Source organism: Ischnura elegans, chromosome 8 (genome assembly GCF_921293095.1).
Source record: "Ischnura elegans chromosome 8, ioIscEleg1.1, whole genome shotgun sequence".
In the NCBI taxonomy this organism is placed as follows: domain Eukaryota; kingdom Metazoa; phylum Arthropoda; class Insecta; order Odonata; family Coenagrionidae; genus Ischnura; species Ischnura elegans.
The window spans coordinates 111,470,606-111,614,784 of record NC_060253.1 but is presented as its reverse complement, the minus strand read 5'-3'; the positions used below and the strand labels follow the sequence as shown (position 1 = coordinate 111,614,784).

Sequence of the window (144,179 nt, the reverse complement as noted above, 5' to 3'; positions counted from 1 at the left end):
ACTCGATACTTCGTAGAGATAAGTGCATGTCTAAAATATCAACTCAATATGCCATCCCTCTTAGGATTGCGGATGTCAACAGATCTTATCTACCTGTGATATCTTTAAAAAACTTGTTTTATTTTAAGTATTTCCTCCATGATTGCACAGTCCACATCCTTAACTATTGCCTATAACTTTTTTGCCTCTTTTAGGTATGGCTCATTCAGGGCCCTGCGTTACTAGTTCTTTTGTCCATGAGACTCGCAATTAGGGCTCTTTGACGTCTAGTAAATCTCTTAAATGCCTTAAAAATTCGCCGATTGATTACTTATGAAAAAAAGGCTAGTGATGCAAATATTCTAAATAACTTCTCCGGTGTCTGAGACGAATTAATAAATAATTCCTTATGCTCTGCGTTTTTATAAATCCAGAAATAAATTGAATTTTTGTGACAAAATTTTAAATGACAATAGGGTAGTTTCCAATTATTTTTTTACTGCCTAAATCGAAAGATGTATATAGTACGTATTTCACGCTTTTAGATTTTTAAATGACGATATCTATTTTTCGCGATTAAATGAAAAGTGAAAATTTTCAAGCGCGCGATAACGCGACGGGTATGTATAGATGCCGGGAAAACGTCGTGTGACGTCGCTCTGGTTCCCGCTGCCGCAAGTGAGGTGACTTTGGGGCGAGGCTCTGAGCGCTGATACGACGCAGGATGCTAGCAGGTAGCAGAGTACCCTGCTAGCTGGTAGCGCTTGGTTTAAATAAGGATTATTAATACCTTATCGAACGAGGAAAACTTCCCGACCTTAGCCAGTTTTAATAGGTGATTATTAAGACATGTTTCCCTGAGCTCTGTGCCTCATGCATGCATTGGTAACCTCAGACGATGTATAACTCCTATCTTCTCGTATAGAAAGTAGGTCCCTGTGACGTCACGTGGAGTGGCATCGCATGGGCGTCAATCTGGCCCTTTTCAAATGAGGATAAAAATTGACCATTGCCATTCGTCTAAACCGGTATTTCTAAAACGAAATAATTTGTATATTATGAATACACTAATGGTGGGTAACGAATCGCAATCAAGGCCTTTCGTTTTCTTTGATGAAGGAAACTACACTATTGCCTTAAGTTCTTCGACGGGTTTTTATATATGGTCAATTTTTAATGCCAGTTTTTTACATCAAAATATGTTTCATTTTGTGAATTTAAAGAAATTAGTGTTCATTCTAATTTTGTAAAATAAAATTGAGAGCCGGATCTTATTTTTCAGAATCGAGATATGTTATGTTTTAAAGCTTGTCTCAAAATGATCCAAATGAGGTTAATATTCACGTGTTAAAATTTGGTTACTATAAAATAACGGCAGCCCGTGCCCCAAGGGCCCTAAGTACTGGGGACCTTCAATTGAGTTTTTTGGGCCGAACAAGTACTACCCCAATGTAAAACGTGAAAGTAAAGCTCTTTTGGGTCTAATTTTTGTCTGTTTTGACCTATCTCTAAGCGCTTACGAGATATTGTTCGTCGCAATGCGATCCACTCCCCAGCTAAATATGTGATCACTCTGGCTTTGAAATTCTATCATCGGATTTAAACAACGTTCCTTTGTGGATCCAAGAGCGGGTTTAACCACCACCTCACTCAACCTCCGGATTAACAACCATCGAGCTTCTTGTAAACCTACTTCCCAATCTGCTTCGCTTCCTGTCCCTACCCACGCCTTTTCCCACAATTTAGAATTTGATGATTGCTTTCACATAGGAATACTTGCCTCTCTCCCACCCTCCGCCACACCGCTAGAATTGAAAACGGACAGATATGAGAATTTTCCCTCGAACCATAAAGGATTTCAATAAATGCCAGTCGTAATTTCGTTAGAGCATTTCCTTTTTATGTGCAAATGGCTGGTGTCCTAACACCCCCTGCCACACCCCTTTTAGGCGGCTTGTGGAGTAGTATGTAGGAGTAGATCTTTTTTAATGGCTACATTTTAAGGGCAAGGGATTCGGAAAAGTGGGTGAGCTGGTGGTATAGGGCGTATAAAAACCCGACGTATAACAAACAGTTCAGTGACTAGCGCAAGGAGTTCACCTTTCGTTATATTTTAAGAAACTTATTATTGGATTGAGATTGGTTATGATTATTTGCTATAATTAATTCACTACGCACTCTCCTTGGTTTTCTCTATTGTGGTGTAAAGGCTCGAAAACTTAATTGCCCCTTCGTGAAGTTAGCGCATTTTTGATCATCAATATTGGCTAATTTACCTTTATTCCTGTCAATATGTGACGTCATAGTTACTTCATGAAGCGTAAATTGCCTTCATAGTTATCAAATACTGCTTCACTTGGATTTTGCGTTGATGTGTTCTCTTGTTCTCAATTAATGACCCAGTTCAGACCCAATTAATCTCTCAGGACGCAATCGTCCAATAACTCAGTGGGCTGAGAAAGAAAACTTGTTCATGCTCTACCCTATTGTGAGTGTAAACCTAGAAAGCCATTAGATCTCAATACTGTAGTGACACACTTTATGTCGTCATTGTGTCAGATAAAACACTTCTTTTTTTAATATTTCAAGCTTTTATTAATTTTATAACCACTTTATATAATATTTAAGTTTTTTGTATTAAAGAGCACTTTTCTAGCATTATTTTAAAATCTGTAACGTTTGATTTCCCATTCTTGATCAATTTGATCAATTAAAAGACTCTCCATGATCCAATAGGAGTCCTAAATTGTTTTTTCTCATCGTTGCGAGCATATATTTTGCAAAACAATTTCAATATTCCTTTTCAACGAGCAAATTAATAAGCACAATTCAAATTATTCCCTTTGTTACTCTAAACCTTTCCTCTATCAAAAAAATGAGTGCACCCTGGGATTAGAACCCGGGTCCATGTAGTAAATCAAAGCAAGCACAGTGCCTCCACGTTATCAGTTGAACGCTATTGCATGCTTACGCAATAATTTGCAAGTGATAACCATGGGAACGTGAATCGTGGTTCAGGAAACCGTGGTAAAGCGAGCACAAGAAAAGTATAAGAAAGAGACCGTTATAGTCTTCCTTTTCAGTCTTTCTTAAACTTTTATTAATATATTGGTAATAAAACACATTAAAGCTCTTAATAAAAGATGAGCAAGTACTAAATAATAATTATGACAGTTAATACACTGAAATCATTGAGTTTCTAGAGCAAAAGTTTAGCTTCATTGGGGGTACGAACCCAAGAATTCATCACAGCAATTTAACGCACTAACCACTTCTCCATGTCACGAATTACTATTATGTTAAATGAAAGATTGCCATAGTTATGAAGCCGTAATCATGGGAATAGAACCCAGGAACTATGAATCATGAAACAGCGAACAATAGAAACGCATGTAGTTCACAAACAATTTCATTGATAATTCAGAACCTGTCTTGAACTTCTGAGCCAGGGAAGAGAAGAGGGGTGCTCGCTCGGTTGAGTCCAGCCTTACACCGGCTGATAACAGGCAAGCTGGAGGGAGGTAAATAGTTTTCCAAGTAGCTGGGCTACTGAATATGTCCCGGAATACCGTTTATTATTGGGTAAGGCGTTTCAGGGAAGGGGACGACCCTCTGATAGATCAGCGAAGAAGCGGCAGACCACGAGCCACCAACGATTTCGAGAACATCAGGGTTCGCCATTCGAACGAGGCCCAGTGTTGGTGGAGTCGCTGCCATATCAAGAAATACGCAATTGAAATGCAGCCACGCAACAGTTAGAAGGCGGATGATGGAGAATGGTATTCAACAGCACAAGCTTGTTCTCAATCCATTCTTTACAGATCAAGTATTCGAAGCTGATATTCAGCCGGAACCGAATGTCCCGTCAGAGGAAACTGAATGATATCTGATTTTATACGTTATCACATTTGAGTTTTAAAATTTCGGTTCAATTATAACTCGCTGTAATACTGTACCTAGGCACAACTAAAGAAATAAACTTTAGTGTACGATTTATTTTTAAGTTACTCCGAACAAGGTGCGGTTAATAATGTAAGGAAAAGAGTAACTTCTTTCCGTCCGTATTACAAGAGCACGTTGACACCGAGACCAGGTTTTTATCCAACTTTTACCGGCTACCCCTCACTTCCCAAGCTCGAGGTTTGTGGTGTTGAAGACTGTCCTCCATTACCCAACTCATGAGGCGGGCAAACAGCATGGTGCTCGTCACAAGAAACCTGTAAAACCAACAGCAATCGAAAACAATTAACAAATTTACAATAATAAACTTAGTCCAGGAAATGAAGCATTTTGGATTGCAATTTTTTCAAACTGAATCGATTTTCTTGAAATCTCCACAATAAGTAGGGAATGTACCAAGAATCAAAATCTATATCATGCCAACGGGCGCTTTTACCCTGGGGGTGGTTTCCACCCCATCTCGGGGGTGGAAATTTTTAATGATATTTTGAGCACAGGAATCGATAGAAAAATAAATTCTAAGAATAAAATGCAATATCCATTTTTTGCGCTAAATTAATATTTTTCGAGTTATTCGCGATTTAAAGTAACAGTTTTTTGACAAAAAAATCAACGATTTTATTCGGTTATCGGCAAATAACTTGAAAATTATTAATTTTATTAGGAAATTGTCAGTTACAAAACTGTAGTTTGTAAAAAATTAAATAAAAATCTTATTTTATATTTTATTTATAACCAATTCGGACCGAGCTACAACTTGATGGTTATCTTTTGTTTGCCATACGCTAAATTTGAAAGATTCAATACCAAATAGCAGGAAAAATGTATTTTTCGAGGAAAACTTATGCAATCTGTTTAAAGCTATTTAAAAAAAACTTTCTTAAAATGATAAAAAAAAATTTATCATGAAATTTGAGCGAGTTATGATTAAAAATAAGATCAGTCCCTACTTTTTTCTACGAAAGAATCAGTGAAAACAAATACTTATTACCACACTAGTCAAAATTGATCAATGCCCTTCAGAATTTCTCTTTATTTAAGTATTGTTAATTGATCCTAGAAGTTTTTTTTAATTTACAATTCTGAATTTTCAAAAAATGGAGGTAAAAGTGAAAAGCCATTTTCTACAATTCGTTAAAAATACTCTTTTTATCTAAATAACTCTAAAAAAAACTGGAGATATGAAAAAAAAATGCAAGATTAATAAATTGTAGCTTCTTTATTTTCAAATATTTTTGAGTGTTTAAATTTTCTATACAGTAAATATTTCGTGATAAGTTGATAGTTAAAACCTCTATTTACAAGGGAGCTCCACCTTATTTAAACCCTTAAATCCCTCCCCTTTCAAAATTAAGGACTGGAAAAAAATTTAATTCACATGACATCGTAGTCAGTAAAAACCCTACAAAATACTATTTAATTGAACTTTCTATCATCAAAAATAAAGGAGCTATGTTTGAAATACCAATCAAATTTATTTTCGAAAACTTCGAAATCCACAATTCAGAGCATAACATTCCTCATAACCAGTATATACTTTGTATGCTTTACGTTCGAAGCTAACGATACACTCAAATTTGCTACAAAAGAAACACACATACGCATAAGATGTATACACATACACATATGTATACATTATATATTATACATTACACATGTGTATACATTATACATACACATATGTATGTGTGCTTTCGCTCACAGTGACCTGTGTGCATGCATGTGGTGGGAAGACTGGAAGTCATACAGTCTCCGTTTGATAGTGTTTTATGTAATGTCTACATAAATGTACATTTATTTGTTTATGTTGCCTTGACGAAGTTTGTTCTGTTTATCCTATTGTTATAACTTTTCTGTGCTGTGATTAAAATCATCACGGAAAAAAGTGAATGCACAATAAAAGGAGTAAGAAAGTGAATGAGAAGATACAATGTGATAAATAATTTATATTTTTAGGGTAAATATTTTTTTTACATTAACCCCCAATAAGGGCTGAAATATTCTAAAATTATTTTCAAAACATAAAAAAATAATTATAAAAATAATTTAAACTATATATGACCCATATTTAGCTTTAAAATATAATTTTATAAGTTCTATCTTTTAGGGGTAGTTTTCACCCCTAAAAAATAAAACGTGCCCTTCGGTTTAGTATAGATTTTGAAGAATGATTAGTCTAACCCCAAATTTTTATGCAAATAGATTCGGTTTAAACGAAAGCAATTCTGTTTCTATATTTCGGGGGGGTGGAGGTGTCCGGACCCCCCTCGCTACGCCACTGGCCCTTTCCCTATCCCATTCATCCGGTGTTGATGGAATTTCAAATTTCTTCATTGGTATATTCCCCGAAAATTGTTATCATAACTGCTTGAAATATTCTGTATCCATCTGTCTGTTTTTCTTAGAATATGGAAAACGTAATCGCGATACCCGTCTACGGGGTTCGAATGCCCTCCTCCCCTGCTGATTTCCACCCAATGTCGATTCTATGTGCCTTACCTTAAGTCTTTGAGAAAATTGTTCATGGTACAAACAAAACACTGTGTTGGTATGCTGGAATGGGAAGATTCTCAGCAGTGACCAACCCCAGCCTCTCTACCGGAAACCCTTCACAAACACTCGTTCAATTATGAAGGACCCTTCGCGAGGGTTTTGGGGTGACCTTGCTAAGGCTGCTCCCGTAAAATAATCACTCGCACACACAACACTTATGCCGTGGGCTATAATCCGGGGGAATTGCTCGAACTCGATCGATGGAACTGCCACCTGGACGGGAGAAGCGGAATCCACACTCAAAAAAAGGATTGGATGTGGCATCCAATTTTTATTGGGTAAGTGAAAGTTGGATGCAGTATCCACTGCAAAAGACACAGCAGCCAACGCGATTGGGTGTACTATCCAACTAAATTGGACGCTCGCAACTTGGTTGTAGGATCCACGTGTTGGTCCCCACACCAATCTTGAAGAGATCGCTCATCCAACAGTTGGATCCCACAGCCAACTCGGTGGTGAATATTGCTTCTACGCCAGAGCCATCTAGCGATAAAATCCCATACAGTTCTTAAGTGCACATGTTTAGCGTGCTTGGAGGTAAGTAAATGGTTTTTCTGTTTGCTCTAGCATTTGTGAAAATATAGCCATCCATTGGCATAATACTTTTTTATATTCTTAGAACACTTGAAGACGAGAAGATATAAGATTCCCTTCTCAACGCAACTGAGGATTTGAGCTTCACTTCAACAAAAGTTGAGTGATGAAGAAACAATAGACACCGCTGAAATATATAGCTAGAGAGGGGGGGCCGGTTGTGGGGTCAAGGGTGGAAGAGGAGTGGGGGGGAAATTGTGGTTGGACGTAAGGCGTGTAGGGGGCGGAAAGGGGGAGTTAACGGATGGAGGTTAACGGGGTTAGGGGGAAAAGGTTAACTTTTGACGGAGGGGGCGGGGGGGGGGGGGACGTGACGTAAGGATGACCGTTAAGGAGTGGAAAATTGCTGCGAGCGTAATGTTCTTATTGTAATAGAGAAGAATTAGGGATGGGTCCTTCGTCACATATTTAGGAGTTTCTATTTGTTTTTATGAATGTAAATGCTCTCGTAGGCGTCAAGTAGGTGATGCGATGTTTGCTTCAATAGAGTTAAGTCTTCTTTCGGTAATTTCGTGGCCTGTGTCTGCTAGGTGTTGTGCACTACTGGATTTTTCAGGTTCATTGTTTTTGTAGTATTAGAGGTGTTCTTTGAATCTGTTGAAAATGTTACGTCGTGTTTGACCAATGTAGGAAGGTTGGCAGGAATTACAAAAAATCTACAATTACATAATACCCTGCGAGCCACCTCCAGGGTGCTTGGCATGGGGTGATCAATCACCAGCATGCAGCATTCAATTGGACTCCAACATGCACACCACACAGTACAAAAAACGTCACGCATACTAACCAATTATACTACTATATGCTGTTAGAAATAATAATGAAATTAGGAAACATGCATTAATTATTACATAGGTTAGTAGGCTACACTACAAGTCATGCAATCTATTTACGAGTTCTATTTATGCCGTTATAATCTCTTATTGATCGTGGAAAAAATGACATTCGGAATCTGTCTGTTCTACAATCTATCTCTCTTATTTTATTTATATGATCTGATCTTCCGTAGTATGTTGGCGTCCGTAAGATATGGTTAACTTCGTTAGAAAAGACACTGCTATTGAATTTATCTAAAATGTTTAGTCTATTTTTCAATCTACGGTCTGGCAGAGATTCCCATCCGAGTTTATCTAAGAGGTCAGTTACACTAACAAGACTATCGCAACGACCTTACACATACAAACCTGGCAGCTCTTTTTTGCACGCGTTCTAACTCTGTTATTAAGCCTTTTTCATTAGGGTCCCAAACTAAGGGTGACACTGGCAGCGTATTCCAAATGGGGTCTAACGAGGGAGAAGTAGCTGATTCCTCTCACTTTGTCGTCGCACTTTCCTAATATTATTTTAACAAAACCCATTTTACGATTAACTTGACCGGTTATTTCTCGAATACGTTTATTCCACGATAGAAAATTATTGAGTCTAACTCCTAGATATTTCACGGATTCAACAGTCTTTAATTGGGTACCCCGAATTATATAGCTACGTTGTTGGGAGTTATTCTTCTTTCAGAAATTCATTATGACGCATTTTTTAAAATTTAATGCTAACTGCAATGCATCGCACCACGCTTGGATAGCAGCAAGGTCATTCGTTAGTTCATTTTTATCTTTGCTGGAAAGGAATTCTCTGTAAACTACAGCGTCGTCTGCAAAGAATCGTAACTTACTGTGTACTACTTCGCCAATTTCTTTTATATAAAGAAGAAATAGGAGTGGGCCGATGACACTACCCTGAGGGACGCCTGAAGTGACTCTAACCTCATTGGAGACTGCATGTAATACAACTCTTTGCACGCGGTCGCTCAAAAGTTCTCCTATCCAGGAAATGACATCTTCATCTAAGCATTAAGATTTCAGTTTAATTATTAACTTTCCGTGGGGTACTTCATTAGGTGCTCCCAAGCGCCAGCATAAAAAAAGAGTCAAATTGTACAGATATTTGATTTTTTGTGCGTTTATTTTCTATACATTGCGCCAAATTCAAACAAAGAAAAGAAGCGATCTCCAATTGCAAAACCTGCAGTGATACGCCTTATACCAGAGGCGGATCTAAGTTTCGACCAAGGGACCGGATGACCGGACCGTCGCGGATACAAGAGCAGTAAGCCGATCCCGTCCCCTCCCCGCTCGCTTCTCCCCCTCCCACGCCTCGAATACAGCAAAATTCAACCCGCGTGTGCTGCTAGGAGGGCGTTCATCTTTCATAATATAGATCGGAAGATGGTAGACGGTAAAAAGGATGCGTATTGAGTGGACTTATCCCTTATTTGGCACCTCGTCGGCGTTAAACAAATCGATGTTTCCAATTTGGAGAGAAGTGATGAAATATTTTTAGATCCGAGAACGCAGGAAAGGAGCTTACGGTCTATGGAAAGGCTTCTCGAATGGTTATAAAGACGTGCGAACTATGACGACGCGCTTCTCTTCCGTTATGTGTGTCACTAAATGGATTTAGCGGTAACACAGGAAGTACCAAAACTTACGGAATATGCGAAAAGGCCAAAATTAGGGTTTTATTGAAGTAAAAAACTCAAATACTTTGGGCAATACAAGGAGCATTTGAAATTATGCTATATTTTTTGCGTGTAAGTGCAAGAAGGAACATAAGGTTCTTCCTAATGAGAACGCTTTACCAACAATTTTCCGTCTGAACTTGAAGAAGAAGCAGAGAACCACTGGATGAGTTTGAAATTCTGCCCGATTGATCGGCCTACCTTAACTTCCACAAGTGAAATTATGAGCATCATTGATAACCTGAAAGTCAAGTCTGCTCCTGGTCCGGATTCAATTTCCAATAAACTCCTCAAACACCTTCCTTCTCCAGCAATAGCCTTCCTCGCCGTACTATTCAATTTTCTTATCCAAATCTCCTACTTTCCTACTGCCTGGAAATGCGCCAAAATTATAATGATCCTTAAACCTTTAAAACCTGCTACCAATCCTTCAAGTTACCGTCCAATCTCCCTATTAAATACCCTTTCCAAAGTCTTCGAATCTCTAATTCATTCCCGACTCCAGCATTACCTCTCCTTGCACTGTATCAGGCCAGAGCAGACTGGCTTCCGGCGACACACGTCCACGACGCATCAAATTCTTCGCCTCTCGGAAACCATCATCGATGGATTCAACCACCGCTGGATCACCCAAGCCGTTTTCCTCGACTTGGAAGCTGCCTTTGATAGGGTTTGGACTCTGGGCCTCATCTACAAACTTTCCTCTCTTCCTATTCCTTTATTCCTCCAAAAATTAATCCAATCCTTCACCTCAGATCGCTCCTTCTTCATCCAATGTAACTCCTCCTTTTCCGAAACTGCTCCTATATCCTCTGGTGTCCCTCAAGGCGCCATTCTCTCCCCTGTCCTCTTTAACCTTTTCACAAATGACCTTCCCACCATTCCCGGCGCAACCACTTTCCTCTACGCGGATGATACCACTTTCATTGCCCAGGGTTCAAACCCTAGAACAACGGCTACAACTGCAAGTCGATGAATATGAAGATTGGGCAGAAACTTGGAAATTGACAGCGAACCCAAAAAAATGTGTACACGTCACATTTTCCCGTCGCCCAAGAGCCGGCATTGGAGAGCCGATCTTCTACGGAAATACAGAAATCCCGCGCGCTGAAAAAGCCACCTTCCTAGGAGTCATCCTGGATAAGCAAATGCGTTGGAAACAGCACATCAATTATGCAACGGGAAAAACCATTGCGGCTGCTTCTGCCCTCGGCCCATTACTGCACAGAAATTCCAAACTATCGCTGAAGACTAAACTCCTCCTTTACTCTTCAATGCTGAAACCGTTACTATCCTACGCCTCTCCAGTCTGGCTAATGGCTGCAAAGACCCATCTCAACCGCATCCAAACAACCGAAAATAAGATCATCAGGAGGCTAGTAGGAGCTCCCTGGTTTGTTCGAAATAAAGATATAAGGAAAGATCTCAAAATCATACCCATCTTAACGGAACTAAAAGCGTTTCTTCCTAAGTTCGAACGTTCATTAGCTAACACAGGCAATTCTCTAATCGAAAATTTATGGAACTACTCTCTCGAAATTCCTTGTAAACATAGAACACCAAAACATGCTCTAGTTCCCCATCATATCCCCTCCCCTTAATTCCCCAAAATTGCCACACTGTGACTACTGACAAATACTAAGCTGAAATGAATTATTTTGCAATGTACTGTAGACAGCCGAATGGCTGGGAACAGTAAAAATGAAAAACTTGGAAATTTCGGCGTGGCGTGGCGAGGAAGTATTTTTAAAGAGACAAACGGACGAAACGAAAGATGAAAGCAGATGGATTGGATTCTAAAGAAACTCGACAACTGAGGAAATAAAGGGAATCGTCGTAGAGCGTTGAGTGACCATCGCCACTTCCTGTGTGGGAAAATAGTATCAAATTTTCTTCAATTCATCCGAAGAAAATTAAACTGACGAGAAATCAGCCGTTTTTGATTTCTACGTTCCTAATGAAATAAACATTTAGGACTAAACTCAAACTGGAACTTCTGCGGGGAAAATGCGTCTGCCAACTGTGATAGAGTATATGCAAGAACCAAGCAACAACAATGATGGCCTCCGCAACTTTTGTTGACGCAAAAATCATAACTTCGTAAGATACCTACATCCAAGGTTGTGAACCAGAATTACTTACGTAGACAGAAAAAGATGCTAATTACTATGAATACGAAAAGAGAAATATCAAAGGGTGTCATCAAAGGGCTCTATTCTGATGGAATGAAAGACTTTACTTTTGTCTGATGAAAAAAGGCAAGAGGAGTTACCAATCCAAGTTCAGAGGGGAATGTGTGGTGTCAGTTGAAGAAACAGGGTCCCGTCGGAGGATTAGCAAAGGTTATAAAATAAGTGATTCTCGATTCCTTTCCGAGTAAAAGTATATACACAAAATTAAAAACGATTTGAATATGATGGTACCAAAAGAATACCGCCCAAAAAGGAGGCGTCATCCCTCTGCTACAAGTATAATTCCAACATCCCTTGCAGTGTGTCAATGCAGTTCATTTTTCCATAATGACCAACGTTCCAAGCTCCGACTCGGGGCTCATCCTCAGGGATAAATTTTCTTGAATCCCAAAAAGAGTTTACCCACATCTTTTGCCGGGAAAGCATCAAATCAAATTCCATCTCTTGTAGTGGTCTATCTGCTAATTGCACTAAGTTGACTTAGATTTGCGACATAAACATTTGGAGGGCAATCTATGGACCGAATTTGCGTTGTTGCAAGGATGCGTTTGGCGACTAAATCGAGATTTTTTTAATAGCTGGATTTTAATATAATAATAATAATTTATTACTCCTTCATTTGTTTTTTACATCTTAATACAATGAAAAAAGAGGATCTTTAGGTGTTCTCGAAGGTCGAGGGACCAGAAATGAGCCACCATCAATTAACAAAATGTATGCCATCATCATCATCATCATCAGTGGTCAACAATCCTAGGATTGGTTTGACGAAGCTCTCCACTCAGTTCTCCTATCAGCTAATCTTTTCACACCTACGTATTTCTTCTCTTTCACATCTCTCTTTACTTGTTCCATATATTTTGTTCGGGGTCTTCCTTTTCCATTCTTGCCTTCCACTTGTCCTTCGACGATTGTCTTCATCAGGCCATCATGTCTCAAGATGTGGCCTATAAGGTTGTTCCGTCTTCTTATTAAGGTTTTCATGAGGCTTCTCTTCTCTCCTACCCTTCTTAGGACTTCCTCGTTACTAACTCGGTCGATCCATTTGATTTTCATCATTCTTCAGTAGCACCACATTTCAAAGGCCTCTATCCTTGCTTTCTCCGCTGCGGTCATTGTCCATGCCTCACTTCCGTATAGGAGCATACTCCAGATGTAGGTTCTTATAAATTGTTTCTTTACATCCATATTTAAGTTTCCCGCTGTAAGCAGGTCTCTCTTTTGGTGGAATGCTCTCTTCACCTGGGCTATTCTACTGATAATTTCTTTCTTGCTTCTCCCGTCACTAGTTATCTTGCTTCCCAAATAACAGAATTCATCCACCTCCATCAGTTTTTGCTTCCCTATTTTAATGTTGGTCTTGACTTCTTCTCTTCTGCTGCATACTAAGATCTTGGTATTCTTCGTGCTTATTTTCAGTTGATATCTACTCATTACCCTACCCATATTAACCAGAATATTTTTCAAATCCTTCTCTATTTCTGCTATAACGGCTATGTCATCGGCAAATCTTAGCATGCTAATTTTTTCTCCATGGATATTCACTCCCAATTCCTTTTCTTTGATTTCATTAATGGCTTTTTCAATGTAAACGTTGAAAATTACGGGTGACAATGTACAGCCTTGTCGCACTCCTTTCTTAATTCTTGCTTCTTCACAGCTGGGCCCTGATTTTATCACGGCTACTTGGTTTTTGTATAAACTGTGGATGATTCTTCTGTCATTATAAAGAACCCCAATTTCCTTTAGGATTCCAAGCATTGTGCTCCAATCCACGTTGTCAAATGCTTTCTCTAAGTCCACAAACGCAACGAATGTTGGCTTGTTCTTTTCCATTCTCTTCTCTATGAGCAGTCTTAGGGCCAATATTGCTTCCCTTGTGCCTTTGTTTTTTCTGAATCCAAATTGGTCCTCATCCAAGTACTCTTCTGCTTTTCGTTCTATTCTTCTATAGATGATCCTTGTCAGTATCTTTGACGCATGTGTAGTAAGGCTTATGGTCCTAAAATATTCGCACTTCTCCGCTCTTTTCTTCTTAGGAATAGGGATTATAATGCTGCTCTCGAAATCCTTTGGTATCTCACCTGTCGTATACATTTCACTAATGATTTTGTATAGCTGGTTCAACGTCTTCTCTCCTGAATTTTTAATTAGTTCTGCAGGAATGTCATCAATGTCAGACGCTTTATTTATCCTGAGGTCTCTTACAGCCGCATCAAATTCCGATCTTAAAATTGGGGCTCCCATGTCAACGGCATCCACTTCCCTCTCGTTTTCGCTAGCATTCGTTCTGAGGCGACTTCCTTTGTACAAATCTTCCAGATATTCCTTCCATCTCTTCCCTTTTTCTTCGTTTTCAATCAATAGTTCTCCGTTTTTGTCCCTAAGGGTATTACATCTTACGCCCCTTTCCTTAAAGTGGTTCCTCACTATCCTATAGGCGGCCTCTACTTTTCCATGTTTAAGATTGTTTTGCACGTCTTCGCAAATGCTTTTCATCCACGTTTCTCTAGCCTTCCGCGCTTTACGGCATATTTCGTTCCTTATCCTCTTGTAACGATTCTGTCCTTCCTCTGTTTTCGCAGCCTTGTATTTTCTTCTTTCTTCAATGAGATCTAATACTTCCTGCGAGATCCATGGTTTTTTCATAACGACTATTCTTTTACCAAGAACTTCCTCAGCTGCCGCCTGCAGACCACTTCTAATGGTTTTACAACTCTCTTCCATTGGTTTGTTGGTCGGATCCTCCCCTATTTTATTTTCTACAGCCTCTTTAAAAGCCAGTTGATGCTGAACCTCCCTCAATTTTTCAACCTGCCTAATGTTTTTCACGGCTTTCTTCAACTTTTTAAATTTAAGGTGGCATTTCATCATAACTAGGTTATGGTCACTATCGATATCTGCCCCTGGATAGCTTTTGCAGTCCTTCACCTGGTTCCTGAATCTTTGTTTCACTAGAATGTAGTCGATTTGGAATCTTCTACGGTCTCCTGGCATCTTCCACGTGTATCTTCTTCGCAGGGGATTTTTGAATAAAGTGTTGGCAACCACTAGCCTGTGCTCCGTGCAGAATTCAAGTAGCCTTTCTCCTCTTTCATTTCGGTTACCCAACCCATATTTCCCAGTTATTATTCCGTCTTGACCTTCGCCGACGACAGCGTTCCAGTCCCCTAAAATAATAAGATTTTCTTCCCCTCTTACCTGCTTGATAACTTCCGCTATATCTTGGTAGACATCTTCTACTTCTTCGTCTTCATAATCTGACGTAGGCATGTAAACCTGTACCACTACAGTAGCTACGGGTTTAGTATCTATCTTCACCATTACTATCCTTTCATTAAACTGCAGGTAGCTTTTAACACGCATCCCGGCGCTCTTTCTAAGCATTATGCCTACTCCAGCATTACCATTTAGCGATACCGTATGTATCATTCTGTAGCTTCCACTCCAAAAGTCTCCTTCCTGGGGCCACTTCATTTCGCTGATGCCTAATACATCGAGGTTCATTCTTCGCATCTCCACCTTCAAGTTCTCTAGCTTACCGCAGGTACGAAGTGATCTGACGTTCCGTGTTCCTATGCGTAACATTCTATCTCGTTTGACCGATGTACCCTCTCGAGTAGTCCCCGCCCGGAGATCCGAATGGGGGACTAGTTTACCTCCGGAATATTTTACCCGAGAGAATTCCATCATGTCATTATATAAATTGAGTGGAGTAGCTGTGACTCCTCGGGATGATAATGTGGTGGTTTCCCCTTGCCTTCCACATCGCAGTACTACAGCCGTTAAAGTAAATGTTACCACGCCCGTAGTGGAATGTGTGTCGCTGTACCGACCAGTATGGTCTCCACCTTCGCACATGTGAAGAAGAGCTGCTGCCCTCTCCCCCGGGTGATGAGAGGCATAATTATTGGCGGCCCCCAGTCGCCAAGTCACGGTATCTTCACAGGTTTTGGTATCTTTTAAATGGCCTACCTTACCCAAAGGTAGCCCAAGATAAATGGGATACCCTGCATAATCGGAATCAAGATCAAACAGTCGGCTTGCTTAGAAGAAAACAATATTAGGGAGCCAACGCATCTCAAAGTCTTTGATGACTCTGAGATGCGTTGAAACATGAAGTAAGATGAATCTAAGCCATTTCCTATACTGGGCTGGGTATAAATGATATTACCACAGATAAACTGATATTCACTTTATCATTATGGCCCAATGGTTTTATCCCTGAGTAATGTGCCCAAATAGACTTGCCTCCAACAAATCAAATCCCACTACTTATCCCCTCTTTAACAAAATCGCAGTAACATCTTAAACTACAAAAAATTCTCAAAAATGAGACAAAATTAATTTTTTTTTCTTTTAATAACATTGCCTGATTGGAAATTTGATCCAAAACTTTTTACATCATCATGAAGAGGTTTTTGACATGAAGCTACACTTAAACCCACTAAACCACAGATCATGTACCCATGCATAATGTGCATCACTTTACATATTACTGTAGATTTATTAAAGACTATAATTCAGTAACATATGTACCAAACCTGTACTTACAAATTTATTTCTGATATTAGAGTTCTCCAATTCATTCAAAATCTGTGACTATATAGGGTCAAATGCTGAAAAGGTAATTGCTCAAATAAATTCTCTTCAACCTTCTCATTGCTTTTCCCAGCAATTTCGTTAAGCCTAATCAGTACTTCTTGCTAATTTTGCAGCACCTGATTCATTTTTCGTTCCATTTTTAGTTGCCATTCTATTAGAGGAAAAAGGAAGCAGAAATAAATAACTGTGAATATTTTCCATTTGTAATTTATGTCTAAAATTAAGCAATACTTCATTTTCCACCTTACCTAAACTGCAACTTGCCATGGGCGATTGTGATAATTGCGCTTGCACAATAAACATACAATTTGATAAACAGTACGCTTTGGATTTCAGTGCAACGATAACATTTGATTAGTTATTAACGTTTTACTCGAGTCAACCAGATATCTACGTCGGAAACACATTCAATAAATCCACTTGGAAAAAAATGGTTCACAATAAAATGAATAAACTCTGCCTAATAAGAATAGTAATACTCAAACATCTACTCACACGTTTAGCGGTTGATACCCATCCGAGGAATCTGGAAGAATTTCACAAAAGGCAAACAAAACACCGCACATTCGGATGATCATTTATTCCCAACTCAATGCAGATAACAGCAACTATATTCCCGTGACAGTAATACACAGTGAACACATATCACCGGTCACATGTAGCCGGCAGACATATTTGATGTTTTGTATTGTTGGTAATCGACTTCCGACTATATCGATTGCAGTCGATAGATCGATATTTGTAAATCACGGGCGGTAGTTCCAAAATCGGAAAACTCGACACTGATGATTTGAGAGATATCTACTACTGGGAGAAATAATCAGCTCCTGCACCATCAAGAAATTGTATATTCATATAATTTATGTTATTTACGATATATTTTACATCATGTCCATTCTAAGGAATGTCATTCTAAGGCCTCCATATGGATGTCCTAGTTGTGACCTTAATTGGATGTCATTCGAATGACATCCAATGGATGCCCCAATAAGGACCTTCACAGGATGTCATTTAAATGGCATCCATTGGACATCCAAAGGATGTCCATAAGAGACTTATGTATGTCGGGATGACAAATGGACGTCCATTGGACACCTTGCAGTGGCTGGGTGTTACTCAACGCTTAGAAAAATATGCAGAAAATAATTAAAAATCTATAGTAATGCGCTGTTATTAATTTAATGAACTAAATATGTTAAAAATATACTCATAAATACAGGATTTACACATAAAATCGTTTTTCACAGAATGTGAACAGCGGAATATTAGTCACCTTCATCATTATTACTCTCCCAATTCCCTTCATCTTCGAAATTTACCGACTCCACATCCTCCATCTCTTTAACATTACTCATTTCATTAGGTACAGGTAATATTGGTTCCCTGAGAAGCTGTCTGACATACATCAGGAGGGAATGACAATGCCTTGGGTGCAACGAACTAATACTGGAAACATAAGGATCAGATGTGACTAATAGTAGGTTAAAAACATCTCTCTCATTGTGTCCTTCCTTGAGTATTTTAGCACGAGATTTTCTTTGAATTTCCGAATACGATTGCTTCTTGGGCCTATTCGGAAAGCATTCCAATGTGAACTCATGCAATGCAATGCAATGAGGGCAATCAATCACTTTTTTCTCATGAATTAGATTTCATGTACCGTGAAAGGCATGTAATACCATGAGTATGACGCATTTATACTTTATCTGTTTTTTGAGCATATTTCTCAAATTCACTTGTACTTATGGAGAAACCACAGGAAAGTGCGCTAAGCATTGCTCCAAACCATTGAAATAATTCCACCTCTACTCCAGTAATGCCTGATGAATACTCCAGTAATGCCTGATGAAATGTCAGGATTCTTTTAATGTCAAAATTCTGATACTACGTAAAATTTCCTCCCGTTTATTTCGATGACCAAGGGCATCAGTCGAGAGATCTGCGCCTCTATCTTTTGCACTTCTTTCACAGGTATCTCCTAACTTTCATCACTCAGAAATAATTTAATGGGTCTGATCGAAGATGGCCTGGTATTCTGCCATAAGATGTTGTTTTTATCATTTGATTTTAGCTGAAGAGGCAACATAGAAATGGAAAACATAGGAATCGTCCACTGGAACTGATTCCTTCCGAAATACAAATCTTTGCTTATATTGCTTCTGCCCACCACTCCCATCTTAACCCCACCTAAACATCATCGTTAGTTTGAATTCATTACCAGACCGAAGGAAAGCGGCGATAACATCTTTCTGAGCCAAAATAGTGTTATTCACTAGAGCTAGTAATTTGACCTCGGCCGAAGTATCAGTAATGGTCAGTTCTTGTGATGGGGATAGCAAGACAACTTTGAGTCCAAATTTATCTTGTATGAGGGATAAATATTGCACTGTCTCTGGTTGGCCTCTCTTCCGATGTTTACGCACTTTTGCTTAGTAGGTTTTTTTCATGGAAAAGGACAAAGCTTCTAGCGATGAATATGGTATTGGAATCAAAGGTGAAGACAATTAAGTCTTCTTATAGTTGGTAGCTCTCTTTGGTATGTTTTCAATTATGTCTTTTATAATTGCAGCCGCATCTTTTTTCCCAGAGCTTGGCAATGAAATCTGGCTTGCAAAACAAGGATCTACTTTCGATATATCCTTCAAAAGAGACTGTACACATCTAACAAATTCTGTCGTATTTTCTGGAGCACTGTTTCCACTTTTTATCTAAATTACTTTTAAATAGCATCACAATTTTCCTGACGTCCTTTCAGGTATCTTCATTGCAACTTCCAAATCCTAATTTATGTCTATGCATTTAATTAATCATCTATAGTCTTTTTCTTCCGCAGGAATTATTACAAAATCATGCGATTTACCGCCGGTACCTTGAGTCTCTCTGAATGCGACATGATTTCCCTATCGATATAAAAATATAAAAAAAATTGTAAGCCATGTAATAAGTATACCATAAATATTAATAAAAAATGTATACCATACAAAACTACAGTAGTTAAAATTAAAAATATTTCTTCTCTAGCGTAACTTATCCCGATATTCCAGGCGTCATCTGAGGAAATGCCCCCAGGCCCGCGTCTCAACGGCTCTCGTTTGTTAACTTCATGGAATAAAAAGGGCATTATTGTCAAAAAGCGCAAGTAGGCGCAAAATGTGATTAAAATATCTATAACTACAAGGACGTTTCCACATGTCTTTGAGGGTTTCGCAATCCTACCTCGACATATATTTTTATAAGTCAATTTAAACAATTGAAGTCGATAAAAAACGAGGTTTGAAAGACTGAGAGATTGCCATTTAAAATCTAGTATTTGAAAGCAATTATATTTGAAGAAAGATCACTCTAAATAATGCTATATACCGATGGCTATGAGATCCCGTTAAAAATTGTCGTTCCTTGCAGAATTGATATCTAGCAGGTACGTGTTAATGCTAGCGAGTCAGCCAGTCTGGGTGTAGGCGGGGGGTAGGCAATCTCAACGCGTGACTTTGCAGCTGCATAACATTGTTATAATTTATATAAACGTTGTAAAAGTTGCCAATCATGATGAAGCATTTAATTGCGGATATCGCTACACCTACAGTGACTTTATTTTTAAAAGTTGCAAAACTGACTTTTGTCCCGCTAGATTAGCGATTGGGACCACTGTGCACTGGTTCTATGTAAAAGGAATTCAACTCACTTTTATTAGCACAGGGGTTTTGACTACATGCCCTGTTCTAATCATTGTATTTTACTTTTGCACATTCAAAAATTTTGTTGAAGTATTTATTAAATTCAGAGGCTAAATTTTTTGAATCACTAATAACAATTCCATCTAATTCTAACTGCATCATAGAACGATCTCTTCGCTCTTCACCAATTAATTCTTTAAGCAAATTCCATTGTAATTTAGTGTTTCTATTTGCCTTTTGAAATTTTGACATGTACATAGTAATTACTGGCTGCGTTACGCAGATTTTCGCGCAATTTGTATCTGTACTTATGATATTCGTTTTTCAGGCTAACATTGCTTGGATGCTTTCTGTGTTTTTTGAAGAGGTAATTTTTTTTCTCAATATGTCTTAGGAGATTTCCAGTAATCCACGGTTTTAATTTAACATCTTTTTTCGTGTGATTTACTGAATACTTTGCAGTTTCAGGACTGGTTTGGAGAGATTACAACATGAGTGAAAATGCATTAGATGCGTCGTTTTCACTAAAAACAGCATTCCAATTAACATTTGCTACGGAATTTTTAAATATGTCATAATTTACTCTCGTGGCACAGGCGTAGTTCGTAGGATTGTTTACACAAGTAACTTTGTATTCATTGGCAGAGATAGTGAGCGATACCAGCGAATGATCAGTTATTTCTAAATGTAATACATCTGATAAAAGCGTATATACTTATAATAAATTGAAAATCTAACAAATACATGATCTACACATGTGGCGGAAATGTTCGTTATCCTAGTTGGCTGAGTAATAAGACTAATTAGCCCAAATGAGCTTAACAAGTTCAAATAATGACCAGTATCATTATTGGTTACCAGGGTGTTTATATTCATGTCGCCAATAAGCACAAGATTACCAGTACAATTTCTCAAAATACTTTCTATATCATTAAAAAAATGTTCCATAGGAATATTTACATTCCTATAAACACTCAAAAGCTCAATATTACTAAAACTCAATTCTAAGGAAAGCAGAATACAATCGGCACAATTTAAAAATACAGGGTTTAGAAAAGCACTTTACGTTCTCTTTTACATACACCACAATACCTTTTGCTCGGATTTCATTGCTGCAATTAACAAAATACTTGTAGCCATTAATCTGAAAGTGACTTATTTCATGATCTTTTATCCAAATTTCAGAGAGTACAATAATGCATGGCTGATTTTTTTAAGTACATGTATGAGATATAAAACTGTCAAAGTTACTTCTCAGACTGCTTATATTTTGATGCACAATAAGCACCTCTTTTTCAGAATTAATTGAGTTAATAGGCAATGAAGTCATTGAAAAGATAAGGAAGAATAACTACAGCTTGCGTAAGTCCCCCATGGAAGTCAATACAATGGCTCGTTCCTTTTCCGCCTTCCTCATTAATATTTTTCCACCGCGAATCCAGAGGTAGGTATATCTTTTTGTTTTCTTAGCTTCTCTTGCAGCACTGAGGACTCTACGGCGGCCAGGACACAGGGATTCGTTAATGTAAATGGGTACGTCTGATGGTGGAATGTTGTCCAGGGTTAAATGACGCGTGGAGAAATTTCTCTTAAGCCTGCGTTTTGCCAATAAAGCCTCCTTGACGTTCTGACTGTTGAACCTCACATGTATGCTCCCAGGCTCACCATTTTCCTTGGGCTTCAAGCGATAGCAATAGTCAATATTACTCTCGCTTAACTCAAGGCCAAGCTCAGCTCCAATTTTACCTACAACACCAGTAAGGTTTTCACCATTAGTGAAGGGGACACCGTGAATTTCAACATGTTTTGATAGCTTTCTTTGCTCTAGATCATCGTAGTGCACTTGAACCTCAGATAATTTTGTTTTAAGAAGAACATTTTCACTTTCCAAAGCTTCAATTTTCACATAGCACTGGTCTATTTTCTTTGCCTGCGCTTCGATAATTTTAGTCCAATGATGATTCAATGCCATCTGAAATTCAAGAAATTGAAGAAATCAGCAAAGAACGCATGGCAATTAGAGAAACTAAAGGAGATAAAAAAGCATGCCTTTAAAGTAGTAGCGGACAGCAAGATAGTATTAGATCAGACTGAAAAATAGCTGCATAATAGCTGGATAAATATCAAAAGTGTGCTTTGGGAGGCCGCTTGAGAAGTTCTAGGGAGAAGAAAATGTGTTGAGAAAAAGCGATGGATCACGGATGAGGTCCTACACCTCGTTGAAGAACGGAGAAGGTATAAGAATACGAATACTGAGGAAGGACAGTCTTGCTACAAGAGAATAAAGAACGAGATTTGCCGGAAAGCGAGGAAAGCCCGAGAAGCGTGGATGAGGAACATATGCGTGGACATAGGCGGATCCAGGGGGGGGGCACGGGGGCACGTGCCCCCCCCCAGACCCTCAAAAATATGCAAGACTTTTAATACGGTTCCATTATCATTGCATTCGTTTTGTATTGCGAGGTATCCTTGTGCCCCACCCAGAACAAAATCCTGGATACGGCCTTGCTTGTGCCCCTCCCAGAAAAAAATCCTGGATCCGCCCCTGTGCGAGGACGTGCAAAATAACCTCGTACAAGGGAAAGTGGAAGCGGCCAATGGAATAGTGAGGAACCGTTTCAAGGAACGAAGCACAAGATCTAATACCTTACCTAAGGGACAAATATGGAAAAATTCTTATTGAAAACGAAGACAAAGCCAAGAGATGGATATAATACCTGAAAGAACTATACAACGGAAACAAACTCAGCTCAAAATTATCAAAGAGGAAAGTGAAGTAGAAAAGGATGACATAAGGGATCTTAAGCATCTTAAGATTAGAATTTTACGCAAATACAAGAGACCGACGAAAGAATAAAGCCGTAAGAATATATGATATGGCCCGAGAAGTACATCAAAAATGCAAGAGAAAAGGTTTTAACGCAACCGTGAACAACAATTTGCGATCGGAACTCAACAGGATATTTACCTTATGGCTTCGAGAATAACATCATCATTCCTGACGACAAAAAAGAAGAGAGCAGAGAAGCGCGATTATTTTAGGACCATGAGCCTGACGACTCACACGTTGATACCTTTGCAAGAATCTTCTTCAGGAAAATTGAAGCTAAAGCAGAATTCCTTGATGAGGACCAAATCGGATTCAGGAAAAGCAAGGGCCAAGAGAAGCAATTAGGCTGCACATAGAGAAGAGGATGGAGAAAAAAAACCGACATTCATGGCATTTGACGACTTGGAAAGGGCATTCGATCAGTGGAACAGAATTCAATGACTGAAATTCTGAAAGAAATCGGAGTGCTCTATAATGATCGTAGAATTGTGCACAGTAGTTGTACAAACCAAATAGCTGTGATAAAATGTAGACCCAACTGTGTTTTAAAATGGAAGGGAGTAAGACAAGGGTGTGCACTGTCCCACGTAGGTTTTAATGATTACTTCGAAAAAACAATCAACGAAATCAAGAAAAGGCACGAAAAAAGAAAGAAAGGTGTCAATATCCACGGAGAAAGAATTATTATGCTGCGATTTGCTGACTACATTGAATTCATATCCGAGACAGAGAATGATATGAAGAAGACTTGGGCAAATATGAGAAGGACAATGGCCAAATATCAGCACGAAATAGCCAAAAATAAGGATAAGGTATTAGTATGCAGGGGCGGTCTGGAGTGACCGGGGGCCCTCGTCGGGGGCTCATGCTAAGGCCCCCCTTACCGTGCGTTTGGAGAATTTTAAGAAACTGAATGACCGGAAATGGATTTTGACTTAATCTGGCTCTTAAAAACAATACAAATGTAAATAAAAAATATCAATTTCGCTGGAGGAAATACTACGATAAGTAAGAATTTCACAGTTCATGCAATTTGATAATGTATTATGGTTCCATTCTTTAGTGAATTTTTTTCCTTAAAATTGCACTGAAAATTAAAAAAAAAACTCTAAAATAACCTTTTCGAATTACCCTTCCAAAAAACCATCAGTTTCTCTTTTATCTTCTGACACCTCCGCTGTGTTAATTTTTTATGTAATCTTTTTACGCTGAATATATCGTAAGTAAATCAACTAATGAAAACGTAGAATTTTATTATTGCAAAAACCTTGTTTCAAATAATCTGACTTTTTTCTACTACACCTTCCACATACGCTTTGGGACAGACGCTAGCGCTGTGGAGGCCCCTTAAGCTCGGGGCCCTTGGCGATCGCCGACCAGCCCACCTGCCGCCAGACCGCCCCTGTTAGTACCTATGCAACGAAGGAGAGGAGGATGGGGTAAATGTAAACGTAGGAAAGCAAAAGCTTGAAGAGGTGAAAGCAAGAGCGAATCGAGGGGGAATTGTTTGTGGGGCGGGGGGGCGGGGGGGGGAGGAGCAAGGGTCGAACAGTCAAACGGTCCTCTCACATTTGAGAAAAAATAATAATAATTTGAGATAAAAACAGTGTGCAGCAATTAATGTACGAAATATTCTCTTCATTTCACATTTAATAAGTTCAATATATAATAAGGACAGTTTTCGAGCCCCTTTCCCACTTGGGCGATGCTTTTTTTTCGATTGCTGACTAGCGAATGGCCGGCAAATCTGTCTTCTTGACTCGTGTCTCAAGGATCAAATGATTGAGGCTCCGTAAAACGAAAAACGAAACGAACGTAATGATAACCGTATTAAAAACCTCGTCTATTTCTTAAGTGTCTTGGGGGGGTAAGTGCCCCCGTGCTCCCCCCCTAAATCCGCATATGTGTGGAAGCATTCGAAATGTGGTGATACCGGAGAATGATGAGGATAAAACGGATTGACAGTGTAAGTAACGAGGAAGTGCTAAGAAGAGTGGAGAAAAGATAAGTCTTCTAAAAACCTTAGGAAGATGATACATGAAGGTGGCCTGATGAAAACGATCGCAAGGGACAGTGGCGTAGCCAGGGGGGGGGGGTCCGGACACAATTATTTTACTTAATAAAAGAAAACAAATTATTGAAAAATCATGAATTTACGAAGTACTTTCTAAATGAATGAAGTTTTTTCCATTGTGAAAAGTGTTAAAATTAGTTTAAAACCCATTACTTGGTACCCTATTTTTTCAAAAATGTTCCCCCTGGTTTTGGACAAAATTCCTGGCTACGCTACTGGCAAGGGATGGGAGGAGAGATGAGAGAGGCGAAGACAAAGTCAAACCGATCTTAGGATCGATGATGAGCACTGTTGAGTGCTGTATGTATGTCTCAACAGTATTAGCATCCATAGTTGTTGTAAAACGTACAAACTACGTCTGCACCGCTCGTCAAACATTTTCCTGAGTAGGTATACATCACAATGTTGAGAGAAATGGTTTAACTGAACGCTCTGAGATATTTCCGAATAATCGGCGCCTCCATAGCGACCAACTTACATATCTTCGATACTTAGCCACCAGGTGTCAGACACTTCGCTTGCATTCGCAAGACGCTCGTAAGATATCAATTTCGGGCCATTCCCGCGTCTTCTCAGATTCACGCATCTCCGACAACCCCACGAGTTGATATGTGTTAACTCGCCATCATACAGTGCTGGGGCGTGAAAATTCGTGGCGTCACCGTGGGCAAAGATGTTGGGTTTGCCTTGTTATCGCGCCATCAGAGAAAGCCGTTGGAGGGATAAGCTAAATGAAAATCGCGCGCTGAGGCAAATTAGTGGGCGTTTGACGGAACGAAGCTAAGGAGTCGCGGACAGAAAGAAAAAAGAACTCAGTGCTTCGAGCGAGGAATCTTGGCTGCGTTTGCAAAGATCATACCATGGGAAACTTTACAAAAGACATTTCCCTAGAGATATTAAAATGTTAAAGTCAACCTAAAGTTAATTAATGACCTCATTCATTTTTCTTAACTCTTCAGCAATCCTAATTTCTCCGAAAGGTTTTTTCTGAAATAAAAGGAGCACACAAATAAAAGGCCAATCTGTAGACAAAAATAGCCATTACTTGCGAGTGGTGAAGGAATTTCAGTATCCACTCGTCAAAAGCGGCGTGCATTAGCTCGAAGGGAGGGTCGGTAAATGAACGAGAAACTTCTCTTGCATAGGCGGATCTAGGTGAGGGGAAAATGACCCCCCCCCCCCAGACCCTTAAATATATGCAAGATTTTAAATACGGTCCCATTATCATTGCGCTCGTTTTGTATTGCGAGATAGATTGTGCCCCCCCACCAGAAAAAAATCCTGAATCCGCCTCTGTTCTCTTGGGGTTGGTAGATTTTGAATTTAGGGTGGAAAGTTGGGGAGAAAGCAAGGACATGCTTCTTTAAGACTTTGGGAATATCATCTTAAGGCTGGCATACCTGCAGATAACAAGCACCTGCTTTCACTACCCGAAGCATAAAATGTTCAGCGTTATTTCTCATGCTTTGGTAATCACGTTCTGTAAACCACATTGCATAAAAATAGCGAACTTTCCACAAAATAGCCATTTTTGCTCGGGTATTATTCGGCTTCTCATTGAGATCCGAGAATGTATCACAGTGTGGTCCAGGGGTCTTCGACCTTTTTTTAATGCAAGGGCCAAACACCGATTTTTCATCGTCCGAGTGGCCGCGATCCTCCACCGCACTTCACCACAACAACGATAAAATGAAAAAAATGTATCTATAATGTCTACGTGCAATGGTGTTTATTTGCTAAAAAGTTCTATCAATCAATGCAGTTTTTGATATTGTTTATTTTTGACGAGTGTATCGATATTTGGTTTCATTTTTGTAGTGGCAACCCGCCACCAGTGACTGCTTTCCAGATGTGCATCTTTACAAATTTTCTCTAGGGGTCGCAAGATATTAACGGGTTGTAGACCCTCGGCCTAGACTTTCGAGGCCTCAGCTTATATCTTTTCGTCAAAATATCATCGCAGCGGACACGTGCTTCCCAATCGCCGTGAAATTGTCGCTGCCCTCTGCTCCAATGCAACCCACACAGGACCCCACACCGCTCGCGACCATCGTGATGCGCACGTGAAAAGTGTAGTAAAAAGAGGACAAACTGTTTTAACCAGTTTTTTTGCAATTACAAAATTCTACGTTTTCATTAATTTACTATGATTTTTGTATAGTCAGAGTAAAAAGTTTACACAAAAGAATATAATAAAGGTTTTCCGTAGAATAAAAAGAACCTGATGCTTTTTGAAAGTGTTATTTTAAAGAATTTTTGATATTGCTGAACAGTTTCAAAGAAAAAAGTCACTTAATAGATAATAGAACCATAATAAATTAATAAATCTTATAACACATGAAATTATCACTTTTCACAGTATTTTCCTTACGAAATGGCTATTTTTCATTAACTTTTATTTTGTTTTTAAGCGCCAGAATAGTGTCCAAGTCCATTTCCGGGCATGTAATGTCCTATAATTGCCGCGGTGGTGCTTATCAACATTTATACTAGATAGATTCTTTTCCTTCGGAGGAAATTACGTCGAAGGGAAAGGTGTGTATTTATGCTTACCATGGGACGTTTATCAAACTCAGTGCGTTATTACGTGAGAGCCTTTTAATGTGGAGCACACTTCACAGTACGCCTTTCATTATAATTTTTATTGTAGCACAGCGAGCCCCGGATGATGGCTTAAAATCTTTCAGCGTCCTCCAAAACGGCGAGATAATTGCGAAGAAAGCATCGTCTGCATTGCCCAAAGAGAAAAAAGACAGTGAGTTGAGAGATCATATTATTGGATCTCTCCTTACGTCCACGGTGACATTGGAAAGCGAGAACATAATGAGAGTTGGTGATGGTTTTCGGGTATTGCTGTGTAGAAAACATTTTCACTCAGTTTTAGCAAATATATCATACACGTCTTTCATCGCAGGCAACGAGGAAGACCCTCCAGACTTCATGTCCAAAATTTAAAAAGTGTTTAAGGAATACGATATGAAAAAAACAAGAAGAAAAGCCGATACTTGCATGGATAAGAGAGAAAACTGAAATTAGCCTTACAGGAGACACATTGGAGCAAAAGGAGTCATTCGCTTATCTTGGGAGCAACATCACTTGAGATGCCATAAGCACGACTGACATTATGCCTTGAATGATCAGAAAAGAATCAATACCTTGAGCGGTAGGAGGGTGCAGGTGAAGGTGAAATGGACAAACGATAGGTTGAGACAAGAGGAAGTATTTAGGAGAACAGGAGAAGAAAGGACACTATGGATAATTGTGCACAAAATAAGAAGATCACGCGGGATTAGCCACACAAGACACAGCAGTTAGGTGGTAAACATAATAGAAGGAAAAATTGATGGAAATATTGCCAGAGGAACATGCGCCTAGAACGGATCAAGAAGCATGTCCTGCATGTAAGGGGAAGAAAGGGGAGTGGAAGTGCGGAATGAGAGAGATAGGGAGAAATGGTGGGCTGTAGAGACCCATTATTACGATTGCAATACATAAATAATATGCATATACATATTCTTCTTTCATTTCGAGTTTATGAAAAGGGAGGTGGCACTTTTTATGCAAATTTGTTGAGTAATGTATAGAGGTCCGTGAATTTCGCGAGACGCGATATCGCGAAATAACACGAAATAACGCGAAATCGGTAAATAAAAACGAAATTTCGCGTTTTTTTTGCGATTTTAGGTGGATTAGCGAAAAAATCACATCTAATGAGTCATAATCCATTGTTTAACGCTGCCGACGTTCATTTGTTCTATCTCATTACGATTCCGAGGTCAATTGGCTCGTTTAGTCTCGCGCATAACGCATCCACGTAATATCACGCACTGTATTGATTTCTCCGCCAGAATTTGCCGCACAGCCTCTCTCTTTGATTACCATGTATCAATCCTGATATATTTAGAATGAGGCGCTTTCTCACCTGAAGAATTAGATATTATGAATTAAAAATGTGCGGAAAGAAATTTAACGCGGCCGCGGAAGAGCGGAAATATAATCTCACGCGCCCGGTACGCGTCCATGCCGAGCAGTAATTCCGGCGACTCACCTCGACGCATTAGACAGCGTTATTGGATAACAAGTTGCAGGAAAACCTTGAGTGTGGGTCTGATGTAACAATTTCGTTGACTTAAACACGGCCGCTGGATGGGACCGGGCCGCCGTTCACGGCACGGCCCACAGCATGGCAGAGAGTCGTCTCGTCTGAAAGCGGCCTGAATTTCACGGCGTCGTGACGTGAACGGCGGCCGGCGAAAAGTCGTTTCGTCAGAAAGCGGCAGCAATGTAGCACTGACTGTATTTCACGTCTTAGACGCGCACCGCCGCACAGTGGTCTGAAATCGAAAAAAGCTGGACAAAAGTCCAAAATGACGTTTTTTGAGATAGAGACTTCAAACTTGGCTTAAATACGTATAAATGATTACCAACTATAGATGTATGTGCCATTTTACATCAATACGATCCGTTACTGAGATACAGTGGCCCAAACATGACCAACTTTTTAAAAACACGCGCGGTCTCGTTTTTCTTCAGAAACCTTTAAATTTAAGCAGGTGGTGTTGCATTGGCATGATTTTTATGGAATAAAAAACGCAATATTCCAATGAATTGATGTTTTTCCTATACTTTCCATGAACTTTGAAGATTTTGGTTCTCATGTGACTGGTTTTACAACGCAAAATGGCGGACCCGTTTTTCACGTGAAATTTGACATTAAGTAGACATTATCTTTCGTTTACGAAATATATAACTCAGGAAATTCACATCACGGTGTAAAGTAGAGATTTCTTAAGAATACTAAGCAGAAATCTTGGAAAAAAATCTGCGACGAAGGTAATGAGAGCGATTTTTCGATCGCGAGTCAAGGCTGAGCTACACGCCGCGGGACCCTGAGGCTCGGTAACCGAGGTCGATGTTTCAAGTTTTTTGAAACTTTATTCTTGAAAATCGTCATTTTAAGCACAGAACCTAGTCATTAATGACCTAAAACACTATATTGATGACATTAGCAAGGATTTTGGATCGACCGAATTGACCATTTAACGCGTTACTCGAGTGGAAATGCTTGGGATTGGATATTTGTCGGAACCATTCCACGTATAAGAAACATGCTTCGGGTATTGAATTTGGGTTAAAAGATTGAGTTGGCATGCTAAAGAGAGAGAAAAACAAAATGTTTTCCCGAAATGCAACTACCGTTACCCTTTTCCATTTCCAACCTCGCCGTGGTGGGTCGCGCGTTTTATGACGACGCAGGTATTTAACAGATTCTTCCTCAAGGGTTTTTCCCTTTTCACTCCAGAGAGGCCACGAATGAAGACCTTTTCAAACGACTGTTATTAACGTCTGATTCACTTCTTTACACCATCCGTTGAAACGTATTTTTGTAGAGAAAAGGGAAAAACCCTTGAGGAAGAATCTGTTAAATACCTGCGTCGTCATAAAACGCGCGACCCACCACGGCGAGGTTGGAAATGGAAAAGGGTAACGGTAGTTGCATTTCGGGAAAACATTTTGTTTTTCTCTCTCTTTAGCATGCCAACTCAATCTTTTAACCCAAATTCAATACCCGAAGCATGTTTCTTATACGTGGAATGGTTCCGACAAATATCCAATCCCAAGCATTTCCACTCGAGTAACGCGTTAAATGGTCAATTCGGTCGATCCAAAATCCTTGCTAATGTCATCAATATAGTGTTTTAGGTCATTAATGACTAGGTTCTGTGCTTAAAATGACGATTTTCAAGAATAAAGTTTCAAAAAACTTGAAACATCGACCTCGGTTACCGAGCCCCAGGGTCCCGCGGCGTGTAGCTCAGCCTTGACTCGCGATCGAAAAATCGCTCTCATTACCTTCGTCGCAGATTTTTTTCCAAGATTTCTGCTTAGTATTCTTAAGAAATCTCTACTTTACACCGTGATGTGAATTTCCTGAGTTATATATTTCGTAAACGAAAGATAATGTCTACTTAATGTCAAATTTCACGTGAAAAACGGGTCCGCCATTTTGCGTTGTAAAACCAGTCACATGAGAACCAAAATCTTCAAAGTTCATGGAAAGTATAGGAAAAACATCAATTCATTGGAATATTGCGTTTTTTATTCCATAAAAATCATGCCAATGCAACACCACCTGCTTAAATTTAAAGGTTTCTGAAGAAAAACGAGACCGCGCGTGTTTTTAAAAAGTTGGTCATGTTTGGGCCACTGTATCTCAGTAACGGATCGTATTGATGTAAAATGGCACATACATCTATAGTTGGTAATCATTTATACGTATTTAAGCCAAGTTTGAAGTCTCTATCTCAAAAAACGTCATTTTGGACTTTTGTCCAGCTTTTTTCGATTTCAGACCACTGTGCGCCGGGCCGGATTGAAATGGGCGCCGTGGTGACCACGGCGGCCGTCAACTGCCCGATTCGATTCGTTTAAATACATCCATAGACACGTATGGTTATTTGAAAGCATGAAGCGCTAGCAGTTGGTGGAAGGGAAGGAAGGAACAGAAAGGATAGGAGGAGATGGGGTTCTCCTTATTAGCAGACGGATCGTCGAATATTCAGCTCTCCACTGAGTCACAATGCAAAAAAAATCATTTCGACATTCGCCAAATCTAATACCTAATTCTTTAGGTTAGAAAGCGTCTCATTCTAGATGTTTCAGGATCGATAAATGGGAAATAATTTTTCAAGTTTCTTTGAATGCGATTATGTTTTGTTATATGTGCTTCTTTCACTGCCTTTCCTGACCGATTGGCAACAACTGTAATCAAAACTAAGCGATTTTGTTGTATCTGGCTGCTGTCCTACCTTCCCTCAACACCTGGGTGAGGGGTATCGAAAGGGAACCCACGACATGAAACATTTCGGCTAATCTGTAAGTTATACAGTATGTACTATGGTTATACCATAGCTACCGAGCACTCAGTTTGAAAACACCATCATGATAGGTAGTGTTTTGCTGTTGCACTGTTTTTTTAATTGTAGTTCCCGCTTTAAATATCGAACGAAGGATAGGGATTTTAAAATGCCAAAAGCTAGTGATACTTTTCATAACAGGGCAAGTGAATTCAGCTGAGAAGGATTTTATGTGAAAGACAAGAGTATTACTGTGCAAAGTTTATGATAAAAGATTTGAATTTGAAAGATGTGACACTTCGTTAAAGCGCATCAGTAGCGATAGACATATACGTGCGAAAGAAAGGGGACCTGCAAAATGACAGCTATCATTTGAACATACAGCACTCAGTCAAAAGAAGCAAAGGAGGAGCTTGTTGTTGCTACTACTGAAGCATTTTCAAAGGCTTTATTTAGTGTAGAGAAACTTAATAACAATCCAAAAATTCTGGAATGGCTCTCGAAGTATACACATATACAGTACAGTGGGGATTTGCCGTTTGCCGATCGTATTCGCCAAGACTACATACTTGAACCAATATAAGTTGTACCATTTCTTTCATTTAGTTTTTTCAGAAATTTTGTACAGTCGAAATTGTGTTAAATGTTACGTAAAATGCTCAATAAAAGTATAAGTAATCATGAAACGTGTAGCATAAAATAATAAAACGCCTATAAACGTGGGAAAATTATTGCATTAAAATAACACCGCCAAGATTTTCTATAACACCGAAATCACATGTTTTTAAAACGAATTTTAGCAAAAAATAAAACCACTTTCACGGACCTCTAGTAATGTACAACGACTGTCAGATCATTCTCGAGTGCACAGCGTATTTGATGGTCAAAACACATTGCATGTTACTCAACAAATTTGTGGAAAAAGTGCCATATATCTTTCCATGACCTGAAGCTGCCATTCCACTTTATCTCACCTACCTAAGTTTCTTTTTTCCTTTCAATTCAACTGAAAGAAAAATACCAATTCATATGTTCAGTAGAATGTTATTTAATGATCTCAGACTTACTTCCATGAGACAAACATTTATTAGGTAATATGCTAAGTCAAGAATGAACATTATCTTGGAAACAGTCACTTCTCAAAAATAATAACAGCAAACTATTACAAAATGAATTGATGTACACAGATAGCAACAAGCCTCTCATGAGCTGGCCTACACGAGTTGTTAGATACAATTATTGATCACACATAATTACATATAAAATCCACGATATCTACATTGAGTTAAGATCTAAATTTACTCCATAGGCACGGTAATTTTTGTTAATAGCTTTTACTCATCCATTTCATCCTCTAACTGATAAAAGGTGAGTATGTATGTACATCGTTTGATTTAGTATAGAACATCGTAACATACATTGCCAAGAAATTAATGAGAATTGGAACTCCTCCAAGAACTTATGCTCAAAATATGATGTGATCGAAATTCACTCTAGCAATCATTTCATAAATTATAATTCATATTAATTGGAAGAAATCTCAAAATATACTTCCATTAGTATTAAGAAAGGAACTACAGTCATATCGAACACAAATATGCCCTCAAAATAAACATGCATTCCACATTAGTTATTTAATGATAGTACTATCACCCATACTCCTGATATATGGCACTGATATATTGTTATAGGTATACACATTTCATCATCATTAACATGAGTTCTAATCACTACTTACAACACCATATAGGCCATTTCTGTGAATTATCAATGACCTGAAAGACTTTACACCACACCATAGTATACTGCTCTTCAAAGGCCCAAGCGAAGAATTTACACATCCAAACATGACTTTGGATTAAATCAGAGCAGTAAGGACTTGTAGAAAACTAAGTTACAGGTTTTTCAGTCTAAATACAGAATGAATTTTAAATAAAAGGCTAAATATTCCAAACACTTATACCTAGGGATCAAATATGCTAAATACATCCATTTTATATCTTCTTCTTGAAAAATAGGTCAGTGATGAGTAAAATTAAAATTATTGAAAATTAAAAGGTGCATTAAATCCATTTCATAAATCAATTATTTCTAGATATGTATCAGTTAAAATTACGCTCATCCATAAAAACTTCCTTGGCAGGATTTGGAGATGTTATAATTAACCCATAATTAATCTTAAATGTACTCCCTTGACGAATATTACTTCACTCTTCCCCCCTTAGAAAAAATACTATATAACTAAGTTATGTTATAAGTACAGTTGCATAATCACAATTGGATTTTTATATAATCACTGTATGACTTTCCAATAATCACTACGGCATACATAGTTGCGTTGGCCATTAATCACTTTAAGAATTTCTTACAGTTACCATGGTACAGGTTCCACAACCCCTATGTGAAGGTACTATAATCACTTTGGGTATACAGTTACATACACCCATTTATACCCAAAGACCCAAGCGAATAATGTACATACACATTCAAACATGACATTGGATCATTATAGAGCAGCAAGAACTAGTGTAAAAAAAACTTCCAGATTTTTCAGCCTAAAATCCAAAAATAATTTCAAACTAAAGACAAAATATGCCAAAAATATGTATGAACACGAAAGGAATAAATATGCCAAGAAAAAATAATGGATTACAAAATGTTCCTTATCTTCTTTAGTCATTAGAATGCACCATGTCCCTACAGGTATTCCAAAGGATACGCGAATTCTTTGTTACGTCTTGATGTACTATGCTCAGTTGAGACCGATTGCATACATGATTATTGAGTGTGGATTTTAACCCCAGTTTCCTTGTAAAGACTTCTTCATTTATGAAATGGCCTATTGCTCCATGGCCATTTCCCATCTATGCATCAGTTTAATACGGCTGCTGTTGGTGGGGGACTGGTTGAACCACGATGTTGGACTGTATGACCTTTGAACTCAAGTCTATGAAGTTTATTTATAAACAAATCACCGAGGTATCTGTATGATTTGTTCCTTAGCTGTCGCTCTGTCTCTATAATGTACACTATGACTGACTACATCCATTCCATTTGCATTCCTTCAGTACTCTATTTCAAGAGCTGCTCATGGTGCAGTGAAGTTTTCTCGGGTTTCACACCGGGTCAGGTCCTCCATTTCTCCTTCCAACGTTTCGATGAACAACTCGCCCATCATCTTCAGGGATTCAGGAATCCAATACCAATTCCTCTAGTCTCGATTCCTGAATGGAATTCAATTCGATGGATTCCTGAATCCCTGAAGACGATGGGCGAGTTGTTCATCGAAACGTTGGAAGGAGAAATGGAGGACCTGACCCGTTGTGAAACCCGAGAAAACTTCACTGCAATTGTTCGCCGGGAAAAAACCAAAAATTAAAGCTACTCATGGTATTGCCTGAATCTTGGTTTAACCCTTTGCCAGCCAACGGGATATATATATCTCACTCTAAAGAATATAAACACCAATGTGTTTACATGGGTCCCAATTTAAAAAATTGGTAGTCAAAGACCTCATCTCGTTTCCTATTTCTATCATTCCCTTCATTAAGCAATCACAAAACATTTTGTGCACCAGAGAACCCTCGCACCCCCCTAAAATGCGATGGTCTCATTTAACTAAGGCAATGATCAACCACCACTGATTTTGCTCGCTCTCAAAGTTGAATATGCGTTTGGTGTTCCTTCAGTTGAGTGTCCGACTTGCCGATCCCATGAAGGCCTCGTCATACACACAAGGTATTTCATCAACCCCCGGAGTCATGAGGATGACTGGGTTCATTGCCTCACAAGTGAAATGTAACAGTAACGAGGAAGTGGTACAGACAGATGACAGCAAGGCGACTGGTGGCTACTGGAATTGATACTTGAACAAAATGCTCACACATGCTCATATCCAGTCACAGCTAGTTTTGAAAAAGCTGTGAGTGGAGCCAGAATCAGCTTGTACTTTGTCATGAAGTAACTACTCACAGCTACGTATTCATGAAGAGGCCTAAATAAATGCCCCATTTGACATGGCATACTGTGAGTAATCAGAAGGTTACCTCAGGCAGGCACCCGAATATTATCAAGAAGGCGTGAAGTTCCTTTAGAAGTAGGTGTCAGTGAATTAATGAACAGGTTTGTACGTGTGAACATGAATATTAACAACTCTCTTTAACAATTGAGCACTTTCTTATGCTAAAAGTATTATTTTAACCTGAGATCTTGCAAGACAGTATGATTTTCCTGTGTAATGATGCATTATAAGTAGTTCATACAGCCACAAGCATCTTTCAAATTTTTACTATGTGTAAACTTTGCTGAGCATCTGATTAGAACATATTTTGATCCACCTATGCACACGTTTAATGACTAAATATATAAATTCATCCCAACAATGAAAATCAGAATGTATAGTTAAGGATACTGCCACCAATGATAAGAAATCTATGACTATATCCCCTGAATTTCTTTTAGTAACATGTAACAATTAATCCGTGGTAAATCTGCCAATCCAAAGAATTAATCCAAAAAAGGTTTTCTGCATATTTTACCTCGTGTATAGGTTCAAGGATAATGGCTGCATTCCAGCACCTGATTCATTCCTGAGTGCTCACTCAACCTTGGTGGTTCACATCTCCTAATCAAGTTGAGTTTGAGTTCGTATTTTAGAATAAACTCCATCTTTACTCACTTCAGCAAGAGTAATTGTGGTTAAGTTCAGTCATAAAATTTACTAAATAATGCATTTACCTTAACTTCAATCATTCACGGCCTCCTGCTAATTACAAACCAGAATTAATTGAGGAGAATATCACATGTGGTCATATTATTTTGAGAGAGATTCCACTTCACAAATATGAGGCAATGGTGGACATCTTGGAAATTTGAAACTCAATATAAATTGGGTCTCAACTTAAACTATGGAGTATAGTCTGATCAAGCTTTACGACTCAAATGAGGTCTCCTCTTCAAAAAACGTGGCAACCAAGTCAAGTTTGAGACAGGATCACGTCTAGAGCAACATTCTGGAGTATGACTCCAAGTTTTTCCTATTTGATAAATGTAAGAAAAGTGTAATAAAAACCTAGAATCAGAGAAATATCAGAGTAAGAGCACAAAGATATTTTGCTGAATTTTTAAAGATTTCCTGTTGATTATCATACCTTCCTTGAGTTGTAGAGGTGGGATGTCACACAAATATGGGGAAATATATCAACTCACCCAAACCAAACCTTTGCTTTTGTGTTGGGGTAAAGGTCCAGCAAAGAGGTTTATGAGATATGCACCGCATGCATCCATCTCCGTAGATAACAGTTTTGCCGGCATTGTAAATGACTTCATCAGTCACTGAAGTGCAGCATCAACAACAGAATCAACTGTCTTTAATACACATTTGTTGAAGGCAGGAGTCTTCTCATTGGTCTGTTTTGCCCACGGATTTTCCTTTTTTCTCTCCCAGGTTTTGTTTGAAAACTATTTTTCCATGAGTTGGATAGCACCCCATCAAGGAAGGAATACACCAGGGATGATGGACTAATGAGAGGAATCCCGCCTCTGACCAATGCTTTCACAAGATGGTCCAACCATCACTCTGCACTTGAGTAGTGCCCTCAAGAAGCCAGCTGCCACGCTAACTAAACTCACATCCACAACTACTGTGTAACTAATTTGCTAAAAATGACGGAATAATAATGAACAAAAGTAGAAAATAAACTCTGTGCCTGTTTCACGGCCTGGAGGGATACACACGACATAAGTACCATGGTCACCAACGTGTCATCTATTAGAAAATCCCACAATAGGATACAAGAACAGCCAGGGCTGGGCAGTATTTCAAATACAACTATTTTAAAATATGTACTAGTTTGAAATACATTTGTAATTTGTATTTCAAATACACCAACTGTATGTATCTCATGCTTCAAATACAGATTTTTGGTAACTTCCCATTCTAAAATTTAAAAAAAATCATTAAAAAAACACTTTTGAAGCCACTCTGATAACACTTCTGCAGCATTATGCTTTAGAGATTACTTTGTTTTCGTTAGAATCGTTTTCTTCATGCTTGCAACTCTCCATAACATGCCAAGGCAGGTATTACATTTTTTTAATCTCTTAGTTTCCATACAAATGTACATATTTTGCATTTTAAAAGGTATTTAAAACATTTTTTTGCAGTTTGTTTCCCAAATAACCAAGTCAAATATAGGTATTTTGCATATCAAATGCCTATATTTGGAGCAGTATTTCACACTTCAAAAAATCCTCGGCCTGTATTTTGCACACACAGCCCTGAGGACAGCCACCCTATAGCAATATGACCATTATCCCAGGAGGAAGGATCTGGTGAGGATTATGCAGGCAGGGACAGCTGCAAGATGAATGTCCGGTGAAACAAAGATCGTGAAGACTAATCGCAGTAAATAAGGACAGGGGCGCCGACTTATAAAAAATATTGGGGGGGCCAATATCGGAGGTCTTGCTCCGGGAAGAGGTTAAATTCAAAGTGTGTCACAGCACCGAAACACTATCATGATTCACACCACTTGTTTTCAGTTAACCTGCGCACTACCTTATGTATATGTTTTAACACATTGTTGAATTTATTTTAAAAGGTAACTATCGTCAAGCGTGGGAAATAAAAAATGCCAATATATTTTGTGATTTCACAAAGCATAATATAACTAAATTATTTTCTTGAATTATTGAGGGGGCTCCGCCCCCCCAAAAGAATCTTTGAGGGGGCTCGGGCCCCCTCAGGCCCCATGGAGTCGGCGCCACTGAATAAGGATCCAACACCCACTGAGTGCTTCAATGCTCATTGGCCTATCCTCATTTTAATGACTTATTGCAGCGCACCCAGCAAACTTAAGCAGAACTACGTGAAGCTGATATTCAACATGGCAAACTGATATGATGGCCTCTCTTCCAGCTATTAGAACAATGTTATTTGCAATATGTTGGCATGGAAACTAATTCACTTTTATACCCCATATGTTAACTCAGATATTACAAACAATATGAGCACTAAAAAGTCTTCATCCTTGAATTATTATTATTTTTTTAAGCCAGCTCAATCTGAAAATAGCTAAACATGGAAAATCCCAGCCAAATTTAAATTTTGCACCTTAACCAGAAAATAATCCTAGATTATAGCATAATCACATTTTTTCTGTAGGACTGTAGTGCAGACATTTATAAACCATTTTATGATAGAAAACTTGAAAATTACTTCAGCTATGATCACAAACTTTCAGCAAAACACAAATATTATCAATACCCTTCCTATACTTCGTAGATCCCTGTAGTAGGTACTCAAAACTCCATATCCCTAATAACAACATACTCATGATCTACCATGCATGACAATTAACATTACATAGTATTAATTTTATTTTAAACATAACTAACGATGAATATAGACTACACATGCAACAACTTACTAAGATTGCATCTAAGTTTCAAAGCATCTTCAACAGATTAGCACAGCCTTTTTATTAACAATTGTTTGTACATCACAATTAATAGTAACTAAATATGTAGTTCACAATGTAAATATATCTACTAAATCATTTTATAGACATATAACTCAAAATCACATTCTTAACATACTGGAACAGAGTATAAAGATGTCTAGGGAAGATGCCGTAAAAGACAATCAATAAATTTCATTTTAAAAATTCCTCACCAGCCAGCCTTGCCAAAACACAAATCAACCAAATGAAATATTTTACTGGATAGAAGAAGAGGTTAGGCAGATCATCCTCAAATAGGGCAAGCATCTAAGGAAATATGGAGCGGCACGTTTCATTTTACAAAATATCAAACATTCTCTTCAATATCTACCTTCAAACATAAACCCACTGAGGCTAGAAGCCTTCAAGAATCTGCAACCTCCTACTTGAGGCCAATACATGTATATACTGCGGCTATTCATATTCAACTTATACTCCACCACCAACATCCAACACAGCACACATGCTAACTTATACATCAAATATGCATACAAATACCAGCCATAAACACATGGCCAATGCATTTCATACATAATATTTTTATGCATAGTTCATGTGTACTGCTGCATGTGTGCTGCACGGGACAAATTCACCCAAAGACAAAGAAATACTTTCAGAGGTTGAGAGAGAAATGAAGTAAATTTAAAGAAGAACTATTGCCCAACAACATTTATTCCAAACGTCAAAAAGTAATAATGACAATGAAAAAATAAATACATATCTATTTTAAAACATCCCTTTCAGGCATATAAACTCTTGAATTTAATTTTGTAAATTTGATAAAAATATCAGATCAAGCAGACAGCAACATTCAAAACAGCTCATTAAGGCTGATACTTGAGTACAAGAAACTTCGGGTCTAATTATAAGGAGTGTATCACAATTTAGCATAGACTGACATGCATTTTTTTTTTGACAAAAGACAGAAGAGGTGAGTTTAAAGTCCTCTACTTATCTTCTTTCAAGAAAGGAACAACACAGTTTTTTTTGCGATCCCACCACAGATGAGCACAGCCAACATGACATAAGAATAGACATTTTTACATGGATATATGCAGATATAAATATATTTACAGTAGCCCATGCATGCTGCCAAATGTAACGAAAACAAAGAAAAACAACGTAGGACACAACACAAGATTAGTTCCGTCCGAGTAAGAGGATTAAAACAAAGCACTTGGGTTCCACGACCCAATATAAAAACTTAAAATTTTGCCACGTTTGTACTTCAACAGAAGGTTAAACACTTGTTACAGGTTACAGAGACATATACACAATCACTTCCCATGCAAACCAACTAACTCAGTTCAAAGTCGGACTTGCAAAAACTACAGAATACTAAAATTGAGTCCTCAACTAATAAGTATTTTTATCATAATCAAAGATGAAAAACTCTATGGAATGACTCTGAAGTTTTAACTAATGACTTATATGGAATGATCAAAAATATTTAAAAAATTCTACGATCACAAATAGAAAGATGAGCATTGACACTTCTGGTACTTCACATGTTTCCAGAACACAGGTGTTCTTAAAAAAAATATTCCCTCTCATCCAGTAGGGCAAGTTTTAATATTTAATGGTTAATGATTATTTCAGCTCATGGAATGATTGATTCATGCATTCAGTGTGTGGGTCAGTGACTCATGGTCCAAACAATACCAATTCAAAAATAGAATTCCAATCTAGCAGCAGAGAGAAAAAAATCCATGATTCAAAAAAACCCAAATCATATCCACGGAGTCTTATTCAACATGTTAAAACAGCAAAAAAATTGAACAATAATTTGAATCCGATTGATTACTACATATTTCTCCAGAGTATACAGAAATGAAAATATTAAATTAAATAGCATTCCTTTAGATATGATGCCTACTACGTACATACATTGTTTTCAATGTCATTAACCTCTCACTATGATTTCATCTAGCATTAACACGTAGAGTAACTTCACTGTGCAGACCTTCCACACATTGAGTAAACGGCAGCACTAATGGACACGAATAACAAAGTAAAATATGTAAAAAATATCATTTCATCTATAGAAAACTACTCCGATCATTCAATTCATAACCACAAAACAATAGCGCATTCACATCATCCAGAAATTTCTTTTCGAGTAGGTCAAAGTCCCTGCTCTTGAATATATATATATATATGCATATATATATTAACCTCTATTCTATTTGCCAACAAAATGACATGAGATCCTATGACCTGCATACTTAAAAGTAATCATGGGTATTACCAAGGGGAATGGCAAAGAAAAATTGAAGCTCAAGACGCTTTTTGGCAATTGTTGCCAGGTAAACAAGAAGAGTAAACAAGACTCACTACTTTGGTAGATAGCTGACAATAACAGTTAGTGAAGGCTCAATGTAACACCTATGATTACTTCAGAAGCAGTAATTTTTTCTCCGCATGCTGACTTCCTGAAGAGATCAGGTGGGTGATACAAATGTGAAGAACTTGCAGGACCAATTCCCGTAAGATGACCTTATTCTGAAGACTCTCTGCGATGAATTTTGCAGCTTCCAACAACTCATGATTACCAATCAACTGCCTCAGCGATACTTCAAGAAGAAAGGAAAAAAGAGAAAATTATGTAGAGCACAGCATTCATGGACAGATTGTTCATATGACTTCATTAACATCTACAAATTACCCTGCAAACTCCCTTGATTGGCATGTGCTAGTAGTGGCATTGACAAAAAAGGAAACGCACGCATTAAGTCCCACCTAGCATTTATCAATTTCCTATAGTGCTCACAGGAAAAACTTTTCCCAGTTATAGCCTAGCTAACGACTAGCATCAACTTAAACCATTAATGGTGTGATGAGTCCAAGTTTTTCCAGCAAGCATATGATTGCCGTCATAGGGAATACCTGCGTCTGGAAAGTCACCGCTCATCTCCTGCCTACCTCCACCATTAGGACAGAATGGATGAGATAACAAACAGAACTAATTTTATTTCCTAGAGCACTACAGTTACCACTGACACCCTTCTTACTCTCCACTGCAGCCTGTTCTATTCTACAGTTAACTTCTCAGGGGATCTTCTTCTTTTGCTCTGTAAAATTATTTAAAATTCAAACGAGAATTTCAAGACTCATTGTTCAACCTGGGGCCGTATTCTGTATTTCGTCGGTACCGCACCGATCGGTTTCCCTTTCAAGCCCACCGACTGAACATCATTCCGTACCGACAACGGCACTTTCAGCGATTCTGTAAGGTCGTCGGTTTCAAACCAGTCGGTATGGTTCCCCCTCCTTCCCAAACAGGGAAAATCCGAATATATCCGAAGTTAGAAGTCATCAAACGTATCACCACGAATGAAAGAAGGGTAAAAACAAGTGAAGACTCATTGGCACAGTTTGTTGTCGTTGTTTTAAATATTTTTATTTACGGAAATGACGAGTTATTGTTAGAATAAGATGATCGATATTGGATAAATTGTTAACAATGCTTATGTAATATGTGGTAGTAATGCTGTACCTACAGAATCGAAGGAAACAATATTACAACATCACAATATAGTTTCTATTTGATGGAGATTGTTGTAGCTGGAATAAATTATTGAAACTATACTTGAGATCGTAGTTTCTTCTTGTATATATTGGTTCCGTATATTGCTATTTATTCATGATTTGGTAATATAGTTGTCATCAAGTAAAGTCCGTCTCAATGTTATCAACGGAAGGTCACTATAATTCAGATGATGAAAATCACATACCATGGAATGTGAACGTAGGATTCAAAAGCAAATGTAAATGTTATATTAGAGGAACAAGTGAGGAAATTGTTATAACAATATGGAGCTGGGTGTAATTAAAAGAAGTGTAATGACGAGGAAGTAAAGAAATTGTGATTGGGTGAAATACATACATATAAGTCGTGCATTCCAAGAGAGAGAAAGTGATAATATTGCGGCAAACCACATTCTTATTAACAAATATCTTCTTTTATCGTCAAGGGAATCAATGGATGACGATAAAATGAAATATAGTTGCCCATTACAAATGAAAGAATCTGATACCGTTTGGCAAACTTCATATTTAAATAAGAAGATCTTATTTCTATGTCGAGAGAAACGCCAAATGATGATTGAGTGAAATAATAGTTGCCTATTCAGAGTGGGATAAAGTGATAACATTGCGCCAAAACTCATATTTAATCAAAAATATCTTTTTTGTGTCAAAGGAGCAAATAAATGATGATATAGTGAAATAAATCCTATTACAAGTGAGTGAAAGTGGTAACATAAATGAGAGAAAGTCATTATGTATATGTTAGCAAACTTCATGATTATTAACCAATATCTTATATTTCTGTCAAGGTAATCAATATTGATGATGACACAGTGAATTATAGTGGCCTATTCGAAGGGGGAGAAAAAGATAACATTGCAGCAAACCTTATTATTTACTCGGTGATGAGGTGAAAACAAAATAAAACGTACAACTAGTCGGTGGCCGTACCGACACCTTTTTCCTGTCGGTACGGTTACCGACCATCTCCCGTCCTCACGTCAGTGCCGCACCGATCGGGTTCGTACAGAATCGCACCACTGCTTGCCGGGAGTCGGTGTGACGTCCCACCCGACGAATTGGTGCCGCACTGATCGGTTTAGAGATACAGAATATGGCCCCTGGTCCGAGAACCAATCAGCCAATGTTTAGTGACCTTAAAATCCTACCCTTGCCCTTTGTTTATATTACGCATGCTACTTCATTTACCAAGGTTCACATAAAAGAATTTACTATTAACTCTGATGTCCACTGTTACTCTGGAAACTCATTAAAACATGAATATCATGACGTCTGCATACAGACAAAAAATTCAGCAATCCATAGGGTCATCCAATAGTAATGGCTCTCCACCTCTAGCAAACTTCCTGATGTGCTTAAACAAACAGAATCTATTGTACAATTTAAAAGCAGTTCACAAATTTTTGTTTTAATCCTTGTCATGAGGGAAATCGTGATATAAGCTACCAACCTGAGCGGGAGAGAAGCAAGAAATATTTTTCCCCTCTATAGCGTGTGTCGCAGATAGTGAACGCTTGTAAAACGGGGTGAACCTTCCTTCTTCCCTACCATGGGATGGGAAAACATTTAGCCACTTGTCGTAAATATGCAAATTGAAGCTGCATTAGCGATCCCTTGGTTGAGGGAAAGTTTTCAAAGGCAAGACAATCCCTGGGGGCAATTATGTAAAATTTTGTAAAACCACAGCAGGTACATAGTTGAACAATGGTCAAGCGTTTAAAAACGTATTTCCCGCAGTCGGCGTTCCAAATGTGTAAAAACGTTCCCTCAGCCTAAGGATTAATAATTAGTACTACTCCGTGAATGAGTTCTTGGGAGACTCTTTTCCTTATAATATTTTTCATCTTCCCAATCCATGGCTATTTTTGTTGAATCTATTATCATTGTATGAATATTTGTTTTTTTTCTGAATTGAAGTGCCATACATAACTGCACATACCATTTCTCATCATGTATTTCTAATCTCAAGGCAAATAAAAATATTATCATTATTAAGTATGGGCTTGTCTGCCATTTTACATGCAACAACAAAATATCCTATCTGGGCCGAACTATTTTCGATTTTTCTTAACTAAGGATGCAACTACATATTGGTAAACAATTATCAAAAGCTTAAGATGTTGAGCACTGGTTGAGTTGACGTGGAATATCTCATACAATAGTTTTAGCAGAAGTGATAACACTTGGTGCATATAATTTTCTCCGAGTAGATTAGGAAAGAGGGTTTGCGAATAAGCCAATTTACAGCAATTGGGAATCTTTTGGCAAACTCATAAATGCCTTTTCAGAAATGTAAGGAGGGCTTTATTTTCACAAAGATATTTTCTAGTTATGGCAATATTGCATTCCGTGTGACAACGCAACAATGAAATCCGATACCTGCAATGTATACTGCACATGTGCTAGTAGGAAATCATCAACCGTTATCATTTGAATTCAGCTTGCTTGAACTTTGAAGTGGACAGTAGAATTTGGTGAACATCCGTTTGACGCAATCGCAAAACCCATTCATAACAACCCATGCACTCAACTTGAGTTTGAAATTGAAGTTCAAGTTGGCACCAATTGTAAACTAGGCTTTAGGCCATCTCGATTTCCTTTTCATTACATTGTATTTCATTCCAAGTATAAAAACATAATGTTATGACTCCACGGGAGAAGGTGAGATATGTGGTGTATACTAAACAGTGGTTTAGTGGGACATGATTTTCTATTTTCTTAATGAACTGAAAAGGAAAACAGTGGTAACTTACTGGGAAATGCAGTGAAAATGGCAGTGGCTAATTGCTGCTCTGAAACGTGCCTGTTTTCCTTCGCTGCTCCAGGCTGGTTGAGGCTGCCGGCAGGAGGAGGATGGAAGAGGACCACTCGCAGCGTGTGCACATAGTGGCGCCACATCTCCTTTGCGGTGACGCTCTTCAGAAAGCTCTGCACACACAATCAAAGAGAAGATCAACTCTCGGCCCTCCAGTGAAGTGGTCTTACGATATTTGCATTGAGAAAATACAGAATCACTAAAAGGACCCTTAAAAACGGAAAACTTCAGACACAGGGCACAACTATAAGTATTCATCTAGGGGTGGGCTTCTCAGTTTTCATTTAAATGAAATTAACTTGAGATTATTACCTAAGATTTAATGCAACAATGAATATCCCATGAAATTTTATCTGTTAACGCATTCAAGCCGACGGACGGGAATGCGTGTCCGGAGTGTTTTACCAGGATGCCTATGGACGCGCATTCGCGTCCCTTGACGATTCCGTTTCATCACCTTCCCCTACAATACGGTTTTATTGTGTGCGTTCTCTTCCGACGCCAGTACCTCAGTACCACTTGTGCCTTCGTGTCCGTGAGAACAGTTTTCAAATAATACATTTTATTCAGTTTCTTCAAGGCATATTTTGGTGAGCACAATATGTAACTTTTTTTCAATTTATCGTGACATCACCATTTTATTTTATATTGCATTTCGTCCCTGTTCTCTTTATTCTGGTGAGCACAGTATCTAACTTCTTTTCAATTTATCATGATACTACCATTTTATTTTATATTGTATTTCGTCCATGTTCTCAATTTCTCACTAAAGGCATTTAACCCTCGAGTGGGCACGCCTGATATTTTTACACGACCGGGAGCGTGGCGTACTCTGTCCACGATGTATGCATTTATACGATAATACTTGATTTTTGTTGAAATTTATCTTTATTCGTAGAAATTAGTTCAAGCTTGCGCATTTATAGGTAATAAAAATTTAAAGGTACACAGGTGATACACGGCTGGTTGTGCGGCGTAATGTATACGCCCCGGGGGTCGGGTTCCCTTGCCAATCTAAAAACAATTGCTGCAATACTTTTTGCTTGAAAAACTCGCACTTTAGACAGTAAAAATGACATTGTAAGAATAAGCGAGGCCATTCAAGAAAAGCAAAGCATGAGATGCACGGCCGGTTGCGCAGCATACTTTGTACGTCTTGAGTGTCGGTTCCTCTTGCCAATCTAAAAATAAATTAGCTTCATTACCTAGAGCTTTGAAAACACGCACTATCGACAGTCAAACATACATTGTAAGAATACACGAGGCCATTCTAGACCAGAATGTACGTACAATGTTGAAATCCTTAGTTTTTGAAGATTGGCTTACTTTATACGCCACCGTGCCCTCTCGAGGGATTAATAAACTAATAATAAAGGATGTTTATTCTTCTTTAGGTGTTTATGGAATTAGGAATGGATCCCAAGCAATCAACTTCTGGTGTGAGTCGCAAGAGAAAGATGAGTGCAATAATTAAGGAGGATGAAATGGAAAAAGCTTTGATAGAGGAAAGTGAGAGTGACTCACAATCGGAAAATTCAGAGGAGGATATACTCGAGGAGGAGGAGGAGGTGATCGGAAATATAGATCTATCCGACGAAGACTCGGATGATGAAGAGCAAGCAAATACCCTAAGTGAGGGGGATAAGGGTATTGTTTGTTTCGTGGATCAGCAAAAAAAAAAACAGTGATATTACTTTTACTTTCAATGCTGGACTAAAGGTTCCCAACTCTGGCAACAATCCTTTTGCCTATTTTACTCTTTTGGCGGATGATTTGATGCTCAATTTTATTCTAAGAGAGACAAACATCTATGGGAAGGAAAAATTGAAGACGAAGTGGGTTGATGTGAGCATGGAAGAATTCCACACATTTTTAGGGGTTGTCTACCTGACGGGAATTGTGAGACTTCCGAAAATTGCTCAGTATTGGAGCAAAAATGATCTTCACGATTTCCCTGTTTTTACTGAAGCTATGTCAAGGGATAGGTTTTTGGTAATATTGCGGGCTCTCCATTTTGGTAGGAATCCTCTTCCTGGTGAGCCAAAACCAGAAGATCCTCTTTGTAACGTGAGGAATATTGTTAAGACTTTTCGCGATAACAAGAAAAAAATTTACTATCCAAAAAAAGATCTTAGCCTGGACGAGTCGATGGTTGAGACGAGTTGATATATTCAAGGAAAAATCCACAAATATGGTATCAAAATTATATGTTGTCGGAGCCAGGTGGTCTTGTTATAAATAATTTGATCTACACAGGATCCCGAGACAAAGAAGTAGGGGGAATGGGGCACACAGAAAAAGTGGTAAAGAAACTTCTTTCGGACTACGAGAATGTCGGACATGCAATATACATGGACAATTTCTACAATAGTCCAAACCTTTCCCTAGAATTACTAAAAAAAAGATTTTCTCTACCGGAATATTGCGCCCATCGAGAAAGGGAGTTCCTAAGGATATAATGCCAAAAAAACTAAAAAAGGGGGAATTTATTAGCCGCTATAGTGAGTAGGGTCTTTGCGTTACCAAATGGAAGGACAGAAGGGAAGTAATGACCTTATCAACGGAATTTGGTGGTGATATGGTGAACGTTACCAGTAAGAGGGGGAATGAAGAAGTGAAACCAGAGCAAGTGGTGCATTACAAAATGCACATGGGCAGAATAGATAGTGCAGACCAACTACTATCCTATTATTACGTCGAAAGACAAACTCTTAGATGGAACATTAGGATGGGCCTTCACTTCCTAGAACTTTCCTTGGTAAATGCATGCCTTCTGTTCAACAGATTTAGTGGAAGTAAGTTGTCCTTAGTACAGTTTAGGGAATCCATGGTGAGAAAATTGATGAAAACCGAATACTTGGCGAAAAAAAACTTATTACAAAATCTGCGGTGAAAGTACATTTGCCAACATATATAAAAGGGGATTCCAAGGCAAAAACGAAAAGGAGAAAGTGTAGGCTATGTCTGCAAAATAAGATAAGAAAAGATGTTTCTTTTGATTTCGCCACTTGCCCTGATGAACCTGCTCTATGTTTGGAGCCATGTTTCCGATTGTACCATAAATACTGATAAATATTCTTGTGGTTGTTTTTTATGTTATGATGTATTATAATTTATGAAAATTAATATTTTGGGTATAATTTTCATACATAATATTTTAATTTTGTTCACCCCAATGTCAGCGTGAAGATAATGATGTTAGAAATGTAAAGAAATTCATAATAAGCATTTGATGCATGATAATTGTATTGAGACCAATGTTTAAAAGATTATTTTTGTAATATTGCGTAATGCTCTATTCATTACAGAAGTCATACCTGATCAAACTTCATTTTTGGGGTGAAAATTAGTTTTATTTTTAACGTGCTCAGTTTTGAAGAATGCTCGACGTATCCTCGTGTCCCACAGCTTGCAATGATTTACCTCTTTTTGCCTTTACGGTTTGTTTTATTGCTCGTAGCCGGCCCCGTCTTTTGATCCTCCAATTTCTCCTTAGCCGTCAACGGGAGAAAACTCACTACGGGCATCGTTGACCCATCTATCAATGGCCTATAAGAAGATGCCTGAGAGGTCGGAAATATCCTAAGTATTTTTGTAATTTGGACACCGAAGAAAGACTCGTAAATGTTGAAATTGTGGGAAAAAGTTACTTCGATAAAATTTATTTCTCCAAAACTTTAGGTAATGGTGCCACCCTAATATCTCTATCTACAAATGTACCCTAATTGAATTCTTACATTTTTCTCAGAGTGGGATTGCATGGTGTAAGAAATAAATCTGCCTGCACAGAGTAAGGATTTTTGGTTGGTCGAAAATTCTTTTTACCCGACATATGGCCATTCACGGTGTGGGACACTAGAATGGAAGACCTCTTGGTGTCTTCTAAAAGTGTTCTAAGGCTATTTCACTCGATGACAGACCCTTCTAATTACAAGGAACTTCCTGTGATCAACCCCCTGCGGAAAATCAGAGAGGGTAAGGGTCTCCCCCTCTACGCGGCATGGGAAAGGGGGGCCAAGGGCAATTATTAGGTGGGCCACGGCTTTTCAGTCCACTGCCTGAAGTTGATCGTGTCACAGTGTTGTCACACTTCAGCATTTAGGGACATTTTAAAAAAGCCTTCGCCTCCTAGGCGGAACATTTCTGGATGGTTGTACTTTTAATCTCACATTTATAAGAAACAGATCAATTCATCCGAAAATAAAAGCATGGTCATTAGTGCAAGTTATGGTCTCCACTCCCATCCACCGCTGAAACAGTGTGGAATATTGCTGGTGAAATTAAGAGACCCTAACATTTTCACAGTAAACTCATTCGTTTATACATTATCACGTGAAGTAGATTGTGAGGGTAAACAATATTAATCTTGAGAATCATAATCTTTTTAATAAGCACATGAAATAGATTCGGTCATAAAGAAAGAACGACAGAATTAAATATTTAAGTGTAAACATACTAGAAAACGTGAAAAATTGAGATAACAAAAATGCAAGAAAAAGACTCGGATGTACGATTTTACAGCCTTTATAAGTTAGAATCGTAAAATCTTTAGGGTATAATGCGGGATTGCATAATCTCCGTACCTAGCCATAAAGCCAGAGGACCCAAATGCACTTCCTAATTAATCGACGGGTTATTAATTTAGAAAGAGAAAATTGAATAAAACTCCATTAAATATTGGCAAAATATCGAATAAATTATGCAAATAAACCACCCGTCTTTTTAAAAGTATAATAAAAAATACTCCGGGTTGAATGTGTTAAACAAAATTAAATCACTCATTCCACACTCTTATTTTTATTGGTCTTAATTCCACACTCTTTCATTAGCATCAAACTGTGTTTTAGCACATCATAACACCATTTTCAAGGTACATACATGATTCTTGGATCACAGCCTATACAGTGGTGTAGCCACAGGGGCAGGGGGGTTTCCGCCCCTTTACAACCCCACCCCCTTGAGCCTTGAAAAGAGGCCCCTAAAAATTGATATATACTTTTATTTAATAAATACTAATTCAAACTGTCCAAAGAAATCAAGTTTCAGCCACTTGCTGAGTGAATGCAAAACTTTTGGATCAAAATTTCATCCACTCACGTTCATCATTCATATGTCTGGCTATTGCAGAGGAGTCACCATGACTTAAAGAAAACATAGTCTATGTTCATGCATTCTCGTTTTAAAACTCCTCCCTGTCGGACCAACACGTGTGCTTCACTTCACAATCACACACTTCAGTTCGTACACTCCACTTTTTTCATACTACAATACGCTCATGTCTTCAGAATTAAAAAATAATTTTCCTTAGGTCAATGGATTATAAAATGCCACTTTTATTTTTTCCATTTGAAATAATTTCATTGAGATTATTCGTTAACACTTTCGCGGGTACTCATAATGTTAAATAAAAACTTTTGGGCTATGTTACCGCATCAATTTTTGGGTGGCCCCAACGTTTCCCGACCGATGCTGGTCGCTTTCTCAAGGGAATCTGATGAGGAGGGAATTTATATCCATATGCATGGGTATCTGTTAGGGAGGTGCGAGTACTGAAAAATTCGAGTCGAGTCATTGGAATTAGACCAAAATTCAAATTTGTGCATTAGCAGATCATGCAATTACAAACAGTCACTCATTTCGTTTCGAAGAGGCCAAAATTTTAGATACAGAACCAGTTTTATCAAAAAGATTATTCAAAGAAATGTACCACATATCCAGAAATAAAAAAAGCTGCAATAAAAGAACAGACATTACTTACCTTAGCAAAATTTATCATAATTTAATAAATGACATAACCAACAAAGAAAGAAATCCAAGCAACCAAATTGTAAATAAATAAATAAAAACAACATCAGACTTAAAGCCCTGTACACACGGCGACATTTCTGGCGCCGGAAATGGCGCAAGTGGTGGCAAGGTGAACATTTCTCCGTGTGTACAATGACATCGCATGCCATCTGCTGGTATGCGAGATAATCGCATACAATTTGCTGGCCCTGGTAAGGATTAGAACACGTTCTATTTTCCAAGCGATCTGGCAGCAATATCTGGCGAAATTCCGCTGTGTTTTGTTTGAGAAGAGAGAAGCTGGGAGGACAGAATACTTAAAGATTAAAGTTTATACATCAAAAAGACCTTCAGTTAAGTGTAAAGCACCTGTTTTTTGTTATAGACAAACAAATTATTGCAAATCTTGATTAGACTATGCATAAATACACGGTCACGAAGTCTTTTTTGATGCTTCTGTTTTCCATAGCGTGGTTTTATTGTGATGGCCAGTGATAATTTTTGTATATGTATTCGGTATATATTAACGTGGTGAGATATAATTCTTATTATTCTTATAATAATTAATTTAAATGTAGTTTCAGAGAAATGATTTGTATTAGAAATTGATAGGCATAATTTCATACTAAGGTGTTTTGAATAACTAACAAGGGGAATACACGACCTTCGCATCGCCGATAGAGCTCAAATTTTGCGAATCGGTAGTTTATGGGTACAAATGTAATATGCCGAAGCGAGACGACGCACTTCTCGTAAAATTCCGAGAAAAAAGCAATTAAAAATCGTTAAAAATAAAGGTACGCTATATAAAGTGTTTTGAACTCCCGTAGTAAACAATATGGCGACATCCCAGTGGATACGGTGTCCGACTGTGGAGGTGAAGGTAGCGAGATCGATGCTCGCTCACGGAACTTTTTTTTGTGTTAATTTTTAAGAATTTTATTGTTTAAATTTTTAAAGTTCGTTTTCTTATCTTCGTTACTACTATGGAATATATTTTTAAAAGAGTTTTTTAAAATATTTAAATCAGGAATGGATCAGCTTGGGATTAGGAACTGAGGATGAAGGGTGGATAGAAACCCGGAGTCGGCATTAGCCTGCTCTTAACGAAAGGCGCCAAGGGGACCACGGCTTAACGTCCCATCCGACGGACGGTGTACTGCACAACTAGTGTAATCCACATTACACGCAGGGATTGAATTTAGGAATGCCCCTTCATTCTTTACCGAGATTTGGATGTGGAAGGCCAGTACACTGCCTCACCACTCCAGTTAATCCTTTATCCCATCCTGAAAATTGCAAATAACTCTCGCACTCGCAACTCATTGCACAGCATACTGTGAATCTCATTTCCACCCTCATCTCTCCGCTGTATCCACGGCCTCGTCCACCACCTTCTATTCCTCCACCTTTTATTTCTTTCTCTTTCTCTCCTAACCACTCTCACTGCTTCGACCACTGCTATTACTCCTAACACATCCTGAACGTCTCGAATATCAGCCATTTTGGAAGAACTGCGGTCACTCGGGCGCAACTGTTTCCACCACTGGCACAAGTGAGGGCTTCGTGTGTACACATTGCTTGCAGGCACTGCGCCATCGATTGCCGCCAGGCCATCCGGCAAGATTTGGCACAGTATTTCACGCCATCTATGGTGCCAGAAATGTCGCCGTGTGCACAGGGCTTAAAGGTAAATTTTGAATATGTATTTCCATGTATTTTAATGTATAACAACTGTAAAATTGCCTGTATTTAACTAATTTTGTATCATAAATTATCATTTTTATAGCCCTGAGGATGGACAAATATAATGTCCGAAACGTTGGCAAAGTTTGGAAAAAATAAATAATATTTACAATTGACCCACATCTCGTGATCTAAAAAAAATATATATATATAATAAGGGGTCGTGAAGCATAAATTTTGAATATCATTTTTAAATTTGATAAGTCATTCTAATGCCTTAGCAAAGGAGTTTCAGGTTGCTGTATACACTATAGTCGTCAACATGGGCACCGAATACCTTTTCGTCAGCCGCGGCGGCCAATCATCTTCCGACCCCGTGGATTATTCAAAGTAATCAGAGTGGACCGCTGCATCGCTTATACTTTCTTATGCGATACTTTTGTACCCTACTCAGCTCTCTTTACTCAAACACCGTGAGAATACGTAAACACTTGTTAAGATTTCTGAAAGAAAGAAAAATAGGTAACTTTAAAGTTTAAGCAGACAATGCCGGTTTTTCCCGGTGTTTGACGTCACAAGTAATGCCATCTTATAACCTTTTTGATTACTGCATATGTTAATGTTAATTTTTGTTACCTCTTCGTTGCATTTAGTTTCTTTCTTGAATTAAAACATACAAGAGTTGCAAGGTTGATTGAACAACGTGAAAAATATAGAATTTTTTTGCTCTACAGAGCTAAAAATAAGTTTTATAGTTTTTTCGCTTCGTCCACTTAAATTCCATGAAGATTGATGATCCATAAAAATCATTGATATTATTTTAAATAAGGATTCCCAAGGTTCCCAAAGCTTGCAATTTTGGCAAGAACGTGTATACTTGAGCAGCCACGCAAGTGTGTAGCGAAAGGCAATTTTCTGCATGCAGTAACACTGTTACATGGAGACGTCAAAACCTGATGCCTAAGCATGTAGAGTAATTGGTTTTTTGAAAGAGAATTTGAAAGGATCAAATATTACATGATTCATTCACGTAATATGTAATTTTTATTACAGCTGTGCAAATTCCTTTACTCAGGGCTCCTCCTCGCAATTTGGATAAATACATTACTTAAATTGTCGACATATTACTAGAGGTTAATTCATTTCAGTTTTGCCTATGGCACTGTTTAACACTCATTACTGTTCATTTATTTCCTAATTCTGACACAATTACCATCAACTTTCCTGATTATCTTTTCCATTTCACATCAACCTAAGAATTTAGAATACAAAATTCATAATGGGATTGAAAAAATGAGAATATTTTGGAGACTGCATTGTTTTATTGCCTGGTGCAGACATTATCAAACTTGACTTGACTCGATACTCGCGAGTAGCTTTCAACTCTACTCGATACTAGACTCGAGATCAAAAAGTGCTACTCACCCATCCCTATCCCAGTAAGGGGGTAGATTTTTTTACAATTTTTTTTTATTAACAAGTGTTTAATAATAAATTAATAAAATTCCTCGCATTATATGCAGTGAGTCCTCGTTTAACGTCACTTACCATTCCTGAAAAATGTGACGATAAATGAAATGACGTTAATCGAAGCATAATATCCCATATGAAACAATGTAAAAAGTGAATATCGGCTCCTAGACCTCACAATTCCTACGCGAAAAAAATGTTAGCGTATCATATCTGGGGCATTTATTACGATGGGAATGCCAAGCTATGGCATAAATACGAGTTCCTGTCTTCATCGACGACAATAGCAGCACTGACGTAAATCCTTCTCCATTTTTGTATCTTCCCGCATTTGCTTTTCGGCTTCGCTACGGCGGACGCCCGGGCGATCGTCGCCTGGGCATCATCATTGCTGAAACATCGTTGCAGTTACAGGAACCAAAATTATTGTGAACTCAGCAAAAAAATGGCGACAAAAGCTCCGAGTTCTACACGGAAAAATTCCTAAATAACTTTTTAGGTTCCTGAAAACCATTATGTCAAGTAAAACGTTGCACACCTGCCTAAGAATTCATTTTGAAGAAAATTCGCTAAAACCGTAATCGCAATTAACAATAAACACACCGTTTTACACTTCGTTTAGACTGACTGTATTACCGCCCACAAAACGAACAACCTGCAACGCCCGCCGCTTTGCGTTTTTTTCTCGCCCGAAATTTAAAAGCCTTGACGTTATCGCGAAGCGAAGGTGCGATAAACGAGTGACGGTCTCAAAATTTTCGTGACGTTATCGCGAAATGACGTTAAACAGGGTGACGTAGAACGAGGACTCACTGTATTGTCTATCAAAAATATGCAGAAAATGTAAATAAAAGTTAAAAAAAGAAACAAGAATTCCGTGGCGGGTACCAAGTGAAACTTCCTCTCAGTGTTGAAGTATACATTCCACTTAAGATATCCATTATTAACAAAAAGACATGTCAAGAAGAATTACAAAATGCAATTTTTGAACACTCGATCTTGATACATTAAAATTTTTGCCCCTCATTTTCCTCGGATGACATCTCGTCACAGCGTAACTCAGGATCGCGTATATTTAACATTTTGCATGTTATTCAGAAAAGACAAACAGATTTCAAAAGATATTTTGTGCAATATCATTGGTAAAGGGGAAAATGTCATGCATGAATTAAACAGCACCCAAATAGAAAAACACTACCCCGCCATACGAGAGACAGACAAGGCACCGTCAATTGACCCAATAATAAGCATGCAAAAAAATTCGTTTTCACCAAACACGTCTAAGCAAGAAAATAAAAATAAAAGAGTAATATGAGAGTGGCGTCATTAATTTACTTTCCTATTCGCTCTTCGCAATAAAAAAAAGCATCCAAAGAATGCAGACCATGAAGAGTTAGAAGGAGCTTTGATCGGGTGGTTTTGCCCACTTCAATCAGCGGGAACTTCTGAGAAAGGGGCTACGCCTAAGCCTAAAGCGGACTATTTCAGGGATAGATTGCGAATCGAGAACTTCAAGAGTTCGGAAGGTTGGTTATACTAATTGGAAGCACCAAAGCGTAATATCCCGTCATAATTGCTGGCGATGCCTGCAGTGTAAACCTGAAGTCGTGGAAGAAAACACTCCGATCCTAAGTATCTTATGAAGTACTCCCCGCGTCACATAACATAGACGAAACGGAAATCTTTTACAACCTACTCCCCGCCACAACCCTTGCAGTACAAGGTATTTCTTGCAATGATGCTTCTGAGGTAGGTAGTGCGCCTTAGCGATGGTGTAATACGTACGATACAATGATACTCAGCGTGAATTGTCCGGATGGACATACTTATTCTCTGTTGCGGTTACAAGTAATAGTCACAATCACAATGTACTAATAATAAGAGTGAACTATTCGCGTCAGTGGTCAGAGTCGTTCTGGCACTTTCTTCCGTCACCCGGGTGGCCGAGCATCCCCTGGTGCTCGCTGGAAGAACTCAGAGAACAACTAACTCTCGTTTGGCACCATGTCGTATGCATTCCGCACCGACACAGAGGGCATATGTGAAGAGCTGATGCTGTGCTTTTAGTTTATTTAATTTAAAAATTCTGCGTTCCTTTTTCATGTTTCTCAGTCATTATTGAGAATGGTAAATCGATAAATTCATACTCATAAGTTTTTTTGGCTTTAGGGTCCATCAGATGCGTAAGCCTTTCCGTTTCTTTGTCGCAAATATTACCCATGTGCATTATATTTGTCGCTGTTTCTTGCATCTTGCTTTTGTTTTACTTGAGTGACATCAGCATAATATCTGCGTTATATTTTTTTGTGAAATAGTATCACGTTAATATCTTTTCTTATTTTACCAATTATGCTTCAAATCGTTTTTATTGCAGTGCCGTGGTAAGCTCAGTGTATTATTTCAAATACGTCGCGAGCGTAACACTCAAAAAGGAACTTTTTTTAACAACAGCAATTTTAATCACATCCTTTTTCACGATTAGCAAAATTTTTACTGTAGATAATGAAGATATCACATTATATGATACAAATAGTCTTCCGAAGCAGGGTCGTTATGCAACCATTCACCGTTTTCGTCTGCAGAAACAAATGTGATGTGTTATTTCAATAGCTGCCGCTGATATATTAACTGCCGCGTAACATACAGGAACAATTAACATACACCAATGGAAGCATTTGAGGCATTAAATAACCGCGATACAGTTTTATCAGTTATTTTTTGAATTTTCAGGGGAAAATACCAAAATAATAGAATGATGACGTAAATGCTCTAATTAAGTTCATAGAAAAATGGCTTCATCTGTTGAGCATTGGCATAATAATTGTCAATGCAATGCTTTGCATGATTTTTATTCACTACGGCGCTTATAAATTCTTTGAATGGTTAGCTGTTGTTTAAGTAAGGAAATAGAGTGATGCAAAAAAACATCGCCTTTCGTCTGGATTTATGCTTGCGTTTATTGGATATAAATTTATCTGTCGCCGCACCACTCCTGTTCCTGTATAACTGTTTGCAATAGGTATATCGGCTATTATTTGCTCCACCTCCGGTAAAACGACAATTCGCTATAGCGAGTGTTTATTTGAGCACCGTGGGGTCTCGTTTTATCGAGGTTGCACTGTAGTTAAATATTTCTTGATTGAAGCTTTTGCGGCTCAGCGAGTTAAATAAATCACTTATGCTACGATTATTTAATTAAAATAAAATAGATGTCATTTTACTTTTAGCTATTATTCCATTTTTCAATACGAGATTAGGTTACTTTACCTCAGAAAAACAATTCAACATCACAATGCACACGTGTTTTCTGGGGTGTGATACCCAACCTGGGAGACGGTGTAATATTATTACACCTCTACTGGGTGACATTCGCCTTTCAGAATAATGAATTGCACCGGTGCTGTAGCTATTTTGAGAAGTACGCCTTTCAGTGTTATAAAAACACGGATTACACCCATTCTGAACACCGTATTGCACCTGGGTTGTAATACGCAATATTATTACACCTTCGGGTGTAATATCGGCGAATAGCATGGTGCTATTCCACCCCAAATAGCAGCCTAATAAAGAAGCACTTTTATTTATGAATTTTATTGAAAGCAGTGTGACGGTGTCTAGTGGAACTTTTTTTGAAAAATCTCTCCAAGGAAGGCTGAACTACGGCTTTCTTCTTCACTTGATAAATAAAGGAGCCTTTGGAAATCAGTGTCTCTCTCTTCAAGCACTGCTCTCAATTGAAAACGTTCCTATTGTCCGCATGTCCTGCCACATGAAACAGTTGAATGTTGGGATGCGTAGTAAACATGGCAGGAATTTCAAAAAAATACAGATAATGTTCAAAAGTCCAAATTTAGCATAAAAAGTCAAGTAAAAAGGTGTCAACTTGGAATGTACAAAAGTTTTCCCACCAAAATCATTTTCAAAACTCGGACTCTTGAATAACTTCTTCTAATTGAAAAATAAAAACTTCTAGTCTGTACTTGTCATTAGTACACTTGAAGTGCATGCAACAAAGCACTCAGGCAAGGAAACTCCACCAGGAATTGAGAAGGGGTCCACAAGGTGCAAAGCCAACACCTCTAGTCTCTTCAAGGTGACATCGAATGGGCTCACCTTGAGCTTTTCCTCGATGAAGGCTCCGAGGAGAACCTTGGTGGCATGGACCACAGTGCCCTGGGACACCCAGGAGCCGGTGCCACGCAATGCCTCACACAGGACGTTGATGGCCAGTTTGCAAAGTGGAAGAAGGGCGTCCAGCTCCTCTTCTTCACCGTCTTCATCAGCACTATCCACCAGATATTGACCTGATGAAACGAGGAAAACTGTTTACCAACATGCTCCTAACACGTGTTTACTCAAATTCATATTAATACCCACTAAGATGGAATTCTTAAATCTGCGCTTTGCTACAAAGTAATCTTGATGTCAGGCCAAAAAAATGATAAAATGAGTGATATTTCCGAAAAGTATTATGTTTTCATTTCTTTATGTCAAAGTTTTAGCGAAGTGTACATGACATGGCAGTTCACATAATGAGTTTGATCACTGTGAAGAAACTGCTGAGCAATTTGGTAAGCATATGTGAAGAGATTACAATTGCAAACCATCAACAGATACATCTACAACCACTCATTTTGGAAAATATCACTGATGTGCAGCAATTATGTCTGTCTAATAATGCACAGCATACCGTATAAGCGTGTGTAAGAGGCACACCCCTATTTTGAGGATCGAAGCTATAAAGAAAAAGAATTTTGCGGCATTTTTTTATCCTATCATGCGGTGTTGCAGACGTATGCCTGGAATTTCGACAGTTATCGAAATTTCCTCTTTCAGTACTATTTGAAAGAGGAAATTTTGATAACTGCGGCGGTAATAGCGGCATAATAATAATAAACGCCTTTATTGGGCGAGATTGGGGCTATAGTGTCCCATCTTCCATCTAACCCATAAGAGGGAGTAGAAAGAGTTTCGATCCTCTCTTCGTACACGCCATCGCTCTACGTTGCTTGTACTACTCATGAACAATTTTGTTTAAAAGCTCTCGCAGGAGTACTGCAATAGAATTGCAGCCGTGGAAAATTTTAAGGCAAAACACGACAGGCACATAGCATGAACCTTCCCAAGAGATTGGATCGGGGCAATCTCAGCGCCGCAGGATAATAACCACGTCGTAGATTAAAGGCCCCTTGCACACACACACTGACTTTGGACGGCCGGTATAATATTGGCCGTCCACATTCCAATAGTGAACTATGAGAGAGCATTGGAGCTTGCACACGTACCGACCACTCGCCGGCACCGGCAAAATGCCGGTTAGCTGCCGGCCATTGTCACCTTGGATCGCCGGCGCCGGCTCAAAAACATGGCAACTTATCGTTTGACCGGTAAAAATCCGGCGTGTGTGCAAGCATCGCTTCGCCGGTAAAATATCGGCCGATATTTTACCGGCCATCCAAAATCGGTGTGTGTGCAAGGGGCCAAACGGAACTACACTCGGCCCTCCATCAGCCAATGCCTCTGCTGTTTTTTTCCTTTCCGAGACTCCACAGGAAAATAGGAAAATATCAAGTTACAGGGGAACAATGGAAACGTGTTTCATCCCTACCCCATCTCACCAACTGACCTTTTTCGGTCTACCAGGTTCAATTCTCCGAGTTTCTGGAGGTCAAATGCTAGGTGAGTCACCTTCTGAGCTCGAATACATCTCGATTTTTGAGCTCTAATTGATTGACACAAAGATTTATAGCTGAAACAAGGCTACTAATATTCAACATAGTCCAAACAGCACAATTTCAGAAGAAACAAGCGTAGCATAAGCACATTCAAACAAGACGAGACGGACTGGAAACTTCAGACAACGCAAACTGCGTATATCACATAATAATTGTTTGCATCGCACTCCTACCAATCATGCATTCAAGTACGTCTCTGAGCCGTGTTTCTGTGATGAGAAATAACGTTTTTGTTAACTTTGCTAAAATGGCCAAGTAAATAAAATTGTCATTTTTCATCGCAGAAACACGGTTCAAAGACCTACTTTATTTCCTCCACTACAATCGCAAATTGCTTGAAATCGGCCGGATTCTCTTTGATAGCGCATCATGAGGATGTTCTCGAGGTTGGTAATTGATACAACTAGCCTACTAGTAATTCTACTGCTATAATATCACGGCTATGGTTGATTCATTACGTTATACCTTCAGGAAGCTGCAGCGGATAAAATCGTGGAGGAGATTAGAGGCTTCAAAGATGATTTTGAAAAATTCTTGGAAAAAGCAGGAAGAGCACAGCGCGCAACATCAAACGATTATATTGCCCTTGACGATGATCTCCGGGCTTGCGACAATGGGACGCCGGTACATACGTCGGAAGAAGCAGCAGCCGGCACTAGTCAGAATAGCAGTGACGACGAAGATGAAAGTGAGGAAGTAATTCCACCAAATAAAGAAGAAGTACACGCTGCCCTCCAAACATTAAGATATTTTGATCTGGCTCACGAGAGAGGTCCCCAATTTCATTCCCATCTATGCAAGTGAGAAACCATGGTGGAAGCGGCGATGGAGAAGGGCAAAAAGAAAAAAAATAACAGATTTTTTAGTAATATCTTTTCGTGTATATAACAGCTTTCCTGAATAAACAACTTATATATATCATAAGTATTGGGCTCTATTAACCACCAACTTATTTTTCAGGCTACTCGTGATGAAGACGCACTTCTAACTCTAGCCATGAACTTTCTTCTCGCGCGTCTCCCCGTTTTCCCATGCCGAGGGAACTTTCTTTCCAAAGTCTTTGTTTACTTCCTCCCGCGGCCTTTTGCTGATCTTGCCGACACCCACCTTATGCATCCCAAACCCCTCCTTCCCCAGCATTTCCCATTCACTCCCTCCCTAAGGTTACGGAGCTTGAGTGCGTCGTAGAAAAATACGCCCCCCAAACGTAAACTGAGGCAGAGCTGAAGGCCCTTTCCCCACCCTTCTTTCTCCTGCCCCCTCCACCGCACCATATGCTGACCACTTCTTTCCTCAAGCAATCCCCATCCCACTCTTATTCACCCCACCCACTGGGAACATTCCCCGATTATGGAGCGACTATTTTTTAGTGCTAAAACTAAGAAAATCTCTTCTCTATGTCAATTATCCTTTGCATAACTTTCAATACGGCGGAGAAAGGAACAAGAAAACTAAATGAGGTGAAGGTACAGGTTTTTGCGTGTCATTTTTGGGAATTCACGCAAGTGAACCAATACTTCACCCACGTTGAGAAATGATGAAACATCTCTTGTAGGAAAACGATCAATGTGGATAATAACGTTTCTCTCTTTATTTCTCCGATAATTGAAGATGTTTCTCCAGTCATTTTCCGGTTGGAACCTTGCTCCTGTCGGCATAAAAGAAGAGAGAAATACTATATGAACATAGCACTTCACACCCGGTATGAAGAATATGGTCCTGATGAAGAATAAAGTCTTTCGTAGCAACGCCTGCAAATATGATGGAGCACAGTATCCGGACGGAGAACTCAAACAGAATTTACTTCAAATATTCGTCAGAAGATAATCATATCCTACGTACTTTATGATCGTAACTGAATCTCAATGAAAATAACTAATTGAAAAGATCGCACATTCAACTGAAAATGCGGAGTTACTCAAAATATTAACTTACGAAGGTTATTTTGGAAATGGGTTAAGGCCCTCGTTTTTCTTTTTCTTTTTCCTCGTCGCGATAGAGGGCGACATAAATGGCGGTTAGGCCGGCTGCCACTAAAATTCCGTGGGCGCTGGAAACAAATATCCATCTTGTGCGTACTTAATAGTTGTTATTCGCTCCTAACCGCAAATTTATAACATTAAATTGTTATAATAAACTTTGCAATTCATTATTTGATTACGTTTTCTAAACTGGTCAGGAATTTCTTAAGCGATCGTTGATGCTGAAGTATGAATGAGAAATGAGAATTTTATGGTGGTATAATTATTTAACGATCTTTCACAGCATAAATCGATAACAAAAAGCCTTTTCTATGAATAATACCGAGAATAACTACCGAAAACATTTAAATAAGACCACTAAAGACAAAAAATGGCGGAAGAAACAAAAGCGAACATTTTTTCGTGACTTATGAAAAAGGTTTGAAATTACGAAACTCGATTTTACGAAGTGCCAATTTTCCGGTCCCCCTGACTTCGTAAAATCAAGAGTTTACTGTAAATGGGATTTTTGATTCTCCACTCTTCACAATAGCGACTTCAGTTGTGCACTATCAAAACTGAAATGTGATTTCTAAAAAAAATAGCTAAGTAATTAGTAGACAATGATTTATAAATGAAAGGCACTTGATCTCCCTCATTCTTCGGCCTCCCATTTCACCCTCACCACGTCCCAGCATAACTTAACTTTGCTGAACTCACACGAATTATTTTGGCCCCAAAAAAGGTGGAACGCTGAACTTTAAGCATTGGTGTAAAATTCTGCTGTAGCTCCATAGGGTCATGTCATATACCCTTCCACTCATTTTTTATTAAACTATAACAATAAATCAATTAATATTGTTTAAATGTAAACTTTTAGCTTCTAAGGTCGAAAGAGTGAAGAAGAACACAGGAAAAACTATGAGAAAGGCAAAACGGTCATCTTCTTCATCTAGTCATGGGGCAAATATTTGATTGGTGCATTTCATTGTATTTCCGTATGAAAATCATCATTTTGGTCGAGTGCATTGCCACACATACATCTATAATGTCTGATGTGCAGCAATTGTATCGCGTCAATGTATTGCTCAATGTATCGCATAACAATGTACCGCGGGGAGTGGTGTGTCAATGTGGCACTGTCCCATATTCAAGGAAGAACAAGGTTTTTCTGAAGATGATCCTGTGTCAGACACTGACGCCACATCACATGGGTACCATGGGTAAATGTTATCCGTGCTATATCCATAAATTTTTCCAAAAATTTCAATTTCAAGAAGTTACGTAATATTTTATAACATTACAAAAAAGCTAAGATACATAGTAAACAGATACTTACTGCTATTTCTCTTTGGCAAAGACTGATCCTCGATATCTTTATTGTCTTCAACATCAGTTATCGGGTCTAATGCTTCAAATGCAAATTCTGCTGCTTCTTTGGTGGTGGGAGATTTTTCAAAGTGCTCCAAAAATGCACGCACATCTTCTTCAAGACTGTACGTCTGAAACAAAAATACAACATGTTTACAACATTCATGAACCTTAACCCTTAAAGAATACATACCATCCAATTTTGCTGATACAGTAAAACCTCTATGTAGTGAACCTCTTTACATCGTAAACCTCCATACTTCGTACCAACTTTCTGGTCCCGTCAGATTTACATGTAAATTTATAGGCAAACCTCTATATAGTGAACCTCTTTATCTCGTAAAACCTCCACATATCGTACCAACAAGACAGCCCTGAGACGGCCTAACTGCCTCCGCAAATCGTACCGAGACAGAGACCATTAATGCAGCCGCGATTACCTACATGGAATGACATTTTCAGCAATAAATGATACTTGTAATTGCCAGATGATGATACGCTGTATCGAAACCGGTCGCAAATATATTTTATTTTGTGAAACAGCTAAGTCTTTTCTTAACCTTTGTGCATCATGAAGGAGTTTCACCATGTTACGCCAACCACCATCGCATTTGCATTGAAATATGTTTTCGGAAAAAAATGCGGCATCAACTTCCGAGAAGCTCTACTGCTCATATAGAGTCTCACCAGAATGCTAAGTCTACGTCGTATTTTGACATTTATTTCCTTGCGTAAAATGCTTAAATACAGTCAGAAATGCGTTGCGTTTGGTCTTATTCTTTTTTAAATTACGTGCACATTACTAATATTTCAATCCAATAAAAGTGTAATATCAATTGCCGAAAGTCATTGTTAGACACCTTTTGGGCTAATAGGTGATTCATGCTGCAGTTGACCTCCAGAAACTGGTAACTTTGAAGCAGGTAGGCTGAAAAAGGTCAGTGGACGAGAAAAGGGGAGGGGCGCGAAACACATTTCTATTGTTCTCGTGTAACTTGATATTTTTTTGAAGCTTAGGTCTTCATAATATGATCCCTGCGCGAGCTGGGACCTTTTTTTTTATTTCGGAGAAGAGGAAAGCCTCAGAGTGCTAGTGCTGAATGGAGGGGGATAGCAGATCTTGGGAAATGCGCTAATGTAACTATCCCACGGTACTCATGCAGCAGTTGACCTCCAGAATGGGGAACTTGGAAGCAGGTAGGTAGAAAAAGGTCAGTGGGGGAGAATGAGTGAAGCACGATTCTATTATTCTCCTGTAACTTGATATTTTCTTCTGAGGCTTTTGATTTATGGTCTTTGTAATACGAACCCTGCACTAGCTGGGGCCTTTTGTTTGACTTCGGGGAGAGGAGGAAAGCGTTGGAGGAGGCGCTGAGGGCTGATGGATGGAGGGGGTAGGGGATTTTGGGAATTGTGCTTAGACGTAGTTACTATCCCACGGCACAGAGGTTCTCCTGGCGTGGGAAACCGGGGATTTTCGGATTTTTTCACCCAATCATTTTCGGTTCACCACATCGAACTCTTTTCACTGCTCTAATCCGCGAATTCGATGTAGTTAGTCAACTTTCCTATAAAGGTGCTGCATGCACTAAACGACTGGAATTCTTTACAATTTTCCGAGTCAATTACCAACGACAGCGTATGGCACGAAATTCAAAGTATTCAAGAGCGTACCTTTAGCATAATTATTCGAGACCTCGAATATCGAATACTTTCTAGTATTCGAGGTATTTGAGTATACGCAAATACTATTGGCACATCTCTAATTCTGAGTGATATTTATATTTTGTGTTAAAAAATACTATATTTGATTTGATGATGTGGTGTTCGTGGTATGTGAACCAAGGTTGGTAGTTTCTTTACTGTACATTTTTTAATTAGGGATTGATTATTGATAACTGTTTTGATAAGAATCACGTAACCCAAAACAGGTTTCAACTATGTAATAGGGAAGCTAATTTCTCATTTTTAATTAAGTGAACTAAATTCGGCATAAATAAAGTTTTGTAAGCCAACAAGGTATTTATAAATTATAAAAACTACTTTTTCTTGAATGGCATAATGGGGGGCCATCTCACCTTCACTGGTATGCCCTCAATGCTGCTAGATGCAGTGAATCCCCCTGAGTCACGCTCACTGTAATCCATATCCCAGTCAACTAGATCTGGATACGTGGCCACATTGTTGTTGCCAAACTGCAGGAATGCTGGCAGTTGCATCATCGTCCCTTTGATGGTTCCGGGCTGCGCAAACGTGGCTTTTGGCTCCCCCAATGCCGCTGGAGCTGACGACGGATCCAAGTGAGATGGCACCACTGACTGGGGCAAAGGAGTGGACAGGGCTGAGGTGTGTGCGTCCGAAGTTTGCTGCTGCTGCGTTGACTCTTGGGAGTCAAATCCAGGCAGCGCCGTCTTCAGCGTGTTGAACATTCCCGACACAGTGCGCGCAAAGAACTGAAACCACAGACAGGAGAATTACCGAAAAACATTCACTGATTAAAGTTCATCTTAGTAAATCATACCTAACTACGAGCTTTTTCAGCTCTTTCTCTTCCATTTCAAATTGAATGAATGAGCAAAATTATAGTGAAAGTATAGATAAAATAACAGTGTTGACGAACCTCTGTAACCTGAATTCGAGAACTGCCTCCATTATAGTTTTTAATGCCATTAATACTACGGACCCAGTACTATTCATGGCATCTATTGGCTGAGCATTCCAGTGGTTGTTATTAGCTTTTATTGCACTAGTTACCACCATAGTTGGGAGATTTACCAAAAGAGATTAACTGATGAAAGCTTAAGTTAATCTCAGCAAAAAGTAACTACATAGTTAACTTAAAATATTACTTTTCTGATCAAGTGACTGATTGAAACTACTTCACAAAGTGCGATTTGGAGGCAAGGGCTTATCAGTCCAGGCTCTATAAGGAGACACACAAAATTAAGATGATATCATTGATGTCATTGCATAAGGAGAATCAGAGAATGAATGCAGGTGAATATGAAAGAGGAGGTGAGATAAGTTCATTTGATGCAGCGATAGAGGGTATCAATTCTTTCGTCATTCTGTAAATTTTTTTTCATGATTTTGTTCGCAGTCTCATTTCATCGTCAAATATTCTTCCAAATTTGTGCCAATGTTTTGCTTCAAGTGATGCGCACCACATGACAGACGATTGGTATTTACCAGAGTCCACAATTTCACTACGCACAGTGGAACCTGGATAATTCGAACTCCGAAATATTCTTTCATTCGAATATTTCTCTCGGTCCCTAAGCATTTTGCATTTAAACAATGCTAAAAAACCGTGGACAATTCGAGTTTTATTTTGGATAATTCAAATTTTTGGTGTTTCAAATTAAGGTATAAATTGTAATCTGCTACTCAAAATAATTGTGAATCCTACGCTATTGTCTAAAGGTTTGTGTTAGACACCAAACCTGTCATGGAGAATGTGAAAGCGGTTTTTTTCCCAGCCAATATGACATCTGTTGTCCAGCTGATGGATCAAGGGATCATCAAAAACTTGAAACACTTCTACAGTTCGTTGGTGGAAAATATCCTATCCGGAGGTAGAAATGCTCTTATAACAGCCGAGAGACTTTATTCGAGGAAACAGGCATAAATATCATCCTTTTTTGAAAAAAAGTAGGTTTTGTTTTATGGTTGCCATCCCAGGGGTTTTATGTTTATTTTTCAATATGCTGTTAGTCACTAAAGTACGTATTCAATTTTTTAAATCTCTCTAGTTATTATGTATGATTCTATGGCAGTGTATTTTGCTATGACATCTTGTCTAAACGTATTCGATTTTGAGTTTAGTTGGTCGTGCACACCCGTTCAGGTGTTGCTGAGGACATTTTAAGGTTAGAATAAAAATGTTACTACACTTTACTTTGTAGTTGGTTGAAATAAATAGTCCTGTTTCAAGGTGGATAATTCGAAGTTTTTAACTGGTCCCTAGATGTTCAAATTATCCAAGTTCCTCTGTATTATCCAAAATTTCATAATATCCTGATTTGGGTAATCGAGAGTTTCCTGTATTTCCACTGGTCTTGGTTAGCTGTGATGTTGAATTTTCGAGAAAATATTCTATTCCTTTCTCTGGTAAATACGAATAATCAACAAGATTTCCACCATCTGGGTTGACTGCGTGTGGAATTGATTGGCCAAAACCTGTGGTCATTTTAGCTGTTCATTTTGATATTTAATAAACCTGATTAGAGCTTGTGAAATGCAATTAGCCAGATAAACCGTCAAAGTAAGGGGTTGACCTCGAAACAAGACTAGATTGTCATTGGTGGAACTGGCCCTTGGGATGGTACAGTTGATATCGATTGCAATAAAATGTACTGATTTCCCTCATCATTCATCTATGCTGAGATCTAAAATCACATGCATCCACTGAGCATGCATCATGGATTTGACTCAATCCAAAAAATTGTGCATTTCCACGATTATTTTCAATGTGAACGATGAATCAAATCACACCAAGCAAATACTCAATCAATGAACGGAAATGGCTGCCCCCCCCTCCTTGCTGTCAGGCCTACCTTGTCAATCCTTGGAACTCCTCCGTCCCCACTTTCAGCCGAGATTGGCAGCACACGCTCCACAGAGAAGGGAAGGGTTTCCCCAGAAGTTAAGGTTTTCGATGTACCCTGGTACCCCATGAAAGTCCTCAAGGCTTTCGAGCGGGAAGCCAACTGAGGCATGCTTGTGCACACTCCACGTAGATACGCTTGCAGTAACGTTCTTCTCCCAGCGATGGTTGATGCACTTGCTTTACCAAATGGCAAGTTGAGCCAACGGGTAGGTCCCTTGAGTCCTTGGAAAAAAAAATTGACACACTCAATACTTGTGCAGTATTGCAACAGGAATGAAATTTTTTAACACACAATCAATTTTTTACAACAATGAGTGTACTCTTGACACGGTAGAACTTGGATAAGAAGTTCCCACTAAATAAGTTTTCCTGGTGAAAAAGTTTTTCTGACGATACCCAAATGATGTATTTCTAATAAATTAAACCCACATAAAAAGTTTTGGAATAGTTTTAAATAAATTAGATTTTCATAAGTCTAATATCTTAGAAAGTTGGCAGCCTTGATTTTTTATATACTATTCGATTATTAGAAAGTAGTCTAAATTTCTTGTTGAGATCAATTGATATCTTTCTGATTTTGCAGCTTTAATTGACAGTTTCTGGTGCACCTGAAAGCATCATTTAATGTTTGAAAGTAGCAGAATCATTTTTTGTAAGCATAGAGAAAAAGTTTATCAAAACAAACCGCCTTGATACTTGAGAGCATCTCAGCGGCATGGCATCCACCCTATATGCTACGCCTATCTGTGCCTTCAATTATTTAGTAAAGATCTTTCTATTTCAATACTTAATTATTATCTTCAATAGGATCATTTCTTCAATACAAATTAAGGAGAATGTGCATAAAAAGTCCTGCATTACTCATGTACGCCTCCCACCTGATCAGCAGCACACCAAGCCCGAGGCCCATGCAGTGGGGCCTTGCCTTGTCCAAGCAAGTTGACACATTTCTACATTGTATTGACAGCTTTTAGCTGTTTCTAACTTGGCAAATAAGTGTATAAGAGTAACTGTGTATCCTATTGTTGAAAGATAAAATGGGGAGATTTTTTGTTAAGAGCAGGATGCATTTTCAGCAGGTGAATAGAATTATCCAACAAAAGTTGTTTTCTGCAAAGCAAGCCTTGGAAATATTCCTGAATTAAGGAATTGTTCCCAAGTCAGGAAATTCTGGATTCAGGGTGCTCAACTGTACAATGATCAAGTTAAAAAAATTAAATGAACCAATTGTTCCATCATTTGATCCTTCACCAATATCATGAGCTGTAAGCAGCCAAAATTTAACAGCTTTAACCCTTTCACAGTGAAAAGGATTACGTCACAGGTTCCTGCTGAGCCACTTCTCAGCCAATCCTCAAACAGTTTGATGCTGCTCACAATCCTGTGAGTGATTCTACCCTCATCGAACTGTTCTCTGTCAAACATTAGAATACTCATGACATCAGCACCTCACATTAAGTTGGAGCTGTTCCTTTCCTGTTTTTCACATATCTATCTTGTAAGAGAATGGTTGCATGCGTAAGACTTTTTTCATCCAAACTTATCTTCCCTTTCCATGTATGTACTTCATTCTTGTAATGAAATTCAAGAACTGGTCTTATTGAATGACCCCATCGTTTCATGGGCTTTGCATATAATTCATCAATGGTTCAGCTGTTCAATGTTTTAGACAGTATGATACTTTTTATTCACCATCACTGTTCTTAAAAAGTAAAAAAGTAGAATGGACAGCCTTTGAAGTCCAGTGATATACTTCAACCTCAACCAGAATTATGAAGGAATAGAACTCTCTTATGGCTATCAAAAATATTGGCGAATGAGATGACAATTTAATAAGTAGCTTATGTTATTTTGTTGTGAAATAATGTTACTTGACCTTCACAAAAGAATTAAATACTGCATGTAAATTCTGAAAATTACTTTTAAACCATATCCAAATATGCCCATTGGAAGCAGTTAAGTTGCAGTAAACGATTTATTTTCACTGTATGCAGCACTGGTCAGATTTTTGTAGTTTGACCCAAACTTTAAAAAATAATTTCCTTGATCTTGCACCTCATCACCCTGAAAATTATGTACATAGAAAATGTAACTAACTAAAGAGCACATTCGATGATTGTTTGTGGTAAAAGACACACATTTTCCTTTTCTAAATGAGAGAAAAAAACACTGACTATGTAAGAAAGTCACAACAATTGCAGAGATATACATTTTAGTGCTCAAGTTGTAGGTTCCAGAAATGTACCTTTCAAAGCATCTCTCCACACTGGATCCACTTCGAGCTGGGCGTGGAGATCCAGAAACTCTTGGAACTGGCGCTTGACAACAACGTGACTGATGACTGTCCCAGGTGAAGGAAGAACCGCTTCCATGACTTCAAAATTCTCAGAGCTTCTTGCATGATCTTCAACAGGCAATGCAGAACTATTTCCTGAAGAAACGAGGCTTTCTGCATCCGCCCCAGAAAGGCCAAGAACTGAAGCATCAGCGCCTTCCTCTGGGTATGCCGCATCATACTGGAGGAGATAACCGTGTTAATAATCCCAAGATTTGAGCAAATACAACTTACTGATAAAATGGGAGAAAGCACATTATTTCCACACAATTTCCTCTTGATGCATTCTGTCGTCACGACCCACAGGTCCGGACCCCTCAAAATGTGAAAGTACAATTATGTACTTTTCTTCACACAAGAAAACAAAATATATTGAAAAATCAAGAATTTACAAAAGATTTCTTTGACAAATGAAGTTTTTTTCAAACTATGAAAAGTATTTAAATAAGTTTAAAACCCTCTACTTAGTATCCTGTTTTTTTTTTTAATTTTCGCTCCTAGTTTTGGACACCCCCCCGAACGAAATTCCTGGCTACCTCACTGGTCACAACAATGTTCTTTGGACGTTTCAGTATTTCTGCAGTCTTGAGACAGACACGGGGTTAAAACTCAGGAGAAGATTAACATTTGGGACAAGGGCTCTTTCCTCATGAACCATTGCACAGCTGCGTGACACAAGTGAAGACAAAAGGCGCACCCTGGAACCTTGCCTCCCCCTCCCCCTCCCTTCTGAAGAGCCCAACAAATGACCCTTTCCCTCACATTGCTCCATATTCCCACTCTTCCATCCCCACCCTTCTTCTTACCCTCTCTCACAAAGCAGTTTGCCATGCTTTGTACGCTCCTTGCAAGTGAACAACTGAAACAGTACAGAACTTCTTTAGAACGTTTCTGAAGGGACCATAAAAATTGAACGTGCTACCCAGGAATGCGTGCTAACCAGGAAAGAAAATAATAGAAATTGGGGTAATTGCAATACGTGGAAAAGCCGTCATAATTACATTTACTGTCCCCAGTTCTTGTAGGATCGCCGTCCTCAACTCTTTTCACATTTAAAATCAAGAAAATAAACACTAAATTGCCAAAAAAATACCATGTGAACGAAAATCACAATGTTTTCATAGATTTCCCATTAAAATGTCGTCATTCTCCCGTGATTTTTCGTATACGTATTAAGAGGGCAAGTTTAGTTAGGTCATTTCTTCTTTCTCACAGATAACTCGAAGATAATGATGATAACCCTGAGTATATCAACTGGTTGTTTAAAAAAAAAAATCATAAAAATTAGGCAACATTTTCTTTACCATAAAACCTGGCAACAGCTGAATACTTTCATTTTCGAAATGAACCCATATCGATTGATATATCGATATTGATAAGACATTTAAAGATTATTATAAGCAGAATTTTTTATTCTACAGTTTAAATTCTCTTAAAACATTTGTACACTGTAGTCTGCTTTCTATTTCTTGTAAGAGTATTTTTGCGTTAAGTTTTGTGTGGGCATCCAAAGCATCGTCTGCTCCCGCAACATTTGTCAAGTAATGACGGGTGTACACCTCGCATTGAGAAATGCATTTGGATGCATCACAGTCGTAGAAAGAGAGATGTGGGATGAATGTAAGAAGGTCAATGGCTGATAATAATAAATTAAATCATGAATTCGGACATTTACACACTCAGATGATACTAGGAAACAACTTGTGGGTTGCATCATGGCAAATAATTTTGCATATTACCCAGAAAAGCGCCACTGTTTAAAGCTTACTAACCAAATAGTTTTATCTGCATTTTGTTTTGATGATACTAACCAAGTTTTACTGTACATCCTTCAGAGCATGGGTGGAAGCCACTTGGCATATCCACTCCCACAATGACATATTTTGATTGAAAAATTTGCCTGCAGATGCATGTTGATGCTGAAGGAGCATACTTTGGAGGCTGCTTGAGTTTTGTAGCTGCATCTGGGTTAAATTTCTTCAAAGTGAATTTATTCTCACCACTTAAATTACCTGCCCTTTATTTAATGATGAATGCGGTTGTATAATATGCACTTGAGAATTTTTTCGTAACAACAAATGCACCGTGAGGAAATAAACTTTGTGGATATATTGTGGGATGCACAATTCGATTAGTATTTATAACTCTCAACACATGGCGCCACATATCATACATTTGAATAGAACTTTATTTATCCACTGATAAATGCATTAGCACAAATTTGACACAGAAGCATAAGCAAGATGAATAAAATACTATAAGCAGAGACACAGCTCTATGGTTTGGGAACCTATTTGTGGTTCTGAAAAAATTGTTTTCGACTTTGATGCAACAAATCAGTTGACTAGTCCAGGTTTTTTTACTGTGCAAGTCTTTTTCTCATGAATATTTTTTTTCCTGTCACCATCAGAATTATCCAATTACATTGATCACTAAATGTGGAAATAAAAAACTACAGATGATTTGACAAATGAGTACTTCAATAAACCTACCCAATGTGAATGTTAGACCCTTATTGGGGAAAGAACCATTGTGGCGGTTCAGAATCTCATGAAGGAAAAAACTGGTTTACTGGTTACAATCAGTGCACCCATTTTTCTCCAGAGGAGAATTTTCCTGCCAATTCTGAAGAAAACCAACAGCTGAACCAGTACATCAGAAAACCACACAGCCCCGTGCAGTACCAGGAAGCAAGAAATGAGGAAAATAAAAAACAAGGAATAAAATCCTGGATTAGCAAATACAGGCATCCCCCGAGTTACGTAAGGGATGCGTTCCGGCAGACTCTGCGTAAGTCGAAATTTACATAAGTCGAACATTCTGCATTAGTGCTTCAGAGATTTCGATCGGTGGGGTGAATTCTTAGCAGAGAAATGCGCGGTAAATTCTCGGTGAAGTTTCATTCAATTCACTGCGATATTCATTAACTCTTCCGCATATTCTTACGTTATTAGATACAAAATCAATAAACATTAATATATATACTGAGAGTTGCATCTCGAGCATTGCCAATCAAAATGCGTAATATTATTCCCTGAGTTGACGGATCGCGTGGATTCGGGAAAGTACGGTATCTCAATGCTACATTACTAAACTGAATACGTAAACTGATTCATTATGTTATACTGCGAACTAAGGGCCCATAGTTTGCTTTGTATACTTACCTGTGATCAGTATATCTTCTGCCTTTTATATATTACGTTGATTGATGAATCTGGCGGTTTCATTGTCACAGTAATCTTTCACGCACGCAATCATACTTTCATTCTCTCATATCTCAATAAAATGACGTGAAAATATCATTTGAATATTTACTTCGTTGGAAACATCGAAGAGTATTTCGAATGCATGAAGCTAATTAAAAGTGAGCTTTCATGCAGCCAACTCCATCATTAACTTGCAACAAAGTTAGTGGGGAAAAGCTTTCAATGATGCAGTATTCATTTATATTGGTGCACAATATTAGAGAACAAAAAAATGCAGCTTAATAAAATCTTTGCAAAATACAACACGGCAACCCAGTCGCCAGAAACATGTAAATAAGTACGCAATTAATGTCGTGTGTCAACTTTTTCTTCACTTTTTCGCAGCGTTCTTTGCCAACGCTCAGAATTTCAATTCCTTTACGTGGGTACTAACCAATTCCTTTCCGCAATAAAGATTTCTCCTCGAACTTTATTTTCTTTTAATTCCACAGATGGAAATGTCCAAACTTAAGGATACAATTTTTAAATATTTGAAAGTCGGAGTTCGGGTGTGTATGCTGTGTAACAAGCTGTATCGTACAGAATTGAGCGCAACCTCTTCCATCGCTAGAACTGCAAATTTTCACGTTGTAACTGCAAATTTTCACGTTGTTTATTGACTTGGGGTTTATAAGCGATTTTCTACAGAAATTAATGAAAATTCCTTCGAGGAATGATAAAAATGGGTCACTTTATTTTGTTTAGCACGTAAAAAACTCGATAACTATTCGAAATTTTTTCTGCCATTGGGTATACGAGCGAATATCTACTTCAACGCGCTCGCATTCGAAAATAAACGTAATCACTTGAAGTTCGGTTATCGCTTACGAAAGTACGGATTTACGAAAGTCGAGGCATACGTAACTCGGGGGATGCCTGTACAGTAGAATCCTGCTTTAAGGTTTTTCAGCGGGGACAAAATTTAAAACTAAATGAGGACCTGCCATTTATTTCAGGCTTTAGGGTTTGTAATGATTGGAATGGCATTTTTATGAATAAAAAATATTATTCGAAGTAACTAAAAGGTGCTGCATGCAGCAAAAAATTCATTGATTAAGTGTTATCTGCCCAATGAAGGTTGGATAATACTTTTCAGGAATCAGCTAAAAAAAAATGGGTAGTAAAAGTAATGACAGGATGACAATTGTTTTAATGAAATTTAAGAAAATTAAAATTAAATTAATTTTAAGAAAATTATAATATACATCAACTTAAATGCATTCCCACATGGATAATTATTATGGACATCAGTGATTCCATTTTTACACATATTTCAGTGGTCTCGATGAAATTTAAAAATTTTTTCTGTAAAAGTGTAGGTGACTATAGCATTTCTAATATAATAAGAAAAGGTGTAAGTAGGAACTCGAAAAATTGTCATTGCATCAATAAAGATGAGTGAAATAAAGGGACAGCAGAAGACCGCTAATCCAGAATTCTAAACTACCGAATATCTAGTAAAAGGAAGTTTTTTCTGGAATTTGGCCAACTTAACGTTTTCTGTTGCCTCGGCGAAACGAGGGATTTATGAGCCTTTAAAAAGCCTCCTGTGCGCACATATTGGATTTCAAGGTCATCCAAAAAAAAGAGAATCTTATTTCTAGTATGCGTACAAGTCGATGGTGATTCAACTCGATGATAACACCAGATTCGTTGTCATATATCCGCGACCCTATGATGGTTGAATGGAGCCGGGAGAAGTTGCTTACGCGGCACGCTGATCACCTTGACTCCGACTCACCTTGTTTCTCGGCAGCTTTTAATAAAATTTGGTTGGACTTTGAATAACGATTAGATAAACTCTGTTATGTGAAAAGGTTTAATCTTCAACAGAATTGGATTTCATCTGAAAAATTGTCAGCGCCTTCGGAGTTTGGCAATTACGTAAGAGTTATGATGTCGAAGTCAACCACCACGGATTTTGCTGGATTTTCGTATTTTTCCACGCTCATCTATTTTAACATAATTATGCGGTGATTTTTTTTCCAGCATGAGCGATTTATTCACAGTCATGGACCGTGATAGTTCATCAAAACTCTGATTGTCATTCTCTTTTGACATAAATTGGCACCAGATAAATATCTTTGATCTGACAGCGATATCAACCAGCTGCATGTCCGTAAATGGTCTCCGGGATATCTAAATTACGATGTAAAATAACGTTGTTCCAAAGGGAAAGAATGCTCTCACTCACGGTCATGACAGGGGAAACACTTCCTCAGTTCTTTCGCTGTTCCTCCGTGGAAACTGACCTTGGAATGGATTATAGAAAGAATCTTCAAGTGAACTGCGCAAATGATATTGGGCCTCCTCTTTTGAAAAGAGAAAGTAGTCGACTGGAAAAATATTGGGCTAAAGATGGACTGTCTGTAGAGAGTAGAGTTGAAAGGGGCATAAGCCATCAATTGAAAACATTACGAGAAAACCATCATTGTAGTGGCCCTCGGAGGATAACTCGTGTTTTCAGTCATCAAGTATCATCGAAGTCAAGTTCAAGAAGTGAAGGATAAGGTAGTTAGAAGTTATTACGAGATGACTTAGCTCCATTAGATCGGATCTGATACAAAAAGTGCCTGGTGTTTGGATCAGAAGGGGAGCAAAGCATTACAAGAAGACAAATCATACAGCTTGCGAGTTGAAGGTCCCAGCGCTGGATTCGCGGAAGAAAGCAGTTGAAGAAGGGTTCCCCGGTAGATTCTATCAACTCTTGGTAAACTTTCATGAGACTCTTCTTGTTGATGAGCAGAAATTCGAAGATTTGGATAATCATTTGCATGAACCGTCATGAAAAACTGTTAAATCAGGCAAAATAGTCTTGTGCGGGAAAAATTTTTACGACCATATGACAATTTTCTCAGAGATTTAGTGCAAAAGGGGGACAGGGATTCGAGAAATATGGTGATTTTTGGTTCTCTAGTCTAACATGACTGTAATTGTAAGCTTTTCTGAAAATCTTACCTCTATACAATAAAACACCTGCGGGCTATTTTGTAGCAATGGGTTGGAAGACTGCGATGAATTACAGACTTTGCTGAGTTCTGTGTAGGGTATACGAACATTAAGGAATATTCCACTATCGGCAGGGCACGAAAAAGGCCGCTCCTCCAATGGCGATGACGAAGGCTTGGGCAGTGGAAGAGCATCCTGCTCCAACGACAGCTCCAAACTAGACAGACTGTCAAAGTCTCCTCTCTTCCCTCTGAAAATGATTACAATGTACATGTTGATTCAGGAAATCGTAATCAATGGAGCAATTCAAGAATCACAGAGGCATATTCAGGGGTGATTTCAGTTCTTGAATTTTTTCAGTTCTCGGTACTGGTCCAGTTCTACCCCATCGGTTTTTGGTTCTTGATACTCGCTTCCACGGATGAACTCTTATTATCTGAATTAATGGCAAATTTAAATTAGCAACCACAAGAAATGAATGAAAGTACTCTTACTAAAGATGTAAATTACCAGGAAAGGTATGTAAGAAAAACTTAAGATCGTCTCCATAATTTTATTTGCCAAGTAAAAACGTTTACATAACACATTGTTAACCCTCAAGCTAGAGTATAAAGTATGCCAATCTTCGAAAACTAAGGATTTCAGAATTTTACATACACTCTGGTCTAGCATGGCCTCGTGTGTTCTTACAATGTACTTCGACTGTCTATAGTATGAGTTTTCAAAGCTTGAAGTATTATAGCTAATTTATTTCTGGATCGGCAAGAGGACATCCGTGGCACACAAAGCACGCCATGCGACCGGCAATGTACGTCATGCTTTGATTTTCTTGAATGGTATTCTTACAATGTCTACAGCGTGACTGAGTAATTTTAACTGTCTGAGTTTTTAAAGCGCCTGTAGCTACGGAAATGTTACAATGTTGGCAAGAGCGACAAACTGATGAACCCTTAAATGCACGTGTTGGCCAGCAACTCTCTAAAGAAAAAAACGTGGACGCCATACAATTGGAAAGTAATATCGGAAAGTTTTTAAATCTTTTTTTTTTTCACTTTTTGGCCTTGAATACGCTGCTGACCATTTAGGCTCTGGACGCCAAATTCAAATCCTCGCCACCGTTCCGAGCCGGTTCCAAAGTATCGACTTTATGCCATCAGTTCTCGATACCGGATCCACAGGCCAACAACCGACAGAACCGAAATCCGGGTACTGGAACCAACCCATCTCTAATTTAAGTTAATGCTCCAGATTTAGCTAAAATGTCATTTAAAAAATTTTAAATTCTCAATGACTTATATCGTAAAAAAATAACAATACAATTAAATATATGTATGTCTAATGATGAGTGCTGATAGTAATCAAGTAATAAAAATTTCTTTGTAGGTAATAATTCCTACTTCGGTAATTTTATCAGAAACACTGCCATTTTAAATCAAGTAGGTTCACTTGCAACCTACTCTATTTGTACCCTCAGCAATTTTCGTAAGTTTAGAACAATTACATCACAAACGCTTTCATTCAGTCTGAATAACTTGATCATTCTTTCCATCCCTCTGAGAGACAGCTTTTTAGGGACCAAAAAAGTGATCATTTGACCCATCATTTCCTGAAACACACAGTCATTCCATCATCCCTTTTTCCACAGTGCGCTCAGTTTCATGGTCATTCCAATCAAATCCAAACGTGGCGTTATGATCAATAATTGCAGTCATATGTTCTGATTGGCTGAAAGACAGTGCCCGTGATGATTTCAGCGACAGAAAAAGGGATGCACTACCCAATGATGGAAAAATTCCACATTATACTATACACAATGTACTATAGATCAAAAAAGATTCCTCACAAAGTCAGTGGTGCTAAACATGTTAGAGAACAATTTTTGATTTCCTCCATAGCTGTTTGCTATTTCATAACTAGTTTTCACACACAAAAGAATGGCTGCAATCCTTGAAGGCTCATTGAATACTTTTCAGTCATTGCTGGTTCAAGCAGACCGTTTTATTTCACACAAGATACAGTGGAACCTCGATTTATCGTTTTTCAAGGGGATGGATGAAAAAAACGATGAATGCGTGAAAACGATCAATGCGGGAAAGTTTGTCCGGGTTTCCTATGTCCCAGGAAACGCTGGATTTTTTGCGAATTATGACATTCATTAATGGATTCAAAAAAAGATATTAGCTTATTACAGGAATATTATTCCTGTAGAAACACTAAGGTCATATTGTTGATTCGGATTATATCTCTATCAAATATCCTGAAGGAACACGCCGCCTTGCTAAAAAAATGTTTTACTCCACTCGGAATTTTCACTGCTATTATGCATTTCTGTCCGATGTAAAAATTCTTATCCATCAAATGCCATTTCAAGTACACGTATTTACAAGAGAAATGTGCGTGTTATGCCTCAAACAACTGATTTCGCCATCGCAGTGATTGGTTATAGGATGTATCAAGAAGGCCAAAAATAGTTTATTATTTGAAATGTTCCTTTCTTGCAATTAAATTTTTAATATGATTGAGGCAATGTGGCGTTAATCGTCAGCGGCACGCCCACCTAATCCTCGGCTTCATCCCACTTCTTGCTTTTCACCAGGGATCTCGCTCTACCCCGACCCCTGCCGTCATGTACTAGCGGACATACCGAGGCATGCTGTAATATTCACGCATTTCTAGCCCGGATTCTTTTCTTCATCGTCAAAAATCTGGTTGAGCTTCCACGCGAGACAGACGTGGGCTGGTGCTTCGCTCGAGACAGGCAGGTGCCTCAGTGATGTGTTCAGTTGCGTCCAGAGTATAAGTGCATTCAATTACGAGGATAACTTCCTACTCAATTTAGAAGCTCGAGTTACTAATATTAAGTGTAAACCGCAGTTTAAAATGGCTGATTGCAGTGTATGTAATGTGAGTGTTCTTAAGCGCCAGCTAAGGATTACCTGCAGTGAATGTCAAACCCAGTGTCACGCTACTTGTGTTCACTTGTCCAAAGAGGATATCGAGTATATTAGCGCTGAAAAGCAAAGTTGGCATTGTCCTACCTGTGCTGCGGAAAAACGTAAGAGCATGTCAGTAGTTCCACTGGCGGATACGGACACTGCTAGTATCTCTCATATTATAAACCTTCTAGAAGAAGCTAAAGAGGACAGGAAACGCATGGAATTGGACTTGAACAAGGCTTTTGAGTTTGTGCACAATAGATTAGATGAAAATACTAAAGTGCTTCAAGAAAACTCAACGCAGATTGCTGAATATTTAGCGACAATAGACTTGCTTAGGCAAGAAAATGTTGGCTTAAAATCTCGAGTGAGTGAATTAGAAAAGAGGTTAGACGACCAAGAGCAATATTCTCGAGTTAATGACCTTGAAATACACGGCATTCCCCAGCAACCAAATGAAAATACCTTAGAAATTGTGAAAAGTGTGGGGGACGCCCTTGGTGTTAAAATAACCGACGATATGGTGAACACATGCCACCGATTGGGAAAGAAGGGACACGAAGGCGGAACGAGAGGTATCATAGTCAAATTCGTCCGTAGGTCTACAAAAGAAGAAATTCTTCAAAAGAGGCGAGTGAAAAGGACCTTCTCCACACGGCACCTGGGCTTGGCGACCGATACTCCGGTGTACATAAACGAGAGCCTGAGTCCAGGTCGGAGGAGACTCTTCGCTGCTGCGCGTCTTGCGAAGAAAGAAAAGGGATACAAATATTTATGGCTAAGGCATGGGACAATACTCATGAGGAAGAAGGAGAATGATCAAGTAATCACTCTGAAATCCTCTGATGACCTGGAGAAACTGTAAGCATTCTGTGAGTGAGTTATGTATGTCTTCAACCTATCTTTACTAACAAAATGCAGAGTACTGTTAATGATAGTGGTTTTAATGGTGGCAGGTTCCTTGTCTTGCACCAAAATATAAGAAGTCTAAGAGCTAATTTTGATAAATTTGTATTTCAACTAATTAATCTCGATATAAAACCCGCTGTAATAGTTTTGACAGAAATTTGGGTAAATGACACTGAAGTATCTATGTATCAAATAACTGGCTATCGGAGTTTTGATGTGTGTAATAATAACTACAGGGCTGGAGGAGTTATTGCATATGTAGCAGATACTTATGAGTGTTTTTCTATTGATCTGGGTGAATTAAAAACTGCTGATATGGTTAAAATATCAGTAGGGATAAATGATTCTTCTTGGATAAGCATTATTGGTGTATATAGACTTAATTTTAACCCTGTTGAACATTTTTTGAGTGAATTGGAGAATGTATTAACCATCTCTCGTGAGAGGAATTTAATTGTAATTGGTGATGTTAATTTATGTATATTACAACCCAACGATATTTCCTTTGAATATCAAACCCTAATGGCTAGTCATGGACTGGACCAGCTTATTCGAGTACCAACTAGAATTAGCAAAACGGGTAGTACATGTATAGATAACATTTTTTGCAGAAGTAGAGATAACTATAAGTATGAGGGAAGAGCGGACGATTGGGGTTTAACAGACCATCATGCTGTATCATGTTCTTTAAATATTAATGTACCCATTAATATATACGAACGAGTTTATCGAAGCCATTGCCGGATAAACTTTAACCATCTAAATAATAGTTTGCTAAGATGCGACTGGAATGATGTTTATTCACAACAAAATGTCAATGAAGCCTATGAAATATTTATAAATAAATTGAAATGCTGCATTGAAAAAGCTGAATACGTGTCAGACAGTAACAGATCGGGAGGAATGAAGAGGCCATGGATGACTTACGCTTTGTGCGGGAGAATTTCTAGGCGAAATTTTCTGTATAAAAAAATGATGAAACACCCTGAAAATGAAAAGCTAAATAGGTACTACGTATCGTACACGCAAAGATTAGAATATGATATTAAAAAGCGCAAAGAAAAGTATTACAGGGACCTATTTGATAGTAATGTCAATAATACCACTGCTCAATGGCGCATTTTAGATTCACTCACGGGAGGAAAGCAAGGAAATGAGAATTGTGTAAAAATTAGAACTAGTAATGGTATCGTTGTCACTAAGTGCCAGGACATTGTAAACGAATTTAGTTCACATTATGGTAAAGTAATTCAAGCATTGACCCAGAACAATTATTTTGAAAGTAATACGAATAAATACAAAGAAATATTCCCAACCTCCAATTCAATTGACTCACTGTTTTTTGTTCCTACTGATGCGAAAGAAATAAGCAGCATTATTAAGGAATTAAAGTCTAAAAAATCTAAAGGTGTTGATAATATTTCTACACAAGTTATAAAAGAAGTAAATGCAAATATTTCGGAGGTCCTTGCCCATATTGCTAATCTAAGTATGTATACTGGAATATTTCCTAAACAATTAAAAACTGCAATAGTGATACCAATTTTTAAAAAAGGTGATAAAATGAACGTAAATAATTACAGACCAATATCCCTATTATCTGTATTTGCTAAAATAATAGAAAAAGTTGTTAAAGTCAGACTTCTTAAATTTCTAAATCAGCATAGTTTTTTCAATAAAAACCAATTTGGATTTATGAGTGGTAAGAGTACAGAGGATGCATTATTAAAATTCTGTTCAGAGCTGAACGACGGACTGAATAAGAACTGTAGAGTTGCTGGCTTATTTGTAGACATTACCAAAGCCTTCGACTCCATTAATCATAACATACTAATGAATCGATTATGGGAAGCGGGTATACGTGGAACCGCATATGATTGGTTTCAAAGTTATCTTTGTGATCGAGATCAATGTGTGCGTCTCAAAAATTGCTACAGTGAAAAGATTCGACTCACCTGTGGTGTGCCACAGGGTTCTGTGTTGAGACCCATACTGTTTTTAATATATGTAAACAATTTATGTGCTGGCAGGTTTAAAGGACAATTAACGTCATTTGCAGATGACACTGCACTAAGTTACTCTGTTAATAGTGTTGATGATCTATATGAACACATTCAAAGTGATCTATTAACACTCAATATGTGGTTTTCGGCTAATTATATGTTGTTAAGTGAAAAAACGAAATATATTATGTTTAGCATGAGTAAATCTACCCCAAACAAAAGTAAACTATACTATCAATGTGCAAATTGTATAAAAGATAATGTTACTTCCTGTGATAAATGTATTTTGATCGAACAGGTTAGTCACATAAAATATTTAGGTATATATCTTGACCAAAATTGTAAATGGAAGTCTCACATAAATAAATTAAAATCAGAAATGATTTCTATTGTAAGAAAATTCTACTTCCTCAGATACATATGCCCTGAATCAGTGTTAAAAATGGTATATTATGCTCTCGTTAATTAAAGATTGCAATACGGAATAGCCTGCTGGGGTGGAGCATATTTTATCAACATTAAACCATTGATAGTGGCGCAAAAAAGGGTTATCAGGGTTATAACACGATCGTATAGGAAAAGCCACTCATTTCCTCTATTCAAAAAATTAGATGTCCTCCCACTAAGGCATTTATTCATTTATAAAGTCCTTAGAATATTCTATAACCGTAGTGGTGAAAAGGCCCGACCACAAAACTATGACATTAGAGCTTGGAGAAACTTCCATATACCTAGGCCGACGATTGAAATTTATCGACAGTCATACAATTACTTAGGGCCTAAATTGTTTAGCATGTTGCCAAGCAATGTAGCAAACTCTGAAAAAAGATGGGGATTTGCATCCGCTGTAAAAAAATGGCTTATGAGGTGTGAGGAAGTAGAGTTTCTACTAAGAAAGGTGGGTTAAAAAGTTTACAATAAAAGGTATATTGTATATTCTATGTATGTAATTATGCGTTTATATAAGAAAAATAGTTATCCTTGTCCAAATATTTGAAATACATTTTGTAATAATGAATGCAATCTGCAATAGAACAAATAACTGAATACAAAGAAATTTTACTTCTCATGTGTGCTAGCACCAGACCTATGTAAAAAGTTTAAGATGGTAGCCCCAAAACTACTCAAAGGGGTACCTATATATTCCAAAATTATTTAAGTATGTTCTAAAATGTAATATTTGATTGTAAATGGAATAAATTATATATTATTATTATTTTCAGTCTATCTTTTAAAGTTCTCACTTGTGTCTTCGGAAGGGCCATGGCCCGAAGACGAATAAGAATAAAACTAATAAAAATGAAACCGGACTCTATTGAACCCACACGGAAAACACTCGCCGGCTTTAAGTCAACCCACCCTGGAAAGTACGGAACCACTCGTACGAGGTGAAGTTCGGCACTAATGCTATCGCGTACGGCGTAAGCAGAGCTTACTGCAGAGGGTGAAGCATGACCATAAGACTGCGCAAATTTTTTTATTCTATGGAGAAGGCAGCTTACCCACTCATTTGTAACAATAAGTAGCGTAGCTCTAGATGAGCAGATGAATTCAGATTGCTAGTAGGGAGAAACAAAATATCCTGAGAAGACATCGCTTCGTTAGCACCTCGGACAGGTGAGACTTGTAGCATAACTCGTAAATTGTAACCAGACTGTTTTCGAAAAAAATCCGCATCAACAGCCGTGAAGCTCACTATCAGCTGCGAGGATATCGATATTCGCCAGAAATCACCATCTTATTATTCCAACTATTTCCTTGCTTAAAATGGTTAAATAACGTTAGAAATATGTCGTGTTTGGTATCATCCTTTTTTGAATTACGTGCACATCACTAATAACTCAATCTAATAAAAGTATAATACCAATTGCCGAAATTCATTTTTACACACCTTTTGGGCTAATCGGTGATTCATGCAGCAGTTGACCTCCAGAGGTGGGGATCTTTGAAGCGAGTCAGCTAAAAAAAAAGTCAGCTGTCGAGAAAGGGGGAAGCGTGAAAAAGGTTTCTTTTGTTCTCTAGTAACTTGATATTTTCTTTCGAAGCTAAGGTCTTCGTAATACAATCCCTGCTTGAGCTGGAACCTTTTTTTTATTTCAGAGAAGAGGAAAGCTTCAGACGGGGAGAGGCGAGTGCAGAATGGAGGGGGATACCGGATCTTGGGAAATGCGATAATGTGACTATCCCAGGGCACTCAGCTTCTCCCTATCGTATTTCAATCTCCTGGGGAAGATTCAAACAATGTGTCTCTCGTTATTAGCCATAAACAACACGTTGTAAACACTTCGTCTTATTTTTGTCAAACGATGAATGCGGGAAAATTATACGACGGGACCGCGATCTTCAAACGATCTATACGGGAAAACGATACGTCGGGAAACGATAGATGCGGGAAAAAATTACATTGTCTTTATGGAACTTAATTTGGGACCAGGAGCGGCGAACAATGAATGCAGGAAAACGATTAATGCGGGAACGATAAATCGGGGTTCCACTGTATAATAAATAATGTCTCTCAAAATACATCTTCTCTGCACAGGCAGAGTCCCTATGCAGGTGAAGCCATCTGCCAGAGTTGCCTGCCTGCCAAATGAACTTAGCACCTGACATGCTCAGTTCATTGCGCCAGTTGCCCTTGGTGGTGCCATCACTCGCGATGAGCCAACATTGTGCATAGCCCCCATTTCATTACATTTCTTCCGGCACTGGTGTCAGCTCTGTCAATACTGTTGAAAACGGCTTACAAGTACGTAGAGTGATTAGCATTTTACAAGCAGGTTGTGATAATAGGAATCAAAAGAGGTTTCCCAGCCAATGGAGTGAGTGACAGCTCTCATGACATATTATTCTGAGGTCTACTGCAATGATGGAAATTTAAGACAGTAACGTCCGTAAATGTTTAACAGTAGTCTCATGTAATCTAGTTAACTGACTCACCATATCAAGATAAAGCAATTTGTTTGCCCCCAAATACTCTCTCCAGCTCACTGGGCATTATTCCACAAACGGTTTTCAATAAGTTTGTTCACGTAGCATGGCAGCAAGCATATTTGTTGACTTTTCACTAATGGGTATTGAGCATTCATTCCTTCTAGTACTACTTAAATTTCATCTTTACTTGCTACTCTGCAAGTGCTGGGTGTCAGTCATCACAGTGAAGAGGATATGACATTAGAGCATTAACATTAGACATGAGTTTCTGGAATAATACACACGAAAAATGGAAATCAAAAATTGATTACAAAAATGTGTAGCGTGACTGCATTTGCAGGGAAACTTATTTGATCCACAAATCCACACTTTCTTGATCATTAAAGAATAGCAATATGGCGATTGTCATCATCACTACACAAGGTGTTTTTAATTCAGAAAAGAATGAGCAAGAATTGTTTGAAAACAAAAATATTGCATGCACTGCCAACCCTCTTCTGAATATTTGAAAATTTTAATACTACCATGAGTATATTGTTATCATTGTGATGAATGAATTCCTTTCCTCTGAATGATAGCTACCATTCCCATTATAGAAGTAGATCCAAAGACATTCATATGGAACAATGCATGGTACCTAAGGACCAAAACCAATTTGCACAAAAATATACAATAACATGACCAAGTAATGTATAAAATGTACAAAGAATTTCTGTTTTTAAAAGAGCCTAAATTCAATATCTTCTTGATAAGTGCTACTATCGTGTCACTGAATATTTGTCATTATCAAAGTAAGTACAAGCTATATGAAATATGTAATATCTGTTTTATTTACTCTCATATATGTACTCTGTTACTCTGCAAAACTTTATTTAATACTTTTGTTTGCATATCTGACGTGATCTACATGCTAGCCACAGCATCCTTTCCCATGCAATGTATGATCGGTCAAATAAACATATGCACCACTATTATTAATACATTGACTAATGTAGAACTTTTCCATAATCTGCAAGTGAATAGAGTTGTCAATTTCCATCTTTTTCACACAATAGCAGGCATTACATTTGCTAGCAGAAGCATTTTCTAATTAGAGAACAAAAGAGGCATATGAATTGGAGATCAACATACCCTTCAGCTGACGATGGAGCACTTTCCTCACTCTTTTGGCTTCCATTCCTTTCCTTCAAGAACGCTTTCAACTTTGCAACAGTAGATGGAAGATCTTCTACCTCCTCATAAACTGGAGAAATATCCTTGACAATTTCATTCATTGAATCATTTTCAGCTCCTGGTAAAGGTGACGACTGTAAAAAGTTCTCTGATGCTGTCAGTGAGTCCAATTCTTTCGATGAAATTAGGTCCCTCATTTCATTTCCTGCAATTCCTGAAGCATCTTTTTTAGCATCATGCGCACTCCTTTCTCTCCTCGAAACATCAGGCAATTCATCACCATCCGAGAGGGATTTCCCTCTGCTCCCGACACGCGCTCTGCCTGCTCTCTCAAGTCTAACTTGAGAAGAACTTGAGCCCGCTGCTTCTACTAGACTCAACTCTGTTTCCAAGTCACTGGGATTTACGCTGCTTCCAGATGAATGCTTTGCCCAACGCATGGAAAGACCCTTCCCAAATCTGACCACATCGTCATCAAATACCTTATCATTTTCATCTCCAAAAGGATCTTCTGAAGATGCACGAGATTCAGAACGTACTGGATTTGATACATGGGTAGTGGCAACACCATCAGGTCTGGTTGCGATCCCTTGCTCTTCAGATCCTCTTGTTTTCAGATTCTCCTGTTTGTGAGAAAATCTGGCACAAAATGCCTCACGCTGCCGACTGTGGTTCATGCCGTGAAATGATCTGCAGCGAGCCGCCTTTCGGCTGAAGTAATCCTCCCTGCCCCCATCCAGTGGTGATCCAGCGTCATCGCTGAGGTAGGCCCCCTCATGTAGTTCCGAACCTTGTTCGACATGCCAGTTCCCCTCACTAGATGATGCCTGCATGTCATGACTAGACTTGCTCCTCATAAGACCACTGTGGGTGTTGACTTCAGCAGTTTGCTTCGAGGTTAATGGAATACCTAGAAACTTCTTCTTCATGCAATTTGGAAAAACAATGGTAGAATTAATATGCTAGTTGTACTAAAAATTACATAAAGACTAAAATTAAATCTCTTATCGTACCAGGTATTTTTTCTCTGTCACATCCATCGATGATGAATGACAGTTGAGGTCACTTGAGTCATAAGTAAGGGTAAGGAAGGAAGGGTGAAGAGAAACCCATCATAAGACATTAGTCTGCTCTTAACGAAAAGCACCAAAGGAACCACGGTTTAAAATCCCAGCAGACAGACGGAGTGCTATGCTTGAAATGTCCTCCACACTGAACATTCAAGCAGGGATTGGGCAGTCTCTGAAAATTCTCTGCCATCACCGGGATTTGAACCCGAGCCCATGAGGTGTGGAGCCACCACACCAACCCCAACCCCTTCATACTTAGTCGTTACACTATAAGATATAACACCATAAGAAGTTACACTATAAGATCAATATGGCAGAATTCTGATTTGTGGTATTTTCAGGGAGGATAAAATTTAAAACTCAAAATGCAGAAAAACGCTAAAGGAGGAACTGCCATTTTTTGAGGCTTTAGAGTCTGCTATGATTTTAATGGCTTTCAATGAATAAAATAGATAACTTCAAGTCACTAAATGGTGTCACACGCAGCATAAAACATTCGTCAATTAAATATGGTCTTCCCAAATAAGGTTGATAACCTAATGATCAGTGGCCTAATGCTTTAGCTAAAGCCATAATGTTGCATCAGTGGATGGAGCATTTCTTCCATTAATAAAATTTTCAGCGGGCAATTAAAAATATCACACAAATTATCATTTAGGAATAATCTAGGAGGGCTGCTTTTTTCAACCTCCGATCGCTCAGCAGAATTGCAATGCAATTCTCAGTACCTCATGCAGAGTCATTAGCAAGCATAAGTCGTCAGTTAAAGGTGAGTCAAAAGAGTTTCATTGACAAAGTTGCCTCCATTGATTCTCCTGCCAAGTGCATGTGAACTGCATAGCAACAACCACTAAACTAATCAAATGGCTTCACCATCGACATTCCTTAGCCTTTATGCCCATACAAGCGATATTTTTTCAAATCACCTTTTACTAAAGATAAAACAGATTCAATATGACACACATTAAACAAAGCACCAATCACAGCAATGGATGCACCAAAAATCACCAAGCAAACCAAGAATTCAGGCGATCCTTAAGAATCAAAGTGTTGTGCTACCACGCTTTGGGATCAGAAAGGCATGCTGCTTGTGAATTTCATACAGCCACAAACTGCGACAAATGCAGTTGCTCAGTGTGAACAATTAGGCTGATTGTGCAGAGGCATTAAAAACCATGGCAACACTCATCCTCTCAGCACTGGTGCAGCCATTTGGCTGCTTGAGAAATTTTAACGGGATGCTTTCAATCTCCCACTGTTAAATTCACCACCTAGCACCAACTGACTTCTAGTATTTTTCTGAAAATGAGGCTACTAGGAAAGCATTTTCAAATGGATTATGACTTTTAGGAGAATGATAAAAATCATTGGAAGTCATTGGCCACAACATTCTACGTAGAAGGTATAGTAAAGCTTGTCCACTGGCAGTGCCAATACATAAGCCAACAAGGCGGTTACAGCACACTCCCAATTATATGCCAATGGGCTAATTAACGATGGGGAGAGAGAGACGGCACAAATAATCGGAAAACACGGATCACCCAAACTTTCACTCAAAGGTCTTGCAATGTTTTTTAAATGTCTCGTAATTTACTTAAAACAAACAATATGTATTACTATTCATGCAGTTATTCTGTTATTTAAGACTGCTTTCCTGACTCAATGCTAGAGCTTTCTTTGCCAGTTTGCGATCTTTTTAGTGGCAATAACATGGTTGTACTCGTATTATTAATGCTCCATGCAAAGACCTTGGCACAAGTTGCCCGGGTCACAACTGCAGGGGGACGTGTATCCATGATCACCGAGTGCGGTCGTGCACTGCAAGGCTCGGAAAACAGGAATACGGTGCTCCCATCAACACAGCTAGCACGCGATCGCTTCCGTTTTACGAAATGGGGATTTCAATGGGAACAATAAGCCCGGTGTATCCTAGCATTCAAATGCATTAATTCCAATGATTTTGCATCTAATTTTTTAAATAATGATGGTGGAAAAAATTGAGCGAGAGTGAAAATCGTGCACGGATAAACTGCAGCCGGATAAGATCGGGAGTCTGCTGCTGCACGTCAAAAGTAACCTTAAGCACACTCAATATTTAAAAATGAAATAATTTTCAATTGACCACTTTGTCTTCAATTCATTACCTATCGGAGGTTGAAAAAGATCACCCTCACACACAGACAACATGAAATGCACTAATCAATCAGAACTTGAATTATGGAAGTGATTATCCAATAGTAGTGACAAAAATATTTTTTTTTCATTGTAATATCATGACCAATTGTACAAATTTACATGGTTCCACAAAAATTAGTGATATTGCTCTTTTCACAGTTTGCATTATAAATTTTAACCATACTGGAAACTATTTTAAATTGAACAGTTAAAGATATTTTCCATAAAATAGTAAATTATAAGCACCATATGAAAAGTCAACACCACACGCTTCCCTTACTAACACTTACAAAATTGGAAAAGTTTCATCATTTACCAAAGGCCACAGAAAGGAATATATGAGATATTGCATCAATTAAGTATGAATTACATTATAAGAAATTGCAGATATACAGTAGAACCTCGGTTATACGACCCTCAGTTATACGATGACCTCACTTATACGCCGATTTTTTTTGGTCCGGTGAATAACCCCATATGAACCCATGTATTTCCAACCTCAGTTATGAAACTCTTCACCTATACGACGACCTCGGTTATGAAACGTATTTTTCCAGTCCAATGTGATAAAATACCTCACTTGTACGACTTGTCAGAGAACTGATCTACGAGAAGATTGCGGTAGGCGCGCCGATTTTAGTCACAGGAGCGGGGGTAGTATGCGCTCATTACATAGATATGTCAATGAAGAATAATAAGTTTTAATTATGAGCGATGCTGTTTATTAGATATTAATTTTAACTGCAGTAGATGATCGTTAATCCGGAATATCTATCTCTAACGGAAGATTGTGTAGAATTTTCCAAGGTTATGCTTCCCGTCGCCCAGCGAAATAACACCTAAATGAGCCGTTAAAAATCCTCGCGTATCAAAATTTTGGCTTCCAAGGTCATCCAAAAAAGATTATCGAATTTGTAGTATGGACGTAAGCCGTTGGTGATTCAACACGATGGCGAAAACAGCATGCGTGGACTCATTCCGCGGGCTAATCCCTCATCCGCGGGACGAATTGAGCCGGAGGAAAGTTGCTTACGCGGCGCGCAGATCAAAACTGACCCAACTTGTATCTGCGGGTTTAAATGAAATATAGTTTGACCTTGACTGCCTGGTGGCAAGCGTTTATTTTGTAACTGAACGAGAGTTAGTACGAAAGCCCTCGGAGAATAACTCGCGTCGTCAGTAGTAACGTAATCATTAAAGTCAAATTCAAAACGCGAGAGATAAGGCAGTTCCTTTCGACTCAGGAATGACTTATAAGCATTATATCGAAGTACAAAATCAGTCTGGTGTTGTTTTCAGATATGGGGAAGCAAAATATTACGTGAAGATGAGTCACACGGCTTGTGAGTCGAAGTTCCCGGCGCTGAATTCGCGGAAGAATGCCGGCAGAGAAGCTATACCCGGTAGATTCAATCTATTATTACTAAAATGTCATGGGAAAATTCTTTTTTAGTGCGTAAACATTATTGAGAGGGGAGATTTTTCCGGGCTCTTAATCTATTTTTGTCCATTCATCACTGACAGCAGTTGCGCGATTATTTCAAATGCTCACTTAAAAGTTTTCTAAGCACCGGAAAAGTGAACTTAGTCACGGAATATCCGGGGTACCAGTGGCGTAACTAGGAATATGCTTTGGGGGTGACGGTAGTACCGGGGGGGGGGGGGGGGGCGGCCACCCCTCGGAGGCAATGGGGATTCCCGTAAAATTTAAAAAAATGGCATGCCTGTAAATATGTTCTACATCATTTTGGCACATAAAATAACTTTAAGTAGATGCAGTTGCTGTTTATCAAAGCTAGACTTGTGTTTAAATTTTTTTTAAATTTCTCTGAGGCTTTGGAGTGGGATCCATCCCCTCATCCCCCAACCATTATTACGCCACTGCCAGGTGCTCCATATTATCTATAGCATGGTATTTAGAGGGAGAAAACTGACAGCTGGGGTCATTTGCGCCATGAGGTAAGAGAGGGAGTATAGAAACCCTGTGTTGGAATTAGCCAGGTTGTAACGATAGGCTTAACCAGGGCTTAATGTCCCATCTGCCGGATAGTGTGTTGCACTGGAAGTTCCGTCCACATTACTCTCAAGCAGGGATAGAGCCATCTCTGAAAACTTTCTGCCTCTGCCGTTAACCCAGGTCCATAGGGTGTGAAGCCTTCGTGATGCATTAGTGAAATTTTGCTCCCTATACCATTTTTCCGAACTGACGGCGGCTGGGTGGAAAATAGAAACTAGCCAATGAGAAGCGCTGCCCCTTCCACCCCTCCATCCCCTTCCCTTTTCCCCTCCATCCGGCCGACCGGCGTTGCCATCCTTGGTAATAACGGTACTTTTGGGGCCGGCAGAACGAGTGCTGTGCGATCTCCAAAGATTCGGCTTGGCAACACTGCTAGCTGGAGAGCGATGTGCACTGCTCGGAGTTCGGAGAGAGACTGCGGGCTCTTCCTCACTTTCTCCTGTCGCTCTTCTGTGATTGGCTAGAAGAGTGGGTGGGTTTCGAGCACGCTAAAGGTCAGCCGCCGTCAGTTCAGAAAAATGGTATAATTACGGGGTTAATTTGGATGACTTTCCTCAGGTATTTCATTTCTTCAATCTCCAATCTGGGGTTTGCCTATAGGTGGTAAAATGAATTTCCTGAAAACCGCTTTTTATGAGTCAACTTTTTAAAAAAATTGGCTTCTCTGTGAACATTTAGTGTCATCATTCCGAAATCTCTCCAGTGTGATAGCCTTGCAGCTTAGTACCAGAAATGCTAGTTGTTCAACCGTCGGTAAAGTTGTTCAGGAATGTAAAATTATATTTCTCTTAAAGTAACACATCATCTCGGGTGTTACTTTTGAGAAAATAAGATCATTAGGCTTCAATTTCTTGCCTCCAAATGAGTAATTGCATCCTGGAGACAAACCAGCCCCTATAGGAAAGGATTTCATGCTAAATACCAAAAAACCTCACTTATGAAACTTCCTCACTTATGAGACTTTTTTTGGTTTTCCGCTGAAAGTTTCATAAGTGAGGTTCTACTGTACATACTATTGTAGAGAGATTAAATTTGGAAGAAGTCTGGATAGAAATGTGAAACAATTAAAAAAAAAAATAATAATAATAATGTGTAACGCCTCAAACAATCGAGTTTATAGAAATGTGAAACCCAATCTCACTCCTCAACTCAAATATTAAATTCTTGTATTGGGTAAAATAGTGTCAATTTCTCGATTTTGGTTAATAGTAGAGATGGGTCGAATAGCAGATTTCTCGAATTCGAATATCGAATTCGAATATTAAAACATTGCTCGAATATTCGAATACCTCGAATTTCGAATACCTCGAATACTAAATGATGAATGCTGGAATGTTTGACTCGGTTGCCTATGCAGCAGGCAACACAAGATTTTGGGGAGTAATTTTGATTTCCTTAAAATGATTCGAACAGGAATTTAGCTGATTAATGAATAATTTAATTTTATGGAAACAATTGGGCATATAATTAATTCAACTAACATCGCTTTACCCCCACTCCTGCTGCCAAGTGCTAGCTGACAATCTGAGGCATTTTGCAAAATACAAGCTCTTTTCCACCGGATTTTCTTCAATTATTTTCAGTCCATCTTTGGGAGTTCTCACGAGATAAGAAGATGAATTGGAATTGCTATCAGGGAGAAACCAAATATTCTGAGAAAATATCCTTTTGTCTGTGATCGTAACAATAAAGATTTATAGCACCACTCATAAATTGTAACTTGATATATGTTTTCGGAAAAAAATACCGCATCAACTTCCAAGAAGCTCTGCTGCTCATATCGAGTTTCGCCAGAATGCTAAGTCTCCGTCGTGTTATGACATTTATTTCTTTGCGTAAAATGCTTAAATAAACTCAGAAATACTTCGTGTTTGGTCTTATTCTTTTTGAAATTACGCGCACATTACTAATATTTCAATTCAATAAAGGTGTAACATCAATTGACGAAAGTCATTCTTAGACACCCTTTGTGCTAATAGATGACTCATGCAGCGGTTGACCTCCACAGAAATGGGGAACTTCGAAGCTGGTAGGAAAAAAAAGGTCAGTGGGGGAGGAAAGGGAGGGCCCGAAACACGTTTCTATTGTTCTCGCGTATTTTTTCGAAGCTAAGGTCTTCCTAATATGATCCCTGCGCGAGCTGTGACCTTTTTTTTATTTTGAAGAAGAGGAAAGCTTCAGAGGGGGGGCTAGTGCTGAATGGAGAGGGATACCGGACCTTGGGAAATGCGCTAATGTAAGTATCCCACGGTACTCACACAGCAGTTGACCTCCAGAAATGGGGAACTTCGAAGCAGGTAGCCAGAAAAAGGTCAGTGGGTGAGAAAAGGGGGGAGAGTGTGAAACACGTTTTTATTGTTCTCGTAACTCGATATTTTTTTCGAAGCAGGGGTCTTCGTAATGCGATCCCTGCGCGAGCTGGGACCTTTTGTTTGATTTCGGAGAAGAGGAAAGCGTCAGAGTGGTTGAGGCGAGTGCTGAATGGAGGGGGATAGAGGATCGTGGGAAATGCCCTAAGGTTGCTATCCCACGGCACTGAGTTTCTCCTGGTGGGGGGAATCGGGGATTTTCGGATTTTTTCACCCGACTATTTTCGGTTCCCCTCGTCGAACACTTCCACGAATCCACGAACGCTAAAATCCACGAATTTGATGCAATTCGTCAACTTGCGTAAAACGGCGCTGCGAGCACTAAATGACTACAGTTCTCTACATTTTTCCGAGTCACTACCAACGACGTGCGTGCGACAGTGTATGACGCGAAATTCAAAGTATTCGAGGTATTCGAGGTGGTACTTTTCGCATAACTATTCGAAATCTCGAATATCGAATACTTTCTAGTATTCGAGGTATTCGAGTATTCGCGGATACTATTCGCACATCTCTAGTTAATAGTTTTAGAAGCTTCTTAACTCATCTGATTCAGTAATGACTTATTTTCCTTAGACACATGACAGGCATACTTAAGCAACTAAGATATTTTTCCATGTCATTTTAAACAACTTCATGAAACAAAGAGATACTCTGTCCTCATACTAAATGGGATCACACAATCTATGGTTAGAAATACAACTACATAATTGAATAGATTGCATGATAACCACAGTATTATCTTCATGGATATATTTACAAGTTTCTGTGAGACTATGCAGTAGTGGAATCGTGTTCAATTTCATTCAAGTTGAACCGGTACACGTTGAACACTTACTGAACCAAATCTTTTGCGATAGACACAATGCTTCCCATGAAGGGATTTCAAGATGATAAAAGAACATAAAAACTTTTATCATTTTTCACACTTAAATGAAACTTACACCAACGTAGGTTTCAACGGACAAACGTCGTTCTCAAGATGTCCCAAGGACATGCACTGTATATGACACCCAAACAGCTTGCCAAATACACACCAATTAGTCCACATGTGCAAACACCAGGGAATGGGGAAAGGCCAAAGGCAAACAGCAAAGGCGAGCAAAATTGAAAAGACATGCTCATTCAACACAGATTTTTTTGTGAGGCGCATTTGCAATTTTGGTGCACTCATATATTAGGACATTTTAGCTTTCTGCTATTCGACACCTAGAGAATAACAGTAATCCGTTGAAACCTAAGTCAGTTAAAGTTTGATTAAAGAGAGTAAAAAATTACAAAAGTTTGTGTTCTTCTATCATCGTGATTGAAAATTCCCCCTCATTAAACTTGAGTCCAGAGAGTGAGTGAGAGAATAAATATCAGGGAATTCAAAACCCAATCTGCACCTAAGGTGCTACAAGCTACGGCTGGCCACAAGCAGAGTCTTCATTGCAATTTCATACAATCATTCTCATTTCCACCACATACCTTGGTTGGCTTTTTGACAGCCAGTGACGATACGCTTTTCTTTTCGATACCCTCCTGCAAGGCTTTGGTCGCTGGTGCAGAGACAATTGCTTCGTCACTGCGCATTTCACCTTCATGTGCCGACATTGCAACTCTGCTTGAAAGTGCACTGCTATAAACGGGGAGACCGTCGACAATGTGCCGACCAAACTGTCTCACTTTCCTCTTGTACTCCGGCTCACCGTCCATCTCTTTCCCCTCCTCAACACTGGGGCTGTTCCACATCCGCTTGATAGGCCTTTGGGCAAAAAAATAAAGTTCATGAAGAGAAGCCACACTAAACACCTCATGTTACGAATATTAAAGATTAGCCTCAGCAGGTTTCATAACAACTTTTCACTATCAATTTCCCTGACTAGTCCTAATTATTTTAATGATTTCCAGAGCAATTATTTTATTATCCCCACTTTCTTTTAATGGCAAACACTCGCTCCTACATTATTCACTAAGATCATTCCTCAAAAAACGATTCTCATAGTTTTATCAGATTTTTTACACAGCTATCCATTGGAAAACATGTTTTTTCCATAAAATTCTAAATTTTCAAACAAGAATTACTCGAAAAGCACTGATCCATCAAAAAAAATAAACCTCCACTATTTGCTTAAAAATTTTACTCTATTACTTTCCAGGGTTACTTTGGAAAAAAATTCCATCCCATGAAGGATTGAAACCCACCACCAGGGTCGAAGTATCAATCGTCTGCCGCATCTCCGATGCTTGTTGACACATTCTCCAACCTTGCAAAAAATTTCAAATCAATTGGAAGAAAAGATTAAAAAATAAATATGATCCAAAAGTGGACATACTTGTATGAGATTCCGACATTGTCAGGGAGAAGTGGGCCAGCGGTAGCCGAGATGATTCCACCGAGGACAGATGATATTCGCCCGTCAATTGGGTTGGTGATGCTGCTGCCAGTCACTTCCAGGGGCAAGGATAAACTCTTCCTTCTCTCGTCTCTCGAGCTATTCTCTTCATTTCTGACGCATTTCCCAAGGTCAACTGCTTCATCAGAGGCGTGATTACCCGATGGCTCAGATTCTTGATCACCCTTTACAGGGGAGACTTCACTACTTGTGGTGGCAACAGAAAAATAAGAAATATTTTCTCCTTCTTCCTCCTCTCCCAAACAATCCAGCGTCACTTTGGCTCCAACGTGATCAATCAACAAAGACGCAACTCGGGCATTGAGCCACTGAGGGTCACTTACGACATCCACTAAAGGCAAGAAAACTTTGCGTGAAATCATGCTCACTAGTATCTTTCCCGCAGGCGACTCCGCCAGACTAGAACCAAAATCTCTAAAATACTGCTTCACTTCTGGGTCAATAGGTAACTTTCCCACCGCACAAAAAAAATCTCCCACTACAAATGAGGATAGATTTACTAGGTAATGGGCATGCACGTTTTTCTTGCGTGTGCTCGAGCCAAATCGCAGCCTGTAATAAGCTTCCTCCCCGATGAGAACCTCAGATGTCGTCTTTGTGAGACCAGATGCGTGGTCTCTTGAGGAAGTACAATACAATGTCGTAGAGAGCTCCCTGGGGCTCCTGCTCTTATCCACTCCCACAGCATTACTTTTACTGTCTGATGTGGCAATGACTGACACTTCAGGAGTGCATTCAACGGAGACCTCACCACTTAAAGCACTGCTCTCTCCAATCGCACCCTTCTCCGAAGACTCTTCAGGCATCGTTTCATCAGCTCCTGGTTGGTTAGCTTCTTGCATTATTGCCTCAGCTGCACGTTTTTTCCGCCTGAAAACAAATTGATGTTGTCATAGATGGAAAACAATACTTAATATTCTTTTGATCATGACATAATTTTTCCAGGTAAAGTAGACATACATATGTATAACATAGCAATATATATAAAAACTCATACTTCTTCTCATTTTTACTCCTTTCCCGATAGCCATGACATTTCACAAACCTGGATGCCTTTCTTACTGGCCTATATCAAATTCATAGAATTAAGTTAAGGACTCTGAAAAAACAATCACTGTTTCAAACTGAAATCACTCCAAAATTACAGTAGAATCACAAGTGGTTAATGATGAACTAGTACGGAGGAAATTTCAACTCGGATAGTTTGTGAAATCGTATAAAATGAAATTTTGACCCAAATGTACAGTGGCAGAGAAAATAAATGCACAGCTCATTGGTGCCTTGAAGTGGCCAGTTCAGGAACTATGTACTTGTTTTCCTAAAATTTTGCTCTCGTAATGCACAAAATGAATACAACCGAAAATTCTAAAAGCTATATGCCCATTATACCGGGGAAATAATCATATCAGTCACATTATGAGAATGCGCAGAGGATCTAGCTATGCATTCTTCCCCATATTTTGTGAAGTATGCTTGGCCCACGGCTCATCTAGAATGGAGTTTACTCTTGTCGGAACATAAGTGGACGCAGCCAACATGTTGGCCATTGAGACTGCCTTAGGGCATGAGGTGGTGTAGTGGGTGAAGTATCATACGACGAATCGTAGGTTCAACGGATTTAGTGTCAGTGATGGATGATTTGATGCTGCACACTCTCCGTGGACTCCATTTTTCTGATCTTAAAACTTTGCAAAACCTATCACGAGATTCAAAGGATGCTGCAAGACTACTGATTCTTACGCTCTCATTTATTTGTTGAAATTCAACTCATATCTTGCAAAACCATTAGGGCAGTTGACAGTGGAGTGAATTTTGACTACCTTTTCCCCATTGCCCAGCCCCACTTCAAGGCTCATAACATTAGCTGCAAGTGCAATGTGTCATGGCCTACGCTTCTTTCCTTGTTCTAGGGAAAACTTCAATAGTTCCTCAAAGCGGAATGAAAGTATACCTTTGAGCCACCTTGGAACCTCCGAGGAAACGGTTGTCTGTTTTCAATTCAATATTGCAATGCTTTGCTCAATATTCTATGTCCAATAAAAGTTCCCCAAGAATTACATTGGAACAACTTAAAATGTTGCAATTGAAAATAAATGCATAACCAAATTGATTAAGGTTACAGAAAATTTGATGTCCAATTTAAACTTCGATAATTTCTTTCATGTAGATACCGTTAAATAATTGATCGATTTGGTCACTAACAGATTATTCTCATCCTAAAATAAGAGGTTTAAATAGACATTTGTGAACTTCATAATTTATGACACTTTACCCACTACTCCACCAGGGGCCGTATTCTGTAACTCCAAACCGATCGGTGCGGCACCGATTCGTCGGGTGCGACGTCACACCGACTCCCGGTAAGAAGTCGTGCGATTCTGTACGAACCCGGTCGGTGCGGCACCGACGAGAGGACGGGAGATCGTCGGTAGCCGTACCGACAGCAAAAAGGTGTCGGTACGGCCACCGACTAGTGGGTTTCATGAACTCCCCGGTGCGCATTGTACGTTTTATTTTGTTTTTACCTCATCACCGAGTAAATAATGAGGTTTTCTGCAATGTTATCTTTTTCTGCCCCTTTGAATACGCCTCTATAATTCACTGTGTCATCATCTATATTAATGACCTTGACAGAAATATAAGATAATGGTTAATAAAAATGAGTTTTGCTAACATATAATGACTTTCTCTCATTTATGTTACCACTTTCACTCGCTTGTAATAGGCTTTATTTCTCTCTATCATCATTTATTTGCTCCTTTGACATAAAAAAGATATTTTTGATTAAATATGAGTTTTGCCGCAATGTTATCACTTTATATCACTCTGAATAGGCGACTGTTATTTCACTCAATCATCAATTTGGCGTTTCTCTCGGCATAGAAATAAGATCTTTTTATTTAAGTATGAAGTTTGCCACAACGGTATCATGATGCAGTTTCTTTCATTTGTAACGGGTAACTATATTTCATTTCATCGTCAGCCATTGATTCCCTTGACGATAAAAGAAGATATTTGTTAATAAGTATGAGGTTTACCGCAATATTATCATTTTCTCTCACTTGGAATGCGCAACTTATACAAATGTATTTCACCCAATCACAATTTATTTACTTCCTCGTCATTACACTTCTTTTAATTACACCCAGCTCCATATTTTTATAACAATTTCCTAACTTGTTCCTCTAATATGACATTTGCATTTGAATCCTACGTTCACGTTCCATGGTATGCTATTTTCGTCTGCTACGGTGCCAATGGCATAACCTTCCGTTGATAACATTTATACGGAACTTACTTAATGACAACTATATTACCAAATCATGAATAAATAGCATTATACGGAACCAATATTTAAAAAAAGAAACTACGATCTCAAGGATAGTTTCAATAATTCATTCCAGCAACAACAATCTCCATCACATACAAACTTTATTGTGATGTTGTAATATTGTTTCCTTCGATTCTGTAGGTACAGCATTACTACCACACATTATATAAGCATTGTTAACAACTTATCCAATATCGTTTATCTTAATCTAGCAATAAGTCGTAATTTCCGCAAGTGAAAAGATTGAGAATGACGACAACAAACTGTGCCAATGAGTCTTCTCTTGTTTTTACCCTTCTTTCATTGGTGGAGACACGTGAAACTTCGGATATAGTCGGATTTTCCCTGTTTGGGAAGGAGAGGGAATCGTACCGACTGGTTTGAAACCGACGACCTTACAGAATCGCTGAAAGTGTCGTCGTCGGTGCGGAATCCGTTGTCGGCACGGTTTGATGTCCAGTCGGTGGGCTTGAAAGAGAAACCGACCGGTGCGGCACCGACAAAATACAGAATACGGCCCCAGATTGGTTGTGCCCTAAGGCAGTCTCAATGCCCAAAATGTCGGCTGCATCCACTAATGTCCAAGCATGAGTAAACTCCATTCAAAGTGAATCGTGGGCAAAGCGTACTCCGGAGAATATAGCTGGATCTCCTGCATGCTCTCACAATGCGACCAATTCGATTACCGTATAAGCGCGTGTAAGAGGCGCACCTTTTTTCCCAGAAATTGCAGCCGAAAATGAGGGTGCGCCTCTTACACAAACTTCTTATCTTCCCCCCTCCCCTTCACCGGTCGCAAGTCTAAGGGGAACTGAGTGGCCTTGGTTTTCAGTGTGAATCAGTCATCTGTAATCCTAGGTCAAAAAAAAAGGCGGCAGGCAGGGGAGTTTCTCCCTTAGTGACGTATTCTTAAAATGCTCCTGTTTGCTTTTCTTGTAAGCATCGCGCCGTCACGTCGGTACCCCAGAGGTGAACATGGAAAAGATCGTGCGGGGGTTTTTCGCTCCGGAGGGCGTGCTAAATTTACTGCCGCGAGTGGGCATCCCGCGGCATTTATACTGCATATAGTAATCGGTTATCAAACGTAGAGAAACACGTATTTTTGAATGACGTACCTGGTCAATAGTCAATATCTGTCTTGCCGAGTAATTTCCATTACGCTGAGGACCTGATTTTCCAAAATTCATCTTCAGACGCTAATATGAGGATTATTGCAACTGAAAATTATATTGGTGTCAAAACCTGCGCTTTAAAAAATTCGAACGAGTGTGTTCACTGTTGGACTTAATTGTGGATGGAAGAAATCAGAAATGCTTATAAGTGAAGAGCGCGGAAGGAGAGGTCCAGGGGAAGGAGCGCGATGCGTTGCGTCTTCGAAGCAAGCAACGAAATACGGAGGGGAAGGAGTGCGCTCCCTCCCCTCCGTATTTCAAGCTACGAGGCTATGAGCGAAGGAGCACGGGAAGAACAAGTCCGATCTTGAATGTGACGTCGCTGCCTTCAAAGCGAAGGGGCGAAGGCGCAGCAATGTGATATACGCAGTTTGCGTTGCCTAAAGTTTCCGGTCCGTCTCGTCTTGTTTGAATGCGCTTATGCTACGCTTGTTTCTTCCGAAATTGTCCTGTTTGGACTATTTTGAATATTAGTAGCCTTGTTGTAACTATAAATCTTTGTGTCAAACAATTAGAGCTTAAAAAACTTAAATTCTGTCAGATATGCGTCGCGTTAGATCTCTTTCTTTTTTTGAACCTTATACATGTCATGCAATTATTGAAAGCTATCGAGATATCTTCGGGCTCAGTAGATGACTCACCTAGCATTTGGCCTCCATAAACTGGGAGATTGATCAAGGTCAGTTGGTGAGACGGGGTAGGGATGAAACACGTTTCCATTGTTCCCCTGTAACTTGATGTTTTCCTATTTTCCTGTGGGGTCTCGGAAAGGAAAAAAAACGGCAAGATTGCCCCGATTGTTGTCCAAGCTCTTGGGAAGGTTCATGCTATGTGCCTGTCGTGTTTTGCCTTAAAATTTTCCACGGCTGCAATTCTATTGCAATACTCCTGCGAGAGCATTTAAACAAAATTCTTCGTGAATAGGACAAGCATCGTAGAGCAACGGTGTATGCGAAGAGAGGATCAGAACTCGTTCTACTCCCTCTCACGCCGCTATTACCGCCGCAGTTATCAAAATTTCCTCTTTCAATTAATATTGAAAGAGGAAAGTTTGATAACTGTCGAAATTCCAGGCGTACGTCTGCAACACCGCACGATAGTATAAAAAAAATGCCGCCAAATTTTTTTCTTCATAGAAATGCTCAAAATAGGGGTGCGCCTCTTACACACGCTTATACGGTATTTCCCTCGTATAACGGGCATATAGCTTTTAGAATTTCTGGTTGTATGAGAGTATAACAAGTGGAAAATTTTAGTAAGACAAGTAGTTCCCAAACTGGCCACTTTCAGATGCCAATGAGCTGTGCGTTCACTTTTTCCGCCACTGTACATATGTATAACCTGAATCATAATTAGAAGATGAATAATTGAACTTAAATGAGACTTGAAATGGAACCATTTAATATCAAAGTGACCAAACAGCTATCATTCCATGTTTCACAGCTTATTGAAAACTAAAATTTATCCTTAAATAAATGTGAAAACATTTCTTTTTCCAACACAAGACATGACTGGTATAGCAATTGATCTGTGCATTCATGCCAACTACCAAACAGGCACGATGCCATGGGCACATACGACTACCCACTAATTAGAGAAAAAAAAAATTAGCAAATTTTACATGCAAATTTACATATGGACGACCAACTCCATTGCAGTGCGACATCATCTGATAAAATACAGGAAATATTTACTCTTAAATATAGTAGGTGAGCGGGGGAGGGGGGTGGAGGGATAGTGATAGCAGATGGGGAGGAGGTTTTGAGTGGTGGAGGGAAAAAGACAGGTTAAGAAGAATACCTTATGACACCTTTCGTCACTATGTATCCTTGTGCCCCACTGACCTATTACATCCATTTAAGGGTTGATATTTCCTGCATCTGTATACGATGATCTTGCACCGCGATGATGAATTTCCATAATTGATCCATTTGATGAATAGTGCCTGGATTTTTATCAAGCAGGACATCAAAAAACTAGTCATTATGCAATGATTAATAGCTAAAACAAACATTGCGGAATACATATTTCATCTCTGCTGCATGAAAAAATGTTATAAAAACATTAATTGGGACAAAATGAATAGCTGTATGGCACAGTAACCTGCACAATGACCTGGAAAGCCAAAGGTTTGTTAATTAAAATGTGTATCTGACAAATAAAGGTTCACACAAATTGCCATGGGAATTATTTCCCATGGCAATTTGTGAGAACAAAAATATTTACTAGCTAAGCCTGCTGACTCAGTACGAAGGCAAACAGCCAACACACAGTAGGGCTCACCGTGATTTGCGGAATTCCCGAAGATGGCATAAAAACAATGTTCCTAGTTTAATTGAAAGCAAGGAGATGTTCGAGGATTCACCAAGAGAAGCTGCTCTTTTGACGCACATGTCCAACAGAACTTTAAATTCCAAAGGAAACTCTTCATTCCCACTCAAGGATGGATACCAACTCTCCAGGCATTCCAAGTGAATATCCTCAACTAATAGGGCTAACTCGGCTTCTAGATTCACGCCCTTCTGGCACCAGCTATGAGTACTACATCCTCCAGTATACTTCGTCTCACCTGCAAAACAAATTCAATGTCATATCAGCCCTTCTAAATATTATATGGATACTAGGGCATAACGTTAGGGACTTCAGGGACTTAAGAGATGGGTCAAAAAGAACTGAACTGCCAAAACGAACTGTTCACTGAAAAGAATAGTTCTCTAAAACTCCCAGTACACTGTTCCTGACTGCACTGCACACGTGCGGCATATTCGGTCCAACAGGTATGCTCACCAAACTGCAGCTTACTTGCGTGGTGGCTACAACAGATGGCGGGTAAGATGCAGTCAATCTAAGGCCACCTAAGTGCCTCATAGACGACCGAGCCCTTCACCTTCTTTCTCTACCATTTCCCTCCGTCCACAAAAACCAACAGGATAGCAGCTGAATGCTTCAAACACCCTAATATTTTGAACGGGTGTTCAAAATATTAGGTTCATTCTAGCCGTTCGTTTTCTCAGGGCATTCGTTTCTCAGACGCTGTTCTTTTCCCCATAGCGTTCATTTTGAAGAGGGTATTCATTTCTTGGAGGGCGTTCTTTTTTTGGAGGCCGTTTGTTTCCTCTGGCTGTTCATTTAGGATATCGCATTCATTTTGATTTCATGTTCCTTTGAACATTTGCATTCGATGAACAGGATGCAATGGTTCAGGTTTGCGGTCAATTTACGGGTCGGTTATCTGCTTGTAATTTGTGCTATGGTTCAAAATTAATTTAAACATTAGGTGAAAACTTTATTTTGATCAGTTATATTAATGCAAAAATCTATTTCAGCAAACGGAAAACTTAAACATAAATTGTTTAACTATTTTATATTCACTATATATTTTGCTATTAAATTATTAGTAATGGAATTAACTTTTAACTGGGTTAATCTGTATTTTATCCTGCATTGCTTAAAGAGGTCTGAACTGATGATTTTGGGAAACAAAAATTTGGCTTCAACTCTCCTCAAATTACATCAGGCAGACATTGGTTCTTTCTCCAGGTTTTGATTTTAAAAATTCAACATTTTTACCCTATCTGGGTGTAATATATTCTTTGGTAGAAATATTGCCTGCAGTAATGAAAAGGCGTTCACTGAAAAGAGTTGTGGTCTATGTTGATTTTGAAGGCCTGCATGAAATATGCTTGGAACACAGCTTAGACACTGCATTGCATCAGGATCAATACTGAAACTCCCCCAACTCCTGACATCATCCGTTCATTTGTTGTAGCTTGTGAGTCAGTTCAAAATATATTCTGTATTCTGCGATATAGCTTAAATCATTACTTTAATTGACAACTTATTTGCATGCTTCACAGTCACAGTCCTTATAACCTCAACAATAAACTGCTCAACACGCCCGTAAAGCAACACCAAGTCCCGACTTTATGCGACTGGTTCTTGATACGAGTGATTAAAAAGGAACAACAAAAATGGGCATGCAATTCAGTAAATTACACCTTAAAGCTATAGTCAAAAGGTACCCTTTGAGTGATCAGTGCTCACAGGAAAAGTGACTCTTGAGATTCAAGCCTAGCAAAAAATATGAAGAGGGAGGAATTGAGCTTTGTGGTCTCCCTAGTGCAAAATAAAATGAAATAAATGCAATCAACTACATAATTTATTCCCCAACACTCGCCCACTCTTGCACAACAGATCACTGTGTATGTATGCAGGAACGGAAGAGGTTCTCCACAGGTTATTAGGTCATAACCAGTGGATTCTATTACTGTTTGAGCAGTAGATGGTCAGCAGCGATCCAAGTGGTGAAAGAGTAAAACTACAGAACTATGTTTTCATTTAATGTGCTAATTGCTAAGGTCTCTACCACATCCAACAAAATTGCCAGGATATTAAGGAGGCATAATGTGGAGACAATCCGCAAACCACCAGGAGAATTCAAGGCCCTTCTTGGAACAACCTGGGACAAATTGGGATTGAAGACATCAGGAGTCTACTGCATTCCGTGTGAATGCGGCCAAGTGTACATTGTGGAGACCGGACGCACCATTGAAAAACGGCTGAAGGAACACGAGAGATGCATCAGACTGTACTACCCCAATAAGTCTGCGGTGGCTGAGCATAGTTTAGAAAATGGACACCGGATAAAATTTCAAGATACAGAAATAATATGCCATGCCAACAATTACTGGGACCGTGTCGTAAAGGAAGCAGTGGAAATCAGACTTGAGAAGAGAAAAATGAACAGTGACACCGGCATCCATCTGAGCAATGCGTGGAAACCAGCCCTGAAAAAACTGAATGGGGAGAGGACGTGCGGGCCCGACCGTCGACCAATCAGAGCCCACCTGAACCCAATGCGACGGTATATAGGAAGGACACATCTTGGCTAATCCATTCACCCTGAAGATGATGGCAGACTTAGCCGTTGAAACGTCGGTGCAGAAAAACCTTTGGACCCGGCTGGAAACCCGAGAACTCTTCCTCCGAATCCAACTTAACATTAGATATGCAGATCTATTTAAATTAGGCAGCCATTATTTTTTATAATTGGGAAAAGTTATGTTTACCTAGTCTTAAAAGATAAAAATGAAGTAAATATTCATGTGCGAAAATTTGGTTACTTTAAAATTACACGAACTTGTGCCCCAGAGCCCAAAGTACTGGGACCGAAAATTGGACTGAAAAACTCTATCCTGATCAAAAACGTGAAAGTAAGCCCACAAGAACCAAAATTTTGTCAGTTTTGACTTATCTCTAAGCATATAAGAGATAAAATCCCCCACAATCTGAACTAACCATAACGCAGTGGTGCTGCCACAGTATGGCCCACACCACTTACTTCTGCTGCTAGATACTTCTCCTCCGATCACTTCCACGGCGGAATCAACATTCTGGGTGTAAAAATCTGAATGTTTGTGTAGCAGTATCCAACCATTTCATTGATGGATTTTTCTCTTGAATAGGAAAATCCACCAAAATGTTTGGCACATTAATGGCTGATGCCTGGTTTTGCTATTTAGTGGGCCCTTTCCGCTTATATAGAGCGGTGAGGTGTTTACCCCGTCCCTCCCTTCCAACCCTACCCCAGAGGCATCGACAAGCTCCTATCGCAGCGGCACCTCTTTCCTTTTTCCTTCCATTCCAAGCCCCTCCTCTGGAGTTAAAGTCTCTGACTTGGTTCCCAGCCCTGGTGCATTGTAACCCTCAAGAGGACCCACCTTGGCGTCCTGATCTCTGTAACTGTAGCAGTATTTTACAGTTTTTTCTCTGGTGTCTTGATTAATATTGTCAAACCCTGTGATTTCACCATTAAAGCTATTTCATGCATCCATTTTACTGTTGTTCATGTTTACATTATTAAGATGTCATTGCCATTTAAAGACAGCCTCGTATAGATTCACTCACACACAGATGGCTCCAACATTCCAGGAGAAACTAGCTCTTGGAAGGGAAGAGTTGCAAGCTCACAAAGTGGTCCTCCTCACAGAGCTCTGGCCATACGCATGCACTTGGGAGAGGGAGTGATCACAATTAAGGTTGAGAGGTAAGGGTTTAGTGGGTCTACAATGTTCACCTTGGCAGATGGCAATCATGGCACGACCCCATATGTATCAGTTAATAGCCACCTTGGAATGAGGTAATGCTTTGAAGAAAAATACCATGGATTATGATCAGATTACATGAATGGAATAATGATGCCAAGTGTTGAATTGCCTTTTAAAATGTTGAATCAAAAGTCTCATTTTTGGTGATGAAATATACCTATGTACATAGTTGATTCTATGCTTGTACAGTTGCTCGGTGGCAGCCATCAGAATGATGAAATCAATGATCATAATTTTATGATGATTAGCAATCATAATTATCAAGGTTTTGAATAAACGACAGTGTGTAAACACTCGTATTGGTAAATAGACAAAATATACTTTTCACTGACTCACAAAACTACAGGTTTCTAACTAAAATTTTACTTCCCTTTAACCTCATAAAATTCATACACATTTATAAATAGATATATGGTATGATAGATGGCATTCTATAACTCATATTATTCTACAGTGCGTTTTGAGAGAAACCTGAAAACCACCGCCCTAGTTTGTCAGGAAGAAACAGTAACAACTGCTTTCACACTTTAAAGCCAAGGTGCCTCATGCCAAAGTGGCTCAAGCCAAGACATCCCACGGCACGGCACGGTGGCCTCACCACAAAACGGACTGTACGCTGAAATGGCCAGGCCATTCCCCCTGCTCACATGAAACTCTCCCAGCTGCAAGTGAGACGAGGGAGCTGGCAGATATGATTACGTATAAAGCTAATTATCAAAATGTATTTAACTATCTACTGGAACCTTGAAAGTTATTTCCTCAATAGTGCTATTTAACCCTTGAAAGACCAGACGCCTAATTTTGACAGATCGTTAATTCTACTTACTTAATCATATTGCCAATAATTTTTTTATGTTGCCTTATTTTTTTCCTAACTTTTAATTATTTTTTCTGGTATGTATTCTATTACTTAAAATATATTTTATTTTATCAAATAGAAATAGAGTTATACTACCAGTCTTTCCTAACAGACCAACACCAGTCAAAATGATGGGTTAAGCAGATGATCTATTTTATTTGTAACGGTAACGCATGTTTTACTCAGGAAATCACTACACCATGTTACATCTTGCGATTTTGAAATTTTAGCTAGCACATTTATGCATTTCACATTCCTTATTTAATTTTGAATGGAAATAAGCAGCATATGTATATCTGCCATTCGGAGCGGCGTGTGGCAGGGGAGACAGGAGACCGCTATTCTTTTAAAAAAAATTTATTGTAATTAATGATTGGTAAGGAATTACTCAGTTGCATTGATAGAAAAGGAAAATGTTTATTCAATGATGTTTAATTTTCATTTATTAGATGAATTTTTATTTTGAGGTGAAAGCAGATAAGGTTTCCCTTGAAAATGCATGGCGTCATACCAGTAACCAATATTATTAATATACACTATTATCATTTAATTGAGTTTTCCTCTAAGGTAAATATGATTATCAAATTACACTAACTTACCAATGATTTCCCTTGGTCCCAAGAAACAGCTGCTGGCATCACTCTTTGATTCTTTAATGGGATTCTCCAAATGCCCTTGACTGCCAGGTTTCCTTTCACACTTCTGCATACCCACAGATGCTATTGACAGGATTCCAGGAATATCCACCTCATTCCGATCTAGAGAGCATTTCTTCCTGCCTGTTCTTCCAGCAACCGAGTATTCCTGACCATTCCCATTTGAACTGCATGAACTTTCAGCACTTGATAACTGATGGCCATTAATGCCTCCCGAGAGGGGAATGATATTTTTTCTCGGTCGCACACTTTTGTCCCTCCCAGCCAGACTCTCACTGCCTCCTGAGAAGGCCGCCTCCTCAGGCACAACAAACGGGGCTCGTTTAAATCCCAGCGATTCTTCTCCCTTGACAACATCTGCAAGTCCAACGGCACCACCCCCCCTCACATTAACAACCTCACCCTCATTTTCACTCTGCCAGCTAGACAATTTGCTTCCATCGGTCTCTCCATTTCCGGACAAAACCACACCACCGCCCGAGTCTGAAGATGCTGCACTTTCCGAGCTTCTTCCATCCTGATCAGACCCTTTGATCTTGATAAGGGTGCTCACAAAGGAAAACCAAGCCCATGGGAAACTGTTAACGACAGGGAAGGACTTGACAAGGTGGACCAAGATGGCTTTGAGGAATGACTCGAGGCATGAATTGAGAGAGGAGGGCAGGCAAAGGGGAACGGTGTGTTTGAGCACCATTCGCAAGGCTTTCATGGAGACCCATGCGGAGAGCGCCCCGACCACAGTGGCGGACGACAGGAGGAGAAGGATGAGGAGAGGGGAGAAGAGAAATGGAGAGAGGAGGAGGGGGGGGACAAGGAGGACGAGGGAGAGGGTGAACGCCTGCTTGTAAGGTGCTGACTCCACGAGCCAGCAAGGAAAAAACAGCTTGATAGCGTCCCATGGCACCCTTGCCTGAAAAGAGAAATTCATATCATCCATCATTCCATCAACAGTCATTTCTCCTTCAGATTAGATTCATGCAGCTTTCCACTAATTGATGCCGAACTACAATTGTACAATCAGTAAAATTTGCACAGTAGAAAAGAGAAAGGCCACTTGAAACAATAGTTAAGGATAAGGTCCAACTGGGATAGAATCAGCAAAGGAATTACAAAGGAAACATGGTAAGCGATTTCCCCATAGACTAATTACAGTGCAACCTCGACAAAACGAGACCCCACGGTGCTCCAATAAACACTCGCTATAGCGAATTATTGCTTTACCGGATGAGGGGCAAATAATAGCCAATGTACCTATTGCGAACAATTATACAGGAACAGGAGTGGTGCGGCGACAGATAAATTTCCATCCGATCCATGTTTTTTTGCATCACTAAATTTCCTTACTCAAACTACGACTAACTATCCAAACAATCTATAAGCGCCACACTGAATAAAAATCATGCAAAGCATTGTTTTGTCAATCATTATGTCAATGCACAACCGACGAAGCCATTTTTCTATGCACTTAATTAGCGCATTTACGTAATCTTTCTATAATTTTGGTATTTTCAATTGAAAATGCAAAAATTAACTGATAAAACTGTATTGCGGTTATTTAATGCCTCAAATATTTCCATTGGTGTATGTTTATTGTTCCTGTAGGTTAAGCAGCAGTGAAGTGAAATAACGTATTGCATTTGTTTCTGCAGTTTACCACATAAATTTGAGCACTACATTAACTTCATTTCTAACAGATCGCCATTTAACAGACCACGTCAATTACAGAGATTAAGGAATCTTGGTGTAAGTTTTTCCGGCGGTGAAACCGTCGCTATGGCGAGAGCCAACACCAAAAGGGCCTCGTTAAAACGATTTTTTTAACATGCTTATTATAGGGTCAATCGACGGTGCATCGGCTATATCTCGTAATAGCGGGGGTCTCGCTATAGCCCGTACTCGCTTTAACGAGGTTCCACTGTAATCTCTAGCACAGAGACATAACATATTCCTGCAATTACAACATAAGATAGATACAATAAACTATTACACGGCAAAATATCCTGGCTATGTCGCAATCATCATTCACAGCCATCAATCTCTCTACTGACATCTCACATTAGCCAATCTTTTAACACCAATATTATTCTTATGCTTTAGAAACTTCATCAAATATTTCTGACCTCTACCTATTTCATCCGAGGCCTACCTTTGCTTTCTTCCCATCCACCTGTCCTTCAATGATAATTGTTTCATTAGACCTTCATGTCTTATGATGAAGTCAATTAAATTGTCCCATCTTCTACCCTAAGTTTTCAAAAGACTACTCCTCTTAGAACTTCTGCATTACTCACTTGAGATTCAAGAAATATTTCAATATTTTCTTAAAAATACTTACAAATCGAGGGGAGGATCGGTTTGTTTCTTGGGTTTAGGAATCAGAACCAAAGCCAATTGAACTATTTTGAAGTAAAGCCCTATCAAAGTTAAAAATCTGATCCAGACAAAAGTTCTCATCAGCAATCATTTGACTGAATGTGTACTTGTATTTTACCATGGCTTCCAAATCTCCTCCATCTTCCAAATCTCCAACAAACAATTGCAGTATTTTGTGTCAAGACTTGAACAAGAAAAGAAACCTTTGCCTCACATCGTGGATATAAATCATTGTGGTCCAAAATTTGTACTTGATTATTCCAAAATGTTTACTTTTATTGCCCACCCCCATTTATTCAGAAGCGCAAATCAGCAGAGCTCTGTAGTATACTCATATCAAGTATTATACATCCTATTGCAAAATGTTTATTATATTCCTGCAGCAACAGGCACTAAGAAAAAGTAATTTCCACAAGTAGTTTTTACAATTTGTTATTAGCTTAAAATACTATGATCCACTGGCTCAGTTGTTTAAGCTCGGAATCTTTCGAGTGCCATGACGACAAGAGGTGGAACCTGGGACCCCAGGAATGTAGGATAGAGAGAGACGGAGGAGGGGTTTGCCATGTTTTCTCAAAAGGCTTGTGAGATACCGCTGGTGTGAACGGACAGAAAAGAAGAGCTTAGGTCACACTTTGCAGTGATGTATCAACGGCCAAATATGTCGTGTCTTTAATAATGTGGACATGCAAAGGACCCTATGCAATTAAAGTTTTCCCCAGTGAATAATATTTACGGATTCTTCTCAGACCATGCACCATTTTGCATTGAAGGCATATTAGATTAGCACAACCACAGAAGTTGGCAGTGGTGGTGTTAGATGCAAATGGGAAGCAAGTCGTTTTCAGAAATGTTGAAAGACATGAAGCCAAAATAACCTGGAGCGCAGCACAAGAAGAATCCCTAACCGTAAAGGATCTTCCAATCATGGTGTAACAGTTCCACCACATCTCACCCGGAACTGTTGATCAAATTCATTTTGAATACTTAAGTCTTTCATTTGTTAAAGGATAGGCAGAAGTATCAACACAAAATTAGAGTATTATTTTGTCCGTCTGCCTCAAGGGACCTATTCAGCATGCCACATTGAAGCATAGATGAGTTTTATTCCAAATAGGTTTAAAACAGAAACAAACACTTTGGTAAGCATTATATCCAAGCAATGTTCACATTAAATTAAAAATTTGATTTTGTCAAATCCTATTGCTTCATACGTAACATTTGTCCAAGTACTAGCGGGCCAGGGTGCTTCAATAAAGAGATATATTTTTACTAAAGCAACAAAACATGCCCTGATTATACACTTTTTATCAAATAAATATAACAGAACATAAAACTATGCCATATCTATTAATATAAGAGGTAGTCATTTATAAAAGATAAATCAAACGACAACGCAAATAACTATTCAAGTTATACGCGATTATGAATTCAAACGAGGAAAAGCGCTGGATAAACGAGCAGAGGATATATTATTATATAAATAATGACTAAACAATAATATTAATTACATCGATATCATGCAAAATAATGAGGTAACGCATCCACAAAACCGACTAATAGCAGGAAGAGTAAGTTAAGCTACATGATGGTCTAAAGTGTAAAACGATATAAGTAATTTCGTAATGCCGCCGCGATTGCTTTTGCGTTTCCAATGGCTGTCATTACAAAATCGTACTTGGACTCATCACCTCTCGCAGGCATTGAATCACTGTCGCTTTGACGTGATTCTACAGTAATGCAACAGCAAATGATGAATGGTGGACAGTCATGACTGTAGTACTGCAGTAGTTATTTTTGATATGGAAATAATTCTACAGGTAAATATGGCATACTTTATCACGGGCATGACTAAGTATTTAGATGTACAGTTACAAACATGAGCAAACAATTCCACATCAAAGTAAAAAGACATAGAATTTGAATTCAAGGCAAGAAATTATTTATACACACAAAGACCCAGAACAGGTAATGCCCACGTCAAGTGACAATAGTTGATAAGAAAAATAACGCAAGGTATAAAATGGAGTACATACCATTTATTGTAAGTTTCAAAGAATATTCTCCAACTTCATTTTAAATATCACAGCCAGACGCAGTCATGGAGCTCGAGCATTTTCGATCTTCTTGTTCAAATACTTAGGCCGCTATCATCATTTGAATCTTGGAAAAAAATAAATGCTAAAAGCAGTCCCAAGAGACGCCGCAACATTTCACTAAACAATTCTAAGTTATAAGTTTCGAACGCACATCCTCGGATTTTTGCAGGTGGATTACGTAGTTATAACATCAGACTAAAAACTGCTGAGCGTAAAAGTTCCACCGTGTGATCAGTAATCTACGACCGCTTCATCACATCAAATAACCCTCTCAAAGAGCAATTACCGAAGGAAATTACCACATTCTTTGCAAACCATATGTATGTCTGTCGAGCTAACCTCTTGGGCCTATTTGAGAATCCGATGAAAATGTGACCCTGCGGGAAAGCGTAAGGCAACTTTTTAAGAAACGCGGCAAAATTCAAAATTCTTACCTTCGAAATTACTGCAAATCCATCGGAAGTGGAGACTCAAAATTTGAAAATTGTCATCAACAAGTTGAAATTCTGAGATAAAAATTCATATTATATTTGGTGTTATAAATAAGTTTCATTCTCACGGTCGTTATTTTTCAATCCCGAAATTAAGAGGTGTTTGTTCTGGAAAAGTTTTATAAAAACGATTCAAAGCTACGAAAGCTTTATGGCTGCTATTCTGGATAAGCGTTGCAAAAAATAGCATATGCTATTCTGCGGGTCATTATTGCAACGACCCCGTATTCAGAATGACGTGTAGTAATAATTTTGTTCGGAATAGCAGCATGCTATTTCTTGCGTGAGCTATTTGGAAGCTCCGCCCCTTCCCGTATGAAAAATTTTCTGAACAGTTTGCGCAACCAATGAGGGAGAAGATATTTTATATATTTTTCTGTATTTTATGGAATATTGACTTGCAATTAAAAATAATTGCTTCATTTGCATTTAAAAATTATATTAAACCGTGGATTTATATAATACGCTTTGAAAATATTGTTTATGAAATCAGCTGATTGTTGTTGTTTTGATATCACAATGGCTTCAGACAGGTGGGTTAGGTCATAATTTTACTGTTATAATGATGATTTATCGGGCATATATATTGAATCATTTACCTATATCCGATCGGTCCTTTATCGTGAGATATATGTTATGCGAAATAATCATTGAAAGCTAAATATGTTGGATTTTCTTCGTAATTGTCTTAGGCTTCGAAGTCTGTCTGTTCGTTGCATGTCAAAATAAATATGTACCAACTTTTATTGCTTTGATCGTGACGATATAGCTTTATTGTATGTACTAGAAGCTTTCGTTTTTAATACCAACTTTATATTATATGACTCCCTAATTTCAGTATTCAATCTCTGTTTAGGAACTGAAGTAGGTGGCAACGTCACAGCTGTGCTTTCATGTATTACGATGGAATAGTATCGATATTTCAGCTGCAGATTTGGAAAAAGCAGAGGGAGGTGATGGTGAATTTGAGGATGATGGAACAGCTGTGAAAAAGTGAATCTAGCAATAGTGAATCGTGTGGAAAGTGCTGTTGTGTCAGTTATCATTGTTTTCGTATCAGCTGATTTTAATGTGCTCGTTGAAATTTTTTATAGACCCTGAACTGTGCCGATATACTGAAAATTAATTGTGTGAATAACTTGCTTGGCTATAGAGGAAACAATTTGTATTGAATTCCACATGATATATATTGCGTTTATGATGTACATGAATATTCCATTAAACGTTTGTGGTGAATCATATTTGTTCGGAAACTTTATTGGTGTTCGGAGAAATCCTTTGATTTCAAGTCGACTGCCCGTTATAATTTAGTAAATTTTAAGTTTTAATTGTAGAAGGTAGCGAATAGTGGGGAAAACAATTTCGACTCGTTGCATGTATTTGTATATACTGTCCAATTGAGGAAATGAACGGCTGATCAAAGTATATGGTATTATTATGGTAATATATGGTTTTCATTGAAAGCTATAACTGTTATTATATTTGGCGAGTTAGTGTGTTAACACAAGCTTGAAAATTTTCAAGAATCGACCTGATAGCCTACATTGAGGATATTTTTAGTAGCAAGTCAAGTGATGAAATAAAATTATGAGTTGTAAATATGAATAAAACACGGAAAATTTGGTCTAATCGTAGTAATTCTCGATGAAGCAAGCTTGTGCTTCATATATTAAGCTCGAATGTTAATTTCTAACCAATTCACTTAACTAGTTAAATATTCATCACTTATGCTTCTATTATTTAATTAAAATAAAGCTGATATCATTTTATTTTTGGCTATTATTCCATTTTTCAATACTTGATTATGTTACTTTAACCTCAGAAAAACAATTCGACATCGCAATGCGCACGTTTTCTGGGTTGCAATACCGAATAGGTCGGCCTCGAAGACCGCGTAATATTATAGCAAGCCTACCGGTTGCAATTCGCCGTTCAGAATAGTGAATTGCTACGGGCCTATGCTATTCTGAGAATTACGTCTTCCGGTGTAGTAAAAACACGAATTGCAACCGTTCTGAATACCAAATAGCATAGGCGTTGCAATACGCTATATTATAGCAACATCGGTTGCAATATCGGAGAATAGCATAATGCTATTCCATCCAGAATAGCAGCCTATGGCTGCTATTATGGATAAGCGTTGCAAAAAATAGCATACGCTATTCTGCGGGTCATTATAGCAACGACCCCGTATTATGAATGAAGCGTAGTAATAATTTTGTTCGGAATAGCAGCATGCTATTTCTTGCGCGAGCTATTTGGAAGCTCCGCCTCTTCCCGTATGAAAAACTTTCTGAACAGTTTGCGTAACCAATGAGGGAGAAGATATTTTATATATTTTTCTGTATTTTACGGAATATTGACTTGAAATTATAAATAATTGCTTTATTTACATTTAAAAATTATATTAAACCTTGGAAATATATAATACGCTTTGAAAATCTCATTTAAGAAATCAGCTGTTTGTTGTGGTTGTGATAATTTCCCAATGGCTTCAGACAGGTGGGTTAGGTCATAATTTCGTTGTTATAATGATGATTTATCGGACATAAATATTCAATGATTTACCTATATCCGATCGGTCCTTTACCGTGAGATATATGCTATGCGAAATAATCATTGAAAGCTAAATATGTTTGATTTTCTTCGTAAATATGTTAGGCTTCGAAGTCTGTTTGTTGCATATCAGAATTAATATCTATCAACTTTTATTGTATTGCTCGTGACGATATCGTTTTACTGTATGAACTAGAAGCTTTCGTTTCTAATGTTATCTATATATTATATGACTCCCTAATTTCAGGGTTCATTCTCTGTTTAGGAAATGAAGTAGGTGGCAACGTCACAGCTGTGCTTTCATGTATTATGATGGAATAGTATCGATATTTCAGCTGCATATTTGGAAAAAGCAGAGGGAGGTGATGGTGAATTTGAGGATGGATGGAACAGCTGTGAAAAAGTGAATCTAGCAATAGTGAATCGTGTGGAAAGTGCTGTTGTGTCAGTTATCATTGTTTTCGTATCAGCTGATTTTATTATGTGCTCACTGAAATTTTTGATACACCCTGAACTGTGCCGATAAACTGCAACTTAACTGTGTGAATAACTTACTTGTCTATAGAGGAAACAATTTGTATTCAATTCCACATGATATATATTGCATTAATGATGTAGTGCATGGATATTCCATTAAACGTTTGTGGTGAATCATATTTGTTCGGAAACTTTATTGGTGTTCGGAGAAATCCTTTGTTTTCAAGCAAGTAATTCAAGTCGACTGCCCGTGTTTATAATTTAGTAAATTTTTAGTTTTAATTGTAGAAGGCAGCGAATAGTGGGGAAAACAATTTCGACTCGTTGCATGTATTTGTATATACTGTCCAATTGAGGAAATGAACGGCTGATCAAAGTATATGGTATTATTATGGTAATATATGGTTTTCATTGAAAGCTATAACTATTAATATATTTGGCGAGTTAGTGTGTTAACACAAGCTTGAAATTTTTCAAGAATCGACCTGATAGCCTACATTGAGGATATTTTTAGTAGCAAGTCAAGTGATGAAATAAAATTATGACTAGTAAATATGAATAAAACACGTAAAATTTGGGCTAATGGTAGTAATTCTTTGCATTAATTGTTATTGTTTTCGTACTGTCGATGAAGCAAGCTTGTGCTTCATATATTAAGCTCGAATGTTAATTCCTAACCAAATCACTTAACTAGTTAAATATTCATCACTTATGCTACTATTATTTAATTAAAATAAAGCTGATATCATTTTATTTTTGGCTATTATTCCATTTTTCAATGCTTGATTAGGTTACTTTAACCTCAGAAAAACAATTCGACATCGCAATGCGCACGTTTTCTGGTTGCAATACCGAATTGCTCGGCATCGAAGACCGCGTAATATTATAGCAAGCCTACCGGTTGCAATTCGCCGTTCATAATAGTAAATAGCAACGGGCCTATGCTATTCTGAGAATTACGTCTTCCGGTGTAGTAAAAACCCGAATTGCAACCGTTCGTAATACCAAATAGCATAGGCGTTGCAATACGCTATATTATAGCAACATCGGTTGCAATAATGAAGAATAGCATGATGCTATTCCATCCATAATAGCAGCCTATATCTACTAAATGTCTGGAACATGTCCATTCTATAAAAGTATTTCATATATCCTCTATGCCTTTCACCAGCGGTGCCTCATTCAGTGTTATGGTAGCTGACAATTTCATGGACTATCAAAGGATTATCCTCATTACCTTCCAAATGAGTAAGTATATTGCATCTTTGCTGGGGCCAAAATATTTGTGGCCGCCCATGACTCGCATGTTTTCAGTGACAAAATAGGGCGGCTATGTATATTTTATAGTGATCCGGAAATGGAAGATTTCCATTTCCAAAATATGCATAAACATGTTGTTGTGTGAAGTCTCAGAATAGCAGCTATGACAAGCTATGCCTCGGGATTTGTTCCTTTTCAGTTTCAAGAACACCTAACCTTCCTCTTTGATGAAAACATCCTGGTTCCACTTCGTTATATAAAATGGCATAGTGGAGATGCTATTGACACACACTCCCTCACTGGACTCGGTTACTCAGTCACCAGTAGACTCACCAGTGGTCAGTCACAATGCAGCCGTCAGTTGGAGTCGAAGTGCGAGCCGTATGGCCCGTGCGACCAAAGCGCCTCGCTATCCACTCGTGCCATCACCAGCAGCCCATCTCCTTCCAGAGACTATTGGTTATATCCTACATTTTGGCTATTCTAGACGCACAAATTCATCATTACTTTATGTATATTCATTGAGTTGATTGGGTGACTGGGATTTTAAAGGGAAATGAACTTTGGGTTAAAAAATTAAAATAATGGTGTGTGATTATTTGCTTCCCGACATCAAGGGCAAGAACCCACGCAATTCAAAGCGTGCGACCCGTGACTTTGAGGTGGCGGGCCGTACCATTACAATTTGGCAACATAAAGTTCCCTCCTTCTCTCTCTCTCTCTCGGTACTAACCCCACCCCATTAGCAAAGCCCTCTGAGAGAGTTTGGGCTCCCACGAAAGGTCACGTGCCAACATAAAGTGAATAGAGTATAGTTTGAATTAATTCTCCATTCTACTCCTGCCATAATGGTCAGGTAAGATATAATTTACTGTTTAGCAAAGGTGAGACATTATATTTGCACATATTTCTCAAATATCATCAAAAGTGACCCCAGAGTTAAAATTACTAGTTTTATCTCTATATCTGCTACAATTTCACTGAATGAGAATTTATAGCTTTTTTCCACCAATTGAAATACTGCTTCTGTTAATTTTCATTTGAATGAAGCCATACATCATATACAGTATAACATTGCAGGTTTGGATGCACATATATCATACTGACATTAGTTTTAGTGTCTTTTATATCTCGAAAAGATAGTACCTATAGGTATTAAAAATTAATGATTTTTGGTACACTTTGCTTTTGATTTTATTGCATATAGATTTTTTACATAGGGATAGTAACAAATTCAATTCAATTTCATCAAATATTTAATTGAATGTTATAAATTCTTCATTAAAACTTTCGCGGGCACTCATCATGTTAAATAAAAACTTTTGGGCTATGTTGCCGCATCAATTTTTGGGTGGCCCCAATGTTTCCCAACGGATGCAGGTGGCTTTCTCAAGGGATTCTGAAGAGGTGGGAATTTAAATTCGTATATAGATGTCTCTAAAGGTGGTGTGGGGAGGGGAGCAGGAGGTTGGAGGAGTAGGTTGTTGATTGTTTTTGCTGATTACTGGTTGCCAAGTATGGCTAATTTTAATGCCGTTGTCCCTGTTGAAATTGTTGATTTGATCAAAAGTGCGATGGGGGAGCTGTGATACTGACATACGTCTCATATTTACCACATTTGCCATGAAGAACTCAGGATCATACTACTTTATTTTATTTCCAAAGTATGTCTTGAAGTTCATGGCATTTGGCAGTTTATAGCTTATAGCAGCATTTAAGAAACACAGGTCAGCCCAGTGGCATGTCGATAATCTGTGATTTTGTTTTCACCCTAAGGCTGCAAAAATGTGCGTACATGCGTGTAATAGCGGGTTGTCTCTCATTGCACTTTTTGACGCCTGTGATACGGACTACACTTATTTTACGAGAGTGTTGAGGGTTGCATATAACCAAGACATCAAGGCTACACATATGTGTTTGCATTGCGACAACCCTATTGGATATTTCTTATAAGTCTTACAGATATTCTTAAAAAATCCTATAAGAATCCTGTAACACTTCTAGAATTCTATAAGACTTATACCATTCTATAAGTCTAACTGAAATTCTTATAGGATTCTATAATGTCTTACAGAAATTCTTATAAGAACTCTGCATTTCTTGTAGAATTCTACAAGAATGTTGTGCGGGTCGCATACCTTTCAGGTTTTTATCAGGCAGGCGTTCAAGTTACCATAGCTTATGTTGGCAACTGATAATTATTTAAGGAATTCTATATAGGAGTGTTATGTTTACACCCGCGGTAAGTACATTAAAATAAACATGCAGATGTCTCGGGATTTTCACTATTTATTCTACAACACACGATCACATACATCCGGCCAATATGTGGCCACACAACGCTTCCCCCTCACTCCAAACAGGGAATGCCACATCACTCAATACAAATACACCACAAAGATTATTTTTGGAAATTATGTATAACTCTTTGTCAAGTAATGTTCTGCTAATTTTCCGGCGTTTTCAGTATGGTATTTGACATAAACGGTTCCAAGAAGTGGAGGCTTCTATTTATGCAACTTGTTAGTATATATATCCCCGAGAGCACACGAAAAATTGTTGACTTGAAATTGTCCATGTGGGCCATGAATAACCACGATGTATAGTACTATACGATTGATTACGATATTGCATACGTTGCAGGATACGGTTCACATGGAAACTTTGTATGGTTGTTAGGTTGTTAGGTTGCTAGGGATTGCTTTTATATGTTTGTCATTCACTATTGAATGGTAAGAGGTCTCATTATCTCTAGAGAGAAGGGCCCAGTCAGACAGCCAATCACAGTGTGGCTCTCACCCAGCCTACACAGTATATATATGCGAGGCAGAAACCAACAGGTGACACCTTCGACCTGAAGACGCTGGCAGGATAGCCAGCGAAACTGTTGTCCTCAAACAAGTTGTATGAGTAAACCTAAATAACATCGGCACAATTATTATTTTACGGAAAATACATCAACTATTATTCTCGATCAGTTTTTCTGTGATTCCTATTAATTTCCCTAAATCTTGCACTTATTGTTAGCCATATTCTACATATCCTTTTCTCCAAATGGCATCAAATTCCATTTTACTTTGTTTATTTATGTAATTTTATTTCATTTGCTTCTTCAATTTTCCAGGTTAAAGCATGTTCAATATTGCAATTCCTGTATCTTTCATTGCATAGTGATTGTCAACGTCATATTCTATTATCAGTCCATCATTCTAGGCTATCGTTGGTTTCATTGATTTTAGTTTCTTTTAGCCCTAGTAATTAGTTTTAGTTTCTTTAGTTAACCCTATACAGAACCCATGCTCTGAAGGACCTCTATGGTATCTCGTCTTGTCTGGCCAGTTAGGTGAACTTTACAGAGCTTATATGTCCTTGCTTGAAGTACACTAATGATAGACATCTACATTTGGTTCATTGGAAATCATTAGGTTTGCTGTATGCCAGAGTCTACATTTGGATTTAGTTAGGTAAAACCCACATAGCACAAAATATCTTCTAGATGTCTAGAAAATATCTAGAATGTCTTCAGCATATGTTTAGAAAATATCTTGTAATATCTTCTAGATATTTTGTAAATATCTGAATGTCCGCTTTCCCGAGATCTACAAGATATCTTTGAGAAGATATTTTCTAGACATTCATATTCAAATTGGATCCATTGGGAAAATTCAGGGTAAATGATTCGCTAATGATCCCAGCCAACGTAGGAGGATTTATGGGGGACCAAAGGGGCATGACCCAATGCCCCCCCCCCCCCCCCCCAGATGGTTTAAAATTAGGCCAGAATTTCAACACAGTTTATCATTATGATTGTTTTATTTTGTGTATTACAGAGTCTCAATCAGTGGAATAGCGAGTGGGTGGGTCTGGGGGGGTCCCGTTTCTCCCCAATTCCCCCCCACCCAAATTTAAAATTTATTTTCTTTAATAAGGCAAGAAATGTGTTTTTATATTTTGGGGGGGGTCCAAACCCACTGGACCCCCCCGAAATATAAAACTTGATGATTTTTTTCAATTTTTCCTTTTAGGAGGCAAGTGAATGTTTTTATATTTTGGATTTCAGGGGGAGAGGGGGTGGAAGGACCCCCCCCATCCAAATATAAATATTGATGATTTTTCATTTTTTTTCTTTTAAGAAGCAAAGTAAATGTGGTTTTATTTTTCAGGGAGGGTCCGGACTCCTGGACCCCCCCCACTCCAAATTTAAAAATCAATGAATTTTTTTTCTTTTATGAAGCAAAGTAAACATGTTTTAAAGGCCGTTTTAAACGGGGCACGGAATTGCGCAGGTTAGAGCTGCATTAATTTCTAAAATGGCTTGGAATTGCACGAATGCATGAACGGAATTAGAACAGGGGCTAATTTGCCGCATTCTTGCATGTGTTCTAGCAATTCATCACTTTACATGACGCAATTTTGATTGTGCCTTCGCACGTACGTCAGATTGTGCAATTGTGTATACCGTGTAAAACAGCCTTAATACATATTTCAAGGGGGGTAGGGGAGGTCCGAACTCCCTGGTCCCTACTGTGCAACACAAGAATATCCTAGGCATGATAAAGTAGGATATATTATTTAAAGTATCCAAGACATTGAAGATATTTTCTAGACATCTAGCAGATATTTAAAATATCCAAGACATTGAAGATATTTTCTAGATATCTAGAAGATATTTTGTGCTATGTGGGAATGCTAACTTTGTACTCTCATTAGGGATGTAAATCTTATGTAGCTTTTTATAGAAGTTTGCGTAAGCCTTTAAACCATGATGATATGATATGAATAATAAATATTTCCATCAGAAAATTTCTTATAAAAAGACTCAATTCTTTTAAAAAGAATTTCTTATAAAAAGAGTCAATTTCATTCAATTTGTCATTTTGTAATTGATAGTTATAAGAAATTTTCTTATAACAAAAATGCCCAATTTCTGATAGTAAATTTTCTTATAGAAAAATTTTTATAAGAAATTTTCTTTTAAGAAATGTGTCCAATTTCTGATAAGAATTTACCAATAGGGATGAGCAGGAGTAATTTAAGAATTATAATTTCAATATTCAAAAAAGTATTAAAAATTATGAATTATGGCAAAGGTTCAACAGATATGAATACAATGAGCATATAAAAGAATGAATACGGTCGTGGCTAACCTGAAACGTGCACCCTGTTTTGCTTCTTCAATTCCAAATTTTAGTGAATTGTATACAAGTTGTTTTTTGCATTGAAAATTTTTATTTCAGTTTAACTTAGGACTCAAAAACAAGGAGAGGTGATAGGATTAGAATAGCATAAATTTTAAGGTTTGTTAAAGGCTAATTTTTTAATATCGCTATGTCTACCCAAAACCATTAATTACTAAAGTAAAAGAAATTGTTCCATTGAAATAACTATTTTATTGACAGATTTTACTTTTTCCCGGCGCCAACACAGTGAAGCTCTTTCACCACGTGCTTACTTCGACTTACTTCACCTTCAACAACTGTTACTATGAACAGAAGGACGGCGTGGCCATGGGATCCCCACTTTCTCCGGCCATTGCCAATTTCTTCATGGAAGATTTTGAGGAGCATAAGCTCAACTCGGCTCCCCTCCGGCCTAAATACTTTTATCGCTACGTGGACGATACCTTTGTCATCTGGCCACATGGGGTTGACACCCTGAAGCCTTTTTTGGACCACATGAACAGCCGACATCCGAGCATCCAATTCACCATGGAATCGGAGAAAGAAGGAAGATTGCCATTCCTTGACATATTGGTGCAAAGGAAAGAAGATGGGAGTTTGAGCCATAAGGTTTATAGAAAGTCGACTCACACCGACTTATACTTAAACGCAAGAAGTCACCACCATCCAGCACAACGATCAGCGGTTCTTTCATCTTTATTACATAGAGCCAAAGTCATTTCCGACCAACAAAGCCTTCCTGCAGAACTCGGGCATCTGAAGAAGACATTCCGTGGAAATGGTTAGAGCTCGAGAGAAATCTCCATGGCCCTGAAAAGGGCCTTTGAAGGAAAAAGGAAGACACATGAAGAAGAGCGGAAACCGGTGGCCAACGCATACCTGCCGTACGTCTCTACGGTATCCGGCAAGATTTCGCGCATTCTTCATAAACACAACATACGGACAGTGCATCTGCCTCACAAAAAACTAAGACAAGTCGTAGTCCGTGCCAAAGACCCTGCAGGACTGAAATTGCCTGGTGTCTACAGCATACCATGCGAGTGTGGTGAGGAGTATATCGGTGAAACGGGAAGAACGATCGAGACCCTAATCAAAGAGCATTAGCGTCATCTCTGGCTGTGCCAACCATCGAAATCGGCGGTAGCGGAGCACGCCATCAATCTCGACCACGCGATTCGCTGGGAAAACACCAAAATGCTCTGCCACTCCAGCGGCTACTGGGATCGCCTCACCAAGGAGGCAATTGAAATACGACTCTCCAATAAAAACTTCAACAGAGATGAGGGTTTCAACTTAAGTAAGGCATGGAACCCGATTTTGAAAGTGGCGGGAAAAGCGCACTCTTTCTCCGCCAATCAGAACGACCCAACATAACGACCGAGGATATATAAACCTGGCACTTTCCTACTGGCATCATCGGCCCTGATGACGATAGAAAAGGATTCTATTGAAACCTCACCCGGATGGAAACCCAAGAAGAATTCACCGCTATTTTATTGACAATTTAGTTGGTTTAAGTACCATCAAAATTGCATAATTATATGTGTTGTGTTACTAATTGGAGTGAATATGTCCGAAGAAATGGAAAACCAAATGCTAATTAAAGATGAAAAGAAAAATATCTACGAAGCCGGCTTTTCGATTGACTCAGGGAATCATCAATGGGGATGAGAATAGTTATTGAACCATAGAGGGCTCAAACATTGATAGCCTAGGTTTATTGGTTGTCTTTGGGAATCATGAACAAGGAGGAAGAAAAGGAGGCTAGGGCTAGTCCGTTGATGTCTTAGCCATTGCTTGGCCGGTGCTCTTCCCCAATGATAATTGCCTCAGTCAATCTAAAATTCTGTTCCAGAGATATTTTTCTTTCCCACTTAAATTAACAGTTGGATTTCCTTTTCTTCGGACACAATCATATTCAGTTTTTTTCCACTGTGCAGACATCTACATGTCTATTTAATCTAAGATTACACAAAGTAATTCCACACTCATAATTTTGCTGCGACATGGACTGAACGCTTAAGAATTTTGCTTGGATGTCACTCAGCTGTTGACAATGGTCATGATGAGCGCATGACCACGAAGCTCCACCACTCCATAGACAGGGTAAGGTACGTTGGAGGCAGCTGGTCCTTGATCCTCTCCGTTGATGAAGTAATGCAGGCTGCCTGTGTTGCTTCTCATCACTCCAAATCGGGTCCCTTCCTGAATATAAACAGACATGAATAAATTACACATGAACAAGGATGAGGTATGTAAATGATGTCATTTTTGTTAAGAAAGTTGACTGTTGAAAACTGGTCAAAGTCACTAAACATTATGGCGACTAAAGTGAAAGGACAGGTGAAAAAATCATTAAGTACGGCAAAAGCATTCGTAAAATCACTGAAGAGAATTATTTTTAAACCGAGAATTAAAAGAGGTGCTCTTTTTAAATTCGTTTTCTTTTTTCCGTGGTGCCATACTCTTCCACAGTTACCAATTAATTACCATCAATTTTATCATTTGGATCGAAAAACCTTAATTCCTCATGATTTCTTATTTGTTATTTTGATTTAAACTAATAATGCAAAGCGGGTACGCTCTATAATCCATGTACATATATAGGTAGCTTTGGTCTATGTATTATTGTTTGTATTTGCTCTATAATCCCTTATTGTTTGTATAGCTTAATTCCAGCTCTGATCTGACCCTCTCCCTCAATCACCTCATCAACAACACTCTCTTGCTCCTTCTCTTCTCTGCTCCATTCCACATTCACCCACAAATACCTCCTGTGCTTTTCCTCATTGTCTATCCTAAGTGCTGCGCTCCAATTCAGACCTTTCATTACCCAAATTGGATATGAGGTTTCCACGGTCTATCTCCACACTAGTAAAAACTTTCAGGCGTTCCTCAGCATGGTGTTGTCCAAAAGCAACTATGGTTTCTTCAGCCATCCTGCTGGTGTCTTTAAGTCAGAAGTAGTATCTCCTTACTAGCATGCTAGCACTTCCTGTACCATTACATATGACGGATGGCTGGATAAACAGTCGTCGCCCTTAGGCCATTACTAATGCTTTCATTACCCATTTCTATACACCTTGACTCAAAAGATATTTCCTACTTCTTCCCTAAGCCTTCCTTGCAAAAGCTTTGATAAACTTACCCTATTACTACCTTAAATAGCTATTCTGTTTTATAAAATTAGGCGAAAACAACTATGGTGACAAAGAAAGGAAAACTCAGCTGTTGATGAGAAATATGTATCTCATAATAAATTGATGAGAACAGTAAACCATGCTAATGGAGGCTGCATTTTCCGGGTTTCACCGCGTCGTGGTTGCGTTGGTGACAACAGTTTCTCCTGCATTCTTCAGGAAAACCACTTCGACCTGAAGATGCCTGAAGACGACCAGCAGGCATCTTCAGGTCAAAGTGGTTTTCCTGAAGAATGCAGGAGAAACTGTTGTCACCAACGCAACTACGACGTGGTGAAACCCAGAAAATGCAGCCTACATTACCAGCGCACGGCGGAAGCCTTCACACCAAAACCATGCTAATATTGGTATTGGGTGTGCCATCAGAAAAAATTTTCATCCAAACCTCACTAGGCAACTGGTAACCAAGTAAGGGTAAAAGAACTATGGTAACCAAGAAACATAAATTTAAGAATTGTCATGTACTCTAGTGCATTTAGGGATATTTGCTTAGAAAACGTGTCACTAATGCAGTGCATACCTTGAGGATTAAATATTTTACACGAAACACAATGGTACTTTTTTCAACTATTTTTTACTACTCCTATTTAAATGATTTTTTTCATGATTAAATGAGTGTCGAGCACATAATTATTTGATTGTACTCAAGCACTCGGACATGAAACATTTTTTTAATTTTAATGCTTTTTAAATCGGAATAAAAATATAATAAATTTTAAAATATTCCAAAATTTGATATGTGAAGTTCCACCATTTCATATTTTCAATGTTCTCATTTTTTTACAAAAAGGAATAATTTAAACAAGTTTGAAAATGGGTTTTTGTGCATATCTTTGTAATAACTGTGAGCAGGGACTAAATAATTTGCCCGGCTCGGCACCTCACCAAGACCTGTTGCATATTGGACCAAGAATCTTTAAAATATCTCTTGGGGGTTGATTCACCATACTTATTATTCCATTCCCCTTTTGTTTAAGTATGAATACAGTAGACTCTCGTTATTACGAAGTTCGCAGGACCGAAAACCAGACGTTCGTAATAACGAAGTTTGTATTTACGTTTTTGTTAGGAATCGTTAAAAAACACAGTATTTTATGTACGCGATTAAATTACGCGCAAATATATGAAAACAAAAATATTCGTTTCAGTTTCGCAATAGAAAAATGCGGCATGACGCAATCGAGGGTTGATAACTTCCTGAATGCAGTAGGTCCTCGATATACGAACTAGATGCGTTCCGAGACCTTGTTCGTAAGTTGATACACCTAGAGTTGGAAAGGTCTAGATTGGGGTAGGGGCAAGGTTGCCAGGTAAGAAAGCGAAACGCCGACGTCACTGGTAAACAAAAGGGTTCCGTGAAGAAAGGAACCAGAAGAGACGACGAGCGTTAAGAACCCAAAGGAAGAATTACTGTTTATAGGTGATTCGAAGAAAGGACTTGTTTTGGTATTTCAGGCTTATTTCGGTGCTCCATATGCATGTGAAAACGTTGTATGACTAGGCGAGGGTGTGAGGTGCGTTTGGGGGACAGCGATTGACCGCAAACGTCTTCCATGTCATCCGAAAACTCTCGCCGGCCGCACTGTATGCAAGGCATCGGGGACTACGGATATCCTGCAGAATGCAACACTGAATCACGATTGTGCGCTAACTTACGATTCTGACGAACTGATCTAGCTGGGTGTGCGACGCATCCGGAGCCGAAAAAAAGTCGCTCTCCACGGTAAGGAAGGACGGACGAAACGCTGAACAGTTCCTGAATGCAAAACGGATTCAATGATAGTTTTTTGATTTATGCCCGAAGTCCGAGTTCCTCCACGCCACGCATCGGCCAAACGAAAGGCGCCAATTTCGAAATTTGAAATTTTGGAATGATCGTATCTCTGAAAGTTCGTAAATCGAATGTGCGTAGGAAGGGAACTACCTGAACGCCCAATTTGCGAGCGGTTATGGGTGAGTAATCATGACTCCACGAGAATGAAGCTTGTTATATGATGTTGCCTGCATACTGCAGATAGATAGCCATGCAATTGTACTCTTGCCAATCGGTGAAATAAATTATTATTATTATTATTAGAACCATAATTGATGCTCTTGGGCACAATACACGAGGAAAACTTAAACGTGGCGCAATTATTAAAACTTAGCGTAGCGTACATCCACCTAAATGCCGTTGCTTACCCGTGGAACTTTGTAATGAATTTCATTTTTTAACTGCAGGGACCGGGACTGAGGTTCGTAATTTCGTAAAAACGGTACAAAATATAATAGATTGGATAGGCCTTTTCGTCGGGACCAAAGATTTGATTCGTAATAACGTTGTTCGAATTGACGTGAGTCTACTGTATCAATGCAGTTGTAGTTTTCCGCCATTTTATGCTCCGAAATAGACCGCTAATACTTCAAACGTTCGAGGCTACTATATAATATTACAATGCTATTGTAAATATTTTAAATACGTACTGCGAAACTACTGAATGGAATTCCGTAGCTCTCCATCGTTTTCTTCCCATTTTGGAACATTGCTCCGTCATAAAGCGCCCAAGATTGGTTTCTGCAAAGTTGAAGAATATCTCCAGGCAATGAGATGCTTAATTTCATAATAGCCATGCATCCGACAGCTCTCCGGAAATGGAAAGGTTGGGACATTCATTTATGGTACTTTCCAACATAAAGACTAAGGAGCCGTAAATATTACATTACCCTTCTTATCACTCACACAATGTCCCCAGACGGCACAGGAAGTTTTCGTACCTAAATACGAGGGTGGACAATCAAGATACAAAAATCGCGCTTAGGAAGTTACTTAGAAGGTTTTGTTTCTTTATTTCCTTTAATGACGAAAAAAGATGCAAGAGGACTGGCAAATTCATATGCATCGATAAAATTGTATCTCATCGATAAAACTGTATTCGGTCTGGGACTATTTTCTTTCGCGGGTGGTGCCATCTGGTGCCATCGTGCCCTATCCTCCTAGAAAGATCACATGCCTTCACAAGCCGTTGGAGATCGCGTCGTTTACGTCACGTCTCACTACATTTCAGGGATTTTTGTGGTTAAGTTAGTGAAGAATAGAGTGTCTGGTAATGTGGAAGTTTCCCTTATTCTTTAATTTCATTCACTGGGCTTCAGAAACGTGTTTGTGAGATATTTTTGTTAGAAATGCCTTTCGTGTGTGTATTGTCGGGATGTAATGGAAACTCCGGGACATATGGTTCAAGTTTTTAGCTCTCCAAAAGATCCTGAGTTGAAGAAGAAGTGCATTTGGGCGATAAGAAGAAAACATTTCACCCCTACGAAAAACTGTGAGGTATGTACTCTTTCTCGCTGTAATTATTTGGATGTAATTTTAAGTCAGAAGTGGCTATTCAGTACTAAAAATGGTGATTCAAAATATTGTAGCAGCAATTCTTTTGAAAATTCTTGCATTTTAGTTGTCTTTTTTGTATTAATTCATTCGGTAAACGTGTGGTTAAAGGAGAAACTAGGAATAAGCTGCCAAGTTTATAGGATCGAATATTGCTTCTTAGCTTGCCCTATGGTGTATTACACGTCGGCTTTCATCATTTCAAATTATCTTATGCTATAGTTTAAAACAATAAAAATATCAGGCATACAAATATTTACTATATTTACGAGCCTAGTAATTTGATTTCTCATGCAGAAATACCAAAAATTGGAAATGATTTGACCTAATAAGTTACATGGTATTTTATTATTTATTAATTTTAGGTGTGTGAGCTTCACATTGCACCATTGTGATATCAGAAAGTAATCTGTGGCCTTGGACGAGAAGACGAGGAGAAAATTCTTGCTGAATGGAAGGTGCCCAGATTGGAGGAAGGTACCATTGCTTCACTGTTACCTGTCGCCAAGAAGACAGACATTGTGGCAGAAGTGACATATTTGTGGATGTGGATTTGATTTGTGCAAGTTGGTGCAGTGATAGTGGACGTTCATCGGAGAAAGTATTGACGATAGTTTGTATGTATCGACCAGTCCTCTTTTAAATAATTTTCTATTCGAAAGAGAATAAGAGTAATTGTTTCGCTAAATTAGATGTGGGATAGAAGAGAAAATTGGAAATATTATTGTGGTTGACAATAGAAAATACATAATATATGTATTGTATTTCTGTGGGTTTTTTCTTTCCTGCCTCTTTAAAATTTCTTGCGGTGGTGACTTCATGCAAAGTAAGTATAAAATCGGAGGTGTGATCTAAGAGATAACATGTTTTATTTTACAAGTGTTTATGCTGGTGATTTGGCAGGACTTTCATATTTTTAATAGGTTGATACATTTACTGCAGTTACCTAGGGACTTTTACTCATACCAAATAATTTTTCAAATACTTTAGCGCCTGATATGGGTAAGTTTTAGTAGCTGAGACTGAACTATACGTTAATTTTTGCTTGCATTTTGATGAATTCGATCATACTAATAGCAGATGTGTCAGCAATCCTGTTTCATCGGCAATTTTTATTTAAAAATCTTATTTCGTCAGGCTTTAGGGTAAGCTTTTTAATGCTCGTGGGCTATGTGATGTCTTATTTAGTGTCAAAATTAATAAGAATTTACTCTCATTAACATCTCAAGGTTTCCAAGTAAGTACGAGCCACTTAACAATGCTGGATGCTGGTAGTGCGTGAATTAGCCGTGAGAATCTCATTTTTCGCAGAGTTATTTAAGTGGCCGAGTAAGTTTTGTAAGTTCTCAATGGGTAAATAATACTATATCATGAATTCTAATTACCATGAAAAACTCACAACCGACAAAAACTTTGTCGGTCGTGAGTCTTTCATGGTAATTAGAATTCATGATATGGTGTTATTTACCTATTGAGAACTTACAATTCATTCGTATCAAGGTTCTCGCTACGGTCGGTAGTTATCGATTGTGTTGCGTTCGATACATTTTTCGATCGTGCGAGTTACGATATAACTAATTTCGACCTAATCGATTGAGATTAGCCTGAGTGCCGTGTTCCTGCGCGCTATGTATCCAATCGTACGTGCTTAGTAGCGGACATTCACATGCTGCGTACGCGCTTCGTCGACAGGCCGCGAATGGTATGTATCCATTGACGAAAAGCGACGGAGCGGCACAGTATCCCCTTAGTCAATGGGTACTATGTACATACGAATTAGATACGGAGGGTTCTGTGCCGTCTGGGTCGTTAATATGCCGAAAGTTAGATGCAAATCTTGGCAATTCTGTTGTCAATCCAATTCCCAGCGAATGGGCGAATTTTGAATGCTTCTTCTCCAGCCTTACTTCCAGGACTTCATTACTTCTCATTGCTCGGTGTGTTAGTGCCAACATGTTGCCATCCTTGTCCACACTGCATCGGTTTAAAAAATTCGTCATTGAATTCGAAATGAAGAATTATTGTCAGAGATAAATACTCTGGACAGGTATTGAGGAAAAAAAGGGGAGGGTATTACCGGAATCGAATGTAATATAGTAAGGGAAAGGAAGAAATGGGTGCAATGCATGTTCAAATATATACATGGCGATAATGAAACTGCGTACTTGCCCCGGTTTTCATTGTTGGTTTGTATTTCTCGTATTATTAAACAAGGCTGCGGTGGTCAAGTGGAGTTAACGAGCTGCTGTTATGGTGATGATTGTTTGATCGAGTCCACGTAGCGGAAAACTTTGTTCGTAATTTTTTCAGATTATACACTCGTAATGATTCATATTAAACATAGGAATAGCGCAAGGGTTGTCTTATCCTTTTTTAATGGCGACATTTTAAGGGCTAGGTATCCGTAAAAGAGGGTTAGCTGATGATAAATGGTGGATAAAAACCCGGCGTTGGCGTTAACGAACAGTTCATAAACTGGAGCCAGGTGTCAACAATTTTGTTTTATTACTAGAAACTTATGATTCTGCTAAGATAAATGTTGGTTTTAATTGTTGGATAAATTCGTACACAATAATCTCTATCCTCATTTTTTTCTGCTGTCCTTTAAGATGGCCTATCAATGTCCTTTGCAACAATGGCCTTATCACGGCTACCTTAATCTCAATTATTTATTAAATACGTGTCAAATAAAATAAAGTTTTTGTGGTTAATTTCAATCCGCTAACTATGACTGATATAAAACAACTTCATTCCAAACAGAATTTAATTAGCTCCAGATTTCTCACATATATGGGAATAAATTTTAAAAGTCCATAAAGCTGTGGGATTTCAATTTAAAATCGAAATATTTTTTTTATTCACAGGGTCAATGATTTTAGTAGCCATATCTCCTTTTATATTATATTAATGTTATGAGTGTCCAAAGGACTAAATCACGTCGGAGGCAACAATGGATATCAAGTACCCATCATTCGTTGCCATGGTTAAGGTGTTCAAGGCTCTGGCGCTGACCAACAATGGCACTCCCATGGAGAGCACTGCTCGGTTAGGCCCAAGGCCCGGACTGTACAGTCCGGGCCTTGAGGCCGCCAGACCACTGCAGCCATGTGTAATATGAAATACGAGAAATACAAACAAACAGTGGCCGTTTTCCAATCCACGTAGTATGCACTCATTCCCTTGATCCCTTTCTCCCTTGCACCCTGTTCCCTTACTCAAGGTCGGTAAAAGCCAGGTCGTGTCACGCACTTGACCAATGTAATCCGCCATCTTGATTCTCAAGCGCGGCGGGAATTCAAATTTTACGTGCATTTAAATGGGAGACATAGGTAAAAGGGAACACGGTTATCTCACAACGTAATCGATGCAGGGACATGAAATTTTTTTTATAAATAGTTAATAAAATGGAAATTTATGATACGTCTGTATTTTGAGTCTATGGTCCCAGGTTCGACTCTAGAAAAATTGTCAAATCACGGGAAAAATAAATTTCGCACTGCAGCGCTCTGGATGCATGAGTTGTAAGGCACCATGTCTTGCTTCCTTATTTAGGAAGTCAGGTACATGAAATTTTCCATGGTCATAGATGATTATAATATACTTGCGAACACGGGCAGTTTTGACACTGAAGACCTCGGTTCGACTCTAGAAAAATTGTCAAATCACGGGAAAAATAAATTTCGCACTGCAGCGCTCTGGATGCATGGGTTGTAAGGCACCATGTCTTTCTTCCTTATTTAGGAAGTCTGGTACATGAAATTTTCCATGGTCATAGATGATTATAATATACTTGCGAACACGGGCAGTTTTTGACACTGAAGACCTCGGTTCGACTCTAGAAAAATTGTCAACTCACGGGAAAAATAAATTTCGCACTGCAGCGCTCTGGATGCATGGGTTGTAAGGCACCATGTCTTGCTTCCTTATTTAGGAAGTCTGGTACATGAAATTTTCCATGGTCATAGATGATTATAATATACTTGCGAACACGGGCAGTTTTTGACACTGAAGACCTCGGTTCGACTCTAGAAAAATTGTCAACTCACGGGAAAAATAAATTTCGCACTGCAGCGCTCTGGATGCATGGGTTGTAAGGCACCATGTCTTGCTTCCTTATTTAGGAAGTCTGGTACATGAAATTTTCCATGGTCATAGATAATTATAATATACTTGCGAACACGGGTAGTTTTTGACACTGAAGACCTCGGTTCGACTCAAGAAAAATTGTCAACCCACGCGACAAAAATTTTCTTACTTCAGCGCTCCGGGTGCATAGGTACAAGGAACCATGTTTTATTCCTTTATTTATGAAATTAGATTCATGAAATCTCCCAAGGTCATAGGAAATTATAGTATACTTGATAACATGGGCGGTTTTTAGTCTGACGACCTCGGTTCGACTCTGGAAAAATTTACAAGCCAAGCGAAAAAAACATTCGTTCTACAGCGCTCCGTGTGTATAGGTACAAGGAACCATGTCTCACTTCCTTAATTAGGAAGTCCGGTGCATGGAATTTTCCACGATCATAGTTAATTACATTATACTAGGTAATAAGGGCGGTTTTCGACCCTGAAGATCTCGGTTCAACTCTGAAAAAATCCCCAACCCACACAACAAAAATTGTCTTCAGCGATCCGGGTGAATAGGTACAAGGAACCATGTTTCATTCCTTCATTTATGAAGTTAGATTCATGAAATCTCCCAAGGTTTTAGGAAATTATAGCATACCTGATAATACTTTTATTATTTTATTAAATAAAAATTAAATTATTAAAATTATATTATGTGGCGGTATTTTAGTCTGAGGACCTTGGTTCGACTCTCGAAAAATGCCCAAACCAAGCAATAGGATGACTGATCTAAGAGGGTTGTGAATTTATTAACATTGCTACTCCAAATCATGTATGTAATACTAGAACCATCTGCTTACCAATTTTCTAAGAATCATGACAAATAATCTGACTGCAACTGCATTTAATTCAGCACAGAGCAAATGCATTCCAAATTACACCCAGACCATTAACAATTAAAATACTTATTGAGATGAATTGCTGGATAGAAATAAAAAAAGCTGGCACATCGTAATCACATCCTTATATTATAATAAAATTCACTACAATCTCCACAGTTCAGTAAATCACATAACTATTTACAATTACAGTCATATAAAGTAATGTTTGATCATTAAAACAGAAAGTCATGGGCAATAGAATATTTTTCCAGAATAAATAAAATATAATTTTGTTGAAATAGTAGTACAATTTGATCAAACTAATTTCAAAACAGATGCACATAATTTAAGGCTTTTAAAACATCCATTTAAAGGTGCACTGCCATAATGTCTAGACTTTAAGGAATGATGATTTTGCTAATGCTGGCAAATGTAGCAGTAAGGTCCACACAACAGGTATCACCCTCAGGATTACAAATCCAGCCTGCCACTTAATGCATAGTATCCTGTCCCGGATTAAGAAGAACAGTTTTTCAAATAGTTCATGATTATCCACTGCACCAGGCTGCTAGAAAACATAACATATAAATACCATGAGACAAAGTAAACCGAAGAGTTAACAATGTAATTAATTGAACAAACCATTCAATTTGAGATGCACAAGTATGTTCATGGGAAATCAACATTCAAAAGGAAAAAGTTATGTTCATCCAAGTTATCATTATAGGTCAGTGTATAGAATACCCAACAACACTTAAACCATGATCCCGAAAAAATCAGAACTATGTAATTGTGTTTGTAGTTCATAGAATAATATCTTAAAATAAATGGATTGTACTAAACATCAATTCCATACTTAAAATCATCAACTTCTAAATATACTGATATTCCTCCTGATGTAAGATCCTAATAAAATCCTTGCAAACCTGAAATACAATTAAAAAGACCATCGGAAACAGTACATATTACATAATTTCCAAGGATTGCAGATTGCAGTAGTCTCACACATTATCCAAATATGTAAAATAAAGTTGAAATGCCATTCACCATTACCATATGCCTGCAAAATGACAAGTTCACAGCAATGCATAAGGCCTCATATACTCCAATAGCATATACCAGCATTGCATTATAATTTGCATTGCATTATATACTTGCATTATAACAGCTTTGCCCTGATTTTATCTAACTTAAGAGACAGATTAGAGACAGCTTATCAAACTTACTTCACCAACGTTACCAAAGATAATCAGACTTCACCATCCCCACAGGTCAAAAATACTAAGATTTTCCTAAAGCAATGTCCCTGATGGGTATCTCATTTGCTCCACCATTGAAGACAGATCAACCTAGAAGAAAGAAAATAATTATAAGGACATCCTTGGATACATTTCGAAAAGGCAAGACAAATGAAAAATGCTCCTACTTACTCATGCTTGCCAATCATTCATCTTCATAGACTGTTTCCACAATGTTCCGAATGAGACTCACTTGCTCCCATAGTTAACACAGATGTTATTCCATTCTTCAAATCATTTAACAACTCTCATGGCTAACATGTTCACCATTCACCAAACCATAGATGACAAAGGAACCTAGGAAAGTGATAACATGTCCATATGATAATAATAAACTCTCATTGAATGCTTATTAATTGTCTAAAGTTGAGGCCTATGTTAATTAGTTAGAAATTGTAAATATTGCCAATCCCAATAATGAATGTAATACTAGAATAATCCGCATGCAAATATTCCAAGAATCACAGCAAATAATCTGACACAGTGATGTCAGTGTGCACTCAGGTGAGCCTTTAGGTACATTAAAGATTTTACAAATAACTGCAATAAATGAATATACATCAGAACATTAATTAGAATAGGATGGATTCCAAACTCAATCACTGATTTTAAGTCAGCAAATGCTGCACGGAGCAAATGCATTCCAAATTGAGCAATTAGACTCAGACAATTAACAATGACAAGACAATCATGGATGTAAATAACTGAAGCATAAAGCCTGTTAAATTGTAGGAAGTAGTTTTACAAATCCAGTAGAATACCTCGCTCATGTGTTAATTTTAATGGATATATTATGGGTTGAAATGCACTATAGATACAGGGTGGGGTACAGACATAATGGGTATTAAATGAAACGAAATAATTAATACCGAGCTAAATGCAGGAGATAACCCCGAAAGGAAAGATATGGTGCATCTCAATATGCAGTCAAACTATACTAATAATGTTGCATTGATGGAGAGAGAAATAAATCATCCAGGCTCATCATAATCACATTCTTATATTATAATTCACTACAATCTCCACGGTTAAGTTAATCACAAAACTGTATCTATATTCACTAAAGTCATATGAGTGTGCACTGATCATTAAGAGGGATAGTTATAATATGCATATTATCATCCTGGAATAAGAATAACTGTTCTTCAAGTAGTTCATCAATAACCATTGCACCAGGCTGCTAGAAAACACAACATATAAAAACCATTATAAAAAGTATACCAAATGCCAGCAATTCCATACTTAAAGTCATCAACTTCTTAAAATAAACTGATATTCTCCCTGATGTAAGATCCAAATAAAATCCTTGTACACCTGAAATAGAATTACAAAGACTATTTGAAACAATACATGCTACATAACTTTCACAGGTTGTAAAATCTCACATATTAACCAAACATGAGAATAAAGTTAACATGTCATTCAGCATTTGCCAGCTATATGAAAGGCTGTTCATAGCAATATATAAGGTATCATATTCTCAAATAACACAAGCTAGCTCATGCCATTACTAAATACTACCCAGTTCCCAAACTAATCCTACAAAAATATTTTGTAGCCTATAAAAGGGTGGGAAAAATGTGCACATTAACATTATTGAAACAAGTTCTAATTCTCTTACATGACTTACCATTTTTTTAATAAATAATCCTCATGAGGCAACCAACTTCTTCCTTAAATTCTCCTGCCATCATTCCATAATTCAACTGATTTCACCATCTCTCATGAATACCGTGTTAATGCCTCAACTGACCATAGATCATAATTCAACCTAGAAGAATGATAATAATGATATGAACACCATTGGGAATATGTTGCAACGGAACACAAGATGAAAAAATGCACCTACTTACACATGTGTGGTTATGAGACAGCTTCATAAACTTTTCCGACAATGTTCCCCATAAGACTCTCACTTGCTTCCTTAATTTCTCTATCTACATTCTACAATTCAAATGATTTTACCAGCTCTCATAAGTAACATGTTCACACTTCACCTGACCATGGATCATATATCAACCTAGAAGAATTATTAGAATTAAAAGAACAACCATGGAAATATGTAGCAAGGGAAGGACTGGATGAAAAAATACATCTACTTACACCTTTATGGTTGTGGAACAGCATCTATGACTTCTTTCAATAATGTTCCCCCAGGAAACTGTCACATTGTCCTTAAATTATCCAGCAAAATTCTACAATTCCAATGATTTTACCAGCTCTCATGAGTAATATGTACACGCTTCAACTGACCATAGACCATTCAACCTAGAAGGATGGCAATAATGATAAAAACAACCTTGGTAATATGTTATAAATTTATAACAATATTTTGCGATTGCAAGGGAGGACAATGGAAAAAAACATCTACTTACACCTGTGTACTTATGAAACAGCTTCCAAGACTTAGGCAGTATTCCTCATAAGACGGTCACTTGCTTCCTTAATTTATCCAGCAGTCATTCCACAGTTCAAATGCTTTCATGAGTACATTTTTATTTTGTTGCTGCTTCACCTGACTAGCTCATCATAGTTCAACCTGAAAAAATGGCAGAAATAATAGGAACAACCTTGGAAATAGTTTGCATAGGAAGGACAGGTAATGCCTGCGAAAAGCAATGCTCATCACAATAATATCAGATTATAAATTGTATGTGGTCATTTTCATTAGGCTTCACCGTATTGATTCACATCCTACAGTGGGTAATCTATTAACACATTTAATGATTAGTATCTATTACAATGTTGAATATTTATTACTTTTTGCATGAATTTGGCCATATAATGTTCAACTTTTGCACTAATCCACAATAAACCCACACAGCACATCGTTGCCAGAGGACGTCCGCTGCGCGTCCGTCGCGTCCTCTCAGTGTCCGCGGATTTTCAGGACAGCCAGAGGACATCCGCCGGCTGTCCTGGCCATCCGTCCGCACACTGTCCTATCTCGGATGTCCAGCGGACGTCCAGCTAGTGTCCCATTACGCAGGGTTTGGGAGTTTTGGTTTCCTCTTAAAACACTCACCTCCTCAAGGAGGAACTCCGAGAGAAAGTCTCGTGATCCTCCTCCGAGTAGGGAGTATAGGAGAAGGGAGAAAGAAAAAAAACTCTCTCTCGTTTCTGAAGCCAGAATACTTCCTCCCGATCGAGGAAGAGGAAATTTTTCGTGGAGGAAGAGATATTTTGAGGATTATTTTAGGTAACCAAATGTAATCCTCTTGTTGGAGTGTGGACTCGGAGGAAATTATAAACTATTTAACAAAAAAAAAATTGACATTTTTACCGCTTCTATAGTTTAAGAACAACAAATGTACGCTATTTTTAAGTTTTATATTGTTTATAACAATTAATTAAGTTTAAACAAAGTTAGCAACAATTTAAGTAACATTTACGAGCGTTAAAAATTTCTACATGCCTCACGGGTTAAACAACAACAATTGAACGAACTTATGACTCTCTACATTAGTTATAACAATTTTTAAAGTTTAAATAAATTTAGCAACAATTTTAGAAACTTTCAAAAAATAAAAAATTTCCGCATGTTGTACGGTTGAGAAGCGTTGGATGAACAATAAACCCGTACTTTTCATGATTATAAAAATTACTTAAATTTAAACAAATTTAGCAACTTTTACAAAAATTAACAACAGGAATAATGGAATTTATCGATTTTTACTGAAATTTTATATTATGTACCAATGTCCTGCGGACGTCGCGTAGCCGTCTCGGGGACATTCCATTCCTACAGGTTAAATGAACTCTTTCAACTTATTGATTAATTAATATTTACTCTCTAGGGATTAAAAAATCTCAGAGGCGATTGATTGGAAAGTATTTTAATGAAACATAACGCTTTAAATTCATTTTAATTTTTAATGGTAAGAATTCTCCTAAAATTATCACGGCATCGATGGCCTCATTCCCAGATTAGAAATTGTAATTGTCCAATTTAAGGATAGGCAAGTAGAAGAAGTAGTAGAAGATAGAAGGTAAGTACTGCCGTACCTTTACTTTATATCGAAATTCTAGTTTTTTTGGTGGCGAACGAATTTTGAATCTACCGCTACTCCGCGATTCAGGTGTTCTACCATGGTTCTCCACATTCCTCCGTTCCTCCTTTCCAACAGAGGAACCGGAACGGAACACCGGAGACAGCATGGTGGTTTGGCGGTTACAAAGATGCTGCTGCAAGTAAGTTTGATGTGACTTCTAAATAATTTTTTCTTGGCGTTCACTGGCGGCAGTATAGTGTTTCCGCATGCTCCTTATATTTCTTATAACTCAGCCTGTAACATCTCGAGGAAAAATATGGCTCTGCTTGGAACAACATTACCGTCTTGGTAAAACCGTTACTTGGCAACTAAAGGTAGCGTCTTTTTCCGTTGTTCATGGTGAAATTTTCGCTTTTGTTCCTTGTTTACATGATATAATTTAAAGTGGAAGTTCTTGTACTATAGTCTCTGTACGCGAGAACTTATAGGAAATAATGTAAGTGCTAGCGCATAAAATAGAACCTGTTGTTTTGATAGCGTAGGCTACGGCTGAATTTGTTGGAAGTCCCGACGGTCCGTTTGGTTCCGTTCCTAAATCAAATCAAGTAGGGTTCTTGGCAATAAATATAACTAGGAATTGTACTTACGTGTAACCGGGGGATTTTGCAACACGCATGTATGATTAATAGGTTTCACGTAAATTATTAATTCTTTGAAATCGGACTACACCGTGTGATTTCTTTCGATATGTATAGTTACGCACGCATCGAAAAAGAACAATAATGTTATGATAGGATAACCACCAATGTTTAGCCTTTTTACACTTTGCTAACCTAATAAAATATAAACTAATTTAACTACAAACTAAGTAACTGTGCTATTAGTCATCCATGCATTTAATTTAGTGGAAACTATAGGACGACTGTAAGAAACTCGGGATGAATCTAAACAAGGTCTAATTGTAAGTGATATATTGTGTAAACAAACCTTAAGGCTATGTTTCATGGTTCATTTATTTGCTCAAACTGCTGCATGAAATCTTATACCCAGAAAATAGAACTTGTGCATCTTTTCGTACAGCCATCGGTACACATTTTGGTGTAGAGTATCGTGAACCTGATATATTTACCTGGAGGCATTTACTGACTATAGCTTTCATGTAGTGGAGTTGAATAAAAATAGTTCATCTGTATTTTTATTTATTTCCTATCTCTATTTATAAGTTTGTATGTCTCTCTTCTTATAATTGTCTGTATACTTATTTGTCTTCATTCTTTACAGATGTTGCATTTAACCAGGACGATACAGCCACCAATTCTAGTGTGGAAGTTACAGTGAAGAGTTGGCTGGAACATGCTAAAGCGAGGCATGTGAGAGAGGTGTAAGTATTCGTTTGATTATTATATAGGTTTGAGCAAGGAGGAATAATTTTGGTCTGGATACTTTTTTGGCAAGTTGCTCCTGTAAAGGGAGCTCATATAAAGTAAATTTAAATAATTATTAAACATCTTGTAATACAAGGTTCACCCTTCCATGCTAAAGGTAGAGAAAATAGTATTGTTATGTATTATTTTCAGATGCAGATTCCACTACCAAGTAATTCAAACATTTGAAAACAATTTTTGTTCTGCATATGGGAGGTATAATTACCAAAAACGTGGTTGAAAAGGATCTCATGCTCTATAAAAGTTCGATGTATAGCACCTGTAGAACTTAAGAATGGGATAACTTATTCAACAGGGATGGTAGTTGCACAGTACTACAGAAGCTACTATTTTCTAGTAGCTCTAGCTAACTAAGATGTTTTGAAGTAGGTGTTTTTGTAGGAGCTATAGAAATTTCAGTAGCTCACAGCAGGCCTTAGCTGCTATTCCCCTGTTATGTCTCTGTCGAAATGTGAATATTGCCAGTGAGCTAGGTTGTCACTTTTGCCTTGATACCAGACTACATTAGAAGATCTATTTTAATTATTAAGATTGGAAGAATTTGGAGATCTAAATCATGGAATGGCCTTCACTACAGCAAGTTTTTGCTAGTTTTCTATTTTTTTAAGTTGCATCTCGGCCAATGCAGCTAAGTGGTTTGTGTGCCAAATCAGTGTGGCTGTTTTCACACTAATCCCAAGAGATCTAGTTCACTTAAACTTCCTCCTTTAAATTTTCTAGTTTCCTTTACTCCTATATCATATTCAGCTCTTCTGCATTAGTCTTCCTTAGCTCCAGCTTATGTAACACTTTTCTTCACCTCCACAATTCACTCTAGTGTAGTCATAATCTTCAAGGGGAGACCAATTGTTCAGAAATATTATCCTCCATTTGAATGCTTTTTCCAATATCTTTTTCGAGACCTCTACTAAGCTGTCTGGCAAGGATGGATCAAAGAATTTTTTTCTAGATGGTGCACCAGGGTCTAACAGGCAACAGTCTTCTCATATTTGGGATTAAAATCTAGTTCAACAATTGTTCTATGAAAAATGTTCTTAATCATAATATATACATTACTAACACATTAATAATTTTACTCAAAATCTTTTCTTATTTAAGAACAAGAAAAAGTCGAAGAAAAGTTTGTAAAATGTATTCAGCCTGTAATGGACAGGTTTCCTAATTTTGAAACCTTAAGAATGTTAAACATGTGACTAATAAGACTGTAGCGTCCTGTCTTATGTAATCTGCTTGTTACGTACAAGATACAATTTCTTGCTACAATGAAATGTTTATATACTTCATTATTACAGGAGCAGTGCAGGAGAGCAAGACAGCCCCTGAAAAGGATGTGGAGGTTGCCATCCAAAGCTGGCTAAGGCACGCCAAGGAGAGGTTACAGGGGAAGAAGAAAGTTAAATAAATCGTATGTAGTTTCTGGCATTGTACTGTTTTAAGAAGCCAAATAAATATTGTGCATGAAATTGATGCCTTATTTATTTAAATTCTTGTCTGGACCTATTATTTATTAGTATCGAACAAAATGCAATCCTAACCTAAACGTGTCCTGAAGGTGTCCAGAGCGGACAATTTCAGGTCGTCCATAGGCCACCTTTTTTACTGACATGCGGACTTGCAGCGGACATCATTTTGTATGAATTCGGCTGTCCGTAGGATGTCCATAGGCCACTTGGCGGACAATCACCGGATGTCCGAAAGGTGTCCGTGTGCTGTGTGGGAAATGGGCTGATGTTGTTGCACCATTTACACAGTAAATGAATGATAGCATAGATTTAAGGTCTATTTTTCCCACACTACTGTTACACTCTCAATAACTTAACCTCACATAATACCACATGTCCTTATTCCCATGAATTCAACACACAATGACTGCACTCAAATAACTGTCAAATAATTGAACTGCCATATATTGATATCCCTATAGCCCACACTTTAATTAAATTCCTGTCAATAGACCCTTCCTTTAAATGAAGATATACTTTGCGACATTCTCAAAAACTACCAGACAACTTTATAAACGGTACATAGGCTTTATATAAATTTATACGCGAAGGAGTCCATGTATGAAGTTATAGGTTACTGCAATTCGGTGTGCATAATATCCAGTATCATGAAAATATCACTTCAACAGCACTGATACAAAAAAGTTAACTGAAAGCCAAACAAATAACGTAACAAGTGATAATTCAATATTCTACTACATAACTCATAAATTTACTACACACTAGCAGAATTAAAACTCGAGTAAAGCATATAACTTTCTCGTACATGGTTGCATTGAACTTCACAATCATAATTTGTAAATACTTTTCCATAATATCATAATACACTTACTTTTGCTTTCAGCATCCGGATTTCCTAATTAATCACCAACATCTCGTCCTGTTGACAGTCGGGAACGTCTGGTTCTTCCACCAACTCTCCTCCAGCACACGGGTTGATATCCGAGTTGTTTGGATGCAAGAATTTCTATGCATAACGTATAACGAATGCACGAGTTTAACAGGACATCTTATTACGACTTCCAAAAGTGCA

General features: G+C 38.4%; 1 protein-coding gene and 1 long non-coding RNA gene across 10 annotated transcripts; both read right to left on the bottom strand.

Moving 5' to 3' along the window:
* Positions 1-39,275: 39,275 nt before the first annotated feature.
* Positions 39,276-113,790, bottom strand: LOC124163190. 3 transcript variants are annotated; one of them, XM_046539924.1, is made up of 14 exons: positions 113,364-113,790; positions 108,898-109,864; positions 103,616-103,901; positions 96,749-97,699; positions 95,901-96,177; positions 86,758-87,722; positions 76,857-77,097; positions 70,564-70,834; positions 68,266-68,540; positions 65,788-66,162; positions 63,678-63,840; positions 58,756-58,946; positions 45,638-45,812; positions 39,276-41,908 (listed from the first exon to the last, which is right to left on the bottom strand). In XM_046539924.1, the coding sequence occupies exons 1-14, from the start codon at positions 113,364-113,366 to the stop codon at positions 41,727-41,729; spliced, it is 5,322 nt and encodes a 1,773-aa protein (XP_046395880.1). In that variant the 5' UTR covers positions 113,367-113,790; the 3' UTR covers positions 39,276-41,726. The 3 variants fall into 3 exon arrangements, with proteins under 3 accessions (XP_046395880.1, XP_046395881.1, XP_046395882.1); XM_046539925.1 differs by having other exon boundaries at positions 86,758-87,719; XM_046539926.1 differs by lacking the exons at positions 108,898-109,864; positions 113,364-113,790 and adding an exon at positions 103,177-103,447 and having other exon boundaries at positions 103,616-103,706.
* Positions 113,791-135,374: 21,584 nt separating this feature from the next.
* LOC124163525 lies at positions 135,375-137,873 on the bottom strand. Of its 7 annotated transcripts, none has more exons than XR_006865791.1 (3): positions 136,340-136,600; positions 136,136-136,258; positions 135,375-135,415 (listed from the first exon to the last, which is right to left on the bottom strand). It is a non-coding gene; the product is annotated as an uncharacterized LOC124163525 (long non-coding RNA). The 7 variants fall into 7 exon arrangements; XR_006865787.1 differs by lacking the exon at positions 135,375-135,415 and adding an exon at positions 135,430-135,474; XR_006865785.1 differs by lacking the exon at positions 135,375-135,415 and adding an exon at positions 135,433-135,477.
* Positions 137,874-144,179: the final 6,306 nt, after the last annotated feature.

Coding starts and splice junctions, on each gene's coding strand:
- LOC124163190 (XM_046539924.1), bottom strand. Junction 103,902..108,897: donor GGGACCAAGGGAAATCATTG/GTAAGTTAGTGT, acceptor TTTGTTTTGCAG/GTGAGACGAAGTATACTGGA. Junction 41,909..45,637: donor CATTTTCACTGCATTTCCCA/GTAAGTTACCAC, acceptor TTCTTCTTGAAG/TATCGCTGAGGCAGTTGATT.